This window comes from Salmo salar, chromosome 01 (genome assembly GCF_965601325.2).
Source record: "Salmo salar chromosome 01, fSalSal1, whole genome shotgun sequence".
Classification (NCBI taxonomy): Eukaryota; Metazoa; Chordata; class Actinopteri; order Salmoniformes; family Salmonidae; genus Salmo; species Salmo salar.
In genome coordinates this window covers 60548666-60692844 of record NC_138291.1, presented here as the reverse complement: position 1 = coordinate 60692844, position 144179 = coordinate 60548666, and the positions used below count along the sequence as shown (strand labels likewise).

The 144179-nt window shown below is 42.6% G+C and overlaps 1 protein-coding gene across 1 annotated transcript; it reads right to left on the bottom strand.

The window, feature by feature from the left end:
• Positions 1 to 77357: 77357 nt before the first annotated feature.
• eno4 (enolase 4) lies at positions 77358 to 120154 on the bottom strand. The gene is made up of 13 exons (XM_014202762.3): positions 119843 to 120154; positions 119183 to 119311; positions 108035 to 108234; positions 95759 to 95895; positions 95082 to 95251; positions 94461 to 94592; positions 93964 to 94032; positions 90533 to 90697; positions 90319 to 90444; positions 90015 to 90210; positions 80599 to 80660; positions 78307 to 78424; positions 77358 to 77711 (listed from the first exon to the last, which is right to left on the bottom strand). Exons 1-13 carry the CDS (start codon positions 120017 to 120019, stop codon positions 77647 to 77649), a joined length of 1746 nt encoding a protein of 581 aa, XP_014058237.3. The 5' UTR covers positions 120020 to 120154; the 3' UTR covers positions 77358 to 77646.
• Between the last annotated feature and the right edge of the window lie 24025 nt (positions 120155 to 144179).

The window sequence follows — 144179 nt, the reverse complement described above, 5'->3', positions numbered from 1 at the left end:
GAGTTCTTTGTAGATTTACACGTGTGTGTGTGTGTGTGTGCGCTTGAGTGTGTGCCCGTGTGTGTACTTGCGCATGTGTGTATGAGCGCTCACGTGTTTTTGTGTGATTAATTCATTGGCTTACCATTTGAATCTGGCTGTTGTGGTCTTAAAGGTTTGGATAACCACATAGGAAGACAGAAAGAGGGAGAGAAGGATAAGAGAAGGTTTAGCAGATGAATCAAAGCCCTTCTTAAATTTAAAAAAATGGGAGAAAAAAGATTGAGAGAACAACATTATAAAGGCGCTCCAATATGGGTCAGACCAGCCTTGTAAAGGGGTCTTTGTTCTCTTCTCTCTCTGGTGAAAACAATGCAAGAGAAAAATGAAGACATCTCTTTTCTTACTGTGATAAATGGGCTTTACTGGAACATCATAAAATGAATCTTCCAGAATGAACTAAAATATCAGAGAACCTTGAATGCTGTGTCACTGTATAAACCTCTATTGTTTACGCAGGTCGACATACAAGTCTAAAGAACGAACTAAACACAGAGTAAAGAAGAACACATGATTAAAAATGCATTGTTGTCAATTACAACCACCTGGAAATATTGTAATGTTGTCCCGTGAAATGTATTTTCATGTCAAATGATGAGCTTCCCCTATATTTAGGCACTACCTTTGTGAATGAACTAGAGCAGTGCTTCTCAAACCTCTCCTCGGGTATCCCCAGATGTTTCACCGTTTTGTTGTAGCCCTGAACTAGCTTGCCTGATTCACTAATCAAGAGCTTGATGATTAAATCAGGCATAGATCTCCGTGGGCACATCCTACCTTCGATGGTTTTGTCATAGTGCTCTGCACATCACTTTAGTCTGACAAACAGTTTTGTGTGAGGTGGTAGACATCTTAATGGGATAATATGAGATCCAGCTAATTTATTATTTTTGCAATATGGAAGGTATTAGGATATAGTGTGAAAATAAATAATAGAAAATGAATTAAATGTGTTTGAATCCAGAAAAAAGTGCAATTTTGAAGATGACAGCATTGTCAGCTCCTTTACATTTAAATTGAACACAAAATATTTTGGTAGGTCTCATGTAAAAAGACAGCCAAACTGACTTCTGTGAGTCATTTGTTTAATTTTCTTGAGCCCAACGCTGGTAATTCTGACTGCCAATAGCACCGAAGAAAAAAAAAGTTATATCAAAATCTTAAACTCTCCAACATTTTAAATTAAAAATCAATAATAGCGGGTACTTGCTATTTACCACCAGTCAAATCACAACAGCGTTTTGTGTTGATGTTTGATCAAAGAAGATGAGGGGGTCGTGATTTTGTAATGGTGACCTCTGAAGCGCCTCGGATAGCCTGCCTGCAAACCAGCCTGATTTCTCTGAGTATGTAATTTCATAAATTCGTTCTCATCAATAGTAGATTATTATCAAAGACTGTGATTCTGTGTTATGTATTGTTGATTGCATTTTTAAAAGATGCACTTTGAAGAGCACCATCGGAAAATGGAATTGCTGCAATCTGCCTTGACTGGGATGTCATTAATAAATGCCTCTATTATAGCTCTGCTTTTTTTCTCTCACCACACTCTCCGTCTGAAATGACATCAAGAAATGGGCATCATCTGCACCCCTTTTCTTTCCTTAGGCTTCATTAGTCTTTACTTAGTAGTAGTATCCATAATTGACACACATGGCCATCTTGATGATAGAACTTTAGAATTTGAACATCTCATACTGGTAGTTCAATATGGGTGACTTAGGTTGAATTGATGAAATTGTATGGAATTTGAAAAGAAAAAGGACACAAAGTCCAAAGTGCCATATGAATGGGGGATGTAAATACATTTGTTTCATAAAGTAATGTGAGAAAGGCCTTTTCCCCTGGCTCTGTCTAATGACATGGCTGTTATTTCACACCTGATTATTGCTTGTGCATCCTTCCGCGATGCCACTTACAGGTACAGTGTGATTAACTGGATGATGAATGAGGAAATCGGGCCAACAGTTTATCTGGCATCTTGTGCCACATTGCCTATTATCTGCTTTCCTTCCCATCTGTTTCCTATGAAATGTTCTTGAGATGCTATCTAAAAAAATGCATGTATATATAAAAAATACTTACATTTGTGTTATATAAATTACTCAGTTTTGCCTTATCTAAGTGAATTGCTTGCTTATGGAATATGCCATGAGCTGCAAGCCACTACCAAGTGAGGTTCAATCAGTGTTTAAACCTACTTCATGTGGTTCTGAGCCAGACCCGGCAGCAGGATAAATGACTAATTATATTGAATTCTGCTTATAACATTTTTATTTTATTTTACCAGGTAAGTTGACTGAGAACACATTCTCATTTACAACAAATCATTGAGTGCACTGTATTAGCACAACTGACAGAGCCCTACAGCAAGGGCATTTTAGTAATGAATATAGGCTACAAGAGAGACAGGGCAGTTCACCTGTTCCAAACAGCCTATGTGAATTCAGCCGTACACACAGCTGTCTTAACAAAATAATGCAAACTAAATGCTGAAAGTAGTAGCATAGTTATTCATGAATGCAAACAAAAATACTGAATAGCAGTTTAGCTTAGAATATCGACACAACTGCGAAAGCGAACGAATGAATGTGAACAAAATTGATAAAGGTATGACACAATCTATATTTAGGCTAGTTACATTAACAGTAAACAAAAGCCGAATGGAGATCAAAATAACCAAAACATAGCCTACAGCCTACTACAGTGAGATGCAGCCATGCAGAGCTGTCCTGCCAAATAAATAGGCTTATACAGCCCCGCTTCAAACATGGAAAATCACGCTGCTCGGTCATGAGATCAGCGACATTTTGTGATATGGCACAATACACTTCTGTGAATCAAATTCGACCCACGTAATCAATTAAGCAATGGCAGCCTACCATAAACACGTTTCCAATACGTACAGTCCCATTTACAGCAACGAAAACCAATAGGCTACCAAGAAAACCATAATAGAATGTATCTATTTCTATGATGAAACATACCGATATGTAGTTATACCCAGGGGTGTCATTTGGGTTCTTGCACACTATATCACTATAAACATAAAAGTTCAAATGCTTTTGACCAAGAAGTGACAGGTTCAATGGCACAAAATCTCAGCTGTGCTTTATCAGCACCATGGACAGCGCCCTACACACTAAAGCAAGATTTTGATAAAAACCAACCAGCTAAATTGTTTCAATCTTACCTTTTTAATGCAGCCTCCTTGATGCTCTGTGGACCTACCTGAGTAATCGATCATTCCATTCTCCCCAAAATCTTCTCGTAAGATCCCCCTCAAATGTCAGTTGGATTAGGAGAGCTTTCCTTGGGTGTAGCATGCTTCTTCTATGCTGACTGAAAACGTTCCTGAAAATGGAAAATGTGTTATTCCATGTAGATGTGAACGCCCCAAAAGTCAGTCCATGTATCAGTGCAGTAAGCACAGTCGGCAAAGCGGAGAGAGGCTCCGAAAATTGTTTCAGGATATCAAGTGGGGTCCATTTGTCCTCAAGTTGGGTCCATTTGTCCCAGAGCGGGCGATTTCATTCTGCAAAAACTGGCGAGCAACTCTAAACTCAGCTTCCACCAAATTTGTTTTGCTTAGATCCAGCAGTGGTTTCACCTTGTTCACATCTAGAAAGTAATGTCCCTCTGGGTCAAGGGCACACAGGGCCTCCAACCAGTTGGTTCTTGGGTTCGCAGAATCGTTCTGACATTTCACCAATGACAGCATCCAACATGCCGAAGAACACGCAGTCTCTTCTCCTCTGTCCTACTGGCCTACTGTACTGTCCACCACGTATTGCTGGAGATTTGTTACTTACATAACGTTGTTGTTTGCTTGGAGCTGCTGGTGGTGCATCAAATCATTTGGTACTATCAATAGCATTCTTCCAGTTAGAATACCCATCTTGGGTGAAGGCCTTGTCTGTGTTAGCATTGGACCCAACACAGAATTTTCAACATGGGAAACATGCCGCATCTGCAGTAACCGAGTATTCCAGCCACTCTCTTCCTATGAACCAGTTGCTATTAAATTCAAGTTTTTGGAGAAAAAAATAACAACTGGAAAACCTGCGCCTATGGTAGGATTCTAGGTTAACCTGGGTTCGCTCCCCTGTTCCAAGATCATCAGGAACAGTCTGAGGTGGAGGTGGATATGTGGAGCCATTATACTGACAGCACTTGTGGGGTGGGTAGGCTCTGCACATGGAACTAGCTGAGCTCGGCAGCATCATCACTGCTGTGCTAGGTGGTGGCCTCGGTGGTTTGATGCTGCTTCTGCTGCTCATCGCTGTCCTTCTTCTCCTTTGTTTGGGTACTTTGGCGAAGCCGATTTCTGATATGTATCGTGGCAGATTAGCTGGTTCGAGCTAGCTAAATAGGCTAAGGCTAATAACACTAACGCTTTTTACAGTTTGCTAAGAAGCTAACTACACTCGGTAGTGGTGGGCGTGAGACAGAATTGAGTGAAGCAGTTTCAACGGTAAACTTGACCGCGCCCTTATAAATGAAAACCAAACCAGGCGTATCACGTTGTTCACTTAGCCTACCACAGAGATAAGAGATGAAAGCGTATTTTCCCGCTTTTTTTGGAAACCCAAAGGAATCATACTTGACTGCCAAGTTGCTTTCCATAGCCCCCTTACACACACCACAGTGCGCCCTGTCCATTGTGCTGACACAATGGACAAATAATCCTGATAGGTATCAGTCTGGTGTTTTCTGTAATGTCCTTAGTGATCACTGTTTTACAGCTTGTGTTCGTAATGGCTGCTTAGTGAAACGACCTGTCCTGATTTGTCATAGACGCTTGCTAAAAAACTCAAATGAGAAATAAGTGCACTCAGGTTATCTGGAAGGCCAAAGTTAGTTACTTTAAGGAGCAGTTCTCTCTCTGTGGGTCTAACCCGAAGAAGTTCTGGAAAATGGTTAAAGACCTGGAGGATAAACCCTCCTCCTTACAGCTGCCCATGTCCCTTAATGTTGATGATATGGTTGTTACTGACAAGAAGCACATGGCTGAGCTATTTAATCACCACTTCATTAAGTCAGGATTCCTATTTGACTCAGCCATGCCTCCTTGCCGTCCAACATTTTCTTATCTCCTACCCCTTCTAATGCGACTATCGCCAATGCTTCTCCCTCTTTTTCCCCTGCCCCGCTACAAAGTTTCTCCCTGCAGGCAGTCACCAAGTCCGAGGTGCTAAATTAGCTCCTTAAACTTGACCCCCAAAAACCACCTGGGTCAGATAGTTTAGACCCTTTCCTCTAAGTTTGCTGCCCCTATCATCGCCAAGCCTATCTCCAACCGTTTTAACCTGTTTCTCCTTTCTGGGGAGGTTCCCACTGCTTGGAAGGCAGCCACGGTTCATCCTTGGTTTAAAGGGGGAGATCAAGCTGATCCTAACTGTTATAGGCCTATTTCTATTTTGCCCTGTTTATCAAAAGTGTTAGAAAAACTTGTCAATAATCAACTGACTGGCTTTCTTGGTGTCTATAGTATTCTCTCGGGTATGCAATCTGGTTTCCGCTCAGGTTATGGAAGTGTCACTGCAACCTTAAAGATGTCACCATTGCCCTTGATTCTAAGCAATATTGTGCTGCTATTTTTATTGACTTGGCCAAAGCTTTTGATACGGTAGACCATTCCATCCTTGTGGGCCGGCTAAGGAGTATTGGTGTCTGTGAGGGGTCTTTGGGATGGTTTGCTAACTACCTCTCTCAAAGAGTGCAGTGTATAATATCAGAAAATCTGCTGTCTCAGCCACTGCCTGTCACCAAGGGAGTACCCCAAGGCTCGATCCTAGGCCCCACGCTCTTCTCAATTTACATCAACAACATAGCTCAGGCAGTAGGAAGCTCTCTCACCCATTTATATGCCGATGATACAGTCGTATACTCAGCTGGCCCTTCCCCAGATTTTGTGTCAAATGCTCTACAACAAAGCTTTCTTAGTGTCCAACAAGCTTTCACCACCATTAACCTTGTTCTGAACACCTCCAAAACAAAGGTCATGTGGTTTGGTAAGAATAATGCCACTCCTCCCACAGGTGTTATTGCTACGTCTGAGGGTTTAGAGCTTGAGGTAGTCACCTCATACAAGTACTTGGGAGTATGGCTAGATGGTGCACTGTCCTTCTCTCAGCACATATCAAAGCTGCAGGCCAAAGTTAAATCTAGACTTGGTTTCCTCTATTGTAATCACTCCTCTTTCACCCCAGCTGCCAAACTAACCCTAATTCAGATGACCATCCTACCCATGCTAGATTACAGACACATAATTTATAGATCGGCAGGTAAGGGTGCTCTCGAGCGGCTAGATGTTATTTACCATTCAGCCATCAGATTTGCCACCAATGCTCCTTATAGGACACATCACTGCACTCTATACTCCTCTGTAATCTGGTCATCCCTGTATACCTGTCGCAAGACCCACTGGTTGATGCTTATTTATAAAACCCTCTTAGGCCTCACTCCCCCCTATCTGAGATATCTACTGCAGCCCTTATCCTCCACACACAACACCTGTTCTGCCAGTCACATTCTGTTATAGGTCCCCAAAGCACCCACATCCCTGGGTCGCTCCTCTTTTCAGTTCGCTGCAGCTAGCGACTGGAACAAGCTGCAACAAACACTCAAACTGGACAGTTTTATCTCAAGCTCTTCAATCAAAGACTCAATCATGGACACTCTTACTGACAGTTATGTCTGTTTTGCGTGATGTATTGATGTCTCTACCTTCTTGCCCTTTGTGCTGTTGTCTGTGTCATATAATGTTTGTACCATGTTTTGTGCTGCTACCATGTTGTGTTGCTATCCTGTTGTTGTTATGTTGTGTTCCTACCATGCTGTGCTGTCATGTGTTGCTGCCTTGCGATGTTGTTGTTTTAGGTCTCTCTTTATCTTGTGTAGTGTTGTCTCTCTTGTTGTGATGTGTGTTTTGTCCTATATTTACTGTTGAAGTCGGAAGTTTACATACACTTAAGTTGGAGTCAATAAAACTTGTTTTTCAACCACTCCACAAATTTCTTCTTAACAAACTATAGTTTTTGCAAGTCGGTTAGGACATCTACTTTGTGCATGACAAGTAATTTTTCCAACAATTGTTTACAGACAGATTATTTCACTTATAATTCACTGTATCACAATTCCAGTGGGTCAGAAGTTTACATACGCTAAGTTGACTGTGCCTTTAAACAGCTTGTAAAATTCCAGAAAATTATGTCATGGTTTTAGAAGCTTCTGATAGGCTAATTGACATAATTTGAGTCAATTGTACCAATTGTACCTGTGGATGTATTTCAAGGACTACCTTCAAACTCAGTGCCTCTTTGCTTGACATCATGGGAAAATCAAAAGAAATTTGCCAAGACCTCAGAAAAAAAGTGTAGACCTCCACAAGCCTGGTTCATCCTTGGGAGCAATTTCCAAACGACTGAAGGTACCACGTTCAGCTGTACAAACAATAGCACACAAGTATAAACACCATGGGACCACGCAGCCATCATACCGCTCTGGAAGGAGACGTGTTCTGTCTCCTAGAGATGAATGCACTTTGGTGCGAAAAGTGCAAATCAATCCCAGAACAACAACAAAGGACCTTGTGAAGATGCTGGAGGAAACAGGTACAAAAGTATCTATATCCACAGTAAAACGAGTCCTACATCGACATAACCTGAAAGGCCGCTCAGCAAGGAAGAAGCCACTGCTCCAAAACCGCCATAAAAAAGCCAGACTACGGTTTGACCTGCACATGGGGCCAAAGATCGTACTTTTTGGAGAAATGTCTTCTGGTCTGATGAAACAATAATAGAACTGTTTGGCCATAATGACCATCGTTATGTTTGGGGGAGGCTTGCAAGCCGAAGAACACCATCCCAACCGTGAAGCATGGGGTGGCAGCATCATATTGTGGGGGTGCTTTGCTGCAGGAGGGGCTGGTGCACTTCACAAAATAGATAGCATCATGAGGCAGGAAAATGATGTGGATATATTTAAGAAACATCTCAAGACATCAGTCAGGAAGTTAAAGCTTGGTCGCAAATGAGTCTTCCAAATGGACAATGACCCCAAGCATACTTCCAAAGTTGTGGCAAAATGGCTAAAGGACAACAAAATCAAGGTATTGGAGTGGCCATCACAAAGCCCTGACCTCAATCCCATAGAAAATTTGTGGGCACATCTGAAAAAGCGTGTGCGAGCAAGGAGGCCTACAAACCTGACTCAGTTACACTATCTCTGTCAGGAGGAATGGGACAAAATTCACCCAACTTATTGTGGAAAGCTTGTGGAAGGCTACCCGAAACGTTTGACCCAAGTTAAACAATTAAAAGGCAATGCTACCAAATACTAATTTAGTGTATGTAAACTTCTGACCCACTGGGAATGTGATGAAAGACATAAAAGCTTGTCATGACTTCGGCTGAAGTTGTTGCCTCTCCTTGTTCGGGTGGTGTTCGGCGGTCGACGTCACCGGTCTTCTAGCCATTACCAATCCATTTTTCATTTTCCATTTGTTTTGTCTCGTTGTCCCACGCACCTGGTTTTCATTTCCCAATTACTGGTCATGTATTTAACCCTCTGTTTCCCCCATGTCTTTGTTTGTGATTGTTATTTGTTCAAGTCGGTATGTTCCGGCTGGTATGTACCGGGTGCTGTTTATCACCCATGCTTTGTGGCAACCGTTCTTTTTGCACTTTGTAAATTGTTTACTTTGTGCTGTCGAGTAAAGTGTGTTGTTTCACTCATCTCTGCTCTCCTGCGCCTGACTTTATACACCAGCTACATCCACCAACCTGACAAAGCTGAAATAAATCATTCTCTCTACTATTATTCTGACATTTCACATTCTTAAAATAAAGTGGTAATCCTAACTGATCTAAGACAGGGAATTGGATGTCCAGGATTAAATGTCAGAAATTGTGAAAAACTGAGTTGAAATGTATTTGGCTAAGTTGTATGTAAACTTCCGACTTCAACTGTATATTCAAGTCTACCAATGTTGTGTCGTCAGCAATCTTAATGATGGCTTTGGAGTTGTGCTTAGCCACACAGTCGTGGGTGAACAGGGAGTACAGGAGGGGACTAAGCACGCTGGTTTTTGGAAAAATGAGGGAGAAGTTGTAGCTTTTCTAAGTGGCTCCCATTTTGGCTGTAGTGTTTCCAAGCGCATGGCCGAGACAGCGCGTTCTTTTTGTTTATCTCCGGTAAAACAATAACGAATCTCCGTCTTAAATTGTATTGTTTATTTGCGTATTAGGGTACCTAAGGATTGATTATAAACGTTGATTGACTTGTTTGGATAAGTTTATTCATAATGTTTGGGATTCATTTTGTATGCATTTTGAAGGAGTGAAACCGAGTGGATTATTGACTGAAGCACACCTGCTAAACTGAGTTATGGATATAAAAAAGGACTTTATCGAACAAAATGACCCTTTGTAATGTAAATGGGACATTTTGGAGTGCCAACAGAAGAAGATCTTCAAAGGTAAGGCATATATTATATCGCTAATTCTGACTTTCGTGTCGCAACTCCCTGGTTGAAAATGATTTGTTATGCATTTGTGTGCTGGATGCTGTCCTCAGATAATCGCATGGTTTGCTTTTGCCGTAAAGACTTTTTGAAATCTGACACCTTGGCTGGATTAACAACAAGTAAAGCTTTATTTTGATGTATTGCACTTGTGATTTCATGAAAGTTTAATATTTATAGTAATTTAATGTGAATTTGGCGCACTGCCATTTCACCGGATGTTGGCCAGGTGGGACGCTACCATCCCACGTATCCATAAGAAGTTAATCGTTTTCAAGCCCTGCCACATCTGACTAGAGTCAGAGCCAGTGTAATAGGATTCAATCTTAGTCCTTTATTGATGCTTTGTCTGTTTGATGGTTTGTCTGAGTTCATAGCGGGACTTCTTATAAGCGTCCGGATTAGTGTCCCACTCCTTGAAAGCAGCAGCTCTAACCTTTAGCTCGGTGCGGATGTTGCCTGTGGCTTCTGGTTGGGAAATGTATGTACGGTCACTGTTGGGACGACGTCGTCGATGCACTTATTGATGAAGTCGGTGCCTGAGGTGGTATACTCCTCTTTCAGGATGAATCCTGAAACATCCTGTGGTTGCACATTTGACATGCTGGTAGAGGGTAAAATGGATTAAAGTTTGCCTCCATTAAAGTCCCCGGCCACTAGGAGCGCCCCTTCTGAATGAGCATTTTCTTGTTTGCTTATGGCCTTATACAGCTCATTGAGTGCTGTCTTAGTGCCAGCATCGGTTTGTGGTGGTAAATAGATGGCTACGAGTCGTATAGATGTGAACTCATGGTAGATAGTGTGGTCTGCAGCTTATAATGAGGTATTCTACCACAGGTGAGCAATACCTTGAGACTTCTTTAATATTAGACATCACGCACCATCAGTTTTTGACAAATAGACACACACACACACACACACACACACCTCGTCTTACCAGACGTAGCTGCTCTCTCCTGCTGAAAAACTGAGAAGTCAGCCAGCTCCTATATTATTTGTGTCATCGTTCAGCCAAGTCTTGGTGAAACATAAGATATTACAGTTTTTAATGTCCCGTTGGTAGGATAGTCTTAATCGTAAATCGTTCAGTTTGTTTTCAATGATTGCACGTTGGCCAATAATACAGAGGGTAGTGATAGTTTACTCACTCGCCAACTAATTCTCACAAGGCACCCAGACCTCCGCCCCCTGAATTTCCGTCTTTTCTTCACGTGAATGACAGGGATTTGGGCCTGGTCTCTGGGAAACAGTATATCTTTCGCATCAGACTCATTAAAGAAAAAATCTTCGTCCAGTTCGAGGTTAGTAATTTCTGTTCTGATGTCTAGAAGCACTTTCTTTTCAGTCATAAGAGACGGTAGCAGTAACATTATGTACATAATGAGTTACAAAAAATGCGAAAAAACGAACAAAATAGCTCAGTTGGTTAGGAGCCCGTAAAATGGCAGTCATCCTCTCCGGCGCCATTGCATTAACGACAGAGAATTGGTTGATTTCCAGTTTTTAATCATACACTTTTTGAAGATGATTGATGAGAAAAGTATTGTACATCCCATCGGGTATCTAACTGCACCCTCATATGCCATGTCTTGAAATATGCAGACAGATGGATTAAAAGTACATTTACGTTGTAATACTTCTGACAGCCAACTTTCCAACTCCACCCATAACTTTTGGACTTTATAACATTCCCATAAGGCATGGATTATTGAGTCATTATTAGTTTTACACTTCAGACATAACTCTGTCATTGTGATGTAGAATGTGAATTTTGTCTCCTGTATAATAAATTCTCTACATTAATTTATACTGGATTAAGCATACATTTTGTTAAATGTAATCTCGTTATTAAGTTCCAACATTCCCTCCATCTTGTGCCAATATCAGTTATTTTTAAGTCTTGGTTCCAATAGTTGGAATAGTTTTTAACGTTTTTTTTCTACGAGATTGTCAGTTGGATAGGCTCTCTGCCGGGTTTTGTACAGTTTACCTATCATATGAATATGCTTTTCTGAATCAAATACGTTTCCCTCAAGATTGCTCTGATGACCAAAATATTTCAAATTGACATTTTGTGACATAAAACTTTTAAACTGCATGTATTTGAAAATATCTACATTGGTCAATTCAAAATTCCTTCTTAAACTGTCATGGAAATATATGTATTTCCTATTAACAAGTAATTAACATCATATGCCTTTAGTTTTCCCTGTGCACCAATTTATTGGTGAATTCTGAAAAGCTATCCAAGGATTGTTCCATAAGGTTCTGTTTTTAGAGAGTGATATTGTTTCATTTTCTTCCATATTGTTATAGTGTACTTAACTATGAATTTATTCATGTTCTTAGCTTTATGCTTTGAAAATAGACACGCAAAAATATTATGGGGATGCATGCGCATCTTCAATATGTACCCATTGTTCCTTTTTAGTGCATTTAACTATATGTCGCAAATAAAAGCCTTGGGTAGCAGGTTGATACATTTTCCAAGTCGGGAAGATTAAAACCACCCTAAGACTTAGGAAGATGTAAAACTCATTTTTATTCTATGAATTTTATTTTCCCATGTAAAGTCTGTTATGACCAAGTATACTTTTTTAAAGAATGTCTTCGGTGCGGTAATTGATATTAATGAAAATAAATACAAGCCATTATATTCTGGGAGTCATGCCATTCTGAGGTAGAAGGAATTGTCCATAGAGCGCCGAGACATGATTGTGTCAAGGCACAGATCTGGGGAGGGTACCAAAACATTTCTGCAGCATTGAAGGTCACCAAGAACACAGTGGCCTCCATCATTCTTAAATAGAAGAAGTTTGGAACCACCCTGACTCTTCCTAGAGCTGGCCACTCGGCCAAACTGAGCAATCGGGGAGAAGGGCCTTGATCAGGGAGGTGACTAAGAACCCGATAGCCACACTGACAGAGCTCCAGAGTTCCTCTGTGGAGATGGGAGAACCTTTCAGAAGGACAACAATCTCTACAGCACTCCACCAATCAAGCATTTATGGTAGAGTGGCCAGATCAGTAAAAGGCACATGACAGCCCGCTTGGAGTTTGCTAAAGGCACCTAAAGGACAAACAAGATTCTCTGGTCTGATGAAACCAAGATTGAACTGTTTGGCCTGATAGCCAAGCGACATGCTCATCACCTGGCCAAAACCATCCCTATGGTGAAGCATGTAGGTGGCAGCATCATGCTGTGGGGATTTTATTCAGAGGCAGGGACTGGGAGACTAGTCAGGATTGTGGGAAAGGATGAACAGAGCAAAGTACAGAGAGATCCTTGATGAAAACTTGCTCCAGAGCGCTAAAGACCTCAGAATGTGTGACGGGATTGTGTAGAGGTAGGTGAAGGAGTCAAGCGCAGGAGAGCAGAGATGTCCGAGATGCGTATTTAATAGGCAAGTCCCATAAACATACAGGTCAGGTACAATACCAAAACAAACGCTCTTAACAACAGAGAAAACCAGTTACTCACGGAAGGAGGGAAACTAAACACAACACTCCTAAACTTATACACACTATGTATAATACGTGAGAACCAATAAGGCACAACCTTAGCGAACAACATCACAAGATGTTGCGTCTCGAACCCAAAAAGCCATGTCTTCCCTTATAGCAGTGGTCACCAACCGATCGATCGCAATCTCTAAGTCATTCCTAATCGATCACCAAACATTTCTGTAAAAAACCCAATGATAAGCCTTTCGTTTCTATTTTATTTTTTATTTGTCTCGTGCAGTTGATGGTAGGTGCACCCGATTCAGCTGCCCTGCATGCAGGGTAGGCGACCTGTTCCCATTTTGAACCATTTCAAATCAAGTACACTATAGGCCTACCACTGGCCAAATCGGATGGCTCAGATTACCGTGTCTGCAGTAACGTAGCAGGCGTAAAAGAAAGCTACAGCAAAGTTGATACTGTGAGATTTTTATACATTTAAAACCATGACAACAGCGATACTGTCAACGAATACAGCAAAGAGCTGCTGTTTTTATGAGGGAGTTTATGTTTAAGTCTTTACTCAGCACTGTTGACACTTTCTATTCAACACTTTTATAAGCCATAAAATACTCGCTCTCCCTACTTCCATTCCCACGCGTGCTACAACCAGCACTGCAGCTGTAATGAATGAGTAGAAAAGTGTATCGATAGCCTTGCATTATTATTATTAGTGGCTTGGGTCTTTTTTAATATTGATGAATATTTCACTTTCTCTGGTCATAGGGGTAACACAATTTGTGTATGAGGTAAAGAATAATGTGTTGCGACTCGCGTTTTGCCGTCAGCTCCCTTTATGGTCAGTTTCAGCAGAGGAAAGGGAGAGCTGAGGGACATTCAGAGGCAGACCCTCAGTCTGCTACGCTCTCCCTCCGCTGAGACTGACCATCAGATGCAGGCTCCATCAGCCTAGTAACATTTTAAAAAGCTAATTATTTAAATGTATGCTCACTCAGCTGTGCCTCACAAGTAATACAACAACTGATCTATTACTGGTGTGATCATACAGCCTACCTCAAATGTGGAAATATAATTTTTAAATAAATAAAAAATTGTCTGAGAAAAACAACAATGCATTGGCAGGGCAATTCAAGCAAAGCCAATATGCGGTGACAATGTTTTGGGCCTATAGCCTACTGCACAAACCTCATTACTACAGTACTGTTTTTAACATGTTCACATTGCATAGGCTTATGTTTTTTAAGTCATGTAAAAAACATGATAACGGTAGATCTTGGCTTGCATTTTGATCAGAAATTTGATCTCGACTTAAAAAAGGTTGGTGACCACTGCCTTAGATGAAAAGACAATTAACAACTTAGAGATGCAACTGAGAGCAACGAACAGCTAAAGAATATTCAGGAAAACATAGCTAAAATGCTCTCAATGCTCACCAAAACAAACAAACATTTATAAAATGGGATTTGCTCGAAAGAAAAGCAGTCTATCATGTCAGATATGCATATACAGGGCGGGTACGTGGACGAACAGGACAACAAAATGGGCCTTCTGGAACCAAAGGTACAAACTTTAGAAGATGAACTGGGCCAGCAAGAAAACAGAATGAGACAAAAGAATATGAGAATATTGTACCTACCGGAAGACAAGTAAAAATGAGACCTTTTCAGCTACATGATCAAGCTGATATCAGAGTAGGTTGGCGTGAATGAATCACCGGAGGATCTGGAGCAATGCCATCGGATCGGCGTGAAACAGAAGAACACTAAATACCCTTGCATGGTAATCTTTAAATGTGGAACTATCAGACCAAAGTCAACATTTGGAAGGCACAGGGGGAAAGGATATTAAACGATATCCATGGCCAGTCCATTCGATTCGTCCAGGACCTGTCTGCTGAACTGAAGAAAAAATGTAAGCAATTCATTCCAATCAGACAGTCACTGGAGGAAAAAGGAATCAAGTCTCAACTCCGATTCCCGGCATTGATGGGGGTATGGAAGGGAACACAGAGGATGGAGTTAACAAGCCCCTATGAAACCCTGAAGAGGCTGCAGGAACATTTTCCAGTTGAAAGTGATAAGCACAATAGGCTACATACAGTGATGCCCAAGACCAGCTTATCGTAAGATTAGACAATATTCTTTCCCCCTCCCCCAATACAATCTAGACTCTATTGTCCCCAAGTAACTGTTCTTCTCTAGGAAGTAGAGATGGAATTAGCAGATGCCAATGAAATAGAGTACCAGTCGAAAGTTTGGACACCTACTAAGGGTTTTTCTTTATTTTTACTATTTTATAGATTGTAGAATAATAGTGAAGACATCAAAACTATGAAATAACACATATGGAATCATGTAGTAACCAAAACAGTATTAAACAATATATTTTATATTTGAGATTCTTCAAAGTAGCCACCCTTGCCTCAATGCCAGCTTTGCACACGCTTGACATTCTCTCAACCAGCTTCATGAGGAATGCTTTTCCAACACTCTTGAAGGACTCAACGCTTTTCCAACACTCTTTTTTTCCAAGATGGCGTAGCAGTTCAGACGTCCTCTACCCTCCTCTTGTCGTGTCCCGTGTATATATATATATATATATATATATATATTTACATATTTTTTTTTCTTCACTTATCTTTTTATATATATATATATTCTTTTTTAATTCTAAAAACTCAACCTCAAAGCACTCTCCTGCAACCCGCCTCACCAATTTAAAAAAATAAAGTATTATTTACCTCATCTGAATTCCACAACAGAAGCTAGCAAGAGGTTAGCCATTTTCACTGGCTAACATTGAAGTTCAGCTAGCCACGGTTAGCTGTCCTCAGCTATCCATTAGCTCGAAAAGCTATCGGCAGTTTTTGTACAGCGCGACTCAGACCAGAGCATACCGGACCTATTCTCTCTCCTTTCCCCGATTTCTACCGCAGGCTCTGGACATTTACACCTGGATCTTGCAGCTGACTAGCTGCTACCTGAGTGACTATTGGCAACATCGGTCACGGAATTAACACACATTATTACGGAGCTAGCCAGCTGAAGAGTTCCGTCAGCCACTCCTGGGCTATTCCTGAGCTAGCCAGCTGAAGTGTCTCCTGGGCTACAACTCACCTATCCTGACCCGTTTTACTGCCGATCCGGAGCCCCATCGGGTCTTCACGACTGGACCACCGACGTTATCTGCCCGAGGGAGTTATCCAACTGGCCCCTCCGTCGCGACGTAACCTGATCGCCCATCTGCGGCCCGCTAATCGTTAGCTGTCTTTTCGGCTGCGATCTGAATAGGTCTATCGGACACTTTTCTTGGGCCACTTTAACTAACTATTTTGCCAACTTGGACAGGTCCCCCCTTCCACACGGAACCCCACTAACCCACAGACGGAAACGCACGAGCTGGCTAAAAACAGACCTCCCTCCCATCTTCCACCAGCTTGCTACCTATGGCCCGGCTAGCTGTCTGAATCTTACTGGACCCTTTGATCACTCGGCTAAGCATGCCTCTCCTTAATGTCAATATGCCTTCTCCATTGCTGTTCTGGTTAGTGTTTATTGGCTTATTTCACTGTAGAGCCTCTAGCCCTGCTCATTATACCTTATCCAACCTCTCAGTTCCTCCACCCACACATGCTATGACATCTTCTGGTTTCAATGATGTTTCTAAAGACAATATCTCTCTCACTATCACTAAATGCCTAGGTTTACCTCCTCTGTACTCACATCCCACCATACCTTTGTCTGTACATTATACCTTGAAGCTATTTTATCACCCCCAGAAACCTGCTCCTTTTTCTCTCTATTCTGGACGTCACAGACGACCAATTCTTATAGCTTTTAGCCGTACCCTCATACTTATTCTTCTCTGCTCCTCTGGGGATGTAGAGGTGAATCCAGGCCCTGCAATGCCTGGCTCCACTCCTACTCCCCAGGCGCTCTCTTTTGATGACTTCTGTAACCGTAATAACCTTGGTTTCATGCATGTTAACATTAGAAGCCTCCTCCCTAAGTTTGTTTTATTCACTGCTTTAGCACACTCCGCCAACCCGGATGTCCTAGCTGTGTCTGAATCTTGGCTTAGGAAGTCCACCAAAAACTCTGAAATCTTCATCCCTAACTACAACGTTTTCAGACAAGATAGAACGACCAAAGGGGGCGGTGTTGCAATCTACTGCAGAGATAGCCTGCAGAGTTCTGTCCTGCTATCCAGGTCTGTACCCAAACAATTTTAACTTCTACTTTTAAAAATCCACCTCTCCAAAAACAAGTCTCTCACCGTTGCCGCCTGCTATAGACCCCCCTCGGCCCCTAGTTGTGCTCTGGACACCATATGTGAACTGATTGCCCCCCATCTATCTTCAGAGCTCGTGCTACTAGGTGACCTAAACTGGGACATGCTTAACACCCCAGCCATCCTACAATCCAAGCTTGATGCACTCAATCTCACACAAATTATTAATGAACCCACCAGGTACAACCCCAAAGCCGCAAACACTGGCACCCTCATAGATATCATCCTAACCAACGTGCCCTCTAAATACACCTCTGCTGTTTTCAACCAAGATCTCAGCGATCACTGCCTCATTGCCTGCACCCGTAATGGGTCAGCGGTCAAACGACCTCCACTCATCACTGTCAAACGCTCCCTGAAACATTTCAACGAGCAAGCCTTTCTAATCGACCTGGCCCTGGTATCCTGGAAGGATATTGACCTCATCCCGTCAGTAGAGGATGCCTGGTTATTTTTTTTAAATGCCTTCCTCTCCATCTTAAATAAGCATGCCCCTTTCAAGAAATTTAGAACCAGGAACAGATATAGCCCTTGGTTCTCCCCAGACCTGACTGCCCTTAACCAACACAAAAATATCCTGTGGCGTTCTGCATTAGCATCGAACTGCCCCCGCGATATGCAACTTTTTAGGGAAGTTAGAAACCAATATACACAGGCAGTTAGAAACGCCAAGGCTAGCTTTTTCAAACAGAAATTCGCTTCGTGCAACTCCAACTCTAAAAAGTTCTGGGACATTGTAAAGTCCATGGAGAATAAGGACACCTCCTCCCAACTGCCCACTGCACTGAGGATAGGAAACTCTGTCACCACCGATAAGCCCACTATAATTGAGAATTTCAATAAGCATTTTTCTACGGCTGGCCATGCTTTCCACCTAACTACCCCTACTGCATTCAACAGCACTGCACCCCCCACAGCTACTCGCCCAAGCCTCCCCCATTTCTCCTTCTCCCAAATCCATTCAGCTGATGTTCTGAAAGAGCTGCAAAATCTGGACCCCTACAAATCAGCTGGGCTTGACAATCTGGACCCTTTCTTTCTAAAATTATCTGCCGAAATTATTGCAACCCCTATTACTAGCCTGTTCAACCTCTCTTTCGTGTCGTCTGAGATTCCCATAGATTGGAAAGCAGCTGCTGTCATCCCCCTCTTCAAAGGAGGTGACACTCTTGACCCTAATTGCTACAGACCTATATCCATCCTACCCTGCCTTTCTAAGGTCTTCGAAAGCCAAGTCAACAAACAGATTACCGACCATTTCGAATCCCACCGCACCCTCTCCGCTATGCAATCTGGTTTCAGAGCTGGTCATGGGTGCACCTCAGCCACGCTCAAGGTCCTAAACGACATCGTAACCGCCATCGATAAGAAACAATACTGTGCTGCCGTATTCATTGACCTGGCCAAAGCTTTTGACTCTGTTAATCACCACATCCTCATCGGCAGACTCAGTAGCCTTGGTTTCTCAAACGATTGCGTCGCCTGGTTCACCAACTACTTCTCTGACAGAGTTCAGTGTGTCAAATCGGAGGGCCTACTGTCTGGACCTCTGGCAGTCTCTATGGGGGTACCACAGGGTTCAATTCTTGGGCCAACTCTTTTCTCTGTATACGTAAATGATGTCGCTCTTGCTGCTGGTGAATCTCTGATCCACCTCTACGCAGACGACACCATTCTGTACACTTCTGGCCCTTCTTTGGACACTGTGTTAACAACCCTCCAGACGAGCTTCAATGCCATTCAACTCTCCTTCCGTGGTCTCCAACTGCTCCTAAACACAAGTAAAACTAAATGCATGCTCTTCAACCGATCGCTGCCTGCACCTGCCCGCCTGTCCAGCATCACTTCTCTGGACGGTTCTAACTTAGAATTTGTGGACAACTACAAATACCTAGGTGTCTGGTTAGACTGTAAACTCTCCTTCCAGACTCACATCAATCATCTCCAATCCAAAGTGAAATCTCGAATTGGCTTCCTATTTCGCAACAAAGCATCCTTCACTCATGCTGCCAAACATACCCTTGTAAAACTGACCATCCTACCAATCCTCGACTTCGGCGATGTCATTTACAAAATAGCTTCCAATACCCTACTCAACAAGCTGGATGCAGTCTATCACAGTGCCATCCGTTTTGTCACCAAAGCCCCATATACTACCCACCACTGCGACCTGTACGCTCTCGTTGGCTGGCCTTCGCTTCATAATCGTCGCCAAACACATTGGCTCCAGGTCATCTACAAGACTCTGCTAGGTAAAGTCCCCCCTTATCTCCGCTCACTGGTCACCATAGCAGCACCCACCTGTAGCACGCGCTCCAGCAGGTATATCTCTCTGGTCATCCCTAAAGCCAACTCCTCCTTTGGTCGTCTCTCCTTCCAGTTCTCTGCTGCCAATGACTGGAACGAACTACAAAAATCTCTGAAACTGGAAACACTTATCTCCCTCACTAGCTTTAAGCACCAGCTGTCAGAGCAGCTCACAGATCACTGCACCTGTACATAGCCCATCTATAATTTAGCCCAAACTACTACCTCTTCCCCTACTGTATTTATTTATTTTATTTATTTTGCTCCTTTGCACCATATTTATATTTTATCTTTGAACTTTCTTCAAACTACAAATCTACCATTCCAGTGTTTTTCTTGCTATACTTTATTTACTTTGCCACCATGGCATTTTTTTGCCTTTACCTCCCTTATCTCACATAATTTGCTCACATTGTATATAGTCTTATTTATTATTTTTTTTTTTATATATTTTTTTCTTCTACTGCATCATTGATTGTATGTTGTTTTACTCCATGTGTAACTCTGTGTTTTTGTATGTTGTCGAACTGCTTTGCTTTATCTTGGCCAGGTCGCAATTGTAAATGAGAACTTGTTCTCAACTTGCCTACCTGGTTAAATAAAGGTGAAATAAAAAATAAAAAAGGAGTTCCCACATATGCTGAGCACTTGTTGGCTGCCTTTCCTTCACTCTGCGGTCCAACTCATCCCAAACCATCTCAATTGGGTTGAGGTCAGGTGATTGTGATGGCCTGGTTATCTGATTCAGCACTCCATCACTCTTCTTTTTAGTCAAATATCCCTTACACAGCCTGGAGGTGTGTTTTGGGTCATTGTCCTGTTGAAAAATAAATGATAGTCCCACTAAGGGCAAACCAGATGGGATGGCGTATTGCTGAAGAATGCTGTGGTAGCCATGATGGTTAAGTGTGCCTTGAATTCTAAATAAATCACAGACGTGTCCCCTGCAAAGCATCATCACACCTCCTCCTCCATGCTTCACTGTGGGAACCACACATGCGGAGTTCATCTGTTCACCTACTCAAAAATAATAAATCCAAGATGGCAGCATGTCAAGTCGTTTGTCTGTGATGAGTAGATTTTAACCTACTAATAACCTATTCAGTTATGGTTGAGTAAATCCACTATTTCCTTGTTGTGTAGTGCAAACTATTTTGTTTTGCTGGTGTAAAGATCACGGGTCTCCCTCAACTCGGATACATTTTTTGTTCTCGCTATTTGCACTTCTTTACTTGAAGTTTACCAAAGTAACCCTATCTCTGGCTGGCCTGAGTTATTTCCTCCGCTATCCCTCCGTGGAGTGTCTCGTCCAAGCTGCTCCTCTTCGCTCTCCTCCTGGCTGTCAGAGGCAGCTCAACAATCCCCAACCTGTTTTCTCAATCGACCCCCACACCCAATCTACTCACACGTGCACACACTCATATACAGACTCATACATACACACTGTCCCTCTCTCCCCTTATCTTTCCTTTGCCTCTATTTCTTACATTTCTCAGAGAAAATGACAATTTTCGTGGTATTTCTTTGTGCCCTGACTGAACTCTGGAGAAAACGAACATTGTCGCTCGGTGAGTACATCTGACAATGTGCTCTCCAGTCCATCAGACATTTTGTATGCGGGAACTCGCTCTTTTTCACTCCGTCCACTCGTCCAAGTGCCGACGCATTTGTGGCATGATGTGAACTTTATGAACTTGTCACTACCAAAGTCTAATGGTTTTAAATGACTGTTTTGTATTGTCTGGAAACTCACATGTAGAATTTGCTTGCAGTAGGTCTCTTAAAAAAGAGAAGCCGTGCAAGGTTATTAAGCAGAGGTGCCTAGTTATTCTTCTTTTGTTGATATCAGGTAACGTGCAACATAACCCTGGACCTGATATGCAATGTCTCCAAACCCCCTCTGATTTTAAATCTAGATCTGGTTTTGGTATTTTTCAAATAAATGTATGCAGCCTATTGTCAAAAAATGATGGTGTTTGGATTTTGGCGGAATCAACTGATGCTGATGTAATTGTGTTTTCTGAAACCTGGCTCAGCAAGTCTGTTCTTGATAAGGATATTTGTATAAATGGTTACGATGTGTACTGCACTGATCAAGTTAAGGTGGGGGTGTGGCTAGATATGTAAAGACTAAATTCCTTGTAAGTGTGGCAAAGTCTGAAACTATTTGTAAACAGTTGGAATGTCTGGCTTTGAATATTGAGGTTTCAAAGGGTCTCTCTACAACTGTGATTGGCTGTTATAGACCCCCCTCTGCTCTCGAATATGCATTTTCTTCTCTGATGCACATTATGTCTAAACTTTACAGTGAAATTATCTTGATTGGTGATCTCAACTGGTGTTGGTTAAAGCCGGTGTATGATGATTTAAAAATGTTTTGTAATTCTATGAATCTTACCCCATTGATTAACTCACCCACTCGCCCAAATCTGAAATGTCCAGAGAAATCTACCCTGATTAACTTGATATTGACAAATGTTCCACATAAATATTCTGCGGTTGGTGTTATTTTGTAATGATTTAAGTGACCATTGTGCTGTTGTTGCTGTTAGAAATACTAAGGTTCCTAAGACAAACCCACTCTTTATTCATAAGAGAAATTTGAAGAGTTTTAATGAGCAGGCTTTCTTTCATGATTTGTTTTATTTTGACTGGAGCAAGATTGAGCTTATTCCTGATGTGGAAACTGCCTGGAAATTCTTTCATTATGTTTTTTTCCCAAATACTAAACAAACATGCCCCATTCAGCAGGTTCAGGGTTAAAGGGCGGGATAATCCATGGTTTTCTTCTGAGCTGTCTTGTATTATTCATAAATGTAATCTAGCCTGGGCTAAAACAAGGAAATCATGTTCTGATGCTGATTGGCTTATTTTTAGGCAGTTACGAAACAAGTGTTCTTTTCTTCTCAGGAAGGCCAAGTCTGAATATTTTATGTCTGTTACCACTGATAACCTGAATGACCCTAGAAAGTTTTGGAAGGCTATTAAGTCTATGTCTGGTAACAGTAATGTTAATGAATTACCGTCATGTGTATTGAAGGACTTTGTTGCTGTATATGACAAAACTGAAATGCTGAATTGTTTCAATGAGCACTTTGTATCATCTGGTAGGCTGTTTGATTCAGTGTCCTCTGTCTCTGTACAACCCTGTGTGGTTGAACCAGTGAGAGCTGGTCAAACTTTTAGCTTTTTGCCATTCTCCGTGCAGGAGGTACTGTACATAAAGCCCTGAAATCCTTAGATCAGAGAAAGCCTGCAGGTCCTGATTTTCTTGATCCCTGCTTTTTAAATCTGGCAGCTGATTTCATAGCTGAACCACTTACAAATATGTTCAATCTAACCCTGGAATGTAATACAATTCTAAAGATCTGGAAATCAGCTTTTGTCCTACCACTTTTAAAAAGGGGAGATCCAACTATTTTAAATAATTATAGGCCACTCTCAAAGCTTTGTGAGGGAACAGCTAAAATAGTTTTTATATACTGACTCTATTCTATCAATGTACCAATCGGGCTTCAGGAAGAAGCATAGCACAATTACAGCAGCCATGAAGGTTTTCAATGATATCACTGAAGCCCTCGACAAAAAACAGCACTGTGTCTCACTTTTTATTGATCTCTTTAAGGCTTTTGATACAGTTGATCATGCTATATTGAGGCAGAGATCGGCGAGTGTAGTTCTTTCGGAGCATGCAGTTGCATGGTTTGCTAACTATCTGTCTGATAGAACTCAGTGCACTCAATTTGATGGGCTCATGTTTGTTAAATTGTCTGTCTGTAATGGTGTGCCCCAGGGCTCTGTACTTGGTCTCCTCTTATTCACTATTTATATAAATAATTTAGACAAAAATGTGCAAAATGCACAACTTCACTTTTATGCTGATGATACTGTTATTTATTGTTGTGCCTCATCTCTCACAAAAGCTTTCCAAAACTTGCAAACTGCTTTTTATATTGTTCAACATACCGTGTGTCATTTGAAGCTTATCCTCAATACTGACAAAACTAAACTAATGGTGTTTTCTAAAGCAAGAAATAGACCTCTGAACCTTTCACCGATTACTACCTGTCAAGGAAATGAGATTGAGACTGTAACCTCATATAAATATCTTGGGATTTTAATTGATGACGGCCTCTCTTTTAAATTGCATATTCATCAACTTACAAAAACATTTAAGCTGAAGTTGTGATTTTATTTTAGGAATAATGCCTGTTTTTCTTTTGAGGCCAGAAGGAGGCTAGTATTAGCTACATTTATGCCTTTACTAGACTATGGGAATATTTTATATATGAATGCTTCCATGGCGCATTGAGATTTATTTTAAACTGCAAAACCCTTACGTACCACTCCACTTTATATACCAGGGTTGGCTGGCCTTCTCTAGTCACTCGTAGGCTCAGTCACTGGCATACTTCTATTTACAAAGCCATTTTGGGTTTACTACGATTTTATTTTGGCATTTTTATTGTTCAGAAATGTGGTGGGTATTCTCTTCGTTCGGAGGACTTTATCCTGCTTACTGTTCCAAATGTCCGAACTGAATTTGGTAAAAGGGCTTTTATGTACTCTGCGCCATCGGCTTGGAGTGCCTTACAAAATACTGGTAAAATAGAAGAACTTGTCCCGATTGGTGTTTTTAAATCACTGATGAAGGATTTTGAGTCTGATTCCCTGACCTGTCAATGTTTTTAATTTGCTGTTTTATGATTTTGTTATACTCTTGTGAATTCTATGGTTTTTACTAGATTACTTGTAGTTTTTCATGTTGTCTGTCTGTAAATGTGTAAACACTTGGTGCTGCCTATCTTAGCGAGGACGCTCTTGAAAAGAGATTTCAAATCACAATGAACCCTTCCTGGTTAAATAAAGGTTAAATTAAATAAATAAATAAACTCTGCGTCTCACAAAGACACGGCGGTTGGAATCAAAAATCTCAAATTTGGACTCATCAGACCAAAGGACAGATTTCCACGGGTCTAATGTCCATTGCTCGTGTTTCTTGGCTAAAGTAAATCTCTTCTTATTATTGGTGTCTTTGCAGTAATTCGACCATGAAGGCCTGATTCACGCAGTCTCCTCTGAGCAGTTCATGTTGAAATGTGTCTGTTACTTGAACTCCGTGAAGCATTTATTTGGGCTGCAATCTGAGGTGCAGTTAACTCTAATGAACTTATCCTCTGCAGCAGAGGTAACTCTGGGTCTTCCTTTCCTGTGGTGGTGTCTATTTTGGTTAGGCCAGGGTGTGACTAGGGTGGACATTCTATGTACTTTTTTCTATATTTTGTATTTCTTTGTTTTGGCCTGGTATGGCTCTCAATCAGGGACAGCTGTACTTCGTTGTTGCTGATTGGGAGCCATACTTAGGTAGCCTGTTTTCCTTTGGGTTTTGTGGGTGGTTTATTTCTGTTTAGTTGTCTAACCTGACAGAACTGTGGGCTGTCGTTTTTGTTTCTTTGTTTATAATGTTCTCAGTTTAATACATACAAGATGAGCACTAACCACGCTGCGCCTTGGTCTACTCACTTCAACAGCCATTACAGGGGTCCTCATGAGAGCCAGTTCCATCATAGCACTTGATGGTTTTGCGACTGCACTTGAAGAAACCCTCAAAGTTCTTGAAATGTTCCGCATTGACTGATCTTCATGTTTTAAAGTAATGATGGACTGTCATTTCTCTGTGCTTATTTGAGCTGTTCTTGCCATAATATTGACTTGGTCTTTTACCAAATAGGGCTATATTCTGTATACCACCCCTACCTTTTCACAACACAACTGATTGGCTCAAACGCATTAAAACTTCTTCGGGATCAGTGTCCCTTCCACGGGACGGTTGAGCTAACATAGGCTAATGCGATTAGCATGAGGTTGTAAGTAACAAGAACATTTTCCAGGACATAGACATATCTGATATTGGCAGAAAGCTTAAATTCTTGTTAATCTAACTGCACTGTCCAATTTACAGTAGCTATTACAGTGAAAGAATACCATGCTATTGTTTGAGGAGAGTGCACAATTTTGAACATAAAAAGTTATTAGGCATATTTGGGCAGTCTTGATACAAACGTTTGAACAGAAATGCAATGGTTCATTGGATCAGTCTAAAACTTTGCACATACACTGCTGCCATCTAGTGGCCACCACTTATATTGCACCCGGGCTGGAATAATACATTATGGCATTTCTCTTGCATTTCAAAGATGATGGTACAAAAAAAATACAAAAGAACGGTTGGTTTTTTCTTTGTATTATCTTTTACCAGATCTATTTTGCTATTTTCTCCTACATTCCTTTCACATTTTCACAACCTTCAAAGTGTTTCATTTTAAATGGTATCAAGAATATGTATATCCTTGCTACAGGCAGTTAGATTTGAGTATGTCATTTCAGGTGAAAATTGGAAAAAAAAGGGGCGGATTCCACATGAACTTTTAACAAGGCAGACATGTTAATTGAAATGCATTCCAGGTGACTACCTCATGAAGCTAGTTGAGAGAATGCCAAGAGTGCACAAAGCTGTCATCAAGGCAAAGGGTGGCAACTTTGAAGAATCTAAAATATATTTTAATTTGTTTAACACTTTTAGGGGTACTACATGATTCCATATGTGTTATTTCATAGTTTTGATGTCTTCACTATTATTCTACAATGTAGAAAATTGTAAAAATAAAGAAAATCCCTTGGTTGAGTAGGTGTGTCAAAACTTTTGACTGGTACTGTACATGGACACTGAAAATACAATATAAAAGAGGACAAGTATAGCATGTATGTTGATAGTTATTCTATGGATGTGTGTGTGTGTGTGTGTGTGTGTGTGTGTGTGTGTGTGTGTGTGTGTGTGTGTGTGTGTGTGTGTGTGTGTGTGTGTGTGTGTGTGTGTGTGGTGTGGGGGAAGATGGAGTGAGTGGGTGTACTGTATATGTGTCTGTGCATATGAATGGTTGAGTGAAGGAGGATAAATATACTGGTCAAAAAAATAAAGGGAACACTTAAACAACACATCCTAGATCTGAATGAAAGAAATAATCTTATTAAATACTTTTTTCTTTACATAGTTGAATGTGCTGACAACAAAATCACACAAAAATAATCAATGGATATCAAATTTATCAACCCATGGAGGTCTGGATTTGGAGTCAAGCTCAAAATTAAAGTGGAAAACCACACTACAGGCTGATCCAACTTTGATGTAATGTCCTTAAAACAAGTCAAAATGAGGCTCAGTAGTGTGTGTGGCCTCCATGTGCCTGTATGACCTCCCTACAACGCCTGGGCATGCTCCTGATGAGGTGGCGGATGGTCTCCTGAGGGATCTCCTCCCAGACCTGGACTAAAGCATCCGCCAACTCCTGGACAGTCTGTGGTGCAACATGGCGTTGGTGGATGGAGCGAGACATGATGTCCCAGATGTGCTCAATTGGATTCAGGTCTGGGGAACGGGCGGGTCAGTCCATAGCATCAATGCCTTCCTCTTGCAGGAACTGCTGACACACTCCAGCCACATGAGGTCTAGCATTGTCTTGCATTAGGAGGAACCCAGGGCCAACCGCACCAGCATATGGTCTCACAAGGGGTCTGAGGATCTCATCTCGGTACCTAATGGCAGTCAGGCTACCTCTGGCGAGCACATGGAGGGCTGTGCGGCCCCCCAAAGAAATGCCACCTCACACCATGACTGACCCACCGCCAAACCGGTCATGGTGGAGGATGTTGCAGGCAGCAGAACGTTCTCCATGGTGTCTCCAGACTCTGTCACATGTGCTCAGTGTGAACCTGCTTTCATCTGTGAAGAGCACAGGGCGCCAGTGGCGAATTTGCCAATCTTGGTGTTCTCTGGCAAATGCCAAACGTCCTGCACGGTTTTGGGCTGTAAGCACAACCCCCACCTGTGGACGTCGGGCCCTCATACCACCCTCATGGAGTCTGTTTCTGACCGTTTGAGCAGACACATGCACATTTGTGACCTGCTGGAGGTCATTTTGCAGGGCTCTGGCAGTGCTTCTCCTGCTCCTCCTTGCACAAAGGCGGAGGTAGTGGTCCTGCTGCTGGGTTGTTGCCCTCCTACGGCCTCCTCCACGTCTCCTGATGTACTGGCCTGTCTCCTGGTAGCGCCTCCATGCTCTGGACACTACGCTGACAGACACAGCAAGCCTTCTTGCCCCAGCTCGCATTGATATGCCATCCTTGATGAGCTGCACTACCTGAGCCACTTGTGTGGGTTGTAGACTCCGTCTCATGCTACCACTAGAGTGAAAGCACCGCCTGCATTCAAAAGTGACCAAAACATCAGCCAGGAATCATAGGAACTGAGAAGTGGTCTGTGGTCCCCACCTGCAGAACCACTCCTTTATTGGGGGTGTCTTGCTAATTGCCTATAATTTCCACCTGTTGTCTATTCCATTTGCACAACAGCATGTGAAATGTATTGTCAATCAGTGTTGCTTCCTAAGTGGACAGTTTGATTTCACAGAAGTGTGATTGACTTGGAGTTACATTGTGTTGTGTTTAAGTGTTCCCTTTATTTTTTTGAGCAGTGTATATGAATATGTGTAGGAGGGTGGGAGAGAATGGGTGTACGGAGGCATAGGGTATATGTTGTGTGTGAATGAAGGAGAATGGATGAGGAAGTAGATGTATATGTGTCTGAGAAGAAGGGAGGGGGGAAAAGACGGGAAGTTGGGATAAACTTGGCCTAGGTGGGTAAGAGAGGACAAGGATGGGAGGTGGTGATAAACTCGGTTTGGGGGGGCCAAGGGTGGGTAAGGAAGGTAGGGTGCGATAAGCTTGTGACCTGGAAACCCGTTGTACAATTAATACGAGTTCTGGACAGATTAGGAAAGGATGTTGAATCATTATTATTCGTTGTTTGTCATAATAAATTAGATTCAATGGTGATTATTGGTGAGAATGGCGAGGGGTTTTAGCCGTGGGATTGGGATGGGGTGACTGGGAGGGCATCAGACACTTTTATGAGATGTGCCCTGACATTCTTTGGCTCTGTTCTCGCTGGACATCCGTATGTGAATGACCATACGGATGGTCATTCACACATCCCTGAATCAGGTCATCCAGACCGTTTGTTTTTTTACACTCTCCCTTTTCCTCCCTCCAGTTGTACCGGCAGAACCGCTCCTTAACGAGGAAGAGTATGTTGTACCTGGCCCACCTGGGGCCAGAGACCATCACTGAGATCAGGCTGGAGGATGAAGAAAGGGAGGAGGAGGAGAGTGGGGAAGCACGGGTAGAAAAGCAAGCCACCATTGACCTTGAGGGTATAAGAGCGGAACTAATGGACATCAGAGAAGCACGTCTAAATATAGATTTGGGGGTGGTTTAAAAATACTTTTTTGTTTCTACAAGTTTCAAAATCCATCTCTGAAATTGAAAATGCGTGTTGATCCTCTTGGTGAAACAGCATAATGATGTCTAGATGTCCCTATTATGTTGTCATAGAGTAGGCCCTATGCACATTCGTACAATTAGGAAAATAAGTAAATGGAGCCCTAGAATGATTTCCATTTACAGTATTCTAAAAATAGTATCGCAATTGAATTATTTGTGAAATCAATTAACAGCACAATCAAATTAACTCTTTCATTTTTCTCTTCACTGTAGTTGCTGCTCTTCACTGTAGTTAATACAGTTTTGATTGCAGACAGTCCAACTAAAGAAGCTCTTGGCGAAATACAACAGTCAGAGAGTCTTCTGTAAAGCAATTAAGACGCCCTTCTCTGCAGCTTTTTTTTTTGCGAAGCAACCTTGAGTATGGTTACATTTGACTGGAAGAAGAAGAGTCAAGTGAAGCCTGAACCCCCTCACTGTGCTGTGAGTGCTGGGTGATCCTTAATGACTGGAGGCATATTTCGTACAGAAAATTATCAAAAAGCAAAATCACTATTAATTTGGTTATTTGGCAGGCTTGAGTTTCAAGACTTTCCATAACCTTTTATACTGCATGCAAATTGCAGAATTTATATTTTAGGTTTCAACAGAAACACGCGCTTTCAACAGAAACACGTGCAGATTTTAGAAGTTCTGATTAGATCTTTTCTGTATTCAGTGTCGAGAAGTACGAGGCCCTGCAGGAGAACCTGGATCTAGAGAGACACCTGAGGGCAAAGGCAGAGAACTTTGTACGAGTGGTGAGCGCTCTCTAGGCACCCATAATTGGCTTAGCAGCTGTGGCTGGGTATTTCTGTCAGCTCGATGTCTCCTCAACTGTGATTATAATATGATGGTTCCCAATCACATTTTGCAGGCACCTGATCCTGAACCTTTTTTCCTACTGACTCATCGCTTAGACACTAATATGTGACTACTTTCAGGAAACTAGGCATGTCGCAAGTCACGACTTCACAGGAGAGGCATTTGAACGTTTATTTAAATATTTTAGCAAAATGTGTTTTTTGTCAGAAATGCCTTCTTGAAATGTTTAACTTTCATGTGCATTAATAACAAACGTGTATGCCATCTGTAAATACAAATAGTTGTTCAATTATGAGCCTAGTTGGTTTAGCCACAGAAAAAGAGAGGAACCTTCCCGCTAGCCATGATTGATAATGTATGGGCTGACACGCGGTGAGATGAGCTTCGGATTGGAATGCAGCGTCTTCTGTCTATAAAATGAGCTGCTCGTTATGTGTGGATAATCTTTTCTACTGCATTTTTTTTGAAAGATATAACGTTAGCCATGGAGAACTGCAAATGTCTTGCTACTGCTCTCAATATCATTGTTTCCCTGAATTTATCAGGCGCTATCGACGAAGGTGAGTGGGAGAAAGTTGTGATGGACTACTTTCAGGAGGACGATCATACCATGCTGACTCTAAAAATGAATCAGACGATGACTTGACACAACGGGCCAAGCAAGCTGCACAAACAAAACGGAAACGACACAGGACGTCTTATTTAATGAAAGGTTGCAGTCTGCCGTGAAGCATTCATCCAGGTACACGGGTAAGAGTCTAGCTACAGTTTCAGATATTATACAATTCTAATTTTGTCAGAAAGTTGTTTTCATTGCAAATTAAAGCTTACTGTTAGCTAGCTAGCTGGCGTTAGGTGGCTGGCTATCTAACATTACATGTACGATCTGTGTAGTAATATAATCTCAGAAAGCCATTTGCATTGCTAGTTATAGCCTAATGTTAGCTAGCTAACATTGAACCTATTTGGTTAACTTTTTCTTGCTATGAAGATCAATTTGCATTGCTAGTACTCTATGGATTGGGATTATGGTTCATCGTTTAGCTAGCTAGCTAGCTACATGTCTAAACAATAGACCCCAAGTTAAAGCTTACTGTTAGCTAGCTAGCTGACGTTAGGTGGCTGGCTCGCTAGATAACATTACGACGATGATCTGTGTAGTAATATTATCTCAGAGAGCCATTTGCATTGCTAGTTATAGCCTAATGTTAGCTAGCTAACTAGCTAACATTGAACCTATTTGGTTAACTTTAGCTAGCTATGAGAATCAATTTGTATTGCTAGTACTCTATGGATTGGGAATATGGTTAATTGTTTAGCTTGCTAGCTAGCTACAGGTCTCAACAAAATACTCTACTTCGCCAGATGATTACATGACCCATCAAGTTAGCCGGGTGTGTCTGACGGTTATTACGACTATCTATTGTATAATAATGCAAAATCTGGAATTTGTCTTTCAACATCAGTAGAACACGCCTGACTCTCCTCCACAAGTCATACAAGGATAATGGTCTAATGCCTCTCATCAAAAAGAGAGCTGGAAAAGCAAGCACTTGTTCAGAGTGAGCGGTCTGTCTACTAGAAGATGGTTGCTGACTGCAATACCACCTGTCAAGACCTGCAGTTGTCTCTGGGGGCCCTACTGAACCATCAAGCAAAGACATCAGGATGCATTACAGCTTTGATTTTGCTCAACAAGTAAGCAACATTTCCTCCTTTATACTGATTAAGGACATAGATAGATAGATATACACAATTCATTTAAATGTATCTTGATGTTCTTTTGTTGTTTGCAGGTGCACTATCCTTCGTACCCTATGCAGCCAGGTCCCACCTACTTTTTAACTCCTTGCAAGTGTGGCTTGTTTGGTGTCTGCTGTGAAGGAATACCACAACAAGTCAACTACTTGATTGATGAAGGCATGTCATCCAGCAAAAGCAACAGTGCAGTCATCAAGTCATCAGCTGCATGCGCCATTTCTTCACTAACTACAGAGTTGAGAAAACAGATGTTGACCTGAATTGTGAAAACTGCAGTGACCAAAAAACGAACAAGTTTGTGCTCTGATATTGTGCCTGGCGGACCATACACAAGCACCACCACAGTCTGGACCTTCACTTCCTGTTCACAGGCCGCACCAAGTTTGTCCCTGACTGGTGCTTTGGCCTCATTAAGCAGTGCTTCAGATAGACCAGAGTGAAGACTTTGTCTGAGATTGCTGGTGTTGTGAAGGACAGCACTGTGACAGGGGTCAACATCCCACAGCTGGTTGGACTGGAGGATGGTACGGTGCTGGTGGAAAGCTATGGCTGGCAACAACACCTGACTCCGTACTTCTGGCCGCTGCCACAGATCAAGCCGTACCAGTACTTCAGGTGAATATCATTTTCATTGCATTGTATGGGGTTATTCTTCTTATCTAAACTTGGGAGGTGAATTGATGTTATGCAAGGTTGTAATGTCTTCACATTTTGTTGTTGTTATTTCCTGTTTTACAGCTTCAATGCTCTGGAGCCTGGTGTTGTTGTCGCCAAGGAGCGTTTGGACTCAGTCGGGACCAAGTTTCAGCTGCTGCGCAACCCTGACATCCTTCCTCACATAGATGGTCTGCCTGTACAAGCACCACCTGGACTGGACACAGCTGGAAAAACATATTGTTTTGAGAAGATCAGGCAGTTTTGCGATGAAGAAGCTATGGACATCACATGCCCAGCACTATGGTCAAGGGCAGGACAGAAACAGGCTCCGAATATAGATTCCCTTGTTCATGCGTGGTCCGGACGGACCAGTTCATCACTGGGGGCGAGTTCCCAGTCATCAACACTATCTGCAGTGCCTCTATTGACATGACTCTCTCCTAACACACACACACACCATACGTTGCTGCTACTATACATTTTTGTATCCTGCTGCTCAGCCACTTTACCCCTGATTGTATGCATGTAACTACCTCATCTATCACCAATATCACTGATGTCGTTATTAATATTGTTCTTGTACATACTGTATATTATTTTATTCTTTCTCTACTGGCATTGACACTTGTTCTTTTTTTCTTTATATTGACAGTGTCTATTTTTGAAATTGCTACTATGCAAGTAACCATTTCGCTGTACCGTTTACACCTTCTGTAGAGACCCATCCACTTAGCAAGATGTTGCTGGGGGTTATAACATTTATTTCACATGACCCATCAATTTTGACGGGTCTTGGTAAGCGTCATCTAATATTTGTAAAATGTTTTTATTTCTGGACACTTTCTGTTTACATTGAATTTTTCCTTATTGTAGGCTACTAGTTTTACCACTTTTAGTCTTAATCTTTACTACACTACTCACTGTTTAGCACATGACCTCATATGTGAATCCATAAAGAGATGGGTGGGGCTGGCTAAGAGGGTGTGAACAGTGCTGAATGGGTGTAGACGAAGAAGAGCTCTCCAGTAGGTTTACAAAAACATCCAAGGGCCATTTTCTCAAAAGTGGGGTTACAAGTTTAACTTTCAAAGCAGAATTACTTCAAATTTTGCTGCATAAGACCGAATCAAGGCGGTCGGTCACATATGATGATGCATCATGGCTGTTTCCCAACAAGTAAACAATGAAATCAGGCCATTTCCCTAATATCAGTCGAGGTGGCTGTGTTTATCTGTAAATGAATGATGCATTTGAGCTGTAACATTGGACACCAGTATCCAATAGTACAATGTTGTTTAATGTTGAGAATATGTGATGCTGCTGTGTTCAAAAGATGATTCAGTCATACGCACAGGTGCACCTTGTGCTGGGGTCAATAAAAGGGCCGTCTAAAATGTGGAGTTTTGTCACACAACACAGTGCCACAGATGTCTCAAGTTTTTTAGGGAGCGTGCAATTGGCATGTTGACTGCAGGAATGTCCACCAGAGCAGTTGCCAGAGATTTCTCCACCATAACCCGCCTCCAACGTTGTTTTAGAGAATTTTGCAGTACGTCCAACCGGCCTTACAAATGCAGACCACGTGTATGGTGTCGTGTGAGCGAGCAGTTTGTTGATGTCAACGTTGTGAACAGAGTGCCCGATGGTGGCGGTGGGGTTAAGGTATGAGCCGGCATAAGCTACAGACAATGAACACAATTGAATTTTATGGATGGAAATTTGAATGCACAGAGATACTGTGACGAGACCTTGAGGCCCATTGTGGTGCCATTCATCCGCTGCCATCACCTCATGTTTCAGCATGATAATACACGGCCCCATGTCGCAAGGATCTGTACACAATTCCTGGAAGCTGAAAATGTCCCAGTTCTTCCATGGCTTGCATACTCACCAGACATGTCACCCAGACATGCATTTGAGCTGTAACATTGTACACCAGTATCCAATAGTACACGGTTGTTTAATGTTGAGAATATGTGTTCAAAGGTTGAATCAGTCATACGCACAGGCGCATCTTGTGCTGGGGGCAGAACTATTGTTAACGGGTATGTACAAAAGCACAAGAAAGAGACATTACATTACATTTAAACTACTTAAGTGTGAGGAGTGAAGTCTCTGATGGGCATTGACTAGAGCAGTGAAGTCAGGTATTTTATTTTATTTTATTTCACCTTTATTTAACAAGGTAGGCAAGTTGAGAACAAGTTCTCATTTACAATTGCGACCTGGCCAAGATAAAGCAAAGCAGTTCGACAACATACAACAACACAGAGTTACACATGGAGTAAAACAAACATACAGTCAATAATACAGTAGAAAAATACGTCTATATACAATATGAGCAAATGAGATGAGATAAGGGAGGTAAAGGCAAAAAAAGGCCATGGTGGCAAAGTAAATACAATATAGCAAGTAAAACACTGGAATGGTAGATTTGTAGTAGAAGAAAGTGCAAAGTAGAAATAGAAATAATGGGGTGCAAAGGAGCAAAATAAATCAAATAAATAAATACAGTATGGGAAGATGTAGTTGTTTGGGCTAAATTATAGATGGGCTATGTACAGGTGCAGTGATCTGTGAGCTGCTCTGACAGCTGGTGCTTAAAGCTAGTGAGGGAGGTAAGTGTTTCCAGTTTCAGAGATTTTTGTAGTTCGTTCCAGTCATTGGCAGCAGAGAACTGGAAGGAGAGACGGCCAAAGGAGGAATTGGCTTTGGGGGTGACCAGAGAGATATACCTGCTGGAGCGCGTACTACAGGTGGATGCTACTATGGTGACCAGTGAGCGGAGATAAGGGGGGACTTTACCTAGCAGGGTCTTGTAGATGACCTGGAGCCAGTGGGTTTGGCGACGATTATGAAGCGAAGGCCAGCCAACGAGAGCATACAGGTCGCAGTGGTGGGTAGTATATGGGGCTTTGGTGACAAAACGGATGGCACTGTGATAGACTGCATCCAGTTTGTTGAGTAGGGTATTGGAGGCTATTTTGTAAATGACATCGCCGAAGTCAAGGATTGGTAGGATGGTCAGTTTTACGAGGGTATGTTTGGCAGCATGAGTGAGGGATGCTTTGTTGCGAAATAGGAAGCCAATTCTAGATTTAACTTTGGATTGGAGATGTTTGATGTGAGTCTGGAAGGAGAGTTTACAGTCTAACCAGACACCTAGGTATTTGTAGTTGTCCACATATTATAAGTCAGAACCGTCCAGAGTAGTGATGCTGGACAGGCGGGCAGGTGCAGGCATCGATCGGTTGAAGAGCATGCATTTAGTTTTACTTGTATTTAGGAGCAGTTGGAGGCCACGGAAGGAGAGTTGTATGGCATTGAAGCTCGTCTGGAGGGTTGTTAACACAGTGTCCAAAAAAGGGCCAGAAGTATACAGAATGGTGTCGTCTGCGTAGAGGTGGATCAGAGAATCACCAGCAGCGAGAGCGACATCATTGATGTATATAGAGAAAAGAGTCGGCCCGAGAATTGAACCCTGTGGCACCCCCATAGAGACTGCCAGAGGTCCGGACAACAGGCCCTCCGATTTGACACACTAAACTCTATCAGAGAAGTAGTTGGTGAACCAGGCGATGCAATCGTTTGAGAAACCAAGGCTATTGAGTCTGCCGATGAGGATGTGGTGATTGACAGAGTCGAAAGCTTTGGCCAGGTCAATGAATACGGCAGCACAGTATTGTTTCTTATCGATGGCGGTTACGATATCGTTTAGGACCTTGAGCGTGGCTGAGGTGCACCCATGACCAGCTCTGAAACGAGATTGCCTAGCGGAGAAGGTGCGGTGGGATTCGAAATGGTCGGTAATCTGTTTGTTGACTTGGCTTTCGAAGACCTTAGAAAGGCAGGGTAGGATGGATATAGGTCTGTAGCAATTTGGGTCAAGAGTGTCCCCTCCTTTGAAGAGGGGGATGACAGCAGCTGCTTTCCAATCTATGGGAATCTCAGACGACACGAAAGAGAGGTTGAACAGGCTAGTAATAGGGGTTGCAATAATTTCGGCAGATCATTTAAGAAAGAAAGGGTCCAGATTGTCTAGCCCGGCTGATTTGTAGGGGTCCAGATTTTGCAGCTCTTTCAGAACATCAGCTGAATGGATTTGGAAGAAGGAGAAATGGGGGAGGCTTGGGCGAGTAGCTGTGGGGGGTGCAGTGCTGTTGACTGCAGTAGGGGTATCCAGGCGGAAAGCATGGCCAGCCGTAGAAAAATGCTTATTGAAATTCTCAATAATAGTGGATTTATCGGTGGTGACAGAGTTTCCTATCCTCAGTGCAGTGGGCAGTTGGGAGGAGGTGTTCTTATTCTCCATGGACTTTACAATGTCCCAGAACTTTTTTGAATTTGTGTTGCAGGAAGCAAATTTCTAACTGCCTGTGTATATTGGTTTCTAACTTCCCTGAAAAGTTGCATATCACGGGGGCTGTTCGTTGCTAATGCAGAACGCCACAGGATGTTTTTGTGTTGGTTAAGGGCAGTCAGGTCTGGGGAGAACCAAGGGCTATATCTGTTACTGGTTCTACATTTTTTGAATGGGGCATGCTTATTTAAGATGGTGAGGAAGGCATTCTTAAAAAATAACCAGGCATCCTCTACTGACGGGATGAGGTCAATATCCTTCCAGGATACCAGGGCCAGGTCGATTAGAAAGGCTTGCTCGCTGAAATGTTTCAGGGAGCGTTTGACAGTGATGAGTGGAGGTCGTTTGACTGCTGACCCATTACGGATGCAGGCAATGAGGCAGTGATCTTTGTTGAAAATATAGTATATAGTATAGTATAGTATAGTATAATATAGTATAGTAAATAAAGTATAGTTTCTGACATCGCTATGCGCAGGATTGCTAAGAGGTGAGAGCCAGTAAGATATGATCTGTGCCTTGACTTGTTATATTTTGTCACTGAAAATGTCTGTTCACATACATAGGTTGACCCAAACAGTACAAACATCTTCTGAGCATGACTCCTAATCTTTGGAAAGTTTTGTTCATTGAGAGATGCGTAGAACCTGGTCAGGGACATTGTTTTGAATAGTTCTCCAATCATTGCATCAGACTGAAGATCGATAAGCTCAAGTTACAGGTCAGTGGGAGCATTATCCACATGGAAGGTGAAAGGAGAGGAAACCAACAGCATGTCATTTTCCTCAAAACAACGAGAAAACTCACCGTTCAAAGCACACAGCAGCGATGTATACATCTCCCACTGGTCACCTGATAGGGAACAGACTAGTAGTGCCGGAAGGTGGGTGAGATTGTTGGCTTCTACTTGATGGGTCAGGAGGAGTCATTTTCCCTTGAAGGCTTTGACAAGGACGTACAAAAATGATGTGTACAAATGATGATGTGCAAAAAGGCCCTTCCTTTGTAGTTCGGAATTCAGTTCATTCATTCATTAGGGCCGTGATGTCCACGGTGAAGGCAAAATCAGCCAACCATTCTTTATCTTGCAGTTGAGGGAAATCCACATATTTTCCTTTCATTTGTAAAAACTCAGCAATCTCCGACTTCAGGTCCCACACCCTTTTAAGCACCTTCCCCAAACAGCCATCTCACGTTTGTGTGGTAGGGGAGATCTGCATGACCCGACTCTGTCTCTTCCAACAGTGAGGCAAACTGTCTGTGGTTTAAAGATTTTGCTCTTAGGAAGTTTACCACTTTAGAGACTGTATCCCCAACATGGCTCATTTTCAGAACACATTTACAGAGCACCTCCTGATGAATAATGCAACGCAGGAAGAAAAAAAATCTGATCTGGGTTCAGCTCAGCTCAGCTCAGCTACTAGGTCCCACGCTCTTCTCAATTAACATCAACAACATTGCTCAGGCAGTAGGAAGCTTTCTCATCCATTTATATACAGATGATACAGTCGTATACTCAGCTGGCCCCTCCCCGGATTTTGTGTTAAATGCTCTACAACAAAGCTTTCTTCATGTCCAACAAGCTTTCACCACCGTTAACCTTGTTCTGAACACCTCCAAAACAAAGGTCATGTGGTTTGGTAAGAAGAATGCCCCTCTCCCCACAGGTGTGATTACTGCCTCTGAGGGTTTAGAGCTTGAGGGAGTCACCTCATACAAGTACTTGGGAGTATGGCTAGACGTCACACTGTCCTTCTTTCAGTACATATCAAAGCTGCAGGCTAAAGTTAAATCTAGACTTGGTTTCCTCTATCGTAATCGCTCCTCTTTCACCCCAGCTGACAAACTAACACTGATTCAGATGACCATCCTACCCATGCTAAATTACGGAGACATAATTTATAGATCGGCAGGTAAGGGTGCTCTCGAGCGGCTAGATGTTCTTTACCATTCGGCCATCAGATTTGCCACCAATGCTCCTTATAGGACACATCACTTCACTCTATACTCCTCTGTAAACTGGTCATCTCTGTACACCCATTGCAAAACCCACTGGTTGATGCTTATTTATAAAACCCTCTTAGCCTCACTCCCCCCTATCTGAGATATCTATTGCAGCCCTCATCCTCCACATACAACATCCGTTCTGCCAGTCACATTCTGTTAAAAGTCGCCAAAGCACACACATCCCTGGGTCGCTCCTCTTTTCAGTCCGCTGCAGCTAGTGACTGGAACGAACTGCAACAAACACTCAAACTGGACAGTTTTGTCTCAATCTCTTCATTCAAAGACTCAATCATGGACACTCTTACTGACAGTTGTGGCTGCCTTGCGTGATGTATTGTTGTCTCTACCTTATTGCCCTTTGTGCTGTTGTCTGTGACCAATAATGTTTGTACCATGTTGTGTTGCTACCATGTTGTTGTCATGTTGTGTTGCTACCATGGTGTGTTGTCATGTGTTGCTGCCTTGCTATGTTGTTGTTTTAGATCTCTCTTTATGCAGTGTTGTGTTGTCTCCCTTGCCGTGATGTGTGTTTTGTCCTATATTTATATATTTTTTAACGTATTTTTAATCCCATCCCCAGTACCCGCAGGAGGCCTTTTGCCTTTTGGTAGGCTGTCATTGTAAATAAGAATTTGTTCTTAACTGACTTGCTTAGTTTGATAAAGGTTAAAAAATAAATAAAAATACTTGATCTTGTATCCTTTTCAAAAGGCCAACATTTTTTCCTGTCAAGTTTGGGCACCCATCTGTGGTCACATTACTTTTCAAAACTCAGTCCAAGCTTTGCCACACACTTATTAACCTCCTCCAATAAATCTTTCCCTGTGGTTGTGCTCTTCATTGACTGCACTGAAGCAAGCTCCTCTGTAATTTCAAAGTCTGGTGTTATGCCTCGTAAGAATATCAACAACTGTGCTGTGTCACGTCTATTACTGCTCTCATCCAGGGCCAAGGACAAATAGGTGAAATCCTTTACCTTGTCTTTCAACTGTTGTTCCATATTCTCTGCGATGTCCTCAACACTGTTTGTCTTGACAAGGAAACATTTTCAAACAGCTCTTTCTTGTTGGGGCAAAGTATTTCTGCAGAGTCAATTAAACATTATTTAATGAATTTGCCCTCAGCAAATGGCTTGCTATGTTTAGCAATTTTGTGGGACAGTACACAGCTAGCTCTCGCAATTCTGTTGTTTGCTGAATGCAGTTTTGTGAAAAGTCCTTGCTGCTTTTGCAACTGAGAAAGCAACTCTTTGATTGCACTTGCCCTCTGCTCAGAAGACATATTCCTATATTTCTCTGCATGCTTCATCTGGAAGTGTCGGGACATGTTGTAGTCTTTCAAGACAACAATGCTCTTATTGCACACTACGCACACAGCTTTCCCTGATACCTCAATAAAGAAATATTTTGATCTCCACTCTTGCTGGAACACCCTACATTCATTGTCTACTTTCCTTTTCTTTGAAATCTTTGAAAAACTCATTTTTGCACAATTTCTAGCTAGCTACTATTTGTGTGTTAGCCTGTCAGTCAATGTCTATCCTCGTGCAGTTGTTATTTATACGTGCCTTCAAAATAAATGTTCCACAAGCGGTGAGAGTTAAATCATTACACAAAGGCAAATACTAACCATTGTATAATGTGTAAATTCAGACCGTTTCACTCTCTGAGCATTCATAGCACACACTGGACGCTATGGACGAGGCATAGGGTTGATCTGAGCGTTCTGACCTCATAACTGCAGTCAAGCACCCAAGCTAATTGGCTAAAATTGACTAGCTAACAAAGCTACTTCCAGACACAAATGAGAGACCTCATTCTGACCATTTTACTCACCCTAGCAGAGCTGGTTAGGCTGTTTTCATGTTATCTAGAGCGTTAATGACTGTAGCTGTGCTGCTGGCAACAATTTAAATTACTTTTTACTGACACCGGTCATATTCAGTGGGTGTTGCACGTTGTCACGTCCTGGCCAGTATAAGGGCTAATTGTTATTGTAGTTTGGTCAGGACGTGGCAGAGGGTATTTGTTTTATGTGGTTCAGGGTGGTGTGTTAGTTAGGAGGGCGTTTGATTTATTATTTCCGGGTTTTGAGTTGTAGTCTAGTGAGTGTGTTTCTATGTTGAGTTAATTGGGGAGGACTTCCAATTGAAGGCAGCTGTTTGGTGTTGCCTTTGATTGGAAGTCCTATATTAGTTGGGTGTGTTTGTCTTGTATTTGTGGGAGATTGTTCTTGGATTGCTGTGTTGCCTTCAAGACTGTTATTTTATCGGTCATCGGTTTGTTATTTTTTGTATACGTGTTTGTTTGGTTTTTTCCTTCTTTTCCCGTAAATAAAGAAGATGAGTATACACATACCTGCTGCGTTTTGGTCCTCCATTACCGACGAAAAGCGTGACACACGTTCATGAATTCAGTTATTCTGAGCTCCGGCACACTCAGACGAAAGTGCTCTGAAATCAGAGTACATAGCCAGAGTGAATTTAGTAACGCACCCTTAACTTCCGGAGGACCTATCATCCTTCCACTCCCTCCCCTCTACCTTCTCTTCCTCTGTATCCGCTGCTAATGCCACTTTATATCACTCTAAATTTCAAGTTAAGCCTTGGAAGCTCTTTCCACCATCTCCTCCTTCCTTAATCCTCCACCCCGGCCCCCCTCCCTCTCTCAACGTTGTCAACCACTTTGAAAAGAAGGTTGACAACAACGCTCCTCATTTACTCAGCCTATTCAGTCCACTGGTCCCACTCACACAGAGCTACCCTACGCCTTGACCTCTTTCTCCTCTCTCTCTCCAGATGAAATCATGTGACTAGTGAGGTCCGGCCGGCCGACAACCTCCCTTCTCCAGACCATCTCTGGAGACCTTCTCCCATTCCTCACTTCCCTTATAAACTCCTCCCTGACCATTGGCTGCGTCCCCTCTGACTTCAAAATGGCCCCAGTTTCTCCACTCCCCAAGAAACCAACACAAGACTCCTCTGACATCAAACTACAGACCGGTATCCCTTATTTATTTTGTTTCCAAAACACTTGAGCATGCTGTCTCTGACCAGCTTTTTCACTATCTCTTTCAGGTTAGAAGCTATGGTGAGATTCGATTGGTCGCGATATCGTGGAGGATGTGAATATATTTAAGCTTTTCCCTCCCTGTTCAGCTCCCTTGCCCATGCTTGCATCGCTCAGAGGTCCGTTGCTCAACGATCCACTTTAGAATGTTTCTGCCTGTCTCTAATTGTCTCACCGTTGTGAAGCAGGAAAGAATAACGAAATACTTCTGGGTCACAGATTTTAGGCAATCCTTCAGAATAAGAGTCTCATCCTGTATATTTTGTAAATTAATAATTAGTGAGAAGATTTGGGTAAATGTGTACAATTATCAGTATATTTTAAACTAGTTATCATTCTACTCTAGCCCTTCAGTTTCAAAATCTAGTTTACACCCCCAGCATTGTCGCTGCTCATTTTGTGGCCCTTAAAGGGTGGCCAAGTGTGGCATGCTGCATAATGAGACCTTTACATATGGCCTCTTTGCAAACACACATTTTTATAGCCTCACTGGATTCTATACAAGCTAAGGCGCTTTAATCTGCATCCACAAATATTTTTTTTATTATACTGAAACTACCAACACACTATCACAGATTATTTCCCTCGTCAAATATCACCTTTTTTAGATTACAAAAATATTATCTGAAAAAAATCGAATGCAGTTTTGTGCGGGGGACCAATATGAATGTGTATCTGAACAAGACTGAATGTCAATAGGCATGTCAATTAAACTGTGAAATTCCCTTTTGAATGATAATGGCCAAAGGGAGCACTATGGGCAGCCAGGGGCGAAAATCTGATATCAACTTTGGAGGGGACAATTACATGAAATTTTCTCAAGAGCAATTCCTGAGGGGGACACCAAAAGTAGTGCTGTAACACATAGCCTACATTGTAATATGGTAAATGTATATTGAGGAACCAAAGAAATAAGGTGTTTGCCGTACTCCTAACTACCGGTACCCAAAACTACACAACTAATCACAACAGCAATACCATTGCCTTTAACAAATCTTAGTTCAGTCACCAGTTTAAGTTGAGAGTGGGGGTATCCATGGCATTTTCCAATTATGTTCCTATTTTACAAGTCAAAAAAATTGAGAACCTTTCATAATGTTGCCAAACAAAGACTCAACAAACTTACCTGAGACTCCCTGTCTCTGCCAGTCTATCCCTGCATATCTGTCCCCAACTCTGCTGTCTGTGTGCCATCTGTTGCCTGCTCTGCCTAATGACATCATTGTGAAACATTTCCATTAGAATTTCATTTCTTTCTTATGAACATTTTATCAACTAGTCTTTGAGATATTAGGCTACTAGGGTTCTTACTTTGCATTTTGGTGTACTGAAAAATACTCTGATGTCCGTCTTCTATTTTTCTGCCATTTTTCTACCTGGCTGGCTGGCTACACACACACACAGTGTGTAGGTTATTTACAGTAGGAGATGGGCTTCTATCATCTTATCTTTTATCATTCTATTTGGGCTTCGATCTAAAAGGTAGCTAGCAAATGTGAAACGGATTAAAATGACAAGAGTTGACAGCTGTATGAGTTCACCATTTACACAACATATGCTGCAACCTTTTGTAATTTTAATAGTTTGTTTCATATTGGCTGGCTTCCAACAATAGCTGAATTTGCAAAGCTAGCGAGTGGTGTTTGCTATAATCTTTGCTACCCGGGTTAAATAAAGGTGAAAAAAAATAAAAAATAGTTCCCTTGCGACAATTTAGCTTTTGCAACGAGACCATTAAATATATTTAAGACAATGGTAGAAGAGAGTGTAGTTCTGTTCAGTTTGGACTCCAGTTTATCGCTAACCTTATCACAGGGACTTTGAAGCACTAACTTACACCATCTGCATGCTGATCTTGGAATAAATTGACGATAGCAAAGATTCCATCTTTGACGAGGCCACATAAATGGAATAGGTACTAGCTAGCTTAATAGTTAATATTTGCGCGCTAGCTCTGCATATTCAGCTAGTGTGTGTGCGCGATTGACTGGATTAACCTCACGTCAGTTACATTCATTGAGTGCCTTTCAGACAGTGGATATGACCCCTCTGTTACCTTGCCAACTAAGGAACTGGCAGTGGATCAAACCATTGTGAGGCAAAGGGTGGGGGGGTCGCAATCTTTTGAAACTTAAGAACGCGCTATTAACCTGTTATGGCTAGGGGGCAGTATTTTCACGGCCGGATAAAAAACGTACCCGATTTAATCTGATTATTACTCCTGCCCAGAAACTAGAATATGCATATAATTATTAGCTTTGGATAGAAAACACTCCAAAGTTTCTAAAACTGTTTGAATGGTGTCTGTGAGTATAACAGAACTCATTTGGCAGGCCAAAACCTGAGAAGATTCCTTACAGGAAGTGCCCTGTCTGACCATTTCTTGCCCTTCTTGATTATCTCTATCCAATACAGGGGATCTCTACTGTTACGTGACACTTCCTACGGCTCCCATGGGCTCTCAGAAGGCGGCAAAAAGCTGAATCGTGGCTTTGCAGGCTCTGGCTGAAAAAAAGTAGCGCATTTGGATAGTGGCCGGTCACAGTACTATGAAACTCAGGCTCGTGCACGAGGGGATCCCATGCTTTTATTTTCTCTCTCTTTGTACGTATACACGCTTTCCCGGTCTGAATATTATCGCTTTTTTACGAGAAAAATTGCATAAAAATTGATTTTAAACAGTGGTTGATATGCTTCGAAGTACGGTAATGGAATATTTAGAATTTTTTTGTCACGAAATGTGTCGTGCTCGTGACCCTTATTTACACTTCGGATAGTGTCTTGAACGCACGAACAAAACGCCGCTATTTAGATATAACAATGGATTATTTTGAACCAAACCAACATTTGTTATTGAAGTAGCAGTCCTGGGAGTGCATTCTGACGAAGAACACCAAAGGTAATCAAACTTTTCTAATAGTAAATCGGAGTTTGGTCAGGGCTAAACTTGGTGGGTGTCTAAATAGCTAGCCGTGATGGCTGGGCTATCTACTCAGAATATTGCAAAATGTGCTTTCACCGAAAAGCTATTTTAAAATTGGACACCTTGATTGCACAAAGGAGTTCTGTATCTATAATTCTTAAAATAATTGTTATGTTTTTTGTGAACGTTTATCGTGAGTAATTTAGTAAATTCACCGGAGGTTTGCGGGGGGTATGCTAGTTCTGAACGTCACATGCTAATGTAAAAAGCTGGTTTTTGATATAAATATGAACTTGATTGAACAAAACATGCATGTATTGTATAACATAATATCCTAGGTGTGTCATCTGATGAAGATCATCAAAGGTTAGTGCTGCAATTAGCTGTGGTTTTGTTTTTTGTGACATTATATGCTAGCTTGAAAAATGGGTGTCTGATTATTTCTGGCTGGGTACTCTGCTGACATAATGTAATGTTTTGCTTTCGCTGTAAAGCCTTTTTGAAATCGGACAGTGTGGTTAGATAAAGGAGAGTCTTGTCTTTAAAATGCTGTAAAATAGTCATATGTTTGAAAAATTGAAGTTTTTGTATTTTTGAGGAATTTGTAATTCGCGCCACGCCTATTATTGGATATTGGAGCAGGTGTTCCGCTAGCGGAACGTCTAGATGTATGAGGTTAAGTGTCTATAATCAGCACAATTGCTTTCATTGTGTATTATTAATATTATTTAAATTACATAGTTATGTTTCAGTGATATATTGGGGGGGACAAATCATATTTTTCCCAGGATGGGGGGGTCGTGTCCCCCCCGTCCCCCCCGGGATTTCCGCCCCTGTGGGCAGCAACTTGCTGTATCCCTCATAATAATAATAAGGAGCATCAGCATCACCGTTTACTTGCAGCAGTATGGATGAAAACAATTCTAAAAGAGTGGGATCACTGATCTCTCCTAGTCTAGGGTGAAGGTGAGCCATGCCCTCCATTCAAAGAACAATTAACACATGATTTGAGGAGCAGTGAAAAAAATGTTGACTGGCACCAACCCAAAGCTACTGATCAGCAATTATCACCACAGGAGCTGTTTGTTGTGCATGCTCTGAGCAGCTTACGTTGTGTTCCATTGTTTTGTGTGCACTGCTTTAAAGCAGTACCTCTCTTCACAATTTTTGCCTCAAAAAAATTCTGTCAGTAGTGAAGAACCACTGCATGCCATTTAGAACCACCATAGCATTCTTTATTTCCTTATTCACATCAAATTTAGTAAGAATGACACCGGTAAACAGAATTTCTTGTAGGATTGTCACCATTCACACTAATGCTCTTTAGAGCCACCGTAGCTCAAACAGTGGCTCACTCAATGATGTGTTCTTATATTCTGTGAGTGAATGTGAAAATGTTTTGCGGTAACAGATAAAGGTGATTGAAAACCAGCTCAGGGGTTTAGAGCTACAGAAGGTGGTGGCATTACAGTGCAAGCTAGAGCTCCTGGAGGAGAGGAGGGAGCATGAAGAGAGGTGTACCAAGGCTTAGGGGGAGGTCAAGGATCTCCACCTACTATTGAGTGGCAGAGCAGAATTGAAGGACTGACATACTAATGGTACACAAAGTTGCTATACATGATCCCAGCAGGGAATGACTGGGCTTTGTCAAAAGGTTCATGTTATTCTCATGGTTTGACAATGGGATTCCAACATGTATAGACCGATCCAAGATAATAAACCTTTGGTTTTAACTGTAGCGAAATGCACAATACATCCTTCATTTGTTAGCAGAAGCACAGAAAATAGTTTCTTAGTGCACTTTATGGCATTTGTGGGTTCATCTTTTCATGTCAAAGTTCTCCCAAAAAGCCTCCCGAGTGGTGCGGTGGTCTAAGGCACTGCATCGCAATTCTGGGTTTGAGTCCAGGCACTGTCGCAGCCGGCCGCAACCGGGAGACCCATGGCGAGGGTTTGGCCATGAGGGATATCCTTGTCCCTCGCGTACTAGTGAATCCTTTGGCGGGCTGGGCGCAGTGCATGCTGACACGGTCGCCAGGTATACAGTGTTTCCTCCAACACATTGGTGTGGCTGGCTTCCTGGTTAAGTGGGCATTGTGTCAAGAAGCAGTGCGGCTTGGTTGGGTTGTGTTTCGGAGAACGCACTGCTCTCAACCGCTGCCTCTCCCGAGTCCATATGGGAGTTGCAGTGATGAGACAAGACTGTAACTATCAATTGGATACCAAATGTGGGAATATAAGGATATCCCTGTCGGCCAAACCCTCCCCTAACCTGGATGACACTGGGCTAATTGTGCACCGCCCCATGGGTCTCCCGGTCACGGCCGGCTGTAACAGAGCCTGGTCTCGAATCCAGAATCTCTAGTGGCACAGCTAGCACTGCGATGCAGTGCTTTAGACCACCGCGCCACTCGGGAGGCCCTATTATAATGCATCTTACACCTCTCTTACTAAATGGATGCTGATGTTACACCTCCATTTGTTCCATTGACCAGTTGAGGAGCTGCAGAAGAAGCTCCAGGCGCTATCTAACCCTCCTCCTGCCCACTCACCAACTCACTGAGGTGAGATACAAACAAATGGGAGTCATTTATGTACATTTTACATTAAATGTATGTGCATGACGTCTTCATACTAGGGACTAGGCTTACTTCCTGGTCAGGTCACATGGTTTGGAAAAACTCCCTATAGGGCCCTATATGTAACACATCCATAAATCTGGTCCATGGTCAGCGAACTCTCTTCGACCCCACATTGTGCATATCTGTTTTTTTTATAGCTCACAGCTATCTATGATTCGCGAAAGGAAAGATATCAGAAGTGGTATTATTTTAGTGATTCAAGACTCAGCAAAGGAGCCATGTACAGTAAACAGAAAAATATGTAAAATATATATTTTAAGAGCTTTGACAAAGTGTTCCTGTAAACTCGTTGTCTTTGACTTTAGCGTTTAATTGCAGGCACTCTATGACTCTATACTATTTATTTTATTGCACTGGCACTGAACATTTGGATAGTAGTTCAAGGGTGTCATTGTACCACCACCCCCTTTCCAGTACACTATGCAGCTGAGAAGCACTGTCTGGAAGACTTATTGATACATTACCTACATGTCCACATTTACTTTGGACAACCTGTCATATCCACAATCGTATCTGTTTCTCAGTCCATCCATAAAGTTTCACTGTTTATAGTTTTTACTCTCGTTTCAAGTTTCACTCAGATTGAATCACCTTACCAAGTTCTAACCTTGAATTTTGTTGATATACCATGTTATTTGTCCTTGGGTTTCTTGCAGTATCCATAATTGCATTCTAATTTAAAACTGCTTACAATACATTTTTCTTTCATTTATTTTCCCCACCTCGATACGATTTCAAAAACTTCCTCGGTGGGAGTGAATGGCAGCTCGACTTAATTGAGGACCATTATTTAACCTATAATTAAAGTTGTTCTAAAAGTAATTTATATTTTCCAGAATCAATTTGGGTCAGTTGTGTCACTTTTGTATGAGGAACCTTGACATTAATAATTGAATAGTCGAAGGACGCACATGACTGTGTTTTATGAGAATGTACTGGGGATGCATTGGGCATTCACGGGCCATGTGAGTAAAAGTTACATTCTACCATTTATACAAACAAAAAACAAATCTTGTAGAGTTAGTGGGTGGTACTTTTCTATTTTATGAACATAAAAAATACACTTATTTTGTTACCAGTCCTTTATTTGTATTTGTTTGCCTCTAGAGGTAGAGAAGATCGGCTTGAATACTGTCATCAATTATCTTTTTCAGTTGAATAAGAACATTTTAATAAGAAAATATATTTCTTTAATACCTTGGATATTTCTGTCAATACTTTGAAGGACAACGTTTTCATGAGTTATGTGCTAGCTAACAATGGCTTTATTGTATTATCTTAATCGAAGGTCACAAGGGTTTACCCATTAAATTGTTGGCATTCTATCAACCAGCTTCACCTGGAATGCATTTCCAAAAGTCTTGAAGGAGTTCCCACATATGCTGAGCACTTGTTGGCTGCTTTTCCTTCACTCTGCGGTCCAACCAATCCCAAACCATGTCAACTGGGTTGAGGTCAGGTGATTGTGGAGGCCAGGTCATCTGATGCAGCACTCTCTCACTCTCTTTCTTGGTCAAATAGCCCTTACACAGCCTGGAGGTGTGTTTTGGGTCATTGTCCTGTTGAAAAACAAATGATAGTCCCACTAAGAGTAATCCAGATGGGATGGCGTATTGCTGCAGAATGCTGTGGTAGCCATGCTGGTTAACCTGTTAGGGCTAGGGGGCAGTATTGACACGGCCGGATAAAAAAACGTACCCGATTTAATCTGGTTACTACTCCTGCCCAGTAACTAGAATATGCATATAGTTATTGGCTTTGGATAGAAAACACCCTAAAGTTTCTAAAACTGTTTGAATGGTGTCTGTGAGTATAACAGAACTCATATGGCAGGCAAAAACCTGAGAAGATTCCTTACAGGAAGTGCCCTCTCTGACAAGTTCTTGTTCTTCTTGGCTCTGTTTATTGAAAACTGAGGATCTTTGCTGTAAAGTGACACTTCCTACGGCTCCCATAGGCTCTCAGAACCCGCGAAAAAGCTGAATGATATCGAGGCAGCCCCTGGCTGAAAAACATTAGCGCGTTTGGATAGTGGCCGGTCAGAGTACTATGAGACTCAGGCTCGTGCACGAGGGGATCCCATGCTTTTATTTTCTCTCTCTTTGAACGTAAACACGCTTTCCCGGTCGGAATATTATCGCTTTTTTACGAGAAAAATGGCATAAAAATTGATTTTAAACAGCGGTTGACATGCTTCGAAGTACGGTAATGGAATATTTAGAATTTTTTTGTCACGAAATGCGTCGTGCGCGTGACCCTTATTTACACTTCGGATAGTGTCTTGAACGCACGAACAAAACGCCGCTATTTGGATATAACTATGGATTATTTTGAACCAAACCAACATTTGTTATTGAAGTAGAAGTCCTGGGAGTGCATTCTGATGAAGAACAGCAAAGGTAATAACATTTTTCTTATAGTAAATCTGACTTTGGTGAGTGCTAAACTTGCTGGGTGTCTAAATAGCTAGCCCTGTGATGCCGGGCTATCTACTCAGAATATTGCAAAATGTGCTTTCACCGAAAAGCTATTTTAAAATCGGACATAGCGATTGCATAGAGGAGTTCTGTATCTATAATTCTTAAAATAATTGTTCTGTTTTTTGTGAACGTTTATCGTGAGTAATTTAGTAAATTCACCGGGTATGCTAGTTCTGAACGTCACATGCTAATGTAAAAAGCTGGTTTTTGATATAAATATGAACTTGATTGAACAAGACATGCATGTATTGTATAACATAATGTCCTAGATGTGTCATCTGATGAAGATCATCAAAGGTTAGTGCTGCATTTAGCTGTGGTTTGGGTTTATGTGACATTATATGCTAGCTTGAAAAATGGGTGTCTGATTATTTCTGGCTGGGTACTCTGCTGACATAATCTAATGTTTTGCTTTTGTTGTAAAGCCTTTTTGAAATCGGACAGTGTGGTTAGATTAACCTCTTACATCTAGACGTTCCGCTAGCAATATCCAATGATAGGCGTGGCGCGAATGACAAATTCCTCAAAAGTACAAAAACTTCAATTTTTCAAACATATGACTATTTCACAGCATTTTAAAGACAAGACTCTCCTTTATCTAACCACACTGTCCGATTTCAAAAAGGCTTTACAGCGAAAGCAAAACATTAGATTATGTCAGCAGAGTACCCAGCCAGAAATAATCAGACACCCATTTTTCAAGCTAGCATATAATGTCACAAAAACCCAGAAGACAGCTAAATGCAGCACTAACCTTTGATGATCTTCATCAGATGACACACCTAGGACATTATGTTATACAATACATGCATGTTTTGTTCAATCAAGTTCATATTTATATCAAAAAACAGCTTTTTACATTAGCATGTGACGTTCAGAACTAGCATACCCCCGCAAACTTCCGGGGAATTTACTAACAATTTACTAAATTACTCACGATAAACGTTCACAAAAAGCATAACAATTATTTTAAGAATTATAGATACAGAACTCCTCTATGCACTCGATATGTCCGATTTTAAAATAGCTTTTTGGTGAAAGCACATTTTGCAATATTCTAAGTACATAGCCCAGCCATCACGGGCTAGCTATTTAGACACCCGGCAAGTTTAGCCTTCACCAAAATCAGATTTACTATAACAAAAATGTTATTACCTTTGTTGTCTTCGTCAGAATGCACTCCCAGGACTGCTACTTCAATAACAAATGTTGGTTTGGTCCCAAATAATCCATGGTTATATCCGAATAGCGGCGTTTTGTTCCTGCGTTCCAGAAACTATCCGAAATGGTAAATCAGGGTCGTGCGCATGGCGCAATTTGTGACAAAAAAATTCTAAATATTCCATTACCGTACTTCGAAGCATGTCAACCGCTGTTTAAAATCAATTTTTATGCAATTTATCTCGTAAAAAGCGATAATATTCCGACCGGGAACCTCCTTTTCGGCAAACAGAGGAAAAATCACAAAGACGGGGGCGGCCAGGGCACGCGCCTAAGCCCACAGTCCCTTGATCGGCCACTTGAGAAAGGCGATAATGTGTTTCAGCCTGGGGCTGGGATGACGACATTCAGGTTTTTCCCGGGCTCTGAGCGCCCATGGAAGACGTAGGAAGTGTCACGTTAGAGCAGAGATCCTTTGTAAAAGATAGAGATGGCAAAGAAGTTCAAGAAATGGTCAGACAGGCCACTTCCTGTAAAGGAATCTCTCAGGTTTTGACCTGCCATTTGAGTTCTGTTATACTCACAGACACCATTCAAACAGTTTTAGAAACTTTGGAGTGTTTTCTATCCAAAGCCAATACTTATATGCATATTCTAGTTACTGGGCAGGAGTAGTAACCAGATTAAATCGGGTACGTTTTTTATCCGGCCGTGAAAATACTGCCCCCTAGCCATAACAGGTTAACAAGAGTCTTGTCTTTAAAATGGTGTAAAATAGTCATATGTTTGAGAAATTGAAATAATAGCATTTCTAAGGTATTTGAATAACGCGCCACAGGATTCCACTGGCTGTTACGTAGGTGGGACGATTTCGTCCCACTGGCCCTAGAGAAGTTAAGTGTGCCTTGAATTCTAAATAAATCACTGACAGTGTCACCAGCAAAGCACCCCCACACCATCACACCTCCTCCTCCATGCATCATGGTGGGAACCACACATGCGGAGATCATCTGTTCACCTACTCTGCGTCTTTCAAATAGATATTGCGGTTGGAACCTGTAACGGTCGTCGTAGTAATTGGACCAAGGCGCAGCGGGTTGAGTGCTCATCTTAACTTTTATTGTGAACACGACTAATAAACAAAACAATAAACAAACGAACAGTCTTGTAGGCTCACACAGCAGTACAAAGAACAACCTCCCACAATACCCATAACAATCATACTCCTAAATATAGGAATTTCAATCAGAGGCAATGACAACCAGCTGCCTCCAATTGAAGGCCCCAATCCCAATTACCTAAACATAGATCTAAATACCCTAGAACAGACATAGAACTATACAACATAGAACTAAACCAAAAAAAACGGAATACATAAATCAAACGCCCCTCCACATAAACACACAGTCAAAACCATATAAAACAAATACCCCCTGCCACGTCCTGACCAAACTATAATGACAAATAACCCCTTTACTGGTCAGGACGTGACAGTACCCCCCCCAAAGGTGCAGACCCCAGATGCACCTGACAACAAAAATATATACAAAATTAAACCCCTTAAACTAAAGGGAGGGAAGGGAGGGTGGCTGCCGTCACCGACGGCTCCCGTGCTACACCCCCCCTCCCCAAACCTCCTACAGTGGAGGTGGCTCAGGCTCAGGCCTTAGTCCCCCACCTGACCAGTCCACCCCTTCTGAATACCTCGGCCTGAAGCGTGTCACTGTAGTCCCTGGACTGTACTCTGGGAGCTCCGGACTGTAGGGCGATTCTGGGAGCTCCGGACTGTAGGGCGACTCTGGGAGCTCCGGACTGTAGGGCGACTCTGGGAGCTCCGGACTGTAGGGCGACTCTGGGAGCTCCGGACTGTAGGCCGTCTCACTCGGTTCCGGACTGTAGGCCTTCTCACTCGGTTCCGGACTGTAGGCCGACTCACTCGGTTCCGGACTGTAGGCCGACTCACTCGGTTCCGGACTGTAGGCCGACTCACCCGGTTCCGGACTGTAGGCTGTCTCACCCGGTTCCGGACTGTAGGCCGTCTCACTCGGTTCCGGACAGTGGGCCGTCTCTCTTCGTTCTGGACAGTGGGCCGTCTCTCTTGGTTCCGGACAGTGGGCCGTCTCTCTACGGGGCACTGTCGCCGGAAGTTCTGGACGAGGCACTGTTGCCGGACACTCTGGACGAGGCACTGTTGCCGGAAGTTCTGGACGAGGCACTGTTGCTGGAAGTTCTGGATGAGGCACTGTTGCCGGACACTCTGGACGAGGTACTGTCGTCGGAAGCTCGGGACTGGGCTGACGCACTGGAGCCTGTTGCGTGGGGCTGGTACTGGAGGTATCAGACTGGAGACACGCACCTCAAGGCTAGTGCGAGGAGCGGGAACAGGACGTACTGGACTGGGCTGACGCACTGGAGCCTGTTGCGTGGTGCTGGTACAGGAGGTATCAGACTAGAGACACGCACCCCAAGGCTAGTGCGAGGAGCGGGAACAGGACGTACTGCACTGGGCTGACGCACTGGAAGCCTGGTGCGTGGTGCTGGTACTGGAGGTATTTTATTGTGAACACGACTAATAAACAAAACAACAAATGAACGAACACGCTTGTAGGCTGACACAGCAGTACAAAGAACAACCTCCCACAATACCCATAACAATCATACTCCTAAATATAGGACCTTCAATCAGAGGCAACGATAACCAGCTGCCTCCAATTGAATGCCCCAATCCCAATTACCTAAACATAGATCTAAATACCCTAGAACAGACATAGAACTATAAAACATAGAACTAAACCAAAAAACCCCGGAATACATAAATCAAGCGCCCCTCTACATAAACACACACTCAAAACCATATAAAACAAATGCCCCCTGCCACGTCCTGACCAAACTATAATGACAAATAACCCCTTTACTGGTCAGGACGTGACAGAACCAAATATCTAACATTTGGACTCATCAGACTAAAGGACAGATTTCCACCAGTCTAATGTCCATTGCTCGTGTTTCTAGGCACAAGCAAGTCTCTTCTTCTTATTGGTGTCCTTTAGTAGTGGTTTCTTTTCAGTCTTTGCAGTGATTCACGCAGTCTCCTATGAACAGTTGATGTTGAGATGTGTCTGCTACTTGAACTCTGTGAAGCATTTATTTGGGCTGCAATTTCTGAGGTTGATAACTCTAATGAACTGTTCCTCTGCAGCAGAGGTTACTCTGAGTCTTCCTTTCCTGTGGCGGTCCTCATAAGAGACAGTTTCATCATAACGCTTGATGGTTATTGCAACTGCATTTGAAGAAACTTTCAAAGTTCTTGAAATGTTCCGCATTGACTGACCTTCATGTCTTAAAGTAATGATGGACTGTCATTTTTCTTTGCTTATTTGAGCTGTTCTTGCCATAACATGGACTTGGTCTTTTACCAAATAGGGCTATCTTCTGTATACCACCCCTACCTTTTCACAACACAACTGATTGGCTCAAACGCATTAAGAAGGAAAACATTTCACTAATTAACATTTAACAAGGCACACCTGTTAATTGAAATGCATTCCGGGTGACTACCTCATGAAGCTGGTTGAGAGAATGCCAAGAGCGTGCAAAGCTGTCATCAAGGCAAAGGGTGGCTACTTTGAAGAATCTCAAATATTTTCTCGTCCTCCTGGTTTTGACCCTTGCCTGTCCTGACTCTGAGCCCGCCTGCCGCCGTGTACCATTTTGGACTCTGCCATGGCTATGAACTCTTGCCTGTCCCCGACCTGCCTTTTGTCTATCCCTTGGACCATAATAAATATCAGAGCTCAAACCATCTGCCTGCATCTGGGTCTCGCCTTGTGTCCTTATAGTGCAACACTGTAATCAAGGCAAGGGGTGGCTACTTTGAAGAATCTCAAATTTAACATATATTTTGATTTGTTTAACACTTTTTTGGTTATTACATGATTCCATACGTGTTATTTCATAGTTTTGATGTCTTCACTATTATTCTACAATGTAGAAAAAAGTAAAAATAAAGAAAAACCCTGGAATACCCATTCCAAACTTTTGACTGGTACTGTATAGTGTGCAAAAAAATTATAATTCTACAAGCTGTTAAATCAAATAACTCCAACCTTTGTAAGCTGCATATAACTTTTATTTGCTTGCTGAATTTTCTCAACTTCTGAATCAACATAATGGCTGTCAATTTTGAAGGAGCAGCCTACCGAAGCCATTTGTAAAGACCACTCTACATACTGTTGCCTACAATGTTTACCCTCAATATTCACCTTTATGGAACATAAAAACTGCAATAAGGGAGGATGGAAGTAATGCTTCTTATAAAATCTCCTCCTGAAGTGGTACCGTATAGTTATTGTTGATCAAAATCCAGACAGTAGCTTTTGACTGATATCAGGCAACAGGCTGTGGCTGAGATGATACAGAGAGTCAAGAGAGGGGTTCACCTCCGACCCGTAGGCCAGGCCCTCAACAGAACCAAAGCCATACATACCTCACAAAGGGTCACCAACATTGTACCACTTCACCTCAGAGAAAAGCTGTGTTTAAACATAAATGCACTCTTTCATCTTTGCTGGTGAAATGGCTTTATGATTTGTGTAATCATGTTCATGGACGTGTCTCCCTGTTCCTGTACTCCCTGTTCACCCACGACTGCGTGGCCACGCACGACTCCAAAACCAAGTTTGCTGATGACACAACGGTGGTAGGCCTGATCACTGACGACAGTGAGACAGCCTACAGAGAGGTGGTCAGTGACCTGGCAGTGTGGTGCCGGGACAACAACTTTTGCCTCAACGTCAGTAAGACCAAGTAGCTGATCGTGGACTACAGGATAAGGTGGAGGCGAGCACTCCCTGATCCACATCGACGGGGCTGCAGTGGAGCGGGTCGAGAGCTTCAAGTTCCTCTGGGTTCAAATCCCTAAGGACTTAAAATGGTCCACACACACGCGCACAGTCGTGAAGAAGCTTGAAAGCTCCTCTTTCCCCTTCAGGAGTTTGAAAAAGTTTGGCATGAGCCCTCAAGTTCTACAGCTGCACCATTGAGAGCATATTGATTGGTTGCATCACTGCTTGGTATGGCTACCGCACCGCCCTCGATCACATGGCTCTACAGAGGGTGGTGCGGACACCCAGTAGGGGGCCGAGCACCCTGCCATCCAGGACCTCTATATCAGGCGGAGTGACAGGAAGGCACGAGAAATCGTTAAAGTCTACAGCCACCCAAGCCATAGACTGTTCTGTCTGCTTCCGCATGGCAAGCGGTACCGGTGCATAAAGTCTGACACCAACAGGGTCCTGAAGAGCTTCTATCCCCAAGTCATAAGACTGCTAAATAGCTAACAAAATGTGTTGACCCATGTATTTCTTTTTCTTTTTGCATTGTCTCTATACACACTCACAGGACTCATGCTCATGCACGCTGACACTCCAACACACACAACATGTACATACATTTATACTGACTCTACACACACATGCACACGCACTCATATACAATCTTAATTTACACTGCTGCTACTCTGTTTATCATACATCCTGATCCCTAGCCACCTTTCCCCTATACATGTCTACCTCTGTAACTCCAGTATCCCTGCACATTGTAAATATGGTATTGGAATTGATCCTGTATATAGTTTATTACTTTCCCGTGTTTTTTAGTTCTAATTTTATTTGTTGTGTGTTTTTGATCTACCTTGTTATTTTAGTACTAGATTGATATTGATTACTGCATTGTTGGGTTTAGAGCTTGCAAGTAAAGCATTTCCCTGTACTTGTGCACGTGACATTCAAACTTGAAATTGAGACTGGAAGCAAACTTAAAATAGAAAAACCTAATCCGGCATTATTTATTCACAACTGGTAAATGTTAGTCAACTGATAATCAAGGTTTAAAGAGCATGTTAATGTCAGTATCACAGATAATTCAAGTATCAAAATGGCATGTCAATATCTATATCACAATCATCAGCATCAATATTTAAAACATGTTTTAATTTAACCTTTATTTAACTAGGCAAGTCAGTTAAAACTTTTTAGGGCTATGGTCCTTTTTTCAGAATTTCCGCCTGACTGATATGCTCAAAGTAAACTGCCTGTTACTCAGGCCCAGAAGCCAGGATATGCATACAATTGGTATCATTGGATAGAAAACACTTTGAAGTTTGTAGAAATGTTAAAATAATGTATGAGACTATAACACAATTGATATGGTAGCCGAAAACCCAAAGAAAAACCAACCAGAATTCTTTTTTGAGAACCCATGCTCTTTCATTGGAAAGCTATTAGTCCTATGCAATTCCAGCTCCCAGATTGCAATTCCTATGGCTTCCTCTAGATTTCAACAGTCTTTGTTCAAGGTTTCAGGCTTGTTTCTCCCAAAACGAGGAAGAATTTTGAGTTTTGGTACCGGGAGTCACAGTTGGAAATCAGTCTGTGGGCGTGCGACGAAGAGGACGCGCACTTGCTAATTTTACTTTTCTATTGAACATACTTCTTTCCGTATGAAATATTATTGTTTATTTACATTTTAGGGTACCTGAGGCTTAAATAGAAACGTAGTTTGACTTGTTTTAACAAAGTTTAGCGGTAGCTTTTTGGTTTCCTTTGTCTGCATGTTGAACGAGTGGATTACTGAAATCGATGGCGCCAACTAAACTAACTTTTTGGGATATACAGAAGGATTTTATCTAACAAAACGACTATGCGTGTTGTAGCTGGGCCCCTTGGGATTGCAAACAGAGGAAGATTTTCAAAAAGTAAGTGATTATTTAATCGCTTTTTGTGATTTTATGAAGTCTGTGCTGGTTGAAAAATATGTTGATGTGGAGCGCCGTCCTCAAACAATCGCATGGTATGCTTTCGCTGTAAAGCCTATTGTAAATCGGACAATGCAGTTAGAATAACAAGAATTTAAGCTTTTAACCGATATAAGACACTTGTATGTTCATAAATGTTTAATATTACGATTCTTTATTTGAATTGCGCACCCTCCAATTTCACCGGATGTTGTCGACAGGTGTCCCGCTGACGGGACGCATAGCTCTAACACAATGTATTATTTACAATGAAGGACAGAGACCTGGGCCAACACTTTCACATCCATCATTCTACAGTCAGTAGGTCATCATCACATGGTTCAACTTCCTATACACATATAAAAATTATGAGTAGTAGGATTTTGCACCTTTTCCCTCGATGCTGAAGCAAACAACTGATTGCACAACTATGTCATCACACTAACCGTGCGGGTCTGCATCTCACACTTCCTTAAAACCTGTCTGGGATAGGGGGCAGTATTTTCACGGCCGGATGAAAAAACGTACCCGATTTAAACTGGTTACTACTCTTGCCCAGAAACGTGAATATGCATATTATTAGTAGATTTGGATAGAACACACTCTGAAGTTTCTAAAACTGTTTGAATGGTGTCTGTGAGTATAACAGAACTCATATGGCAGGCAAAAACCTGAGAAAATTCCAAGCAGGAAGTGGCCTGTCTGAGAATTTGTAGTTCTTCTTTTGATTCTCTATCAAAACTACAGTATCTGTGGGGTTACGTAGCACTTTCTAAGGCTTCCATTGGCTCTCTAAAGCCTTCAGAAAGCGGATTGAGGCGTCTTCTGTCTCTGGGTAGAGTATAGTAGCTCAGTTTGTCAGTGGTCTGCCTGGTGACAAAGAGATTGGATATGCGTGTTCACGTGAGCATGCTGTTTTTTCTTTTCCTCTTTGAATGAATACACTATTCTCCGGTTGGAATATTATCGCTATTTTACAAGAAAATGATTTTAAACAGCGTTTGACATGCTTCTAAGTACGGTAATGGAACATTTTGAATTTTTTGTCTCGAAATGCGCTCGCGCGTTACCCTTTGGATAGTAACCTGAACGCACGAACAAAACGGAGGTATTTGGACATAACTATGGATTATTTGGAACAAAAACAACATTTCTTGTGGAAGTAGGAGTCCTGGGAGTGCATTCTTACGAAGATCAGCAAAGGTAATACTATTTTTCTAATAGTAATTCTGAGTTTAGTGTGCCCAGAACTTGGCGGGTGTCAAAATAGCTTGCCATGATGGCTGAGCTATGTACTCAGAATATTGCAAAATGTGCTTTTGCCAAAAAGCTATTTTAAAATCTGACATAGCGATTGCATAAAGGAGTTCTGTATCTATAATTCTTTAAATAATTGTTATGTATTTTGTAAATGTTTATGATGAGTAATTTAGTAAATTCACCTGAAGTTTTGGGTGGGAATGCATGTTCTGAACATCACATGCCAATGTAAAAAGCTGTTTTTGGATATACATATGAACTTGATTGAACAAAACATGCATGTATTGTATATAAATCTTATTTTGGTCTATGTACTCTCCTAACATAATCTAATGTTTTGCTTTCGCTGTAAAGCCTTTTTGAAATCGGACAATGTGGTTAGATTAACGAGAGTCTTATCTTTAAAATGGTGTAAAATAGTCGTATGTTTGAAAAATTGAAATTATTGCATTTTTGAGGTTTTTGTAATTCGCGCCATGTGATCCCATTGGCTGATTTAACCCATTTCTTGACAAGAGCTCTACAGTCGTGGCCAAAAGTTTTGAGAATGACACAAATATTAATTTTCACAAAGTCTGCTGCCTCAGTTTGTATGATGGCAATTTGCAAACACTCCAGAATGATATGAAGAGTGATCAGATGAATTGTAATTAATTGCAGAGTCCCTCTTTGCCATGCAAATGAACTGAATCCCCAAAAAACATTTACATTGCATTTCAGCCCTGCCACAAAAGGACCAGTTGACATGTCAGTGATTCTCTCATTAACACAGGTGTGAGTGTTGACGAGGACAAGGCTGGAGATCACTCTGTCATGCTGATTGAGTTCGAATAACAGACTGGAATCTTCAAAAGGAGGGTGGTGCTTGGAATCATTGTTCTTCCTCTGTCATCCATGGTTTCCTGCAAGGAAACACGTGCCATCATCATTGCTTTGCACAAAAAGGGCTTCACAGGCAAGGATATTGCTGCCAGTAAGATTGCACCTAAATCAACCATTTATCAGATCATCAAGAACTTCAAGGAAAGCAGTTCAATTGTTGTGAAGAAGGCTTCAGGGCGCCCAAGAAAGTCCAGCAAGCGCCAGGACCGCCTCCTAAAGCTGATTCAACTGCGGGATCGGGGCACCACCAGTACAGGGCTTGCTCAGGAATGGCAGCAGGCAGGTGTGAGTGCATCTGCACGCACAGTGAGGCAAAGACTTTTGGAGGATGGCCTGGTGTCAAGAAGGGCAGCAAAGAAGCCACTTCTCTCTAGGAAAAACATCAGGGACAGACTGATGTTCTGCAAAAGGTACAGGGATTGGACTGCTGAGGACTGGGCTAAAGTAATTTCCTCTGATGAATCCCACTTCCGATTGTTTGGGGCATCCGTAAAAAAGCTTGTCCGGAGAAGACAAGGTGAGCGCTACCATCAGTCCTGTGTCATGGCAACAGTAAAGCATCCTGCGACCATTCATGTGTGGGGTTGCTTCTCAGCCAAGGGAGTGGGCTCACTCACAATTTTGCCTAAGAACACAGCCATGAATAAAGAATGGTACCAACACATCCTCCGAGAGCAACTTCTCCCAACCATCCAGGAACAGTTTGGTGACAAACAATGCCTTTTCCAGCATGATGGAGCACCTTGCCATAGGGCAAAAGTGATAACTAAGTGACTCGGGGAACAAAACATTGATATTTTGGGTTCATGGCCAGGAAACTCCCCAGACCTTAATAATCCCATTGAGAACTTGTGGTCAATCCTCAAGAGGCGAGTGGACAAACAAAAACCCACAAATTCTGACAAACTCCAAGTATTGATTATGCAAGAATGGGTCGCCATCAGTCAGGATGTGGCCCAGAAGTTAATTGACAGCATGCCAGGGTGGATTGCAGAGGTTTTGTGAAAATGTATATTTGTGTCATTCTCAAAACCTTTGGCCATGACTGTACACTTGGGTGCGAAACTCACATGTCATCTCAGCAACACTATAGGGGCCTTGACGAAGGGACAGGAGTCATTTAGCGGCATCCTTTCCGCAGACCAGGTGGTCGAAGACTTTCTTCATCTCCTCCATGAATCTGGAGTAGGAGAAGCAGATGGGGGACTGTCTCTCCCACTCCGCCGTGGCCCAGGAAAGCGCTGCTCCATGGAGGCAGCCAATCAGGAAGGAAATCTTGGCCCATTCGCTAGCAGAAGAGTAGGGCTGTTGCTCAAATACTAGTGAACATTGTACTAAAAAGCTCTGCAATCTCCAAGGTTGCCATCATAGTGCTCGGGAGTTGGAACAAACGGCTCCCAGGGCGGAAAATAAGGACTTGGGACTGGTTGTAAGCTCTGGGCAAAGGTTCGGCCCTGTAGGTCAAACAGACTCCGTGAAAACTCCTTGATATGCACCAGAAGGGCTTTCAGGGCTTGGTCATGTTGCCCGAGCAGGGCGTCTTGGCCAGCGAGGGTTTGGTGGAGAGGATCTGAGTTAACTGGGTTCAACTTGTTGGCCAGATCGTACTGTTACGCGGAGTGGAACAGGGAAACCCAAGAGCAGACTCAGACGAGGAGACTAGGATGAAGTAACCAAGGTATTTATTGAAACACAGGGGGATGATGGAATGCAGGCCAGGGGAAGCGTGGGCGGGTTGCAGGAAACCAGGTGCGGAGGCTGAGGCTGGAGCGAGAGGGGTTGGGACAGGGTAAGCAGGTCCGGAGGGAAATCCAAGGGAGCAGTTGAGTGGGGAATCCAGGGCAGAGTAGCAGGATGAGGAGACGTGGGACTGGAGACAGGAACCAGAGTCAGAGCTGGCAGGACTGTAGCAGAGAGAAAAACCGTGTCAGGCAAGGAAAACAGGCACAACAGGATAACAGGAGCTAAATAGTAACAAACGGCTAGAAACGTAGACTGACTGAGCAGAGATTACGATCTGGCAGTGTGGAAGTGGCAGGACTGAATATTTGTAGAGGTCTTGATTATGGAACAGGTTGCAGCTGGTGGGGATCTGCTCTGACTCCAGCACACCTGTCTCCGCCCACACAATCACACACACACACACACAGAGAGAGGGAGAGGGAGAGAGCACTGGGGTAGTGGCGGCAGGTCAAGGAGACACAGGATGAGCAGTAGAGGGCGTGGCAGGAGCAGATGTAACATGTTCGTTCCTGACGCCATCCGCTCCACGGTCCTGGAGTAGGCCCACTCCTTCAGGCTTGCCTGCCACCTGGGCTCCCGTCGGACCCTGGCTTTGTGCAACAAGGCTTTTGGTGGCCTACCATGGTCCCTGACGTATCCAGATTCGTCGCCGCTTGCACGGTTTGTGCACAGAACAAGACTCCAGCTGGTCTCCTCCAACCTCTGCCTGTTCCTCACCATCCCTGGTCTCACATCTCCCTGGACTTCCTCACGGGTCTTCCCCCGTTTGATGGCAACACCATCCTGACCATGGTGGATTGGTTTTCCAAAGCCGCCCACTTCATTCCTCTCCACAAACTACCCTCTGCCAAAAATACAGCCCAGCTCATGGTGCAGCACGTCTTCTGGATCCATGGTCTAACAGTAGACATGGTCTCCGACCAGGGTCCTCAGTTCTCGTCCCAGTTCTGGAAGGCGTTCTGCACCCTCATTGGGTCGTCGGCCAGCCTGTCCTGATGGTTCCACCCCAGTCCAATGGCCAGTCAGAGCGAGCCAACCAGGACCTAGAGACTACTCTGCTCTGCCTGGTCTCTGCCAACCCCACCACCTGGAGACAGCAGCTTGTGTGGGTCGAATATGCCCGCAACACCCTTCCCTGCTCTGCCACGGGCCTAACACCTTTTGAGTGTTTCTTGAGGTATCAGCCCCCGCTCTTCCCTGAGCAGGAAGAAGTGGTTGGCATACCTTCAGCCCAGATGTTTGTCTGCCACTGTCATTGTACCTGGAGGAGAGCTCAGCCCGGCCCTCCTCAAGACCACCTCCAGGTATCGACGACAAGCAGATTGCCACAGGAACCCGGCTCCCCGGTATCGGCTAGGACAGAAGGTATGGCTGTCCACCCGGGATCTGCCTCTCCAGGTTTAACCTCTTGCAGAGCGCCAAATTCAAAAACAGAAATACTCATTATAAAAATTGTTATGCATCGGTTTAAAGATTACCTTCTTGTTAATCCAACCACGGTGTCAGATTTCAAAAAGCCTTTACGGCAAAAGCATACCATGCGATTATCTGAGAACAGCGCCCAGCAGACAAATCATTACAAACAGTTACCAGCCAAGTAGATGAGTTACACAAGTCAGAAATAGCGATAAAATGAATCACTTACCTTTGATCTTCATATGGTTGCTCTCACAAGACTCCCATTTACTCAATAAATGTTCATTTTGTTTGATAAAGTCCCTCTTTATATCCAAAAACCTCCGTTTTGTTTGCGCATTTTGTTCAGTAATCCACAGGCTCAAAGGCAGTCACAACAGGCAGACGAATAATCCAAAAAGTATCAGTAAAGTTCATAGAACACTGTCAAACCATGTTTATAATCAATCCTCAGGTTGTTTTTAGTTATAATAATCAATAATATTACAACCGGACAAAAGCTTCAATATAAAAGGAAAACAAGAAAGGCGCGCTCTCGGTCGCGTGTATGAAAAACCTCTGGGACACTGCAGTGTCCACTCATTCAGAGTGGTCTTACTCCCTAATTTTTCAGAATACAAGCCTGAAACAATTTCTGAAGACTGTTGACAACTAGTGGAAGCCATAGGAAGTGCAATTTGAGTCCTAAGTCAATAGAATCTGTGTAGGCAGTCAATGGAAAACTACAAACATGAACAAATCCCACTTCCTGGATGGATTTTTCTCAGGTTTTTGCCTGCCATTTCAGTTCTGTTATACTCACAGACATTATTTTAACAGTTTTAGAAACGTTGTTGTGTTTTCTATCCAAATCTACTAATTATATGTATATCCTAGCTTCTGGGCCTGAGTAGCAGGTAGTTTACTTTGGGCACGCTTTTCATCTGGAGGTGAAAATAGTGCCCCATACCCTAGTGAGGTTAATCACACAAACTCTTCCACCGGTTTATCAGCCCGTTTCCTATCTCAAAAGTCATTAACCCCTCTGCTGCTCATCTTCTGTTGCCCCAGAAACTCATGTCTCATTAAACTCATGTCTCACAGCCCTTTGTCTCCTGTTTCCAGGCCCACACCTGTGAGCCGTCTCCTGAGGGTTCAACCTCGGGGCAGGGAGTTCCAGTACCTGGTTGACTGGGAGGGTTAAGGTCCAGGTAGGGTCCCCGCCAGGGAATTCTGGGTCCCCGCCAGGGAATTCTGGACCCAGGCCGTGGATTTCCAATGCCGACACCCTAGTCAACCAGGTATGCGCCCAGGTAGGACACCAGGTGGCACTTCTGGGGGGGGGGGGGGGGGGGGGGGGTACTGTCACAACCTGATCTGTTTCACCTGTCCTTGTGCTTGTCTCCACACCCCTCCAGGTGTTGCCCATCTTCCCCATTATCCCGTGTATTTATACCTGTGTTCTCTGTTTGTCTGTTGCCAGTTCCTTTTGTTTTGTCAAGCCTACTAGCATTTTCCCCTCTGCTCCTGTCTCTCAATTGTTCCGGTTTCCTAGTTTTCCTGGTGTTGACCATTCTGCCTGCCCTGATCCTGAGCCTGCTTGCCGTCCTGTACCTTTGCCCCACCTTTCTGAATTACTGACCTTTGCCTGCCCTGACCCTGAGCCTGCCTGCTGTCCTGTACCTTTGCCCCACCTTTCTGGATTACTGACCTTTGCCTGCCCTGAGCCTGCCTGCCGTCCTGTACCTTTGCCCCACCTATCTGGATTACTGACCTCTGCCTGCCCTTGACCTGCCTTTTTCCTGCCCCTGTTCAATTAATAAACTGTTGTTACTTCGATGTTGTCGTGAAACGTGATAGTGGGGGCACTGTGTATAATGTTGAGTCATGAGAGTGCAAAGACACACAGGCTTCTTGTCTATTTAAATGAAAAATAAAAAAATAAAAAGAAGCAGGGGTTGGAACCATTACAGGGAACAGAACCGAAAATCCCAAACTAACTAATGAAAGGGATCTCTAGTGTTCTAGAACATAACCGTTATTTTAAAATCTAGAGAACCGGTTCATAGTGTTATTTTTTTGTTCCAAAAATATTCCTAATGTCTAATATATAATTCTATAATGCGGTGAAGTTATAATGCTAGCAATAGCCTAAACACTTTCCAGTTCACGTCATGTCATGATGTTCAGTGCTTCAAACAAAGCCCCTTCCATGTCCACCGGGGAAATTTCAGTCGCATCTCACACTTGCACTTATCTTACCAATCCATAGCAAGCTTCTCTATCTGTCCTAATTAAAAACTATGTTGATTTCACAAGTTCAAAAAAGAACGAAAATTAACTATGGACCGTTACTTTTTTTTGGTTCAAACCGGTTCAGACCTAGGGGTTCTGTTTGGAATGGAATGATTGGGAAAATAATTTTGGGTTCCAACCCCTGATTAGAAGTTATTCTCAAGACCATACCAGAATCTGATTCCCTTTTTGTTCCAACTGTACAGGACACTTTCAAAGGCCCTCTGTGCTGGAGAGAGTTCTAAAAAGACACTGAGTCTGAGTTTTCGAGACCTCACATGAAAGTTGTGAGTTTTGTATCCTTTAAACTAAATAAAATTAAAGAATGACGAGCCCGTACTTACTCTGAGGGTGGACTCTGGAAGGGGTTTCAGAAGTTGTAAACATGACGAACAATATTTTATCACTTTTTGTCAATTTAGACACCGCTAATAGTTTCAATAAAAATAGCTTATTTTATTGTGAATGTTAAATTAAACAAGTGACCTTACATTTTAGGAAACTGTATGAGGCATTTAGATTTTCAAATGTATTTTTAGTAATTCACGCAAGAATAAGGGTATTGTCTTACTCCCTTCACCTGTTGTGAAATTCATATAAATATTAATAATTTCCAGATACATTCTAATTATAGAATAATAATTTAGTGAAACAAAATATTGTAACAAAAAAAAAGACATTATGACATCCCATCTTCCACACAGCCCACCCAAGTTTTGTAGTATGGGCACCGCTACTGGGGAGGTGGTTCTTGTCTGCTGGTTGTTGATTTTGTTAAATGTTCAATACCTTTTTTATGTGTGATTCCACACAGCCCACCCAAGTTTTGTAGTATGGGCACCGCTATTGAGGAGGTGGTTCTTGATTTGGTTAAATGTTCAATAAATGTTTTATGTGTGAGTATTTTATGCTCCTCTGCAATAAATTTAACTTATAAGAAGCTAAGTTGTGCCCTGTTGCTAACATACCTACAAATAGTTTCAGTTCTCTGTCACTGCAAATCTTTCCATCAGACAAATGGCATAGTCGCGCAAAGTAGGAGTGCTGCAGCTCATGGAATATTTATAACTGTCTGTGTGAAGGTTCGCCGTCCACACCTTATCTCTTCCCCAGCAGTGTGCTGGATGTCACCAGGGTGAGAGGGGAACAGCCCCAGACCAAGCAGAACTCCCAGGACTCTGTACAGTTCTCGGCCCACTCAGCTGGCCTGAGTCCTGTTCACTAGCACCCCAGGGCCCTGGGTAAGTATGCCTCACAGCATTTCTCAACACCTCAAATATACCATCACTGCATGATTTACACTGAAGTTCAAGTCCCAAGAACCAACTGGTCGAAAATGTGAAACCTACTTCTTTCTGTAGGAAAAAGCTCATATAGTGTAAGAACCAGTCTTGCTGTAGTTGTTTCTGATGATCACATGAATAATTACAGCAGCTCTGAGGCCCAGTGTCTTCATATTGTATTAAGCTGGGATGTCCTGATACTGCTGCTTGTTTTGTTTTGGGGAGGGAGTGCCCTACAGTATGAAGGATTACCATGGTGCAATTGATTTAAGTGAAATGAAATACTTTGTTCCCACAACCTGAGGCTTTGTTCAAATTTCCTTAATTGTGAAGGTGAAGCCCAAATTATTGACAGTCTTTGTTTGCACTGAGAGGATCCGCCAGCCAGCTTTTGTAGCCTTGAGCATATGCCTGAGCAAGTATGTCTTTTAAATTGGTCTGTCTAGACCAGTATTAACCTTGTAGCCTCCCAGTGAGCAATTACAGGGCACTGTGCCAGACTTTGTTTCCACTATTCCCCTCGCTCGTTGCTTCCCCAGACCTTAATGAACCAGGATCTTTTGGGCCAATGGGACCTCTCTTGTATCAGGCTGTACTGGTGTTATATAAAGGTGTTATTGTATTTTTCATGCAGAATCAATTGGTCACTATTGGCCATTTCAAACTAAAGAATTTCAAGCATGTAAATGTACAGTGTCGCAGCTGGCAGTGCTGGAGCTTTAGAATTGAGTCAAATGTGAGAACTCAAGATGGCACCGATAGAGATGGCAGCTTCACTTCAAGTCCATAGGAAACTGTGCAGTATTTAGTTTTTTTTATGTATTATTTCTTACATTGTTAGCCTAGAAAACCTAAAGTGTTATTACATACAGCCGGGAAGAACTATTGGATATCAGAGAAACGTCAACTTACCAGCACAACCAGCACTACGACCAGGAATACGACTTTCCCAAAGCGGATCCTTTGTCTGCACCTTCCAGGGCATTTGAACTGATTCCAGAGGCCGACCCAAAACAACGCCATCGGAGGAGACGGTGCCGGAGCGGGCCTCTAGTGAGGCTTCGGATGCGCGCACACCACCCACCGCTTCCGAGTATATTACTCGCTAATGTCCAGTCCCTAGTTAACAAAGTTGAGGAAATTAGGGGAAGAGTTGCTTTCCAAAGAGATCCAGGATTGTAACATACTCTGTTTCACGGAGACATGGCTAGCTGGGGACAGCATGTTCAGCCAACGGGATTTTCAGTGCATTGCGCCGACATGAACAAATACCTCTCTGGTAAGAAGAAGGGCGGGTGTGTATGTTTCATAATTAACTACTCATGGTGTAATTGTAACAACATACAATAACTCAAGGCCTTTTGTTCACCTGACCTAGAATTCCTCACAATCAAATGCCGACCGTATTATCTCCCAAGAGAACTCTCCTCGGTTATCGTCCCCCCCCTCGCAAGCGGATACCAAGACGGCCATCAAGGAACTTTACTAGACGTTATGCAAACTGGAAACCAAATATCCTGAGGCTGTATTTATTGTAGTTGGGGTTTTAACAAAGCTTATCTGAGAACAAGGCTACCTAAATTCTATCAGCATATCGATTGCAGTACACGAGCGAGTAACACACTCAACCACTGCTACTCTAACTACTGCGATGCATACAAGGCCCTCCCCTACCCTCCTTTTGGCAAATCTGACCATGACTCCATATTGTTGCTCCCCTCCTATAGGCAGAAACTAAAGCAGGAAGCACCCGTCCTTAGGTCTATCCAATGCTGGTCTGACCAATCGGATTCCACACTTAAAGATTGCTTTGATCACGTGGATTGGGATATGTTCCGGGTAGCTTCAGACAATGACATTGACGTATACGCGAGTTTATAAGAAAGTGTGATGTTGTACCCACTGTGACTATTAAAACCTTTCCTAACCAGAAACCGTGGATTGATGGCAGCATTTGAGCAAAACTAAAAGCACTTACCATGGCATTTAATCATGGCAAGGCGACTGGAAACATGACCGAATGCAAACAGTGTAGTTATTCCCTCTGTAAGGCAATAAAACAAGTAAAGCGTCAGTATAGAGACAAAGTGGAGTTGCAATTCAACGGCTCAAACATGAGACGTATGTGGCAGGGTCTACAGACAATCACGGATTACAAAAAGAAAACCAGCCCCGTTGCGGACAGCGATGTCTTGCTCCCAGACAAATTAAACAACTTCTTTTAGGACATCTCCGGGGCCCGCTGATGGACAATACAGTGCCACCAACACAGCCCGCTACCAAAGACTGTGGGCTCTCTTTCTTCATGGCCGACGTGAATAAAACGTTTAAAAGTATTAACCCTCGCAAGGCTGCTGGCCCAGATGGCATCCCTAGCCGTGTCCTCAGAGCATGCGCAGACCAGCTGGCTGGTGTGTTTACGGACATAATCAATCAATCCTTATCCCAGTCTGCTGTCTCCACATGCTTCAAGATGGCCACCATTGTTCCTGTTCCCAGGAAGGAAAGGTAACTGAACTAAATGACTATCGCCCCGTAGCACTCACTTCTGTCATCATAAAGTGCTTTGAGAGACCAGTCAAGGATCATATCACCTCCACCCTACCTGTTACCCTAGACCCACTCCAATTTGCTTACCGCCCCAATAGGTCGACTGACGATGCAATCACCATCACACTGCACACCGCCCTATCCCATCTGAACAAGAGGAATACCTAGGTACGAATGCTGTTCATTGACTACAGCTCAGCATTCAACACCATAGTACCCTCCAAACTCATCATTAAGCTTGAGACCCTGGGTCTCAACCCCACCCTGTGCAACTGGGTCCTGGACTTCCTGACGGGCCGCCCCAGGTGGTGAAGGTAGGAAACAACATCTCCACTCTGTTGATCCTCAACACTGACATTGTGTGGGGCAGCCCTCTCCTGTACTCCCTGTTCAACCACGACTGCGTGGCAATGCACGCATCCAACTCAATCATCAAGTTTTCAGATTACACTACAATGGTAGGCTTGATTATCAACAATGACGAGACAGCCTACAGGGAAGAGGTGAGGGCCCTCGGAGTGGGGTGTCAGGAAAACAACCTCTCACTCAACGTCAACAAAACAAAAGAGATGATCGTGGACTTCAGGAAACAGCAAAGGTAGCACCCAACTATCCACATCGACGGGACAGCAGTGGAGGTGGAAAGTTCCTTGGTGTATATATCACCGACAAACTGAAATGGTCCACCCACACAGTGTGGTGAAGAAGGCGCAACAGTGCCTCTACAACCTCAGGAGGCTGAAAAAAATGTGGCTTGTCACCGAAATCCCTCACTAACTTTTACAGGTGCACAATCGAGAGCATCCTGTCGGGCTGTATCACCGCGTGGTATGACAATTGCACCGCTCACAACCGCAGGGCTCTCCAGAGGGTGGTGCGGTTTGCACAATGCATCACCAGGGGGCAAACTACCTGCCCTCCAGGACACCTACAACACCCATTATCACAGGAAGGCAAAAAAGATAACCAAGGACAATAACCACCCGAGCCACTACCTATTCACCCCGCTTCCATCCAGAAGGCGAGGTCAGTACAGGTGCATCAGAGCTGGGACAGAGAGATTGATAAACAGCTTCTATCTTAAGGCTAATAAATGGAACACTAGTCACTTTAATAATTCCAATTTACTAATGTTTACATAACTCGCATTACTCATCTCATATGTACAGTATATACTGTATACTGTATCCTTCACTATCTATTCTTTACTATCTATTGCATCTTAGCTGCTCTGTCACTGCTCATCCATATATTTTATACTGATATATTCTCATCTCATTCCTTTACTAGATTGTGTGTATTAGGTTTTGTTGTGGAATTGTTAGATATTAGGTTTTGTTGTGGAATTGTTAGATATTACCTGTTAGATACTACTGCACTGTCGGATCTAGAAGCATAAGAATTTCGTTACACTCGCAATAACATCTGCTAACCATGTGTGTGTGACCAATAAAATGTGATTTGATGTTTGGCACATCAGCTAGAGGTTAAGCTGTTATGCTAGGTGTTTCTTACGGACCAATTGGATTGGGATCAACCTGCCCTCAGAACGCCACAATGACCATCATGCTTAGTTGACCATGAGAATGGGCTTTTTTGTTTTCCCTCACCTGCACAAATTTGTTGGACTATTTTTGAAGTGAGGGGGAAATTTGAGAGCTAGTGTGACGTCCCGTAACCATTGTGTGGGGCAGTAATTGAGGATTTGGGCCTCATTTGCCACTAAGGCACAATTTCCACTTGGAGCACAGCTGAGAGAAAGGTGAAATCTCCCAGGATTGTGTAGGAAATTCAATGTAAGTGACTTTTCTTTCTGCCATATTGTTTACATGCATGCAACTTACCCCCAAAAGCCTGTATGAGGATAAAGTGTCCTGTGTTAGATTTATCTTGCAGGGTCCTCAAGGGGATCAGACTTCATCTTAAGACCGATTGGCTCCGCACATTCATTCCTCAGCTGACTGCCCCTAAATACAGACGAGGCTACAACATTGTTGGAAGAGGAAGTCACTTTGTCATTTTATTTAACTGCAGACTTCCCCTCAACAATGGCCTTGCAGACAGAGGGAGCCATGGACAAGGGGACTTTGCATGGACCAAGGACCCGGAATTGTGCAGACTGACATGTTTTCTTATGGCCCTCCATTTTTGTCATGTTGAAGGAAGATAAGGTTAACTAAGACTTAACTCAGATAACGCCCAATGAGATGAGTGTCATTGAGCAGCAGACCTTGCTTGAGTAAGCCGCTCTACGTGTTGGACAGACAGAAAGCGAGACAAAGAGAGAGTAGAGGGATGGAAAGAGAGAGAGAAAAAAATAATTCTTTAGTAATAATAGATATTATAGCAGAAAATGGTGCCACAGGCTGAGATTCAAACAATCTTTGCACTGTGATCCTGATACCAGTCAAAAGTTTGGACACAACTACTCATTCATGGGTTTTTCTTTATTTGTCCAATTTTCTACATTGTAGAATAATAGTGAAGACATCAACACTATGAAATAACACATATGGAGTCATGAAGTAACAAAAAGGTGTTAAACATATCAAAATATATTTTATTTTGGAGATTCTCCAAAGTAGCCACCCTTTGCCTTGACAGCTTTGTAGACTCTTGGCATTCTCTCAAACAGTTTCATGAGGTAATCACTTGCGTGTGTGATCTGTGTAAACGTCTAGATCAAACCCCCTGGTCTGCCACAAGTGATGGAGAATGTGGGAAATCTGACAACGTGGTCAGACCAGGGTTGACGTTTATGCAGTATCATCATGAACGCTAGAAGAACAGCGTCTACAGAATGTCTGCCTTCTTGAGGAAGTCAGGAAGCTGCGAGAAGAAACACAGACCGAATTGCATCACATTCAGTTTTTAATCAAGCTTTCGGAGGATGACGACATCGAGACCTACCTCTGCACGTTCGAACAGATAGCACTCCGGGAATGATGGCCCAAGGCGAAGTGGGTAAGTCTGCTGGCCAAGGCGAAGTTGGTGAGTCTGCTGGCCCCGTTCCTGTCCGGAGACGCCCAAAAGGTGCATTATGACCTCAACACCGAATAGGCGGCTAACTACGACTGTCTCGAGGGAGGTACTAAGCCGCTACGGTTACAGCCTGGCTCGTCGTGCCCAACTGGTCCACGACTGGAGGTTTGTGGCCGATGCTTCCCCCCGAGCCCAGATGAGCAACCTACTGCGCATCACCAGAGCATGGCTCCTAACTGACGTAGCCACCCTCCCCGATATTGACAATGTGGTCATGGATCGCTTCTTCACGACATGAAGAGGGCGGCGAGCCTACGCATGCCCCAGACCTTGGAGGACCTTTTGGGAGCCGTGGAGACGCACCATTATACCGAGGCCCTGCTGAAGAGGACACAGGCCGAGTCTGAAAGCTGTCGGAGGGGACGGAAGGACAACCCCACCACGTACTCCCCAATCCGACAGTCAGCCAGGCTAAAGGACTGCAGACCCGCAGAGAGACAGCCTGGGGAGAGTTGACCCACCGCCGATGACCCTAGGTAAATGGAGACCAAAGGAGGTGTTTTGAGTGTGGTGCCTGGGGACACATTGCATGGCATTGTCCGGGTCGATAGTAGTCAAAGCCATCAGCGGGCCCCGGAGATGAGCTGGGCCACGCAGTAAACTATGTGACCTCCTGTTGGACCCACAGCGAACCACCAGCACGCATGGTCCCGTTGAATGTTGACAGTCACGACACCCATGCTCTGTTGGATTCCGGGAGTGTGTTAACGCTCGTACAAGCGTGTCTGCTGGCCCATCCGAGCGACCGTGGTGAGGAGATGATGGTCTCCTGTGTCCATGGCAACACCAAGTGATATTCGACTGGGCAGGCCTACATCGTGACGCCACAAGGGAGCTGCCAGATGGTGGTTCCTGAGTTGCTGGTACCCCTCCTCATGGGACGAGATTGTCCGCTGTTCACGGCACTGTGGAAAAGAGCACGAACCGGCGATCAACGAGCAGACACGGAGCAAGCAGTTGCCAACCCCGGGTCTATGGACCCGGAACCAACCTCACCTGGTGAACAACCGGAGGAGGAGCCCATGCTCCCCCACCTCAAATTTCAAGGTACCTGCTGAGACACCTGAGAGGACAGTTCGGGACCGCCCAGTGGGAGGGTCCGAACTTGAAATCGGCCGAATAAATGCTGCGGAAGGTCATCGTGCGGGACGGGAAGAATTGGGACCGGCTACTACCCCACCTAATGTTCTCGATCCGAGAAGTGCACAGGACCACTGGTTTTTCCCCTTTTAAGCTCCTCTACGGGAGGAGACTATGCAGTCTTCTGGATCTCGCCAAGGAGGTGTGGGAAGCCCAGCCGACCCCCTTTACGCAGCATGGTGGAACACATAGAGAAGACGAGGGAGCGGATAACAGCCTTATGGCTAGTAGTAAGGGAACATACGGAGAAGGCTCAGCGCGCTCAAGCCAAGGTCTACAATCGGGGTACCCAGCCCCGAGAGTTCCATGTGGGTGACAACGTGCTAGTTTTTTAAGTGCGTCAAGGTGGAACTGGACGCACTCAGGCAAGCCGGGTTGACAGCGAATGCCAAGAAATGCAAGCTGGCGTTCGAGGATGTGGAGTACCTAGGGTATTTTATTGGATGGGGGAACGTCAAGCCCCAGGAGACGAAGGTCCAGGTGGTTTGTGACTGGCCCGTTCCCCGCATCAAGACATGGCAAGTCCTTCCGAAAACAGTGAAGTGGTCGGATGAGGCCGAAGCGGTGTTCAGGCGCCTGAAGGAAGCCTTGTGCTCCCATCCGATTCTCGTGACGCACAATTTCCAGGTCCCGATGCTGGTGCAGACGGATGCCTGCAACACGGGACTAGGGGCCGTCCTGTCGCAGGTACACCCCATCATGTACGGAAGCCGGAAGTTGATACCTGAGCAAAGAAGTACTTGATTTTTCGAGAGTGTCTAGCGGTGAAGTGGGCGCTAGATACTCTTAAGTATTACCTGTTGGGCACCCACCCACCCTGGTCACAGACCATGCTCCTCCGGCCAGGACTAATTGAGGCTGGTGAGTAATCAAGGGGCTGAATGCTCACCAGCCATACGGGGCCCATAAAGGTGCCAGGAGTGCAGCACACAGGAGGGTTGGAGGTAGCGCGAGGTTGCTACCAGATAACGTCCTCACAGTCTGCTAGAACCGAGGGGCTAGGTGTTCTACCCCAGGGGAGACGGCATTCCCCAGAGCCCAGAAGGCATTAACCCAGAAGAGGAGACTGGTTTCTTTTCTTTTTCTTTGTTTTAAATAAACACCCTTGAAACTGAGGCGTCACACTTGTGTCCATGCCTGATCTGTGTAAACGTCTAGATTAAACCCCCTGGTCTGCCACACCAGTCATATGAAATCCATAGATTAGGTCCTAATCAATTTATTTCAATTGACTGATTTCCTTATATGAACTATAACTCAGTAAAATCTTTGAAATTGTTGCATGTTGCGTTTTTATATTTTTGTTCAATGTAGAAGTCACCGACAGTACCACCGACTATGGCAAGCTGATACTTGCTCTCCTTGGAGCTGCTGTTTTCAGCCCGTAAACAGGTCAACGGTGCAGTGTTGAAACCGAGTCGATGACCTGGTCAATACCTTTCCCTGCTTCCTTTTCAGCGATCTGCAGTCTGACATTGATTGACAAGCAGTAAATATTCTGCCGCTCAGGCCGGCCATGTAATTAAAAGGAGCCATGCTGTGTCCCTATTTTCTATTTTGGTGAGCCATCTTTACCGCTCTCAATTTCTGTTGCCATCAGCCAATACAATGCAACTTTTTGTTGTTTTTCCCCCTAGAGGGATTGGCATTTAGGAATCCCCTTTTTAGTGTGTTTAGGAAACACTTAATTTAGCCTATTTTGTCAGTCATTTCATTTATTTTCCAAACAGAGTAATTGCCTGGTAGGGAGCCATGGCTGCTCAGGGCCAATGTACAGGGCTGCTTTGTCTGGCTAACCACACTCATTGATTAGAGGATGTCTGTAAATATCCCGTGTGCTCCCTATCTGTTTCTTTCTCTCCTTCCTTGGTTTGTTTGGAGGTTCAGTAGATGGCTGTATGAACACACAGAATATTCTCAAATGTTTAGCAACAATTTCTACTACATACATACCATAGTAGATGAAGCCACGCTGAGCTAAGCACTTTGAGACCAAGTGAAATCCAGTCTATTATGATACTTACAATCTTTTTTTGTAAGTTGATATTTCAATTTAAATGCAATTCTACTCACGGTAAAATGTTGTAATTACACAGGTATGCTTGATAATAGGAGTAATTGTGCTTTGTGCCATGTGCAGCTATTACAGATAGCTTACGTAGGCCTACGTAAATCAACGTTATCGTTTGAGTTGAAAAGAAGCATGAATGAAGGAAAAGTCCCTTGACAGGCTCATTGATGTAGGCCATAAGTGCTCCAACACAGTTGTGTGCTGGTTCTCCCTGTCTATTGGTGCACAAAGCTGCTTTGAACTCTCTACTTCCCACTGGAACAACTGCCCCTTCTGTTACACTGGCGCAGGGGATGCCACAACTGTTTAGACCGGTGGTTTTGTCTTTAAAAAGGACTTAATTTCCTCTAAAAACTGTATTGTGGGGTTGGATGAGAATATGACAAATTATGAAGGGGCCCTTTCTCAATGTGTTGGCTTTACTTGGTAGTCAGCATTGAGTTGCTGTATGCTTTAGGCAGTTTAGCATTCCTTTGCGTCGGCTCTTTCAGACTCATCCGTCATCCTCTCAACATTGCTTAAAAATATGTTTCCTCTATAATAACTTATATCAGCACTAACGTGTTACAGAAAAACATTGAGTAATAGTGAGTGCAACTAATATAAAATATTTTTCTGTCATTATAAAACTATTCCAGTACTCCTAATTCCAGGATTTCTACTCGGGGTCCACCTGCCTTAAGCTTAAATGGCCAATGCAGCTAATTTAAATCTCAATATTAAATAATTTCTCTGTAACAATTATTATTGTTATAGATTTCCATTAAAATGGGCAAATGTATCTTTCTAGCAAAAAAACTATTTCTCAAGCCAGAATTTTGCTAGGACTGTCTGGGAGTGGACTGAGTGGGGAGAGGGAAACAGAAAATTAGCTGTTTGTAACTCTCTTTATTGGTCTATTAACCAATTCATCGTATGGTGTTGTCACCATGGACAGCTGGAAATCCCACCTATCCAAACCTGCTGATTGGAAAGTGTGGAGATTGTATTTTAAATCAGCAACTATCAGGAATTAACACTGATCACACGTTTACAGTATTAGTTTCATGAGCTGTTGTACAATATGATCTAAAACACAGAAAAAAACAATTTGGACTGCACTGGGCCGTTAAAAGTGTTGAAATCCTTGGTCTTGCTCAGTGTCTCATCTATACTGAGCAAAAACTATAAATGCAACATGCAACAATTTCAAAGATTTTACTGAGTTACAGTTCATATGAGGAAATCAGTCAATTTAAATAAATTCATTAGGCCCTAATCTATTTATTTCACATGACTGGGAATACAGATGCATCTGTTGGTCACATAAACCTTTAAAAAAATGTGCATTCAAATTGGCATTGATAAAATGCAATTGTGTTCGTTGTCCGTAGCATATGCTTGTCCATACCATAACCCCACCCCATACTGCCAAATTCTCTAAATTGACATTGGAGATGGCTTATGGTAGAGAAATTAACATTAAATTATTTGGCAACAGCTCTAGTGGACATTCTTGCAGTCAGCATGCCAATTGCACTCTGCCCCAAAACTTGAGACATCTGTGGAATAGTGTTACGTGACATAACTGCACATTTTAGAGTGGCCTTTTATTGTCCCCACCACAATATCCACCTGTGTAATGATCATGCTGTTTAATCAGCTTCTTGATATGCCACACCTGTCAGGTGGATGGATTATCTTGGCAAATGAGAAATGCTCACTAACAGGGATGTAAAAAAAATTGTACACAAAATCTGAGAGAAATAAGGTTTTTGTGCGTATGGAAAATGTCTGGGATCTTATATTTCAGTTCATGAAACTATTTATCTTCATACAACAGACCTGCATCTGTCAATGCTGCAGTCAGCTCTCTGCTGAAGGAAAGAAGACCTCGGAATACAAAGCCTGTCTGTTGTCCACACTGCATTATACCAATAATGGAAAAATATTCATAAACCACACCAAAAACTATGGTTATGGTGACCACAGATGTATTTAAAAAAATATATATATTCTTTGGAATTTGAAAATCTATGTTTAAATATCATTTTCAGTTTATTTCAGAGTTTGCAATGCAAAAGTATTTTGATCAATTCAGTTTTGTTGCTATGCAGACCAAGACTTCCTTTGGTTAGAGTGAAACCTATTTACATTAAGTGAAGGCTGAAAATCCATTCAAAAATGTAATGGTGTATCATTTAAATAGATTGTATGAGCTATTCATTTTATGTCCTGTAATTACATTATATTGATGTGAACATAAATAGAAAATGTCATTTGGAATAAAAACATGTTGTTTTTTTGTTTAATCCCCGAGAATATTATGTAGATGACTGCTCCTCCGTTTCTCCAACAAAGAGAGGAGATGTGTGTTGTTTTCTTGAATCTGCAGACAGGAAAAAAAAAAGTGAAATAAGTTGAATGGACAACAAAGACTTTAAAAAGGCCAAAGAGAAACTAGCCCCTGTATGACAGTCTATTGAACGAGTTCTGTAGAGGTCTGTGTACATTGAACATGCCCCTCCTTGCTCCAGGCCCCTCTATTCTAGGTCTGTGATGTTTTCTACTGCTTTGACAGTACTAAAAATATATATTCCACAGAGCCAGAACCAAACAGTATACCAGAGTCCTGTATATGCAATTGGTGCACAAGTTAATTCTTTATTTTATACAAAGATGAACTCGCTTTTCAGCAATTGTCTAATGTCCCTGTCCCTTTTTTTGTGTGTGTGTGTGTGTGGGGGGGGGGGGGGGGGGGGGGGGGCAGCGTAATTATGTGGCCAATTAACAGAACCAAGGTAGATATTTTTTTGCCAGCTCCTTTCCCCCCCCCCCTTCATGATTCCTGACACACAGTTTCCTTTCACAGGCAGGGAGAGATGTGTTCTCACCAGCCAACCCATTACTGCCTCTCCTCCCAATAGCTTTGTCTAGCCTCCTCTTTCTACCGGCTGAAAAGACAAGAGAAGAAAAAGCCATACCCAGTATTCCCTGCTGGGCCAATTCTTCCTCTATAGAAATCAGACGGTTGTATTTAGTCAGCCGCTCTCCACGACTCAGACCTCCCAGTTTGACATACCCAACTCCCAGGCCTACGACCTGAGGGAGAGAGCAAAACGCACAATGACAACAGTTTACAGGCATAGAGCGCCAACATGCAACTGCTCATCAGCAAGGGAAAGACAAGACGCCGTCAGTTAGCTTTGTTGTAGTGTGAGTACACAATGACAGGCAAACTGTTTATGATATCTCTTCAACAGAGGTTATTGGGCCTTGTAAATACACACACTTGTATTGTCAAACTCGTGTAGAACAGAATACATACATAATTGCTGAGTTACTGCAATTGATTGTGGGTTGTTCCACGAAATGAGTGCCTTTTGTATGAGTGCCTTGGATATTTTAAGAAGAAATTGCGTGCAAATATTTAATAAAAAAATGTTGTTATATAAAATTAAATGCCCTTTAATATAGACCACATTGAATATTCAATAAATCAAATTTTTTATATAATTAGACTAAAGAGCCCAAATTCTGCATTTTGAAATCTCTGACTTCTAGGAAGATTTTAACCCAATTAACCCAAACACTTCTCCAAGTTTTCACCATCATTCTAAAGCACTAGTTATTTAGATGGGATAAAAATGTTTCAACAACTTTTTTGTGAAACTTGGATTCAATTGTTCCATTCCCCATGTTACAAGGGGATTTATGGCTGATTTAAGATAAAGTTGTCAACCCTGTTATGGTCAACCCCGTTATACTTATTAGGCACTTACTATAGTTCTTTTTTTATTTAACCTCTTGTGAAGGAAAAATGTGTTTTTCAAGAAGTTGAACATGTGCTTTTTATGACAGAAAGTAAAAAATTAGGTATAATAACATTTTAAAAATCATCAAGTTCCACTACGTAGCCCTTTACACTTGTACCCGTATACAGGTTGAAAATGGCAGATTTGGGCACTGGTAAGCTCCTAAATTGGAACGCAGTGGCTGTACAGTAACATGCTATACATGACATCAGAGCTCAGGCTCTACGCTTCATTCACAGCATTCTTGGGTTTTGACTGACAGCCGTTCTGAACTTGGGCACAGCACGCGACAAGATGTTGCCCCAATCCCTCCGACTAATTGGTCAACTTTTGCATTTTTTTGAGTCAGGGAACTGCTGTAAAGTAAGATGACTCGTTGTATTTTGAAAGATGAGACATTGAGGATTATAATAAACACCCCTTTGATGTCATACAAGCGAGCCAAACACCTGTGAGTCCAAACGTGCACTTCACATTTCCATATCATAAAACTTGTCATATACAGTGTCAACATTTTTTTATCACTGTGTTAGATGTACAGTTACAAGATGACATGGTGTCATAACCTGAATGCACTCATGACTCCTTTCTAAACGCACCAAAATAACAATCTGTTTTTTTAATTGCCCCGTATGATCCTATTTTATAACTTAGCTAGTCATGTAGTCAATAGAACAAGCTTTCAAATTATGCCCACCTGACCCAGATTGCGATTTATAATGGGCTGTTTTTGGATTGCATAAACAACAGTAATTGTGTGATGGCTGAGATGCAGGGTTGTGTTCCAAACAAAACAACTACAGGTGTGCTTGTTCTAGTTCCTCAACAGCACAGCTAGAAGAGCTCAAAAGCACTTTGTAGCTGAAGACTTCTTTGAGTCATAAAAGTGCACTGAAATAACTTAGGAACTGTGCACACTTTGGAGAGGTGTGTGTGACCACTTGGAGACACCAGTTAGTCCTCCCACTCAAACCCTTGTAACTTTTTTTGTTTTATGTCGCACCTACCCCACATTTTCCAGGAATATTCGTATCATGTTACTGAATGTATCCAGTGTATTTTCAAATTTTGTTATTAGCTAATGCGGTGAAAAGTACAGTAAATGTAAAATGCACATAAAAGCAACAGTGTAATGTTTGGATTCAGTTTTGTGTCCCAGCTGAAATGTTGTGTCCTCAACTTTGGTCTAAAACGGTCCCCTTTCAATTGCTACCATGCTTATGCATATTATTATCATATTTCTTCTGTAAGAAACATTTCAATTGAGCCCTATCCATATATGCCAATTCCCACGAGTGTAAAGGGTTAAAAGGCACCTAATTGGTGGAACGACCCTTGTCAGACTTACAAAAGAGTTTCAGTCAAACAGATTGATAGATAAAGACACAGAGAGAGATAGACATGTAAACATATAGATGTAAAGAGACACACAAAGCCAGCGAGTAGATGACTAAACCTCACCATATCGGAGAGGGCGTCGTCACTGCAGGGCTCACCGCACGTCGTTCCAATTATCACTGCACCTGACATACAAAAGGTGACACACACACACACACACACACACACTCAAGTCATTTACTGTACATGACCAGGTCAATTAATCAACTCTTTACACTATCTGTCATTACAGGGGTTCGTTCCCTCTTGAAATACACTGCATTCCCCAAAATAAACATTAACAAACTAACAAACCTTAGTTTCATATAGAAAAACATTCATTTGAGTGAGATCGTAAGAACAAAGGTAATCTCCGAAACCCGGAACTTAAAATCTTGCGAAATTGTGTCAGATGCTCGGTTAAATCCTGAGGGGAGACATGTTAGAAAATATACTGACGAGACTAACGAAGCCCTCTAAGTGGAAACTATCGCGGTGAATCCCCAACAAGCCCCTCGGCCCTACCAGAGATACTTCATATAAAGGTTACGTTACTCTGCTCAGACATTGCATCCATCAACCAACGGTTGCATGCCACGTCATTCGACTGAACCGTTGGGCACCAGATTGCTATAACATATGATGTGGTTAGCTGATACTTCAAATACCAATCCAGACTAGGGTTGAAAGGCGGGAAACCGGTTACAGAGATAATACCAAGAATTACCGCCCAAACCACTCCCTTTTCCCGGGATAAATCACTTAGAGAAACCGGTAAATTATAATCAATTATTTATATGAACAGCGTGACGTGAAATGGAACTGTTCCATTTTATGCAATGTCTCAATCTGGATTCTCTAAGGCTTTCTCTCTGCTCTCTGCATGATCAATCATCAATGCTCAGGGTGGGGACAGACTGCCCATCTCAGTATGGACCGCAGTTCACAATGCATGTCGACCTATCATCTCATCATGGTAACTTTTTTTCTTGTGACAGGTGGGCCTACATTTTCTGCAGCAGAGTCTATGCTACAGTAACATAAACACCGAATGCGTCTCTAATGTACACATCTCCATCTGGCTTTTCGGGGTCACATTATTTGTTTAATTTTAAAGATACATTTTTTTAAACAGCCTATCACTCGAATATCATTGCTTTAAAGTAGTGCACGTGCAAGCACTCTTGCAGCATTTCTATATTTTTACTATTTTCTACATTCTACATGTAGAATAATAGTGAAGACATCAAAACTATGAAATAACACACATGGAATCATGTAGGAACCAAAAAAGTGTTATACAAGTCAAAATATATTTTATATTTGAGATTTTTCAAAGTAGCCACCCTTTGCCTTGATGACAGCTTTGCACACGCTTGGCATTCTCTCAACCAGCTTCACCTGGAATGCTTTTCCAACAGTTTTGAAGGAGTTCCCACATCTGCTGAGCACTTTTTGGCTGCTTTTCCTTCACTCTGTGGTCAAACTCATCCCAAACCATCTCAATTGGGTTGAGGTCGGGGGATAGTGGAGGCCAGGTCATCTGATGCAGCATTCCATCACTCTTCTTCTTGGTCTCTTATATATATACGGTGCATTCGGAAAGTATTCAGACCCCTTGACAAAGATGTTAGTTCGGGTTCAAGTCCGGGCTCTGGCTGGGCCACTCAAGGACATTCAGAGACTTGTCCCGAAACCACTCCTGCATTGTCTTGGCTGTGTGCTTAGGGTTGTTGTCCTGTTGGAAGATTAACCTTCACACCAGTATGAGGTACCTAAGCGCTCTGGAGTAGGTTTTCATCAAGGATCTTTCTGTACTTTGCTCCGTTCATCTTTTCCTCAATCCTGACTAGTCTTCCAGTCCCTGCCGCTGAAAAATATCCCCACAGCATGATCCTGCCACCATCATGCTTCACCAAAGGGGATGAGTGTGACGCTTGGCTATCAGGCCAAAGAGTTCAATCTTGGTTTCATCAGACCAGAGAATCTTGTTTCACATGTTCTGAGAGTCCTTTAGGTGCCTTTTGGCAAACTCCTAGTGAGCTGTCATGTGCCTTTTACTGAGGAGTGGCTTACTTCTGGCCACTCTACCATAAAGGCCTGGTTGTTGGAGTGCTGCAGGGATGGTTGTCCTTCTGGAAGGTTCTCACATCTCCACAGAGGAACTCTGGAGCTCTGTCAGAGTGACCATCGGGTTCTTGGTCACCTCCCTGACCAAGGCCCTTCTCCCCTGATTGCTCAGTTTTCCTGGACGGCCAGCTCTAGGAAGAGTATTGGTGGTTCCAAACTTCTTCCTTTAAGAATGATGGAGGCCACTGTGTTATTGGGGACCTTCATGGCTGCAGACATTTTTTTGGTATCCTTCCCCAGATCTGTGCCTCGACACAATCCTGTCTACAGACAATTCCTTTTACCTCATGGCTTGGTTTTTGCTCTGACATGCACTGTCAACTGTGAGACCTTATATAGACAGGTGCATTTCCAAATCATTTCCAATCAATTGCATTTACCACAGGTGGACTCCAATCAAGTTGTAGGAACATCTCAAGGATGTTCAATGGAAACAGGATGCACCTGAGCTCAATTTTGAGTCTCATAGCAAAGGGTCTGAATACTTATGTAAATAAGGTATTTCAGTTTTTATTTTGAATACATTTGCACACATTTCTAAAAACAATTATTGCTTTGTCATTATGGGGTATTGTGTGTAGATTGATGATACATTTGTTTTTATTTAATCCATTTAAGAATAAGGCTGTAACCTAACAAAATTTGGAAAAAGTGAAGTTGTCTAAATACTTTCCGAATGAACTGTACATGTATTGGATAACGATACAATCATTTGGGCTTTTTTGGGCTTGTGCTCATAAAATGTCTTTAATGTAGGGTTCCTAAAAATGTATTTAATGTATGGCTCATCAGGCTCAGGTAGCATCAGGCTTGAATGTTCATTTAAAGCTCTTATCAAATCCAGACATAGGCCTATTTATGTGCTTAATATGCTTGTGAATGACACTTCCGGTTTTGGAGGGAAATACAAGGTTACCCGGGAGAAAGGTGATTTATTTTCAGGATGGAACATTTGTAAAATACCGGGAAAATATTCAACCCTAATCCAGATGTTGCAAGATCTGGCATGTGTCCACAATGCCTGGGCAAAGGAATGCGCCCAATGACGAGATACTTGTGTCTCCACCCTAACAATGGAATTCGTTGTCCACAGAGTATTATTTGTATATTTTTTTGAATATTCGATGAGGGGTGTTGATGTCAACTCCCTGTATTCTATGCTAGCCTCATGAACATGCATAGACCATCTCGAATTTCAACAGGACCAACTACGATAGAGTTTCCGGCACGTCGCGTTCATCACACGTATATCAGTACACTCGTAACAACCTAAGCATTATGAAACTTCTATTAGATCCAATAAGCCTCATGACTAAACTCAACATTATCATTGCCCCGATACAAAAACTCCACATTTGTATCATTTCACCCAGTCATTTCACCCGTTTTATGTACTACGCCATTAAATTGTGTACTACATCATCCATTTCGTATGCTATGTTACGTCCTGCAAAAATTATAATGATTATTTATAATTTTTATTCGTATGATATGTTACGAATTTGTTGCGCTTAAGTTCCTGGAGTGCATCTCTAACATGGACAGATTTTGGGCCCTTACCAACTCATCGTCACGTGTTGCTGACGAAACTCCAAGGGTGACTTCAAGAGTAGCGAGGGGATCAAATAAACCCAGCAACTTCGGAACGCACTCGTGATTCGATTGATGCAATTCATGTTCCACATTTAAATAATAACATTTGCATGAAATTCAAATTCCCCCTGTCATTTTACAATATATAAATCTCAGTTACAGTGAAATGTTTTACTTGGGATGCATTTATTTTGTTACATGTATCAAGCCTCTAAATCAGACACAAACAAAATACACGTGGCTCATTAATAAGACTCGCCTTTCCATTCTGTTGTATTAAATTGCGCAAAACTACAAACATACCACAGTGCATGTTGGGATAGTATTTGGCTCTGGAGCCAGCAGATGGTCTAATTAACCCCTACCCCCTCAATAATGTTCACTCCCTCAGCTTTGAGAAACTTGTGCATACGGCAGAGGCGCGCGTGAAGGAAATGGAGGGTCGACAGGCGAGGGGAATGGGAAGGGACTGATTTGCGATTCATCCCAATTAGTCGTCGCATCCCAATCTCTTGACAAATGCTAATACCATTTATGTTACGCACATCTGTCCACGAGAGATTAGAACAAAGGTAAATCGACTGAACATAATCTTTGGTCCCATGACCTATTACGGTATAAATATCATGGGGTTGCATCATTTGACAGATAGCTGGCTCTCGCGGATGACATTGATTTGGCTCCCTGTGATCTAAGGTTCAATTCGACAGCATGCAAAAGGGGAAATCTTCCCACTAAGCATTTACCGATGTCTTTATCTTTTTTTGTGTGCAGTCCGTTTCAACTTCCACAGACATCCGGTCCGGACCAGCCTTTTGGCCCAAATATAGACGTCTATAATTCGTTCAGATTGGGCCTGGTCTGTACCGGACCAAATCTGAACCAATCATAGAGATCTACAGGTAATTGCCAAAATAAAGGACACACTAACATAAAGTGTCTTAATAGAGCGTTGGACCACCATGAGCCATGACAGCTTCAATGTACCTTGGCATAGATTCTACAATAGTGAAGGGCATGAGTTATCGAGTACACGAGTATACAAACGGATGTCAAAACTCAATCTTTAACCAGAGACTACATATTTTTGCTTTGTGGCTGCCCGAACGAGCAAGTGAAATTTGGTCCCTATTCTGTGTCTGGAGCTCTATTGGAAGGATGTGACACCATTCTTCCACAATAAATTCCATAATTTGGTTTTATTGATGGAAAATGCTGTCTCAGGAGCCTCTCAAGAATCTCAAGTGTTCAATTGGGTTGAGATCTGGTGATTGAGATGGCATATGGTTTACATCATTTTCATGCTCATCAAACCATTCAGTGACCACTCGTGCCCTGTGGATGGGGGCATTGTCATCCTATGGGGGCATAGCCATGGTAGCAAAAATAATGGCCTGCCCAGCATTTTTATACATGACCCTAAGCATGATGGGATGTTAATTGCTTAATTAACTCAGGAACCACACCTGCGTGAAGCACCTGCTTGCAATATGCTTTGTATTCCTCATTTACTCAAGTTTTTCCATTACTTTGGCAGTTACCCGTATGTTTCACAAGTTGACAGCACAGTACAGTACTGTACAGTAAAGAAAAGTAGAGTACAGTACAATACAGCAGAACATATTAGAGTACAGTAAATAAAATAAAAGTAAAATATAGTGTACTATTGTACCCTGCTATACTCTAATGTACTCTACTCTGCTGAACTAAACTGTACTATACTGAATAAAACTCTACTGTCCTATACCGTACCATACCATACTGTACTGAATAAAACTCTACTGTCCTATACCGTACCATACTGTACTGTACTGAATAAAACTCTACTGTCCTATACCGTACCATACCGTACTGTACTGAATAAAACTCTACTGTCCTATACCGTACCATACCGTACTGTACTGAATAAAACTCTACTGTCCTATACCGTACCATACTGTACTGTACTGAATAAAACTACTGTCCTATACCGTACCATACCGTACTGTACTGAATAAAACTCTACTGTCCTATACCGTACCATACCGTACTGTACTGAATAAAACTCTACTGTCCTATACCGTACCATACTGTACTGTACTGAATAAAACTACTGTCCTATACCGTACCATACCGTACTGTACTGAATAAAACTACTGTCCTATTCCGTACCATACCGTACTGTACTGAATAAAACTCTACTGTCCTATACCGTACCATACTGTACTGAATAAAACTCTACTGTCCTATACCGTACCATACCGTACTGTACTGAATAAAACTCTACTGTCCTATACCGTACCATACCGTACTGTACTGAATAAAACTCTACTGTCCTATACCGTACCATACCGTACTGTACTGAATAAAACTCTACTGTCCTATACCGTACCATACCGTACTGTACTGAATAAAACTCTACTGTCCTATACCGTACCATACCGTACTGTACTGAATAAAACACTACTGTCCTATACCGTACCATACCGTACTGTACTGAATAAAACTCTACTGTCCTATACCGTACCATACTGTACTGAATAAAACTCTACTGTCCTGTACTGTACCATACCGTACTGTACTGAATAAAACTCTACTGTCCTATACCGTACCATACCGTACTGTACTGAATAAAACTCTACTGTCCTATACCGTACCATACCATACTGTACTGAATAAAACTCTACTGTCCTATACCGTACCATACTGTACTGTACTGAATAAAACTCTGTCCTATACCGTACCATACCGTACTGTACTGAATAAAACTCTACTGTCCAATACCGTACCATACCGTACTGTACTGAATAAAACTCTACTGTCCTATACCGTACCATACTGTACTGTACTGAATAAAACTCTACTGTCCTATACCGTACCATACCGTACTGTACTTTACTGAATAAAACTCTACTGTCCTATACCGTACCATACCGTACTGTACTGAATAAAACTCTACTGTCCTATACCGTACCATACCGTACTGTACTGAATAAAACTCTACTGTCCTATACCGTACCATACCGTACCGTACTTTACTGAATAAAACTCTACTGTCCTATACCGTACCATACCGTACTGTACTGAATAAAATTATACTGTCCTATACCGTACCATACTGTACTGAATAAAACTCTACTGTCCTATACCGTACCATACCGTACTGTACTGAATAAAACTACTGTCCTATACCGTACCATACCGTACTGTACTGAATAAAACTCTACTGTCCTATACCGTACCATACCGTACTGTACTGAATAAAACTCTACTGTCCTATACCGTACCATACCGTACTGTACTGAATAAAACTCTACTGTCCTATACCGTACCATACCATACTGTACTGAATAAAACTCTACTGTCCTATACCGTACCATACCGTACTGAATAAAACTCTACTGTCCTATACCGTACCATACTGTACTGTACTGAATAAAACTCTACTGTCCTATACCGTACCATACCGTAATGTACTGAATAAAACTCTACTGTCCTATACCGTACCATACTGTACTGAATAAAACTCTACTGTCCTATACCGTACCATACCGTACTGTACTTTACTGAATAAAACTCTACTGTCCTATACCGTACCATACCGTACTGTACTGAATAAAACTCTACTGTCCTATACCGTACCATACCATACTGTACTGAATAAAACTCTACTGTCCTATACCGTACCATACCGTACTGTACTTTACTGAATAAAACTCTACTGTCCTATACCGTACCATACCGTACTGTACTGAATAAAACTCTACTGTCCTATACCGTACCATACCGTATGTACTGAATAAAACTCTACTGTCCTATACCGTACCATACCATACTGTACTGAATAAAACTCTACTGTCCAATACCGTACCATACTGTACTGAATAAAACTCTACTGTCCTGTACTGTACCTTACCGTACTGTACTGAATAAAACTCTACTGTCCAATACCGTACCATACCGTACTGTACTGAATAAAACTCTACTGTTCTATACCGTACCATACCGTACTGTACTGAATAAAACTCTACTGTCCTATACCGTACCATACCGTACTGTACTGAATAAAACTCTACTGTCCTATACCGTACCATACCGTACTGTACTGAATAAAACTCTACTGTCCTATACCGTACCATACTGTACTGTACTGAATAAAACTCTACTGTCCTATACCGTACCATACTGTACTGAATAAAACTCTACTGTCCTGTACTGTACCATACCGTACTGTACTGAATAAAACTACTGTCCTATACCGTACCATACTGTACTGAATAAAACTCTACTGTCCTGTACTGTACCATACCGTACTGTACTGAATAAAACTCTACTGTCCTGTACCGTACTGCATCGTACTCCACTGTACTCTACTCTCCTAAACTGTCAGGCACTGTACTGTGATGTTCAAACTTATGAAACATAGCCTAGACGTCTATGATTAGTTCAGATTTGGATCTGATCTGCACCGACCAAATTTTGTTTGGGGGCGGAGCTCATTGGAATAATAGTGTTTGTTTCCATTCTTAGGCTTGAGTGCGGCTGCTCGGCCATGGAAACCCATTTCAATAAGCTCCCGACAAACAGTTCTGTGCTGACGTGGCTTCCAGAGGCAGTTTGGAGTGTTGCAACCGAGGATAGACAATTTTTACCTGCTAGGCTCCAGCACTTGGCGGTCCTGTTTTGTGAGCTTCTGTGGCCTACCACTTGTTGCTCCTAGACATTTCCACTTCACAATAACAGCACTTACAGTTGACTAGGGCAGCTCTAGCAGGGCAGACATTTGACAAACTAACTTGTTGGAAAGGTGGCATCCTGTGATGGTGCCACGTTGAAAGTCACGGAGCTCTTCAGTGAGGCCATTCTATTGCCAATGTTTGTGTATGGAGATTGCATGACTGTGTGCTCAATTTTATACACCTGTCAGCCATAGGTGTGGCTGAAACAGCCGAATTCACTAATTTGAAGGGGTGTCCACATACTTTTATATATATGGTGTACATTATGTAACTGTTACTGAGAATGTTGTTGTAGTTGAAGTGGTCTGTTGGTTTATTCTGTAGGTTTGACTACAATGAACGTCATCGCTGCTTTTGAAAAAGCTAACATAAGTCCATGTGACAGATATAATACATATTCTGTTGCAATCTTCAGCTAGCTCCTCTTTCTTATATTAAGAGGCTTGAAAACATATTGTTGTGATAAGTTGTGATATTATGATATAATGCTTACTTCATTGAGAATGTATGTGCAGTTGAAATTTGGCCATAGAATTAATGACCGGGAAAAAAACGTATTTTCAACGTCCGGAAAATATGTATTTTCACCTTTCATTCAGCACCTAAAATGCACCGGATTTCAATGTCTGGTAAATATGTATTTTCAACATCCGGAACATACGTCTTTTCGACATACGTAGAATACGCCATTGCACCTTTTATTCAGCACCTAAAATGCACCTGACTTCAACATCGGAAAAAGACATCTAAAAGATTCATCCAACAGAATCCATCAGAGCAACCATGTATGTCAGCGTGTGAGTGAACTCCCCCCATCCCTTAGTAAAAATGTTTAGTTCCATCTCTGTCGTATACACTGTGTCTATTCAGTTTTGATGTTATAAAGTCAATTAATTTAGGTCAATCTGGCCAATATGTAGGCTAATTCCACTAGCATGGATTTGACATTCCCTCCATAAAACTATGCATACTATACATTTGACTTACAATAGGACAATGAGTCATATCTTAGTAAGCAATAGCTCTATGTAAAACTGACTCCATCAGTGGCTCCCTTACCTTTGTTCTCTGTGGTGACGTGGATCAGGTCGGTGACTGTGATCTCATTGCTCTGATTGAGGATATACCCTCTGACCCCTGGAAGAGATGGGGCGTCCTCCCGTGAGCTGTGACACTGGGGCTTGGAGGAGATGTCAGAGAGCAGGCTACACGAGGCTCCAACCACACTGCTCAGTCTCTCCCACTGCTCCACATCCTTACACAGGGGTCACATACCATGAGCTTCCACAAGCACATTTGTACTCACCAACGCATGTCTTTCGTTTACTGCGGTATTGTGTTCAGAGCTGTGTTCCCGTCTTACCTCTTTTCGCAGAGGATCGATCAGGGCTACGACTGCTGGGTATTTACTAATCAAAGCCTCATACATGTCCACTAGTTCATCAGGAGACTTGGGTGTTCCTGTAATAACTTCATACTTTCCTTTTGGCTGTAGAGGAGCAAAAACAGAATGAATACATAGAATTGTACTCATTGTGCAAGGCCACACTGCATGTTTTAACATTCTGTTTACATACATAGTCCATTAGGTTGTGAGCAGCACAGTTTACTGCTAAATGGATCCCCTTTCCAAGTGCCAATCCAAGATTGTTAGATGCTTCAGTAATTAGATCGAGAGGCTGCTCAGGACGCTCATACCCAACAACTAAGGCTCCAGAGTCAGACACTGTTGGCAGTACAGGCTGGAAAGAGAGAAGGGATGTTTGGTCAGCCGTCATAAATGCACACAAAGTGTCATTGTTAATAATATACCTGTATCTGTGGAGAGAAGTGCTGGATCATCTATTTGCAGTTTGATAGTGCAACTAGTGCTTAACCATAAACAGATGGCATTGAATTGATTCAAGCCTTGAAAAATGTACGTTTTCATGTAATGTGTACAGGGCCTTCAGAAAGTATTCACACCCCTTGACTTTTTCCACATTTTGTTGTGTTACAAAGTGGGATTCAAATGGATTTAATTGTCATTTTTGTCAAGGATTTACACAAAATACTCTGTAATGTCAAAGTGGGAAAAAAATATATGAAAAATAAGACGCTCATTTATCTTGATTAGATAAGTATTCAACCCCGAGTCAATACATGTTAGAATCACCTTTGGAAGCGATTACAACTGTGAGTCTTTCTGGATAAGTCTCTTTTTCTAAGAGCATTCCACACCTGGATTGTGCAGCACTAGCCCAAATTCTTCAAGATTTGTAAAATTGGATGTTGATCATTGCTAGACAACCATTTTCAGGTTTTGTAATAGATTTGCGAGCAGATTTAAGTCAAAACTGTAACTCGGCCACTCAGGAACATTCACTGTCTTCTTGGTAAGCAACTCCAGTGTAGATTTGGCCTTGTGTTTTATGTTATTGTCCTGTTGAAAGGTGAATTCATCTCCCAGTGTCTGGTAGATAGCAGACTGAACCAGGTTTTCCTCTAGGATTTTGCCAGTGCTTAGCTCCATTCCATTTTTTTTATCCTAAAAAACTCCCAGTCCTTAATGATTACAAGCATAACATGATGCAGCCACCACTATGCTTGAACATATGGAGTGGTACTCAGTAATGTGTTGTATTGGATTTGCCCCAAACATAACATTTTGTATTCAGGACAAAAAGTCAATTGATTTGCCACATTTTTGCAGTATTACTTTAGTGCCTTGTTGCAAACTGGATGCATGTTTTGGAATATGTGTATTCTGTACATGCGTCCTTCTTTCACTCTGTCAATTAGGTTAGCATTGTGGAGTAACTACATGTTGTTGATCCATCCTCAGTTTTCTCCTACCTGTATCTTTGTAGTGACTGGGTGCACACTACCCAAAGTGTAATTAATAACCTCACTATGCTCAAAGGGATATTCAATGTCTGCTTAAAATATATATATATATATAAATCTACCAATAGGTGTCATTCTTTGTGAGGCATTGTAAAGCCTCCCTGGTCTTTGTGGTTGAATCTGTGTTTGAAATTCACTGTTCGACTGATGGACCTCACAGATAATTGTATGTGTGGGGTACAGAGATGAGGAAGTCATTCAAAAATCATGTAAAAACTATTATTGCACATAGACTGAGTCCATGAAACTTATGTGACTTGTTAAGCAGTTTTACTCCTGAACTTATTTACAGTAGTCTTGCTAAGGGGTTGACATTTCAGATTTTCATTTTTAATTAATTAGTAAAAAAGGTTAAAATCATAATTCCACTTTGATATTATGGGGTATTGTGTGTAGGCCAGTGACATAAAATCTCAATGTAATCAATTTTCAATTCAGGCTGTAACACAACAAAAGTTGGAAAAAGTAACATATTCAGTCTTAGAAATAAATCAAAAGATAACATATCTAAACTCAGCAAAAAAAGAAATGTCCTGTCACTGTCAACTGAGTTTATTTTCAGCAAACTTAACATGTTTGTATGAACATAACAAGATTCAACAACTGAGACATGAACTGAACAAGTTCCACAGACATGTGACTAATAGAAATTGAATAATGTGTCCCTGAACAAAGGGGGGGGGGGTCAAAATCAAAAGTAACAGTCAGTATCTGGTGTGGCCACCAGCTGCAATAAGTACTGCAGTGCATCTCCTCCTCATGGACTGCACCAGATTTGCCAGTTCTTGCTGTGAGATGTTACCCCACTCTTCCACCAAGGCACCTGCAAGTTCCCGGACATTTCTGGGGGGAATGGCCTTAGCCCTCACCCTCCGATCCAACAGGTCCCAGACGTGCTCAATGGGATTGAGATCCGGGCTCTTCGCTGGCCATGGCAGAACACTGACATTCCTGTCTTGCAGGAAATCACACACAGAACGAGCAGTATGGCTGGTGGCATTGTCATGCTGGAGGGTCATGTCAGGATGAGCCTGCAGGAAGGGTACCACATGAGGGAGGAGGATGTCTTCCCTGTAGCGCACAGCGTTGAGATTGCCTGCAATGACAACAAGCTCAGTCCGATGATGCTGTGACACACCGCCCCAGACCATGACGGACCCTCCACCTCCAAAACGATCCTGCTCCAGATTACAGGACCCGGTGTAACGCTCATTCCTTCGACGATAAACGCGAATCCGACCATCACCCCTGTGAGACAAAACCGTGACTCATCAGCACATTTTGCCAGTCCTGTCTGGTCCAGTGACGGTTGGTTGGTGCCCATAGGCGACGTTGTTGCCGGTGATGTCTGGTCAGGACCTGCCTTACAACAGGCCTACATGCCCTCAGTCCAGCCTCTCTCAGTCTATTGCGGACAGTCTGAGCACTGATTGTGCATTCCTGGTGTAACTTGGGCAGTTGTTGTTGCCATCCTGTACTTGTCCCGCAGGTGTGATGTTCGGATGTACCGATCCTGCGCAGGTGTTGTTACACTGCCACTGCGAGGACGATCAGCTGTCCGTCCTGTCTCCCTGTAGCGCTGTCTTAGGCGTCTCACAGTACGGACACTGCAATTTATTGCCCTGGCCACATCTGCAGTCCTCATGCCTCCTTGCAGCATGCCTAAGGCATGTTAACGCAGATGAGCAGGGACCCTGGGCATCTTTCTTTTCAGTCAGTAGAAAGGCCTCCTTAGTGTCCTTGACCTTAATTGACCTTAATTGCCTAGCGTCTGTAAGCTGTTAGTGTCTTAACGACCGTTCCACAGGTGCATGTTCATACATTTTTATGGTTCATTGAACAAGCATGGGAAACAGTGTTTAAACCCTTTACAATGAAGATCTGTGAAGTTATTTGGATTTTTACTAATTATCTTTGAAAGACAGGGTCCTGAAAAAGGGCCATTTCTTTTTTTGCTGAGTTTATATCCACCAAAATGAATTTGCTTTCTTTTCTAGAAGGTAGAGTAAGAAAGACAACATGTACTGTAGACCCTGACTCAATTGTGAGTCATAAGACACAAATAGAGCCCTAAACTATACAGTAGATCCAATATACAGGGATCTGCCGCAATGTTCCTTACCCCTGTTTTTGAAGCAGTATTCATTATTTTCATCATCTCCTTTTGAAGCTTAAGGACCATTGTAATGATCTGTTGGGAGAGTTCATAGACTGTCTTAGATACATGTTTCTTTAAACTATGTAATACCAAAGATTGGCAGAGAAAACAATCAGGAACATTGGTTGACTTAACCTCGACACTCTCAAGACTAGTATTCAGTAAGTCCTGTATGGTCGTGTGCGCTGTAGTTGGTAGAGCATGGTGCTTGCAACACCAGGGTTGTGGGTTCGATTCAAGCGTGGGACCAGAACGAATGTATGCACTCACTACTGTAAGTCGCTCTGGATAAGAGGGTCTGCTAAATTACTTCAATGTGTAAGTGTCCAGATAGAACACAAAGAATAAACTTGAGTTTTGATGGACTCTCCCAGTAATACTGGGCAGATCGAGAACAAAGTGTGTAACTTGAAATTGGAGAATAAAGGCTGAAAATATGTTGTGGTGGTGAGTGTCAATACTTGTTTGAGTCTTTGTCCAGCTTTAGGGATGACAATTATTTCCTCCAGTAAATTGAGTTTTCCTGGGGACATCTTGCCACAGCTCAACAAAGTTACCAAGGGCACAGGGATGTGCATCTCTTTTGGACACGGCTGTTAAAATAAAGAAAAAGCATAGTAAAGCATTTGGTGTTTTACAAATGTGACCCGTTTCAAGAAGCTAGGCGTATGTCGCACGCCACTACTTCACAGGAGAGGCATTTGAAAGTTTTTTTATTTTAAAAAATCTAAATGCGTTTTTTGGCAGAAATGCCTTCTGGAATATAAAAGACTTGGTGAGGTATTATTGAACACTTTAGTCACAGTAGCAGATTGTGGACATTATATGCCCAAGTCAAGAGAAGATGGTCAATAATATTACTCAGCACTTCTGACACTTTTTAAAAACTACTCACTACATGTTTTGTATGACAACTAGATGAAATAGCCTCCCTATACCCACACATACTGTATAGTATCTGGTATTGCCTTTAGGCCTATCATTACTGATCAATGACCTATTTCACATTGCATGACATTGCATGGTGTGTTTGTATGTGTGCAGGTATGTGTGTTTGGGGGGGGGGGGGGGGGCTCACTGACTTGTTGGTTTCTCAGAGCTTTGATGTACTTGTACAGGGGGATGCATTGTAGTAGAGCCCCAGTCTTGGCCACAGCCAAGGACACTGAACCAATGGCCATGCTGCCAGGCAGGACCAGCTCTGAGGGCTCTGGAGGCGGAATGGGCTTCTCTGTGCTGTTGCCTTTTTTGCCTGGAAAACCAGAAACAAACTTTATCTGCCTCAATGTTGTTACACAACTTGAGAGGAAGAAGAATTTCCCCCAGTGACAGACTGAGAGGCCAGGCCTCCCACTTTGTTCTCTTAGAATACACGGTGGGCTTTATCTGTCACTAGAAAGAGGGGAGGAGTCGGTTTACCACAGGGGGACCACTAGGAAAATAAGCAAGAGAGATGAGTGCATTGGACCAGCGCTTCAACCAAAACTTCTCTATGGAGCTGAGACCTAATACTGGCAGAGCTCTTAAAATAACACCTCTCAATGTGTCTCCCAGGTGGAAACTTCAGTGTAACATTTGACCTGCACATAACCTCTGAGCACCAGTCTGTTTCTTTATGCATACTTAAAACATACACAGGGTCCCGCCCCTGTATTTTTATTGAGAACAAGCTAATGTTTTGAAAGAAAAGCATCCAGTGTTAATATGATGCGTGATGTCAGATTATCTGTCAGGCTGGCCCAGGGGAGAGGTTCGTTACCTTTGTCTCCACCCTTCTTGTCTTTCGGGGGTGCGGTGGGAGGGGATGCCTCAGGCACAGGCACACTAGGTGGCTGGTTCTCCTTCTCTCTGTTCCGAATGTCCTGGTCCTCCAGGTAGCGGGCCACGAAGAAATCACTGCCACACAAAACAAATACCACTTGGCCTTCATCCATAGGAGCAGCGTAGAGTTATCAAAAGCAGCATGCATGACACTATTGGGTTGATCAGGACAAGGGCTTCTTTTACCATTGGATGACCCATTGTATAGTAGGAGAAATGTCAGATATCGACCAAAGAGGTACTGATGGAGAATGGAACACACTCCTTATGTGACACCAGAATTACCAGAGCATTGCATTTGAGAGAGCACAGCAAACTATGTTCTGTCTCTGCTATTACAAAGCCACCGTAAAAAAATGGAATTATTTCTGAATTAGGTACAGAGTAAACAAGCTTGCTTGATTGGCTATGTAAAAACAAAGCACAGGGTCTTATTTTCAGTTCATACATTTTAAACATGGAGGCTAATATTTTTGGAGGCTGTCATGTAAAGCTGGGAAGAACAACCGAAAATTATCGACACCGACAAACCAACCACTTATCGTAGACATTTTGCTGATGGTGTTCATTACGATAAATAGCCTATTTGAATAAATAACCCTACGAGAGAAATGTGAAGTTTGAAATGAAAAACAGTTTGCTAATATGGGTGATTGTTAATGGGACAATTGATAGCTACATCATTCAAAGTAGTAGGTGTAGTTTTAAGGGTAATATAAATAAAATAACTGTGAACAGTTATTGTTATAATTCAGTGAATGTATTGTGATATGGATTTTTGTTCATATCGCCCAACTCTACTGTCATGCTAATACCACATGGCCTAATCCACTGTGTGTATGATCATAACTAACAGGAGGCAAAAGGCTCCAGTCCATCCCAAACTATGTGCAAAGGCAACCCTGCTGTTACTTCAATGAAATAGAATAGGTTGAGCTAAACTGAGCTAAACTGACCGAGACGCGCCTCCAACAACACATAAAACCTCACATAATTCTTCCCAAAAACAAACAATTTCTCTCAACCAGTGGCATATGGGCTTTTTAAGTGAGCGCTGTTGCCGCCATGAGATAAGCAATGCCCACTTTGTCAAAAGCAGGGATGCAAAATATTTATCATGTCCATTCCCAGTGTGCATCTCCAGGGTGCTGTTAGAGAGACGCATCACTGCAGCCCTCCACCAACATTCCGTCAAAAAACGAATCTAACATAAATAATATAGAAGGTGTAGCATATCGTAGAAAGAGTATGGGCCCTTTTCTGTAGTCTACAGGATGGAGATAAAATGAATGACAATAGCCTAACCTACAGTTGAAGTCGAAAGTTTACATACACCTTAGCCAAATACATTTAAACTCAGTTTTTCACAATTCCTGACATTTAGTCCTAGTAAAAATCCCCTGTCTTCGGTCAGTTAGGATGACCACTTTATTTTAAGAATGTGAAATGTCAGAATAATAGTAGAGAGAATAATTTATTTCAGCTTTTATTTCTTTCATCACATTCCCAGTGGGTCAGAAGTTTACATACAATCAATTAGTATTTGGTAGCATTGCCTTTAAATTGTTTAAGCTGGTGTCAAATGTTTTGGGTAGCCTTCCACAAGCTTCCCACAATAAGTTGGGTGAATATTGGCCCATTCCTCCTGACAGAGCTGGTGTAACTGAGTCAGGTTTGTAGGCCTCCTTGCTCGCACACACTTTTTCAGTTCTGCCCACAAATTTTCTATGGGATTGAGGTCAGGGCTTTGATGGCCACTCCAATACCTTGACTTCGTTGTCCTTAAGCCATTTTGCCACAACTTTAGAAGTATGCTTGGGGTCAATGTCCATTTGGAAGACACATTTGTGACCAAGCTTTAACTTCCCGACAGATGTTTTGAGATGTTGCTTCAATATATCCACATAATTTCCCTTCCTCATGATGTCATCTATTTTGTGAAGTGCATCAGTCCATCCCGCAACAAAGCACCCTCACAACATGATGCTGCCACCCCTGTGCTTCACGGGTGGGATGGTGTTCTTCGGCTTACAAGCATCCCCCTTTTTCCTCCAAACATAACGATGGTCATTATGGCCAAACAGTTCTATTATCGTTTCATCAGACCAGAGGACATTTCTCCAAAAAGTATGATCTTTGTCCCCATGTGCAGTTGCAAACCGTAGTCTGGCATTTTTATGAATGTTTTGGAGCAGTGGCTTCTTTCTTGCTGAGCGGCCTTTCAGATTACGTCAATATAGGACTTGTTTTACTGTGGATATAGATACTTTTGTACCTGTTTCCTCCAGCATCTTCACAAGGTCCTTTGCTGTTGTTCTGGGATTGATTTGCACTTTTCGCAACAAAGTACATTCATCCCGGAGACAGAACGCGTCTTCTTCCTAAGCGGTATGACGGCTGCGTGGTCCCATGGTGTTTATACTTGCGCACTATTGTTTGTACAGATGAACATGGTACCTTCAGGTTTTTGGAAATTGCTCTCAAGGATGAACCAGACTTGTGGAGGTCTACAATTTTTTTTCTGAGGTCTTGGCTGATTTCTTTTGATTTTCCCATGATGTCACGCAAAGAGGCACTGAGTTTGAAGGTAGGCCATGAAATACATCCCCAGGTACACCTCCAATTGACTCAAATGATGTCAATTAGCCCATCAGAAGCTTCTAAAGCCATGACATAATTTTCTGGAATTTTCCAAGCTGTTTAAAGGCACAGTCAACTTAGTGTATGTACAGTCGTGGCCAAAAGTTTTGAGAATTATACAAATATAAATTTTCGCAGTCTGCTGCCTCAGTTTGTATGATGGCAATTTGTATATACTCCAGAATGTTATGAAGAGTGATCAGATGAATTGCAAAGTCCCTCTTTGCCATGCAAATGAACTGAAACCCCAAAAAACATTTCCACTGCATTTCAGCCCTGCCATAAAAAGGACCAGCTGACATCATGTCAGTGATTCTCTCGTTAACACAGGTGTAAGTGTTGACGAGGACAAGGCTGGAGATCACTCTGTCATGCTGATTGAGTTCGAATAACAGACTGGAAGCTTCAAAAGGAGGGTGGTGTTTGGAATCATTGTTCTTCCTCTGTCAGCCATGGTTACCTGCAAGGAAACACGTGCCGTCATCATTGCTTTGCACAAAAAGGGTTTCACAGGCAAGGATATTGCTGCCAGTAAGATTGCACCTAAATCAACTATTTATCGGATCATCAAGAACTTCAAGGAGAGCGGTTCAATTGTTGTGAAGAAGGCTTCAGGGCGCCCTAGAAAGTCCAGCAAGCGCCAGAACCGTCTCCTAAAGTTGATTCAGCTGCTGGACCGGGGCACCACCAGTACAGAGCTTGCTCAGGAATGGCAGCAGGCAGGTGTGAGTGCATCTGCACGCACAGTGAGGCAAAGACCTGGTGAAGAAGGGCAGCAAAGAAGCCACTTCTCTCCAGGAAAAACATCAAGGACAGACTGATATTCTGTAAAAGGTACAGGGATTGGCTTGTCCGGAGAAGACAAGGTGAGTGCTACCATCAGTCCTGTGTCATGCCAACAGTAAAGCATCCTGAGACCATTCATGTGTGGGGTTGCTTCTCAGCCAAGGGCTCACTCACAATTTTGCCTAAGAACACAGCCATGAATAAAGAATGGTACCAACACATCCTCCAAGAGCAACTGCTCCCAACCATCCAGGATCAGTTTGGTGACGAACAATGCCTTTTCCAGCATGATGGAGCACCTTGCCATAAGGCAAAAGTGATAACTAAGTGGCTTGGGGAACAAAACATTGATATTTTGGGTCCATGGCCAGGAAACTCCCCAGACCTTAATCCCATTGAGAACTTGTGGTCAATCCTCAAGAGGCGGGTGGACAAACAAAAACCCACAAATTCTGACAAACTGCAAGCATTGATTATTGATGGCCTTTCTAGGGAGTTCTTCCCTAACCTCTCCTTTGCATTGCTTGCTGTTTGGGGTTTTAGGCTGGGTTTCTGTACAGCACTTTGAGATATCAGCTGATGTAAGAAGGGCTATATAAATACATTTGATTTGATTTTTGATTTGATTATGCAAGAATGGGCTGCCATTAGTCAGGATGTGGCCCAGAAGTTAATTGACAGCATGCCAGGACAGATTGTAGAGGTCTTGAGAAAGAAGGGTCAACACTGCAAATATTGACTCTTTGCATCAACTTCATGTAATTGTCAATAAAAGCCTTTGACACTTGTAATTGAACGTCAGTATTCCATAGTAACATCTGACAAAAATATCTATAGACACTGAAGCAGCAAACTTTGTGGAAATTAATATTTGTGTCATTCTCAAAACCTTTGGCCACGACTGTACATTTATGACCCCCTGGAATTGCAGTGAAATAATCCCATAAATGAAATAATCTGTCTGTAAACAATTGTTGGGAAAATTACTTGTGTCATGCACAAAGTAGATGTCCTACCCGACTTGCCAAAACTATAGTTTGTTAACAAGAAATTTGTGGAGTGGTTGAAAAACAAGTTTTAATGACTCCATCCTAAGTGTATGTAAACTTCCGACTTCAACAATATAAATGTCACCCAATCAAATAAAGAATGCGCTGACGTGTTGACAAACAACATATCTTAAAAACAGGACAGGTCAAAGTAAAATGGACAATATGGAATGGACAATCAGGCTACTCACAACTGCTGTCCTGTCATCCCTTGGGCTAAATTGTCATGATCAGTGGTTTCAAGTTTGTCTGTCAAGTTTGTCTGTCAATTTTTTACGAGCTGATCATAGCGAAAAACAAAATACTTCTGCATTTCCCGCTGTGTAAACACATTGCAAATAGGCTCAGGAAAACTCCTCCTGATAAAGTTGGGTAGCTGATATTAAGAGCTTAAATAGACAAATTGATTAGTCACAGGAATCAGGATTAATAAAGCCAATGCAACAGCTTATTTTACAAACAGTGGGCCTACCACATCCATGCAATATATTGGCATTCATACAATTCCATTGTGGCCTACACCTCAGTAATTCATTTTTTTTTTTTTAACTAGGCAAGTCAGTTAAGAGCAAATTCTTATTTTCAACAACAGCCTAGTAACAGTGGGTTAACTGCCTTGTTCAGGAGCAGAGCGACAGATTTTTACCTTGTACAGCTCAGGGATTCAATCTTGCAACCTTTCGGTTACTAGTCCAACGCTCTAACCACTAGGCTACCTGCCACCCCAAAGCACGAGCAACGTCTTTTTTGGGTGTTTTACAAATGTGACCCATTTCAAGAAGCGAGGCATACGTCGCACGTCACTACTTCACAGGAGAGGCATTTTAACGTTTTTTTTTATTTTCTTTTAATCTAAATGTGTTTTTTGGCAGAAACGCCTTCTGGAAAATGTAAACTTTCATGTGCCTTAATAACAAACTTGTATGCCATCTGTAAATACAAATAAAATGGTTATATTAAGAGCCTAGTTGGTTTAGCCAAGAAAAAAGACAGGAACCTTCCCACCAGCCATGATTGTCTGAGATAATGGCTGGGCTGAACATTCCGAAAGATGAGTTTGGATTGGTCTGCATGTAGCATGCTTTCGTCTATAACATGAGCCGCTCAGTATGTGTAAATAATCCTTGCTACCGCGGCTTTTTTGAAAGATATAATGTTAGCCATAGTGAACTGCAGAATTTAGCAGGTGCTACCGACAAAGTGGGAATCAGTGGGAAAAAAGTTGATGGACAAAAGTTATTTTTGCACACGGTTGACCGGAGTGACTTGACACAACCTTGTTTGGTTCTCAGAAGGCAGGCCGACCTCCGCCCCCTCATTCTCAGTCTTTTCTTCACGCAAATGACAGGGATTTGGGCCCGTTCCTGAGAAAACATTAATTCCTTCACGTCGGACTCGTTAAAGTAAAAATCTTCTTCCAGTTTGAGGTGAGTAATCGCTGTTCTGATGTCCAGAAGTTATTTTCGGTCATAAGAGACGGTAGCAGCAACATTATGTACAAAATAACTAAAAAAAATAAGTTACAAACAATGCAAAAAAACGAACGAAATAGCAGTTGGTTAGGAGCACGTAAAATGTCAGCCATCCCCTCCGGCTCTCCAATAGGTGTACCAAAACGTTCAAGGGCCATTTTCTCAAAAGTGGGGTTACAAGTTTATCAACTTTAAAATAAGAATTACTTTCCCATTGTTCCTCAACTGCAGTGTATGATATACCGGCCTTGATTTCCACGTCCACGGACGTTGGTTTTTAGTTCGGGCCAGACCAAATCTGAATCAATCATAGACTTCTAGCCTTGATTTAGCGCACACATAGATGTCTATAAATGACGTCTTTTCAACATTCATTCAGAACCAAAAATGAACCTGTTTTTAACATCCGGATAATACATATTTTCAACGTCTGGAAAATACTTATTTTCACCTTTCATTCAGAACCTAAATTTAACCTAACTTCAACGTCTGGAAAAATATGGATTTTAGATGTCTTTTCAACATAATTTTGCTTACTGGGGCTATTGGCAATTTTTGGGGTCAGGCCAAGGGATGTAATGGCCAGGACCGGCCCTGCCAGATGTAATGTTTGACTAAGAACATAATAATTTCAAACCTTGCTTATATTTGGGGTGGCAGGTAGCCTAGTGGTTAGAGCATTGGACCAGTAACCGAAAGGTTGCTAGATCGAATACCTGAGCTGACAAGGTAAAAATCTGTCGTTCTGCCCCTGAACAAGGCAGTTAACCCACTGTTCTTTGGCCATTATTGTAAATAAGAATTTGTTCTTAACTGACTTACCGAGTTAAATAAAAAAAACATTTGTATGCAGTATTTCTCTATTATGCGTGGCAATACTTTTGAACAGATTTCCCAAATTAAATTCACTTGGAGCTGATTTCCTGGTGTTTTTAGTCTTTTGTGTCTAACAATCAGAATTCACAAAATGTAAAAAAATTAAAAATTAAAAACTTGGGAGGGTCAAATAAAACCACCCGCGGGCCGCCAGTTGGAGAACCCTGATATGCAGTGCATTCGGAAAGTATTTAGACAACTTGACTTTTTCCACATTTTGATACGTTACAGCCTAATTCTAAAATTGATTAAATAATTTTTTCCCTCATCAATCTACATACATAATGACAAAGCGAAAACAGGTTTTAAGATTAAAAAAAACAAACAGAAATACCTTATTTACACAAGTATTCAGATCCTTTGCTATGAGACTCAACATTTTGCTGTTTCCATTCATCATCCTTGAGATGTTTCTACAACTTGATTGGAGTCCACCTGTGGTAAATTCAATTGATTGGACATGATTTGGAAAGGCACACACCTGTTTATGTAAGGTCCCACAGTTGACAGTGCATGTCAGAGCAAAAACTAAGCCATTAGGTCGAAGGAATTGTCTGTAGAGCTCCAAGACAGGATTGTGTCGAGGCACAGATCTTGGGAAAGGTACCAAAACATTTCTGCAGCATTGAAGGTCACCAGGAACACAGTGGTTTCCATCATTCTTAAATGGAAGAAGTTTGTAACCAAAAATACTCTTCCTAGAGCTGGCCGCCCGGCCAAACTGAGCAATCGGGGGAGAAGGGCCTTGGTCAAGGAGGTGACCAAGAACCTGAGTTCCTCTGAGGAGAAGGGAGAACCTTCCAGAAAGACAACCAGCTCTGCAGCATTCCACCAATCAGGCCTTTATGGTAGAGTGTCCAAACTGAAGCCACTCCTCAGTAAAAGGCACATGACAGCCCGCTTGGAGTTTGCCAAGATTGACCAGAGAAACAAGATTCTCTGCTTTGATGAAACCTAGATTGAAATCATTGGCCTGAATGCCAAGCGTCACGTCTGGAGGAAACCTGAAAAGCCAGAGCCCAGACTTGAACCCGATCTAACATCTCTGGAGAGACCTGAAAAATAGCTATGCAGCGACACTCCCCATCCAACCTGACAGAGCTTGAGATGATCTGCAGAGAAGAATGGGAGAAACTCCCAAAATCAGGTGTGCCAAGCTTGTAGCGTCATACCCAAGAAGACTTGAGGTTGTAATCACTGCCAAAGGTGCTTCAACAAAGTACTAAGTAAAGGGTCTGAATACTTATGTAAAGGTGATATCAGTTTATATATATATATATATTGATGAGGGTAAAAAAATTATTTAATCCATTTTAGAATAAGGCTGTAACGTAACAAAATGTGGAAAAAGTCAAGGGTTCTGAATACTTTCCAAGGCACTGTATACACTGACTGTACAAAACATTAGGGACACCTGCTCTTTCCATGACATAGTTTTAACCTGGATTCAACAGGTGAATCCCTTATTGATGTCACCTGTGTAGATGAAGGGGAGGAGACAGGTTAAAGAAGGATTTTTAAGCCTTGAGACAATTGTGATATGGGATGTTTATTTCTGCAATTTAGAGGGTGAATGAAGAACATTTTTTTAAGTGCCTTTGAATGGGGTATGGTAGTAGGTAGCAGGCGCACCGGTTTAAGTGTGTCAAGAACTGCAATGCTGCTGGGCTTTTCACACTCAAGTTTTTGCAGTGTGTATCAAGAATGGTCCGCCACCCAAAGGACATCCAGCCAACTTGACACAACTGTGGGAAGCCTTGGAGTCAACATGAACCAGCATCCCTGTGGAATGCGTTTGACACCTTGGAGAGCATACCCCGACAAATGTAGGCTGTTCTGAGGGCAAAAGGAGTTGCAACTCAATATTAGGAAGGTGTTACTAACGTTTTGTACACTCAGAGTATACCAAATCAAGACTTTTTCAGAAACAACCCAGCTGAAAATTGTACAGTGGGGGGAAAAAAGTATTTGATCCCCTGCTGATTTTGTACGTTTGCCCACTTACAAAGAAATGATCAGTATATAATTTTAATAGTAGGTTTATTTGAACAGTGAGAGACAGAATAACAACAAAAATATCCAGGAAATTGACAGTTCTTTTGTGTTTCTTCCATTTAATCCATTTTAGAATAATGACTTGGAGAAGATCTGCAAAGAGGAGTGGGACAAAATCCCTCCTGAGATGTGTGCAAACCTGGTGGCCAACTACAAGAAACGTCTGACCTCTGTGATTGCCAACAAGGGTTTTGCCACCAAGTACTAAGTCATGTTTTGCAGAGGGGTCAAATACATATTTCCCTCATTAAAATACAAATCAATTTATAACATTTTTGACATGCGTTTTTCTGGATATTTTTGTTGTTATTCTGTCACACTGTTCAAATAAACCTACCATTAAAATTATAGACTGATCCTTTCTTTGTCAGTGGGCAAACGTACAAAATCAGCAGGGGATCAAATACTTCTTTCCCCCACTGTATGATTTCATGTTTGTGTCACTGACGAAATACCCTTTAGACAAGGGTATCTAATTCGATATTGCAGCTCTGCCAAGAGGAGAGAACGGCAGCAGTTCAGCAGAGGACAATACCATGCTAGGCTTTGGCATCTTGGCACAGTCTGCGCTGGGGGCAGGGGTAAAGCTAAGCAGTGACCCCTCCTCCCTCTAACCTAGTGCCCTTGTGACTCCCCAGGGATGCCAATCTCTGTGAGATCATATTATGTGATCATTACAGCTAATGTTGACACTTGGAGAAGTGCCATGCCTTTCAAATAATCTAATATGCATGCACTGTTATAGAAGTTTTGGCATTACAAGCTATGCCATCCAACTTGAGCAGAAAAATACTCCTCTAAGACAACTGGAATTTGCCTTTCTTTCAGTTAAGAACAAATTCTTATTTATAATGACAGCCTACACCGGCCAAACCCAGACGACACTGGGCCAATTGTGCGCCACCCTATGGGACTCCTAATCACAGCCGGTTGTGATACAGCCTGGAATGGAACCAGGGTGTCTGTAGTGACGCCTCTAGCACTGAGATGCAGTGATTTAGACCGCTGCGCCACATGGGAGGCATAAGGATTTGCTGGATGGAGATTCAAGTTCTTTATTAATTAATACATTTGTCTGGGAACATTAATCAGACATTTGATATATTTCACTAGGATTTAACACAAGCTACTTCTTATCTGCAGTCCCTGGTTCTAGAACAGACAAACCGGATTAATTTATTTAATTTTGATTGTTATTGATCTAGTTTTGTCTTTTGGGGCATTCTATAAAATAACTAGAATGATATTGTTAATTAACTAGAAGATACTCTTAAAACGTTGCAGCTGTGATATACTATTTAATTACATTAGATACTTTGTGGACATCAAAATAGTTCAGGCTCCATTGAATCAATTCATTTCCTTAAGTCTAGACCACATGTCAAACACGAGGCCGCAGACAGAATCCAGCCCCTGACACATCTTTCCCGTGACACACGCAATGATTTGTGTTGTCAAATAATTTTGGCCCGCTTCCATATCGCCCCTGATGCTCTACACTACAAGTCACAGCAAGTACTGCCAAAGTGCTGCATGCCAAAAGGCAGTGCATTGCCACAAACACACCCCACTCCTCCCAGACCTACACAATCTAATCTTCTACCGGACCGAAACTTTAAACATGTTGTAAGCTAAATGTTCATGCCAAGTTTCTGTTCCAACAGGTCATTGCTGAAAATGTAATCTTGGTTGTCAAAAAATTATAAATAAAGGATTCGCACAGGGAACATAGGACACACAGCGAGTATAAATAAGTAAACAGCTGAGTCATCTACTTTATGGAATTACAGCCTGATGCACTTACATTGGGTGAATGCAATGTCAATTGCGCTGCTTTCGTGTGTCCGGTTTACAGCGCGCAGCGGAGGGAAAGTGTACAGACAGATGCCAAAATCCTAGCTATGCTACTAAAATGTTGCAGTCTGGCTTCATTTTTTTAAAGCTTGACAACAAATAACCAATAACCAACCCAGGCCTATTACAGCAACATTTGAGCAGTAGCCTAGGCTGGCTACTCAACTACAAGACATATTGAGCACACCATACAGCAATGCTGCATTCAACCTATGATTGCTATGATTCATTCATTCAACACTGACCTTGACTTAATTTCTTGTTAATTAATTATGTGTTCCCGGTCCAAAATGATCACCCCATTATAGCTGATTATAAATCCATAATAATACATATATTATCACCTAATGTTGTGTTAGATCTTTTTATCAACTTAATTTCTTGTGAACATTACAGCTTTGAACTTCTATTTGCTATTTATGGCCTATAGGCCTCATTGACCTGAGCTCATACAACTTGTTTTTGAGTAAAAAAAAGCATAATGTATGGATTATTTTGACTATAACAAATACTCAGATGAAACATATTGTGCTATTTATCAAAGACTACTTTGTGTCAAAGTTTAACAAGGACTCTCTCCTCCTCACCAGTTTCATGATCAAAGATATGATCAAGAGCCTCACATACAGTATATCGTTCAGTCATTGTGCTGCCACAGAATGAATTGTGAGCAAGGCCTCAAAAAAGCTTTATATACCAGAACTGCAAGAAAAGTTGTATATGTTATTGAAACAATGTTGCGATTGTTTGTGAGAATGCCAACAGGTGTGGTTCCCATAGAGGAAAGATTCTATTGGGAAAGGTTCCCGTGGGGGTTGCCATGGAAAACAAGAAGGGGAGTGAGGTGTGTGTGTGTGTGTGTGTGTGTGTGTGTGTGTGTGTGTGTGTGTGTGTGTGTGTGTGTGTGTGTGTGTGTGTGTGTGTGTGTGTGTGTGTGTGTGTGTGTGTGTGTGTGTGTGTGTGTGTGGCTCAAACACACATGCATGTGGGGGTCTGGGAGAGGAAGTGTGTCCATCTGATGAATGGGCATGTGCCAGAACTAAATTTTATACACTAATTGTAGTCTCATTTCTAATGACCGGTCCGGGAACACCACAGATGTACAAAAGTTAATTAAAACACCCCAAATGTTATGAAAATCATCTAAAAGTATTTTGTGTGTTCAGATGCCCTGAGTGGACAAAGTCATGGAACCTTATGGCAATCAGATCAAATGATCTACATTTTTCAAAACTTGTAAATCGGTCCAAATCTACAGGAACAGAGCAGGAGGGTTATTATTAGACCTGGGGGTATTTCGGCAAGGTTGTTTTTATAGTTATTAGTTACATATCCAACAATACCTGTAAAAAAAAGTACTATTTCTACACTCTGCTAATAATATCTGATAATCATTCCATCACCAATATCTTGACTTTCAGTATTGACAACTACTGGTTTCACAAACATATCTGTGCACAGAACTTTAGAGAGGATGCGTACCTAAGTATTTTATCCACTCCTGTCTGGTCGCAGGGATCAGAACCGTTTAGGATTGTGTTCAGTGATTCATGGATCCAGTGGAGAGCGGCCATCACAGAATCCCTCCTCTTATCATTGTTGATATTGGTCACACCACTTGGGTCCTGGAAACTGTTGTCGAGGACCTCACTGTGGCTTGATATCACCGCAGAACATGTCGTCTAAACACAAAGACAAGGGGGGGGGGGGGGTTTAGCAAGAAAAAGCAGTGGGTGGACAATGTGAGGCAAAACCTACTATGATGCCTTTTAGAAGAATGATGATGTTGTCTACTACATAATCTACTATAGTCCTAGGAATACCATGATACAGTGCCTTGCAAAAGTATTCATCCCACTTGGCATTTTTCCTATTTGTTGCATTACAACCTGTAATTAAAACTGATTTTAATTTGGATTTCATGTAATGGACATACACAAAATATTCAAAAGTGAAATGAAAAAAAAGGACTTGTTTAAAAAAATTATAAAAAATAAAAACGTAAATGTTGTACGTGCATATGTATTCACCCCTTTTGCTATGAAGCCCCTAAATAAGATCTGGTGCAACCAATTACCTTCAGAAGACACATAATTAGTTAAATTAAGTCCACCTGTGTGCAATCCAAGTGTCACATGATCTGTCAAATAATCTCAGTATATATACACCTGTTCTGAAAGGCCCCAGAGTCTGCAACACCACTAAGCAAGGGGCACCACCAAGCAAGCGGCACCATGAAGACCAAGGAGCTCTCCAAACAGGTCAGGGACAAAATTGTGGCGAAGTACAGATCAGGGTTGGGTTATAAAAAAATATCCAAAACTTTGAACATCCCACAGAGCACCATTAAATCCATTATTAAAAAATTTAAAGAATATGGCATCACAACAAACCTGCCAACAGAGAGGGCTGCCCACCAAAACTCATGGACCAGGCAAGGAGGGCATTAATCAGAGAGGCAACAAAGAGACCAAAGAAAATCCTGAAGGAGCTGCAAAGCTCCACAGCGGAGATTGGAGTATCTGTCCATAGGACCAATTTAAGCCGGACACTCCACAGAGCTGGGCTTTAGGGAAGAATGGCCAGAAAAAAAGCCATTGCTTAAAGAAAAAATAAGCATGTGGGAGACTCCTCAAACATATGGAAGAAGGTACTCTGGTCAGATGAGACTAAAATTTAGCTTTTTGGCCATCAAGGTCAACTCTATGTCTGGCGCAAACCCAACAACTCTCATCACCCCGAGAATGCCATCCCTACAGTGAAGCATGGGGGTGGCAGCATCATGCCGTGGGGATGTTTTTCATCGGCAGGGCCTGGGAAACTGGTCAGAATTGAAGGAATGATGGATGGTGCTAAATACAGGGAAATTCTTGAGGGAAACCTGTTTCAGTCTTCCAGAGATTTGAGACTGGGACGGAGGTTCACCTTCCAGTAGGACAATGACCCTAAGCATACTGCTAAAGCAACACTCGAGTGGTTTAAGGGGAAACATTTAAATATCTTGGAATGGCCTAGTCAAAGCCCAGACCTCAATCCAATTGAGAATCTGTGATATGACTTAAAGATTGCTGTACACCAGCAGAACCCATCCAACTTGAAGGAGCTGGAGCAGTTTTGCCTTGAAGAATGGGCAAAAATCCCAGTGGCTAGATGTGCCAAGCTTATAGACATTTATTTTACTTCACCTTTATTTAACCAGGTAGGCTAGTTGAGAACAAGTTATAATTTACAACTGCGACCTGGCCAAGATAAAGCATAGCAGTGCGACAAACATATCAGTGCGACAAACACAGAGTTACACATAAACAAACAAAAGGTAGGCAATAAATAGGCCATAGAGGCGAAAATAATTACAATTTAGATTTAATACTGGAGTGATAGATGTGCAGATGATGATGTGCAAGTAGAGATACTGGGGTGCAAAAGAGCAAGAGGGTAAGTAATAATATGGGGATGAGGTAGTCGGGTGTGCTACTTACAGATTCGCTGTGTACAGGTGCAGTGATCGGTAAGCTGCTCTAACAGCTGATACTTAAAGTTAGAGAGGGAGATATAAGACTCCAGTTTCAGAGATTTTTGCAGTTCGTTCCAGTCATTGGCAGCAGAGAACTGGAAGGAAAGGCGGCCAAAGGAAGTGTTTGCTCTGGGGATGACCAGTGCAATATACCTGCTGGAGCGCGTGGTACGGGTGGGTGCTGCTATGGTGACCAGTGAGCTGAGATAAGGCGGGGCTTTACCTAGCAAAGACTTATAGATGACCTGGAAACAGTGGGTTTGGCGATGGATATGTAGAGAGGGCCGCCAACGAGAGCATAGAGATCGCAGTGGTGGGTAGTATATGGGGCTTTGGTGATAAAACGGATGGCACTGTGATAGACTACATCCAGTTTGCTGAGTAGGGTGTTGGGAGATATTTTGTCAATGACATCGCCGAAGTCAAGGATCAGTAGGATAGTCAGTTTTACGAGGGTATGTTTGGCGGCATGAGTGAAGGAGGCTTTGTTGCGAAATAGGAAGCCGATTCTAGATTTAATTTGGGATTGGAGATGCTTAATGTGAGTCTGGAAGAAGACTTTACAGTCTAACCAGACACCTTTGGTATTTGTAGTTGTCCACATATTCTAGGTCAGAACCGTCCAGAGTGTGATGCTAGTCGGGTGGGAGGATGCGGGCAGCAATCGGTTGAAGAGCATGCACTTAGTTTTTACTAGCATTTAAAAGCAGTTGGAAGCCACGGCAGGAGTGTTGTATGGCGTTGAAGCTCGTTTGGAGGTTTGTTAGCACAGTGGTCCAAAGAAGGGCCAGATGAATACAGAATGGTGTCATCTGCGTAGAGGTGGATCAGAGAATCACCCGCAGCAAGAGCGACATCATTGATATATACAGAGAAAAGAGTCGGCCCGAGAATTTAGCCCTGTGGCACCCCCATAGAGCCATAGAGACTGCCAGAGGTCCGGACAACAGGCCCTTTCGATTTGACACACTGAACTCTATCTGAGAAGTAGTTGGTGAACCAGGCGAGGCAGTCATTTGAGTAGCCAAGGTTATTGAGTCTGCCGATAGGAATGCAGTGATTGACAGAGTCGAAAGGAGGAAGGAGAAGCGGGGGGTTGGGCAAGTTGTTGCAGGGGGTACTGAGGTGTTGGCTGGGGTAGGGGTAGCCAGGTGGAAAGCATGGCCAGCCGTGGAGAAATGCTTATTGAAATTATCGATTATCTTAGATTTATCGGTGGTGACATTGTTTCCTATCCTCAGGGCAGTGGGCAGCTGGGAGTAGGTACACTTATTCTCCATGTGCTTTACAGTGTCCCAAAACCTTTTGGAATTAGTTAAAATTCATTTCTGCTTGAAAAAGTTAGCCTTAGCTTTCCTAACTGACTGAGTATATTGGTTCCTGACTTCCCTGAAGAGTTGCATATCGCGGGGTCTATTCGATGCTAATGCAAAACGCCACAGGATGTATTTGTGCTGGTCAAGGGCAGTCAAGTCTGGGGTGAACCAAGGGCTATATCTGTTCTTATTTCTACATTTATTGAATGGGGAATGCTTATTTAAGATGGAGAGGAACGCACTTTTGAAGAGCAACCAGGGATCCTCTTCTGACGGGATGAGGTCAATATCCTTCCAGGATACCCGGGCCAGGTAAGTTAGAAAGGCCTGCTCGCTGAAGTGTTTTAGGGAGCGTTTGACAGTGATGAGGGGTGGTCGTTTGACCACGGACCCATTACGCACGCAGGCAATGAGGCAGTGATCGCTGAGATCCTGGTTGAAGACAGCAGAGTATTTAGAGGGCAAGTTGGTCAGGATGATATCTAAGAGGGTGCCCATGGTTACGGATTTTGGGTTGTACCTGGTAGGTTCCTTGATAATTTGTGTGAGATTGAGGGCATCTAGCTTAGATTGTAGGACGGACGGGGCGTTAAGCAAGTCCCAGTTTAGGTCACCTAACAGTACGAACTCTGAAGATAGATGGGGGGCGATCAATTCACATATGGTGTCCAGGGCACAGCTGGGGGCTGAAGGGGGTCTATAACAAGCGGCAACGGTGAGAGACTTGCTTCTGGAAAGGTGGATTTTTAAAAGAAGAAGCTCAAATTGTTTGGGCACAGACCTGGATGGTTTGACAGAACTATGCAGGCTATCTCTGCAGTAGATTGCAACTCCGCCCCCTTTGGCAGTTCTATCTTGTCGGAAAATGTTATAGTTAGGGATGGAAATGTCAGGATTTTTGGTGGCCTTCCTAAGCCAGGATTCAGACACAGCTAAGACATCCGGGTTGGCGGAGTGTGCTAAAGCAGTGAATAAAACAAACTTAGGGATGAGGCTTCTAATGTTAACATGCATGAAACCAATGCTTTTACGGTTACAGAAGTCAACAAATGAGAGTGCCTGGGGAATGGGAGTGTTGCTGGGGGCTGCAGGGCCTGGGTTAACCTCTACATCACCAGAAGAACAGAGGAGGAGAAGGATAAGAGTACAGCTCTTATCCTTCTTGAGCAGGGCTGGAGGCTCTACAGTGAAATAAGACAAAAATTACTAACCAAAACAGCAATAGACAAGGCATAGTCCAGTGAGTAGCTAGGCGAGCTGGAGGCACGGAGATTCAGACAGCTAGCATGCCGGGGCTAGCAGCAGGCTAGCAGATGGGCCTCAGGGGGACATCACAACGGGGACGCCTGTTGAAACCCCCTTGGACGGTTACGTCGGCAGACCACTCGTGATGGATCGGCGGGGCTCCGTGTCGGCAGCAAAGGGTCCAGGCCAATTGGCAAAAGAGGTATTGAAGCCCAGGGATTTTCTGATGGATTTCTTCGGCTAGCCTGGAGATGGGCCTAGCTCAAGGCTAACTCCAGGCTAACTGGTGCTTGCTTCAGGACAAAAAACCCTTGGACGGTTACGTCGGTAGACCAGTCGTGATGGATCGGCGGGGCTCCGTGTCGGCAGCAAAGGGTCCAGGCCAATTGGCAAAAGAGGTAATTGAAGCCCAGGAATAGCTTGATAGATCTCTTTGGCTAGCCGGGAGTTGGGCCTAGATTCGAGGCTAGCTCCAGGCTAACTGGTGCTTGCTTCGGGACAGAGACGTTAGCCAGGAGTAGCCACTCGGATAGCAGCTAGCTAACTGTGATGATTCGGAGTAAAGGTTCAGAGCTTGCGGTAGGAATCCAGAGATATGGTGGAGAAAAGCAGTCCGATATGCTCTGGGTTGATATCGCGCTGTGCAGGCTGGCAGCAGTTGACCGGGCTGAAGCTGGCAGATGTCCCAGTTAATGGTGATGCTAACTAGCAGTGGTTTACTGACTACTAGCTAGTAGTTAGTTAGCTGGCTAGCTTCTGAAGGGGGTTACGGTTCTAAAGTATAAAAAAAAGCAGATCCATAACGCATTGGGTGAGGCGGGATGCTGGAGAGTATGTTCAATCCGTAGATGGAATAATGAGATTAAAAATATATACGAAATATATACAAAGAAAGAAACAATATATACAAGGGACGGGACAAGACATACCCCAAGAGACTTGCAGCTGAAAAAGCTGGCTCTACAAAGTATTGACTTTGGGGGGGTGAATAGTTATGCACGCTCAAGTTCTTTGTTTTTTTTGTCTTATTTCTTGTTTATTTCACAATAAAACATATTTTGCATCTTCAAAGTGGTAGGCATGTTGTGTAAATCAAATGATACCAGCCCCCCAAAAATATATTTTAATTCCAGGTTGTAAGGCAACAAAATAGGAAAAATGCCAAGGGTGAATACTCCTCGCAAGCCACTGTATACAGTAACGGTCTGTTACAAGTTTTACCATAATAAACAGAGACTTTACTCCTTGTGCGAACATCAAATGGAAACCATAAAGTTCTGAATGTCACTTCCATAGAGATATGCCCCAAAAATTGCACTATGGTCACACCTCCAATATCAAAAAATTATATCATACGTCTATTTATATCGGGGGGAATTCCGACCCGAGTTAAGTGCGCATAAATGGAACATAATTCAATTTTTATGCACTTTTATCTCTACGCATATTCTGACCTTGAGTTTAAGGATGAGAATAGCATGCTATCACCATCATATATCATTCACTTAGGATGGAGATCAAAGAAATGAAGGTGTGGCGGAGGTGTGTCTACAGATACGCCATAATCTGACCTTGAATTAAATCCCTCATAATACCTCCACCTTTACACAATGAATAAGGTGGAGCAACCTGTCAGTTCCAAGTGGAACAACATCTACTTTATTTTTTCATTTAGAAAGAACACCATTCTCCATGAACTGTAATTTACAAATTGATAACAGCTCTTGATAAGAGCTAAATAAATGAGTAAGCTGTTTGGATAATGGGATTGTAAATATAAATGACAATTGTTTTAGATCTATTTTAGGCCTATCTTATGATAGCTGGAAACAAATGTGAAACCAGTCATATAGCAGCAAACTGAAGCGTATCAACATATTACCTTTTCCACAGTGAATTATATGAAATGCTGGCCTTGTAACTTGCAAAGATGAAATTTGGAGACACAAGCTATAGGCTTCTGTAGCCATGCGCATATGACCATATAGCGCCAAACATTCCGAGTTTATTTATGATTTCTAGAATGTTTAAATGATATGCCCAGACTTTTTCCTGTATGCTTTACAATTTCTATCGTGTTAAATATTACCACTATCGGTAGCCACCGTCAGTTCTACCCACATACATTTATAACTGTCACTTTAGTGTTAGTTTCCTTACATTTTTCATCTTTCCATTACATCGTTTGTTTACCTTTCTTTCCTGTGTCACGTTCGTGTGGTAGTTCCTGAGGATCGCTAGCAACAGTGGATCATATTAGACTAACGTATTACAAATTGTGCAATAATTTGGGACATGTAGCCTATTTGAATCATTATATAACGCAGACCATACATAGCAGTTTAAACCTGTAGCCTGGGGTACACTGTTCACGACGACTGGACCGCTGTCATCACAGTTCCGTGATTAGGGAGGATTATTAGGGTAGATTTATAGGACTACTCTTCAACCCCTGTTGTCCACTTTTATCACCGTCCAATATTTCATGGATTTAACTATTTAATATGGCAACTTTCTGGATGAATCGAAACACCGTTTTTTGATTCACCAATATATTTTGTGCATAAAGGCTGTACAAACCTGTTTTTTATTATTATTCACAAATACTTTCCTAACCCTAAATAAAATAGATCAGAGTATTTTTAAATCTACCAATTGGTGCTGAAAAGGAGACGAATATGAGTGTATTTAGGCATTCATGGCTTTTCCTAATATGATCCCTAAAATTCTGAACTGTTCTCTCCATATATTCTAGTGAGTCTTTCGAAAAAATTATAATTAAAAGCTACACCAAATTTAAAGGGATGGCTTTAGATAAATGTACTGAAAACCCTATTGAATGAAAACTCCATGAGAACATCTGTTGTCCGGTAAGCGGGAGGGTTTCAGCAGTTCGATTACATTTATACAGCATGTGCAAGGGAACCACGCCTGCAAAGCCCTTTACGCACCTACACAAGGTAAGTCTGAATACCAACTACTAAGAAGTATGAAGGAAAGGCACATGAAAGGCATACATTTCCTAAGTCTGAATCGGGCCCAATGTCAACAAACAATAGAGATTTGTTTTGGTTCGATTAGGGGGGAAATATTTTGAAATTTAACCAGTGTTACAGTGTAATAAGTCAAACAAAAACAGCATCTGTCAAAAGCATTGCACTCTGACTGAGTTAACATGGCTCAAGGTGTGAAACAATCCAAATGTTTCACTGTGGCAGGACAGTGAAATAAAGGTTTGTTTGGATTTGTGCCTCCCTCTGCCTCGGCTGCCATCTTAGAGTGGTCCCAGACTGTGATGAGCACTAAGGCAGGCAGCGCTGACACAGGCACCTCCCACTGACCTGAAGCCAGCAGCGTGGTTAGAAGGTGGAATATCTGAGTTAATTATCCACTCTCTTATTTCTCTCTCTCCCTTTAGGTTCAGCCACTAGCCTCGCTGTTCCCTGTTATGGCAGATTACCATCAGCCATCTCACTGTATCTGCCAAGTGGGCATGGTAATAATCCAAGAGCATCACTCTAAAGGCTGCTAAAGGGCCCAAATTTTTCTCTGTCGACTGTGAGAGAGGTTTCCTGTGTCGAATCTATACTGAACAAAAATATAAACGCAACATGTAAAGTGTTGGTCCCATGTCTCATGAGCTGAAATAAAAGATCAGAAATGTTCCATACACACAAAAAGCCTATTTCTATCAGATTTTGTGCACAAATTCTGTGCTTGGGACAATAAAAGGCCACTCTAAAATGTGGAGTTGTGTCACACAACACAATGCCACAGATGTCTCAAGTTTTGAGGGAGTGTGCCAAACATACCCTCGTAAAACGGACTATCCTAAAGATCCTTGACTTCGGCGATGTCATTTACAAAATAGCCTCCAACACTCTACTCAGCAAATTGGATGTAGTCTATCACAGTGCCATATGTTTTGTCACCAAAGCCCCATATACTACCCACCACTGCGACCTGTATGCTCTCGTTGGCTGGCCCTCGCTTCATATTCGTCACCAAACCCACTGGCTCCAGGTCATCTATAAGTCTTTGCTAGGTAAAGTCCCGCCTTATCTCAGCTCACTGGTCACCATAGCAGCACCCACCCGTAGCACACACTCAAGCAGGTATATTTCACTGGTCACCCCCAAAGCCAATTCCTCCTTTGGCCGCCTTTCCTTCCAGTTCTCTGCTGCCAATGACTGGAACGAACTGCAAAAATCACTGAAGCTGGAGACTCATATCTCCCTCACTAACTTTAAGCACCAGCTGTCAGAGCAGCTCACAGATCACTGCACCTGTACATAGCCCATCTGTAAATAGCCCATCCAACTACATCATCCTCATACTGTTATTTATTTATTTTGCTCCTTTGCACCCCAGTATCTCTACTTGCACATTCATCTTCTGCACATCTATCACTACAGTGTTTAATTGCTATATTGTAAGTATTTCGCCACTATGGCCTATTTATTGCCTTACCTCCCTTATCCTACCTCATTTGCACACACTGTATATAGACTTTTTCTATTGTATTATTGACTGTATGTTTGTTCATTCCATGTGTACCTCTGTGTTGTTGTTTGTGTCGCACTGCTTTGCTTTATCTTGGCCAGGGCGCAGTTGTAAATGAGAACTTGTTCTCAACTAGCCTACCTGGTTACATAAAGGTGAAATAAAAAATAAAAAATGTAAAGCGTGCAATTGGCATGCTGACTGCAGGAATGTCCAACAGAGCTGTTTCCAGATAATTGAATGTTGTTTTAGAGAATTTGTCAGTACATCAAACCGGCCTCACAATCACAGACCCCGTGTAACCACGCCAGCCCTGTCACGTCCTGATCCTAGTAAGATGTAATTTTCTATAGTAGAGTAGGTCAGGGCGTGACAGGGGGTGTTTTGGGTTGTTCTATGTTTTCTATTTCTATGTTGGGATTGTTTGGGTTGATCTCTAATTGGAGGCAGCTGATTGTCGTTGCCTCTGATTAGTGATCATATTTAAGTAGGGTTTTTTCTTCCTGGGTTTTGGTGGGTAGTTGTTTTCTGTTTAGTGTATGTCACCTGACGGAACTGTTGTCGGTCGTTTTGTTGTTTTGTTAAAGTATAGTCATTAAAAGTAAATATGAGCACTATACACGCTGCTCCTTGGTCCCCTTTATACGACCCGCGTTACAAGCCCAGGACCTGCGGGATCATCTGAGGAGGGGGAAGGGGGTGCTAAGGAGTATTTCTGTCTGTAATAAAGCCCTTTTGTGGGGAAAAACTACTTCTGAATGGCTGAGGCTGGCTCCCCAGTGGGTGGGCCTATGCCCTCCCAGGCACACCCATGGCTGCGCCCCCTGCCCAGTCATGTGAAATCCATAGATTAGAGCCTAATTTATTTATTTAAATTGGCTGATTTCCTTCTATGAACTGTACAGTAAAACCTTTGAAATTGTTGCATGTTGCGTTTATATTTTTGTTTAGTGTAAAACTGCTGGCCTCAGCACAGTCTGATGTAAATGAATGCCCAGGCGTTGTAGAGGCGACTGTTTAGTAAAAACGGATAGTTCATGATTATGTTTCTTTGCCCAGACTAAAATACTGAAAAACTGAAATGGCAAGGGGCAGGGGTCAGTGGTTGTCCTCTGATGACTACCCTCTTAGCCTGCTTGTTTCCCCAGCTGCATCTTCACATTAGAGCTGCCTGAATGGCTGAAGAGCCCAGATAATGTCATGTCAAACATTACCATATTGGTAATTCCAATTGAAAACCTTAGCCATTTTTTTGTCAACAATGCCCCATTTGATAGCAACAAATACATTTGAATAATATGACAGATGAACAAACTTTTCCTGGAATTGTGCTAGAAATTAGGTTACATTACACACCTACTGCCAGTGGTGTAAAGTACTTAAGTAAAAATACTTGGAACTACTACTTAAAGAGTTTTGGGAGGGTATCTGCACTTTACTATTTATATTTTTGACAACTTTTACTTCACTACATTCCTAATGCCAATGATGTCATTTTTACTCCATACATTTTCCCTGACACCCAAAAGTACTCCTTACATTTTGAATGCTTAGCAGGTCAGACAATTATCTGGCTGACTGACTCAACACATGCTTCATTTGTAAATTATGTCTGAGTGGTGGAGCGTGCCTCGAAACTAAAAACTAGAAAATGGTGCCATCTGGTTTGCTTAATATAAGGAATTTGAAATGATTTATACTTTTACTTAAGTATATTTTAGAAATTCCATTTACTTTTAATACTTAAGTATATTTAAAACCAAATACTTTTAGACTTTTACTCAATTAGGATTTTACTGGGTGACTTTCACTTTTACCTGAGTCATTTTCTATTAAGGTATCTTTACTTTTACTCATGTATGACGATTGGGTACTTTTTCAACCACTGCCTATTGCAACTTCAACAGAAATGTATCACAGATTTGGCTATATGAATTGAACATTTGGGAAGTGAGTGGGATACTTCAATTTCCAACAAGGAGAAGATGCACAAAACTGAAAATAACCTACAAGGAAAAAGGAACTCGCTAACTAGCTTGTTCATGAACTTACCTTTTCTTCGTTTTTGATGATGCAGAGGACCTGTGCCTGGAGGGATAGTTGACCCTTTCCATCATAAATTTCTTTCCCCAATAGTCTGCTTATCACAGGTGGCGATGATAATTTTGAGAAGTAATTTGCCTAGAACATTTCATAAAACGTTTAATAATAACAGCAGAAAGAAACAACAACCTGAATATTGGGACCACACCAGCCGGTGCACTGCAGTGCCACAGCCCAGCAGGATTACTGATTCAATTAGGCCTAAACAAGGGCATGATTTGGTCATCAGTGCTCAGTAACACTAGTGCTCTACTAGAGCCAATACTAGATAACGTTAGATAGCTGTTTTTTGTTTACATGGTAAGCTAAGACTAAATAACGTTACCCTTGAGTCAGCTACATATGCTAACTTAGCTAGCCGACTAAACTCAACTCCACGATTTACGATGGAGTTGTGCAACTAGGGAGGACTGGAGCTCAGACATCACATACAATTTTTTTTTAACTACTAATTTCAGCACCAAAACACTTGCCCGCAATTACACATGACTTCTGGCTCTAGTAAGTTAGCTGTTTGACTTAACATTGATTTAGCACACTAGCTAGATAGAAAGCATGATAATATGATGGTCAGCAGTTCAGGAATCAATACATCATTGTCAATCATACCAGGTAACCATAAATATCATCGGGCTTATCAAAGAACATGTCGTTCAGGACACCCTCCATCTTCTGTGGGACGCCGTTCGCCCTATAATATTCAGCAGCTTTCATTTTTAAATCATAAAACTCCTGCTCTTCTTTGGAGACACGACTGTTACAATTTATAAAGCCTTTATAAGACATAGCTATAACGTTCTGTCGGAGTGTTGTAGAGAAAATAAGGTTTGTATTCGCATTCGCCACATCCAGAGAAACGAGCTACCGACTGTACTGTAGCTACTGCGACTGTTCAAACTGTCAACAGAGCCTTGTCTTTGAGTACAAAACGGGTTGCTTAGCAACTTAAATGTGACATAACTTCCTACATTGAACGATACAATTTAAATGTTACATCAAAGAGAAAAGAACGTAACAAAGATCGTTAGGAAACAGATCTGGTTACATTTTCATCTATAACCTGAACTATGGAAATGTGGAGAGAACTCGCTGGTGGGCATTTAAGCCCGGAACAGAGCCTGACAGGCAGCCTTGTCTCCCAGGCTGCGTGCCGCCCCAAAACCAGCGGAGGAATAACGAGCCAAGGAACAATGCGCTATCACGCCACATTCAAACAGCCAGAAATCTGAAGGCTAGAGGAAAAAAAATATTTAGCTAACATCTTTCTAAATTGAGGCAACTTTATACTGATATGTCACAGATATTATATCAGACTGATTTGTTGTAGATGAACCATATTTGTGTGTTTTTTGGTAGCTTGCTTGCTCGCAGGGCTGCGTAGCAAGCTCAGTTGGCTAGCTAGTCTTGTGAGCCAGGGTTTCCCAAAATCGGACCTGCCCCCTCTGGTTTTTGCCTTAGCACTACACAGTTGATTCAAATAACCAAAGCTTGATGATGAGTTGGTTATTTGAATCACCTGTGTAGTGCTAGGGAAAATAACAAAATGTGCACACGGGGGGCGCCTAGGACCCAGTTCTTGGAATTAGCTAGGTAGTCTTATGAGCTATCTAGGTAGTCTTGTTAGCTAGTTAGCTGCCTAGTTATCTATGCTGGTTGTTAGCTTGCATAACTGATCTGTGTATAATTATAACAGACACTTCATGTTTTGTGGTTAATATTTACATATACAGCGTTCCATTCCTGACAGGCTGATCAGATTAGCTTTTAGCCTCAGAGCTTGATCAGATTATAGGTTGTTTCATGAGCAAAGCTCCTTGCTGGCATATAAGCAGTCAAAGTGCCTTATAGGCTAATGCATATGATCCAGTGGGTGAGCGCTATTCCTGGCAGGCTGATCAGATTCAATAGCAGCCTCAGAGGCTGATAAGTCAAGATGCTGCAGGCTGTTTCATGAGCAAAGCTCATTGCAGGTATATTAGCAGTCAAAGTGCCTTTTAGGTTGATGCATATGGTCCAGTGGGTGAGCTCTATTCCTGCCAGGATGATCAGATTCAATAACAGCCTCAGAGGCTCATAAGTCAGCATGCTGCCATTCATGCTCCTTGTTGACTCAATTAACCCCTTCCGTCCTCTCTGCCAGCTCCCTGTGCCACTCCAGACAAGCCAGGTCTCTCAACCTGGTCTCAGAGCATTTTGTATTATTCTGTACGTAAATCAGTGACACTCCATGTAGTATGATATGTTACATTTCGTATGGTTACATAAGACATGGTTATTTAGGACAAAAATTAAAGTAAGGTGGTTGGTCAGGATGTATGGGTATAACGCAAACATCTAGCCAGCCAAAGGTTGTAAGTTCAAGTCTCATCACGGACAACGTCAGCATTTTAGATAATTAGCAACTTTTGAACTACTTACTACCTTTTATCTACTTTGCAACTACTTAGCATGCTAGCTAATCCTAACCTTAAAACTTTTCACTAACCCTAACGCCTCGATCATACCGACAGCTTCATTGCGTTTTGGTACACCAGAAGTACATTCATTTCCAATGGAATGATGCTTTTGCCTTGCAGCATTGCATTGCAGAGGAAGTTGCAGTGCATTCTGTGTGATAATATATTGGATTTATCGAACGTATGCATCAAACTATGCGTAGACGGCTTGACAGAAATGGTAGCAGGCCTCCTGAGTGGCGCAGCGATCTAAGGGACTGCAGTGCTTGAGGCGTTACTACAGATCCAGGCTGAATCCCGAGCTGTGTCGCAGCCGGCTGCAACCGGGAGAACCCATGAGGCGACATACAATTGGCCCAGAGTCGTCCGGGTTAGAGGAGGGTTTGGCCGGCCGGGATGTCCTTGTCGGGGCGCATGCACGCTGACACGGTCGCCAGTTGTACGGTGTTTCATCCGACACATTGGTGTGGCTGGCTTCCGGGTTAAGCAAGCAGTGTGTCAACAAGCAGTTCGGCTTGGCAGGGTCGTGTTTCAGAGGATGCATAGCTCTCCACCTTCGCCTTTCCCAAGTCCATACGGGAGTTGCAGCGATGGGACAAGACTGTAACTACCAATTGGGGAGAAAAGGGGGTTAAAAAAATGGTAGCAGAGGGTGAATGTTGAACTTTTGTTGCACACAAATCCAGTTGACACTGTCGTTGTGATTGAGGTGTAACCCTAACCTTAACCCTTTTACTTAACTCCTAAACTTAACCCTAACCCCTAGCGTAGCTAATGTTAGCCAGCTAGCTAACGTTAGCCACCTAGCTAGAATTCGTAACATATCATACATTTTTTGCACAAATTTGTTTACATCCCTGTTAGTGAGCATTTCTCCTTTGCCAAGATAATCCATCCACCTGACAGGTGTGGCATATCATGAAGCTGATTAAATAGCATGATCATTACACAGTTGCGCCTTGTGCTGGGGACAATAACAGGCCACTCTGAAATGTGCAGTTTTGTCACACAACACAATGCCACAGATGTCTCAAGTTTTGAGGGAGAGTGCAATTGACATGCTGACTGCAGGAATGTCCACTAGAGCTGTTGCCAGATAATTTAATGTTAAGTGTTGTTTTAGAGAAGGTAATCCCAAACTGGGGTACGTACGCCAAATAAAAATGTGATTCACATTTATTTTTATTTTTTTTCACATTTTCAAACAGTGCATATATATTTTCCAAAAGGGCTATACATTTGGGTGAGTTTTTTTTCTCACCTGAGTACCCTCGTTTCACTGCCAAAAATAAAATGAAACCATCAGCGAAATAACAACACAATGTCAAATACAGGTAGCCTAGTCAAATAATGAACATCCAATCATATTAACAGTTACTCTCTTGCGGGAAACCTTCACTCTTGCGCAGACATTTAGAAATGAAACATGACAATTTGAAAAATAAGGCCCCTTGACCTCTTGTGTATTTTCTGCATTATGCAATGATATGGTCAGCGACCATGTAACGCTTTTACAACATACAGAAGTGCGCTGGTTATCAAGGGGCAAAGTATTGACACATTTTTTTGAATTGAGAGACAAGTTTAAAGTTCTCTTTACTGACCATCATTTTCACTTGTCTGACCGCTTGCATGATGACGAGTTTCTCACACGACTGGCCTATCTGGGTGATGTTTGTTCTCGCCTGAATGATCTGAATCCAGGATTACAGGGACTCTCTGCAACTATATTCAAAATTGAGTCTAAGATTAAGAAGTTGGAGCTCTTTTCTGTCTGCATTAACAAGGACAACACACAGGTCTTACCATTGTTGTATGGTTTTTTGTGTGCAAATTAACTCAAACTTACGGACAATGTCAAAAGTGATATAGCGAAGCACCTGAGTGAGCTGAGTGCGCAATTACACAGGTACTTTCCCGAAACGGACGACACAAACAACTGGATTCGTTATCCCTGTCATGCCCTGCCTCCAGTCCACTTATGAATATCTGAACAAGTCAGCCTCATCAAAATTGCAACAAGCGGTACTGTGAAAATGTAATCAGAAGCCACTGCCAGATTTCTGGATAGGGTTGCGTTCAGAGTTTCTTGCCTTGGCAAATGCGCTGTTAAGACACTGATGCCCTTTGCAACCACGTACCTATGTGAGAGTGGATTCTCAGCCCTCACTAGCATGAAAACTAAATACAGGCACAGACTGTGTGTGGAAAATGATTTAAGACTGACACCGACGTCTTGCTCCCAGACAAACTAAACAACTTCGTTGCTCGCTTTGAGGACAATACAGTGCCACTGACACAGCCCACTACCAAAACCTGTGGGCATACTTCACCGCAGCCAACGAGAGTAAAACATTTAAACGTGTTAACCCTCGCAAGGCTGCCGGCCCAGACGGCATCCCTAGCCGCGTCCTCAGAGCATGTGCAGACGAGTTGGCTGGTGTGTTTACGGACATATTCAATCAATCCCTATCCCAGTCTGCTGTTCCCACATGCTTCAAGAGGGCCACCATTGTTCCTGTTCCCAAGAAAGCTAAGGTAACTGAGTTAACCTGTTAGGGCTAGGGGGCAGTATTGACACGGCTGGATAAAAAACGTACCCGATTTAATCTGGTTACTACTCCTGCCCAGTAACTAGAATATGCATATAATTATTGGCTTTGGATAGAAAACACCCTAAAGTTTCTAAAACTGTTTGAATGGTGTCTGTGAGTATAACAGAACTCATATGGCAGGCCAAAACCTGAGAAGATTCCATGCAGGAAGTGGCCTGTCTGACAATTTCTTGCCCTTCTTGATTATCTCTATCCATTACAGAGGATCTCTGCTGTTACGTGACACTTCCTACGGCTCCCATGGGCTCTCAGAAGGCGGCAAAAAGCTGAATCGTGGCTTTGCAGGCTCTGGCTGAAAAAAAGTAGCGCGTTTGGGTAGTGGCTGGTTACAGTACTGTGAGACTCAGGCGCGTGCCCGCGTCGACCGAATGCTTTGTTTTCTTTCCTCTGTTTACCTAAACGCAGATTCCCGGTCAGAATATTATCGCTTTTTTACGAGAAAAATGGCATAAAAATGGATTTTAAACAGCGGTTGACATGCTTCGAAGTACGGTAATGGAATATTTCGAATTTTTTTGTCACGAATTGCGCCATGCTCGTGACCCTTATTTACACTTCGGATAGTGTCTTGAACGCACGAACAAAACGCCGCTATTTGGATATAACGATGGATTATTTTGGACCAAACCAACATTTGTTATTGAAGTAGCAGTCCTGGGAGTGCATTCTGATGAAGAACATCAAAGGTAATCAAACTTTTGTAAGAGTAAATCGGAGTTTGGTCAGGGCTAAACTTGGTGGGTGTCTAAATAGCTAGCCGTGATGGCTGGGCTATGTACTCAGAATATTGCAAAATGTGCTTTCACCGAAAAGCTATTTTAAAATCGGACACCTCGATTGCACAAAGGAGTTCTGTATCTATAATTATTAAAATAATTGTTATGTTTTTTGTGAACGTTTATCGTGAGTAATTTAGTAAATTCACCGGAGGTTTGCGGGTGTAGCGAAATACTTGTGCTTCGTCCCACCTACGCAACAGCCAGTGTAATCCCGTGGCGCGATTTTCAAATACCTTAGAAATGCTATTACTTCAATTTCTCAAACATATGACTATTTTACACCATTTTAAAGACAAGACTCTCGTTAATCTAACCACACTGTCCGATTTCAAAAAGGCTTTACAACGAAAGCAAAACATTAGATTATGTCAGCAGAGTACCCAGCCAGAAATAATCAGACACCCTTTTTTCAAGCTAGCATATAATGCCACAAAAACCCAGAAGACAGCTAAATGCAGCACTAACCTTTGATGATCTTCATCAGATGACACACCTAGGACATTATGTTATACAATACATGTATGTTTTGTTCAATCAAGTTCATATTTATATCAAAAACCAGCTTTTTACATTAGCATGTGACGTTCAGAACTAGCATACCCCCCACAAACCACCGGTGAATTTACTAAATTACTCACAATAAACGTTCACAAAAAAACATAACAATTATTTTAATAATTATAGATACAGAACTCCTTTGTGCAATCGAGGTGTCCGATTTTAAAATAGCTTTTCGGTGAAAGCACATTTTGCAATATTCTGAGTACATAGACCAGCCATCACGGCTAGCTATTTAGACACCCACCAAGTTTAGCCCTGACCAAACTCCGATTTACTATTACAAAAGTTTGATTACCTTTGATGTCTTCGTCAGAATGCACTCCCAGGACTGCTACTTCAATAACAAATGTTGGTTTGGTCCAAAATAATCCATCGTTATATCCAAATAGCGGCGTTTTGTTCGTGCGTTCAAGACACTATCCGAAGTGTAAATAAGGGTCACGAGCATGGCGCAATTTGTGACAAAAAAATTCGAAATATTCCATTACCGTACTTCGAAGCCTGTCAACCGCTGTTTAAAATCCATTTTTATGCCATTTTTCTCGTAAAAAAGCGATAATATTCCGACCGGGAATCTGCGTTTAGGTAAACAGACAAAAGAAAACAAAGCATTCTGTCGACGCGGGCACGAGCCTGAGTCTCACAGTACTGTAACCAGCCACTACCCAAACGCGCTACTTTTTTTCAACCAGAGCCTGCAAAGCCACGATTCAGCTTTTTGCCGCCTTCTGAGAGCCCATGGGAGCCGTAGGAAGTGTCACGTAACAGCAGAGGTCCTCTGTAATGGATAGAGATAATCAAGAAGGGCAAGAAATTGTCAGACAGGCCACTTCCTGCATGGAATCTTCTCAGGTTTTGGCCTGCCATATGAGTTCTGTTATACTCACAGACACCATTCAAACAGTTTTAGAAACTTTAGGGTGTTTTCTATCCAAAGCCAATAATTATATGCATATTCTAGTTACTGGGCAGGAGTAGTAACCAGATTAAATCGGGTACGTTTTTTTATCCAGCCGTGTCAATACTGCCCCCTAGCCCTAACAGGTTAGATACTACTGCACGGTCGGAACTAGAAGCACAAGTATTTCACTACACTCGCATTAACATCTGCTAACCATGTGTATGTGACCAATAAAATTAGATTTGATTTGACTCTCTCCAATTCAACCCAACATTGCAGAGTTATGTGCGTCCTTTCAAGCACACCCTTCTCATTAACCTGTGGTGAGTTATTCACAATTTCTGATTAACAAATACGGTTTTATATGTAAGATGGCTAACTAAAGAACAAAATTATAGATTATTATTATATTATTATTTGTGCCCTGGTCCTATAAGAGATCTTTGTCACTTCCCACGAGCCGGGTTGTGACAAAAACTCATACTCATTCTTATGTTTAATAAATGTATCTTGTGTGTGTGGCAGGCTTACAATGATGACAAAAAACAACATTTGAGAGTGCGCTGACCCTGGTGCTAGAGGCGGTATGCAGCTTGAGGTTGGATGTTTGAGGGAGTACAGGACTATAAAAAGTTTGGGATCCACTGTTTTAGAGAATTCCAACTGGTCTCACAACCGCAGACTACGTGTATGGTGTTGTGTGGGTGACCGGTTTCTGGTGTCAACGTTGTGAACAGAGTTTTTCATGGTGGCGGTGGGATTATGGTATGGGCAGGCATTAGCTAACAACAACAAACACAATTGCACTTTATCTATGGCAATTTTAATGCACAGAGATACCTTGACGAGATCCTGAGACCCATTGTCGTGCCGTTCATTCGCCGCCATCACCTCAAGTTTCAGCATGATAATGCACGGCCCCATGTTGCAAGGACCTGTACACAATTCCTGGAAGCTGAAAATGGCCCAGTTCTTCCATGGCCTGCATACTCACCAGACATGTTACCCATTGAGCTTGATTGGGATGCTCTGGATCAACATGTACGACAAAGTGTTCCAGTTCCTGCCAATATCCAGAAACTTCGCACAGCCATTGAAGAGGAGTGGGACAAGATTCCACAGGCCACAATCAACAGCCTGATCAACTCTATGCAAAGGAGATATGTTGCGCTGTATGAGGCAAATGGTGGTCACACCAGATACTGACTGGTTTTCTGATCCACGCCCCTACCTTAATTTCCCTCCTAACAGACACATTGTGTCCAGAGGACGGAAAACTCTGTTCTTTACAATCAATGCGCTTTATGAGACTATGGTATCTATTTCCCTTCTCTCTCCTCTTTCATTGTACGTCTCACTGCTCTGTTCTATGCTGTTATGTTTGTGTGCGAGATTTGTCTCTAGTCAACCTTTTCTCTTAGTTGCCCGCATGTCCTTTTCTTAGTTGTCCACATGTCCTTTATTAAGATTGGAATGGACAGACTGCATGCATAGTGAACTCTTGCATATGGTGTCATTCTTAATTGTTAATGAAAAGAAGACCATATACTATTATTGAGGTTTTGTATGATCTGTATGTCCCATTTCGCTCTGCCTGGGAGTAACTGTGTGTCCCTTCAGTCAATCCATAACCATAGCTAGAGCTCCTCAATTGTGCTGAGCCTGGTGTTCCAGAATCCTAAAGGAGTTCTACATGAGTCCAGTCTACCTACAGCTCCTGCAAATTGAGATTTTGCTTTAATTTCTTAAGAGTGGTCTGGGTTTATTTTTACTTGAACCAGTCCAGTCAATTGTTGATTAAGGGATGATGTTGAGGAAATGTGATGTCTCTAATTGGGAATAGGAAGAACGAGTTATCAGATATGATGAAGATGTAAACCGTGTTTGGTTAGTTTTCAATTAATTTGCCAACCCTTTTATAACAGGGCACTTATTTTTTATATTTCACTGTTTATATAATGGAACAAAAGTATAACATAAAGGGTGTGTGTGTCTTAAAACACTTGATTCCCTGTATAGTGCACTACTAGTCCTGGCCATAAGTAGCGGGAATAGTGTCATTTCAGATGTACATACTCGTTGCCTGCTTGTTTATGTACTAGTAGAAAGATGCCATAGCAACCCAGATTGATCCTGAACTAACTAACATGTCAATCTGCTTGTTGATGAAGGTCCTTCTGAGCTAGGCACCGCTCAAATGTCTTCTTAACCTTTGTATGATATGAGTTCATGCCCAGTTGTTTGGGAGTTGAGGTGTTTTGTAGATTAAATAATTTGAGAAAAGCCTAGCTCTAGTCGGCCCTCTAGAACAAGCACAGTGTCTACTCGGGGTATGCTCTTTTGAGAGCATCTTTCAGAATGTTGCAGATGGAAATGTAATGCATAGAAGAACTTCTACGTTTCCACCCTCTGGAATAATCGATGGCATTCTGCACTGTTGTGTTTCACTTAAAATGCCCCAGATTTCTTTCATTCGCCAGTGAAGCTTCCAGTCAGTTGTCTTTTTTTCTGAGCTGCTGTACTTATAAAGTACTAATTCATTGTTTTCAGTATATCAAATGACTTATTTTCAGTTTGAATATTTTTGTACTTTTGATCCTTAGTAATCAGTCTTACATACAAGATGTTCCTAAAGGGTCCTCATCTCATTCATGATTATCATGCAATAAATATCTGCTCAGAGAACATGAAATATACCAGCCTTTTTAAACAAAATACCGCCACTTATACTTACCATTGTATTTGACAGTTATTTACTTTGAACCAGATTCTGACGTGTCAATTATAAAAGCATGGTGACATCCTGTGCAAAAACAACTATATTTTCTGTTCATGGGCACCCATCGATTTTCACTGCTCACAATTTTCCAAGCTTTGTGCATTTAATCTTGAATACTGTACATATATTTTATACTTCACAGCTGGATAGTGGTTGCTGATCACAGGAGAGTATGTTTTTCCTGTTCTTAAGCTATGTTTACACAGGCAGCCGAACAGATTTTTTGCAACGATCTGATCGGTGAAAAGATCAGAATTAGGCCTGTGTAAACACAGCCCTAGTGTTTGCTGTGATGAGTGATCTGAATGTTCAGTCTGTAGCTGTACATCTATGAAATCACCACTGAGGGACATAATGTAGAACACCCCTAACTGTAACTGGTAAGACTCAAGTGTGTAAAGGACAAAACAGACCAACTCAAACAGTCAGTCGTGTGCAGCAGATCCCTTGCTGGGTGTCGACGAATGGTGGTCATTCATAGAATCATTGGGGAATTATCAGAAAATGACTGCCAATATTCTACAGTCTGAGGCTGCACAACTGCTGTGCAAGGCCGACGTTAGTGTATTTTGTATTTGTATTTATTATGGATCCCCATTAGGTGCTGCCAAGGCAGCAGCTACTCTTCCTGGGGTCCAGCAAAATTAAGGCAGTTATACATTTTAAAAACATTACAATACATTCATAACAGATTTCACAATACATTGAGTGTATGCCCTCAGGCCTATACTCTACTACCACAAAATCCATGTGTACGTGTGTGTATGGTGCATATGTTAGCGTGTGTTTGTATGCATGTGTCTATGTTTATGTTGCTTCACAGTCCCTGATGTTCAATAAGGTCTATTTTTATCTGTTTTTTAAATCTATTTTTACTGCTGGCATGAGTTACTTGATGTGGAATTGAGTTCCATGTAGTACTGTGCGCCTCCCATAGTCTGTTCTGGACTTGGTGGCATATGCATGGGTGTCCGAGCTGGGTGCCAGTAGTTCAAACAGACAACTCGGTGCATTCAACATGTCAATACCTCTCACAAATACAAGTATTGATGAAGTCAATCTCTCCTCCACTTTGAGCCAGGAGAGATTGACATATTCTTAATGTTAGCTCTCTGTGTACATCCAAGGGCCAGCCGTGCTGCCCTGTTCTGAGCCAATTTCAATTTTCCTAAGTCCCTCTTTGTGGCACCTAACCACACGACTGAACAGTAGTCCAGGTGCGACAAATCTAGGGCCTGTAGGACCTGCCTTGTTGATAGTGCTATTAAGAATGCAGAGTAGTGCTTTATTATAAACAGACTTCTTCCCATCCTACAGTAGCTACTGTTGTATCAATATGTTTTGACCATGACAGTTTACAATCCAGGGTTACTCCAAGCAGTTTAGTCTCCTCAACTTGCTCAATTTCCACATTATTCATTACAAGATTTAGTTTAGGTTTAGTGAATGATTTGTCCCAAATACAATGCTTTTAGTTTTTGAAATATTTAGGACAAACCTATTCCTTGCCACCCATTCTGAAACTAACTGCAGCTCTTTGTTTAATGTTGCTGTCATTTCAGTCGCTGTGGTAGCTGATGAGTATAGTGCTGAGTCATCAGCATACATAAACATACTGGCTTTACACAAAGCATGTCGTTAGTTAAGATTGAACAAAGTAAGGGGCCTAGACAGCTGCCCTTCTTGATTCTACCTGGATTTTGTTGGAGAGGCTTCCATTAAAGAACACCCTCTGTGTTATGTTAGACAGGTAACTCTTTATCCTCAATATAGCAGTGGAAAAAGCATTATGAGACAAGCCATCAACATCACAGGCCTAATCGAACATTTCCTTCATAGTGCTTCTATCAGAAAACAAGCCGGGAGGAGAAATAACACCTAAATGTACAAAATAACCAGTGTGGTGGACTAGAAAAAAATCCAATCAATTGTGCTTAAATGAGAGTAAAAGTGCAACCCATTTCACCAGGAGGTAAATGTCAGCATGGGGAATCCTTCGTCGTCTTGGTAAGCTAAGCCACTGGGCACAGATGTCAATTCAACATTTATTGCACGTTGGGTCAATGTAATTTCATTGAAATGACGTGGAAACAACTTTGAATCAACAAGTGTGTGCCCAGTGGGAAGGCAGAGAAGTCCTCAGTGTGGTCTGTGTTTGGAGCTAGGACATGCGCCTGGAGAGAAGCACAACAGGACATATGAACTTAGGATAGGATTCTAATACAAAAAAAAAGTATGCTTCTCGAAAGAGTTTACCTCACAAAATGGTCAGATTTTTCTATGGTTGTCTAGTCATTGTCGTTATTGTCTTGTCTGTATTTCGTTTAATTTAATTTTATTTTTAAAAGGTCAAAACCGTTGCCAGCCATGTTCACTTAAAAATAAAACAGCTCTGCCCTGTATAAAACTAATATAAAACCCCTCTGCCCTAATGTAGTTGGTTTCCAACATCTTGTCTAAAGCAGAGGATATCAACCCTCTGAGTCTTCTCTGCTCTTTAATGGCAACTAGTTGTTCCCCCTTTTCTCCATTTCTTGTGAAATTTCATCTTTTAAAACCATTAGAGAGAGACTGTCAAAGAATACAGCAAAGCGATGCAATTTTTACGAGTGAGTTCATGTCTAAATATTTATTCAGCACTGTCACTTTTATTCAACACTTTAAAAAAACATACACTTCTTCCTACATCCACTTGTGCTGCAATGAAAGAGTGGCCAAGTGTGCCCTGCGTTTTTGTTGTTATTAGCAGCTCGTCGTGTCTATTTTAATATCTATGAATATCTCACTTTCTCTGGTCATAGGAACAACAAATTTATGCATGAGATGCGGTGCAACTCGAGTTTCTCCATCAGGTGGAAGACGATGCCCATTCTCTCTGGTCAGTCTCACTGGAGAAAAGAAAGGAGATAGCAGGAACCGGGAGAGGCCCTCAACCGCTTTCTCTCCCTCCACTGAGACTGCATGTTCAAAACAACTGGGATCTCAGAAATCTGACTTCCGAGCGTTCAAGACATATGGGATGTCACGCTGCTTGCTTAGAGAGTACCACTTCCTACCGATTCGGCCCATACCTGGCCTGAACTTGGAACCTCGGACTCAAACACATCGCGCCACCTCAAAAGCTAGCTAACGAGGCTGAGGAGTACGTTTCACACATCCCAAAGTGCTACGTTCACCCCTCAAACTTACTCAACCAAATGTTTTTCTCCCCGATTGGTAGGTACAGTCTTGTCCCATCTCTGCAACTCCTGTATGGACTCGGAAGAGGCAAAGGTCAAGAGCCATGCGTCCTCCAAAACACAACCCTGTCAAAAGTCCTCCGAAACACAACCCTGCCAAGTCACACAGCTCACTTAACCCACCAATGTGTCGGAGGAAATACCGTATAACTGGCAAACAAAGTCAGTGTGCATGCGCCCGGACCGCCACAAGGAGTCGCTAGAGCTTGATGGGACAAGGACATTCCGGCGGGCCAAACCCTCCTCTAACCCAGACGACGCTGGGCCAATTGTGCGCCACCTCATGTTTCTCCTGGTCGCGGCATAGCCTGGGATCAAACCCGGGTCTGTAGTGATGCCTCAAGCACTGCAATGCTGTGCCTTATACCACTGCACCACTCGGGAGGCAAACAGGGATTTTCTCTTAAGTCTGAATTGGACCGTTTTTCTGTCCTAAGCATTCAAATTGTACCCAGTACTTTTCGGTGTCAAGGAAAATGTATGGAGTAAAACTTAAATATTTTCTTTGGGAATGTAGTGGAGTAAAAGTAAGAGTTGTAAAAAAATATAAATAGTAGCACAGCGGTCTAAGGCACTGCATCTCAGTGCTAGAGGTCACTACAGACCCTGGTTTGATTCCAGGCTGTATCACAACCGTCCCATAGGGCGGCGCACAATTAGCCCAGTGTCGTCCGGGTTAGTGTTTGGCCGGGGTAGGCCGTCATTGTAAATAAGAAATTGTTCTTAACTGACTTGCCTAGTTAAATAACAGTTTGATCAAATAAATTAAATAAAGTACAGATACCCAAAAAAACTACTTAAGTAGTACTTCAAAGTATTTTTACTTCATTACTTTATTCCACTGTCCAAAACCTAATTCAATATGACTATCCCCTATGGATAAATAAATATGGCAGTTACAACAACAAAAAAGTTTAAACCTCAGAAAATAATAAATGATTTCAGCTAACTGTGGTTAAACATGTGTAAAGGGTGCGTACTGGCGGCAGAGAAGTCAGGTGCAGGAGAGCAAAAGAACTGTGTTCCAACGGAGCAGTTTAATAATAAAAACCACCGTAACATAGAACAATAAATGGGTACCAAAACCCGTCACACACCAGAACACGTGCACAAGCACTTACAATAAACAATTCCGGACAAGGACATGGGGGGGGGGGGGGACAGAGGGTTAAATACACAACATGTAATGATGGAATTGAAACCAGGTGTGTGGGAAGACAAGGCAAAACAAATGGAAAATGAAAAGTAGATCAATGATAGCTAGAAGACCGGCGACGCCGAATGCTGCCCGAACAAGGAGAGGCATCGACTTCGGCGGATGTCGTGACAGTAACCCCCCTTGGGGACGGGGACGACCCAGAGGGCGAGGTGCAGGGCGATCCGGATGGAGACGGTGGAACTCCTGCAGCAATGAAGGGTCCAACACGTCCTCCACTGGAACCCAGCATCTCTCCTCCGGACCATACCCCTCGCAGTCCACGAGGTACTGAAGGTCCCTCGCCCGACACCTCGAATCTAGTATGGAACCAACGCAGTACGCCGGGGAACCCCTCGGTGTCCAGAGGGGGCGGAGGAACTTCCCGCACCTCAGACTCCTGGAGTGGGCCTGCCACCACCGGCCTGAGGAGAGACACATGGAACGAGGGGTTAATACGTTAATCGGGGGGGAAGCTGTAACTCACCTCGTTCAGTCTCCTCAGGACTTTAAAATGGCCCCACAAACTGCGGACCCAGCTTCCGGCAGGGCAGGCGGAAGGGCATGTTTCGGGTCGAGAGCCAGACGCGGTCCGCCTCACTGCGGTGACGGTCTGCGCCAACTTTCTGGCGCAGCACCGTGCGCCGAAGGTGAACATGGGCGGCGTCCCATGTTTCCTCCGCGCGCCGGAACCAGTCGTCCACCGCAGGAGACTCGGTCTGACTCTGATGCCAAGGAGCTAGAACTGGCTGATACCCCAATACACACTGGAAGGGGGATAGGTTAGTGGAGGAGCGAGTTCTGGGCCATCTCTGCCCAGGGCACGAACGCTGCCCACTCCCCCGGCCGGTCCTGGGAATAGGACCTCAGAAACCTACCCACATCCTGGTTAACTCTCCACCTGCCCGTTACTATCGGGGTGAAAACCCGAGGTAAGGCTGATCGAGACCCCCAGACGTTCCATGAACGCCCTCCAGACCCTCGAAGTGAACTGGGGACCCCGATCAGACACTATATCCTCAGGCACCCCATAGCGCCGGAAGACGTGCGTAAACAAGGCATCCACAGTCCGTAGGGCCGTAGGGAGACCGAGCAGAGGAAGGAGACGGCAGGACTTAGAGAAACGATCCACAACAACCAGGATCGTAGTGTTTCCCTGTGATGGGGGCAGATCGGTCAGGAAATCGATTGACAAGTGTGACCATGGCCGTGGTGGAACGGGTAAGGGGTTTAGCTTACCTTTGGGCAGGTGCCTAGGAGCCTTACACTGGGCGCACACCGCGCAGGAGGAAACAAACCCTCACATCCTTAGCCAAAGTGGGCCACCAGTACTTCCCAGTCAGACAGCGCACCGTCCGACCGATGCCTGGATGACGTGTGAGCCCAATAGATCAACCGGTCACGAATAGCAGACGGGACGTACAGACACCCAGCTGGACATTGGACGGGAGAGGGCTCTGCACGTAACGCCTGCTCAATGTCTGCGTCCAGCTCCCACACTACCGGCGCCACCAGGCAGGGAGTATGGGAGTGGGATCCATGGGTCGCTCCTCTGTGTCATACAGCCGGGACAATGCATCTGCCTTCATGTTCTGGGAGCCTGGTCTGTAGGAAAGGGTGAACACAAAGCGGGTGAAAAAACATGGCCCACCTGGCCTGGTGAGGGTTCAGTCTCCTCGCTGCCCAGATGTACTCCAGATTGCGGTGGTCAGTTCAGATGAGAAAAGGGTGTTTAGCCCCCTTAAGCCAAATGTCTCCACGCCTTGACAACGGCCAACAGCTCCCGGTCCCCCACATCATAGTTTCGCTCCACCGGGCTGAGCTTCTTCGAGAAGAAGGCACAGGGGCGGAGCTTCGGTGGCGTACCCGAGCGCTGAGAGAGCACAGCTCCTATCCCAGCCTCGGACGCGTCCACCTCCACTATGAACGCCAAAGAGAGTCCAGATGGGCCATTACGGAAGCCGAGGTAAACAAAGCCCTCAGGTGACCAAAAGCCCTGTCCGCCTCAGCCCACCACTGCAAACGTACCGGGCCCCCCTTCAGCAGTGAGGTAATGGAAGCCGCTACCTGACCAAAACCCCAGATAAACCTCCGGTAGCAGTTGGCAAACCCTAAGAACCGCTGCACCCACTTTACCGTGGTGGGAGTTGGCCAATTACGCATGGCTGAAATGCGGTCACTCTCCATCTCCACCCCTGAGGTGGAAATGCAGTACCCTAGGACGGAGACAGACTGCTGGAAGAACAGGCATTTCTCAGCCTTGACGTACAGGTCATGCTCCAACAGGCGACCAAGCACCCTGTGCACCAGGGACACATGCTCGGTGCGTGTAGCAGAGTATATCAGAATGTCATCAATATACCCCACTACACCCTGCCTGTGCAAGTCCCTGAAAATCTTGTCTACAAAGGTTTGGAAGACTGATGGCGCATTCATCAACCCGTACGGCATGACAAAGTACTCATAGTGCCCTGAGGTGGTACTGAAAGCCGTCTTCCACTCTTCTCCCTCCCGGATACGCACCAGGTTGTAAGCGCTCCTGAGATCTAGTTTGGTGAAGAAGCGCGCCCCATGCATTGACTCAACCGCTGTGGCTATGACCAGTAGCGGGTAACTATACCTCACAGTGATCTGGTTCAGACCTCGATAGTCAATACACCGGCGCAGACCTCCCTCCTTCACAAAAAATAAACTCGAGGAGGCGGGTGAAGTGGAGGACCGAATGTACCCCTGACGCAGGGATTCAGAGACATACGTTTCCATAGCCTCCGTCTCCACCTGTGAGAGGGGATACACGTGACTCCTGGGAAGTGCAGCGTCTACCAGGAGATTTATCGCACAATCGCCCCGTCGATGGGGTGGTAAATGAGTCGCCTTCTTTTTGGAGAAGGCGAGAGCCAAATCGGTATGTTCAGGGGGAATGCGCATGGTGGAGAGCTGGTCTGGACTTTCTACCATAGTAGCATCAACAGAAACCCCTAAACACCTCCCCCAATGCACTCTCGCGACCACCCCTTGAGCCCTCTGTTGCCAAGAAACAGTGGGGTCATGACAGGCTAACCAGGGTAGGCCTAGCACCACGGGAAACGCAGGAGAGTCAATAAGGAAGAGACTAATTCTCTCCTTGTGACCCCCCCCCCCCCCCCCCCCTGCGTCACCATGCCCAGAGAAGCGGTGGCCTCCCTAATCAACCCTGACCCTAATGGTCGACTATCTAAGGCGTGAACGGGGAAGGGCACAGCGGGGATCCCTAAACTATGAGCGAACGATCTACCTATAAAATTCCCAGCCGTGCATGATTTGACGAGCACCTTATGCTGGGAATGTGGGGAAAAACTCAAAAACATATGTGTAACAGAAGGCTCTGGATGAGAATGGTGCCGGCTCACCTGGGGTGACGGCAGAGCGCTCTGCCTGCTGCCTCGATACCCAGAGGAACCAACCCGGCACCGACCGGCAGTGTGACCTCTGTGGCCACAGATGGTGCACGAGCTGGAACCACCTCCGGTCTCCCTGCGCACCGCCCCTCCCAGCTCCATGGGTATTGGAGAGGGGATGCAGGGGGATGGAACCAACAGACCCCAATCTGAACGTCCACGGGTAGCCAGCAGGTTGTCCACCAGCTGGTCGAATGTGAGAGTGGTGTTTGCAGGCCAACTCCTGACGGACGTCCTCACGCAGACTGCAGCGATAATGGTCAATCAGGACCCTGTCGCTCCAACCCGCGCCGGCAGCCAGGGTCCGAAACTCCAGGGCGAACTCCTGGGCGCTCCTCGTCCCCTGCCTCAGATGGAAGACCAGTTTGAACTCCTCAAACTGGTCCAACGCCGCATCTCTCCCTCTCCACACGGCGTTGGCCCACTCCAGGGCTTTCCCGGTGAGGCACGAGACGAGGGCGGACACCCTCTCACGGCCCGAAGGAGCCGGGTGGATGGTTGCCAGGTATAGGTCTAGCTGCAACAGGAACCCCTGGTAGTTCGCAGCCATCCAATCGCATTCCTGGGGAAGGGAGAGACGAATCCCACTGGGACTAGGAGAAGGAGGGGCGCGTAATGGAGACCCCGGTTGTGCTGGTGGAGGCGCTGGTAGAACTCCCTGTCTCTCCCAGCAGTCCATGGCGGTGCCAAGATGGTGGAGCATTGCTGCGTGCTCCCGGACGCACTCCTCCACCCCTATACCCGGGGTACCTGCTCCTGCTGACTCCATATAATTGGTCCGGAATTCTGTAAAGTGTGTGTACTGGCGGCAGAGAAGTCAGGCGCAGGAGAGAAAAAAAATATATAAAAAAATAAATAAATGTTCCAACGGAGCAGTTTAATAATAAAAATCCCCATAAAATAGAACAATAAATGGGTAACAAAACCCGTCACACACCAGAATACGTGCACAAGCACTTACAATTCCGGACAAGGACATGGGGGGAACAGAGGGTTAAATACACAACATGTAATGATGGAATTGAAACCAGGTGTGTGGGAAGACAAGACAAAACAAATGGAAAATGAAAAGTAGATCGATGATGGCTAGAAGACCGGCGACGCCGACCACCGCCCGAACAAGGAGAGGCATCAACTTCGCTGGAAGTCGTGACAACATGTGACCCCCAAATAGAACAGTATGACCATAATACAACTGTAATGAATTGCATAATAATAAGCTACTTAAGCACAAGCAAACACATTTCCTATCATTAATGATTTATTATTTTTGTTAGTATTATTGTTAATAGCCTACTATTAAAATTATGAATGTATTAATAGTATTATTAATATTAGAAACAGCATTAGAAGCTGAGGCTTATGTCTTGAAGGGTCAGAAAACGATTGCTACAGTGTTCATTAGCCATGCAACTGAGCCAGGTATCACTGCCATACAGAAACCAAATCCAAAAATATTACAGTATAGGCTCCCATTGTTGGGAGAAATGTCCATTCAAAGAATGAGGGAAATTATATATGGTACTTTTGATTAAACGAGTGCACAGAGCTGGAGACAAATGATTGAATAAAGAACAACTATTCCCCATCCCAACTCCTGGCTTTAACCACACACAAAAAAATAAAAATAATCACTTGTGAGGGGGGGGGGGGTTGGGGGGGGCATTGGTATTTCACTCAAACCTCCACAAAAAATGTTTTCGATAATAAATCCAAGTTAGGAGATGAAGGCGTGATTGGAGTAGGCTAGGTCTAAACCATTGACTCTGTCATGTATAGTTCAGCAAAGACCCTGAGGTTGTATTAGGCTAACTTCAAATAACAAAGGAACATTTCCCATTCTCACTTCTGCTCTTTGACCTTCGGGCTACTACTAGCACAGCACATCGGCACATCGTCCAATAATCTTTAACCCCATTCTACTTGCCACATCTTTATTTTAGACTGCACTGCATCCCACCTTATCCAAATCATCTGCCTTTAAGTTTGTCTAGAAATATGGCAATATCTTTTGCATTATCCACATTTTGGCTATAATTTTTTATAATATCTCATGTCAGGAAAGAAGGCTGTATACATAATAAATCTGAGGTAAATCTGGTGATTGAGGTTATCCGTTGGATAATCTAACCTATTGTCTATGGATAATCTAACAGTCAACAGTAGGCAACCGTCTACTTTTCATTGGGTTTCCAAACCAAATTTAATTTAATGCAACAAAAAAAGATAAACCAGAAAACAATGCATTACAGAAATGGTCATGCTATGCAGTTGAACGCTGCTATTCATTCTCAACCAACACTAATTCGGTTTAGACTATAGGAGCAACAGTTCATGGTCACATCGTTTGAGTCACTGGTGATAACAATACATCGATTAGTTTAAAAACAGAGGTTGATGACTGTTTAATTACAATTCATAGCCAAATCAATGCGTCTATAGGCCCAAAAATAAACATTTCTAACGTGTAGACCTACAGACATCAATACACCTGGGTTTGGTGACCATGTAATAGCCTTCAACAACTAAGCACATCTTTAAACATCACTGTGGAATAAATTACTACGATTTGCATATTTGCCATATGAAATAGGTTTCACTTAATGATGTAAGGATGACAGCATTCAGTTCTCTTTTCTTAAAAAAAAAATATATATAGGCTAATCCCGAGTTTGTGACTTCACTTGGGGTATTCCATGGTGAACTTCTACCCTATTTTAAACCCCGTTTGAGGATTATGGGTGAGCCTATCTAGCACGTAATTATATTGCAGTCTCGTGTTTAAAATCAGAAACACTATCATAAGTGAGAACAGGACTTGCATAGGGGTGGATCGGAGTATGAGGAGCGCAATAAGCACAATTCAGGGATGCTCTTGTAATTGGTAATCACTTTCCCCAGTTTGGTGCTCATGGAGAATGTACTGTGAATTAGAATGTCCCCGCAAATGTGCGTCAGATTGTTTAATCTGCGTCTTTATATTTACCACGTCCACTTCTAATAATAACACGTTTGGCAGACAACCAGGGTTAAATCCGGCAACACAGGGTCGAATAGCCGGAAGAGATTAAGCCATGTCTCGTTTTTTGAATTAAGGCCAGTCTCGTAAATTGACAGCCGTTGGTTGCCAAAGAGGTCACAGATGTTAGAAGAGACAATGTTTGACATCAAAATGCGCACTTGCTGGAAGAAAACACTGCCGTCGTTCACATTTGGCATGCTGAAATAGTCTTTGGTATGAAGGAAATAATTGCATTAGGGTAACGTATAGAAAATGAATATATGACTGTAGAGTTGAACATATTTTCCTTCCTCTTTAAATGAAACAGTTACAGAAAATGCATACTGTTCCACAGTCATATTCTTTTTTTGTAAACATATTTACATCTTGGCGAAACCTTTATTCGAGTTAGGCTGTATTTGGCCAAAATGTATGTTCAATAGGCTACAAACACCTACATAGTAGCCTACAAGTTGGGTTGAGGTGGTTTAATATCTGACATTATAATTTACATATATTATTTCCATGTTTTAGTCAGGCCTGTTTTATAAATCTTTAAAGCGCATCAATACAACGTAAATCGTCGGTGGAAGAAATAAAAATAATAGCCTACATGGAAAATATAGGCTAGTAGTGCGTCATGTGGGAATGTGTGTGTGTGTGTAAAATCAGCGCATCTGCTAAAACATCTGTGTGTTCATTATTTCGACGTTGAAACAAACAAGTAACGCTGCTTAGAATGTGGCTCTACTTAAAAACTATGCAGCAAACTCTTCACCCCTATCTCTACCCAAATGTATACTGTGGCCTACACTTAGCAATCCTGAAACCGCATTGAATGAACAGCCACACCGGCCAAGAGGCTGGTGTATCAGCTCAAGCCTGTGATCAGGGTTCACTCAAAAGGGCAGTTTGCTCCAGGAGGAAATCAACGAGGGCACCAGCGTCGGCGACATCACGGAATCGAGCGCATTCATTAGCTGGTATCCAGGTTGTGGCTGGGTGTGCAGATGCCACTGACACAAATCATATCTGACACAAAAAAAGACAAGCTCATCTCCATCACATTCACATAGTAGAGCATGTGTATTGGGTTGTTTTATATAATGAAAGCCCAAATTATTTATCTAACAAAGTCATTTTCCCTGATGTGAGTCCAGTGAAACAGGACTAGTTCTAGAGTTGAGTTGACTATATCTGGTGACTAATTAACCTACTAGTCAATAATGATCCATCACTGTTCTCAAGATAAGACAAACCCGTTTAGTCCCTTTCCTTCAGAAATTAATGTAATTCATTTGAGAAAATGTCTTATTTGGATAACCGGCAGTGATTACAATATTGGTCCAAAACCAAGTAGTCAATGCAATAAATTGTTATGCACATTTATACATGTGTATTGTTAATTATATATGCATGATTATTAGGTCATGTGGAGATTCATACAAATAGTATGATTGCTTGTTACTGCCACCATTAACTGGACATAGCTGAAGAAATCACATTACAGCCTTATGGTTTCAATATTCAGAAACACTCAAAATTATATTCCACCCTCCATGTGTCATCATCACTCTAAAAATGAAAGCTTCCTGGCTGATACGAGCATTTCGCTACACCTGCTAAACACGTGTATGTGACAATACATTTGAATTTGATCCTTAAGATCATTTAAGGTTAAAAAAGGAAACTTAAGGTTATTTCATGAACCTGTAGGTTAATTGAACAACCCATACTCTGCCATCAGATTGTTCTTTAAACTTTGCAGATGTGACGGGTGGTTTGAGAAACCCTTTTCAAAAAAGGGTTCATTTTGGAACCAGTAGGATGCTTGTGCATATAATTCTAATTTGGTCAAAGAAACACTAGGGAAGTGCGGATGGTTGGAGATGACCGACGTGTTTAATTTGCTTCTAGCAGAACTTGGCTAGGCAAAGCAACATCTGTGCCTTGCATAGTCCCTTAAAATACCTTAGCTTGAAAAATGAGAAAAAAACAGCAGCAATATTACTGTTTGTCCCTCTTGAGATGCAGTAGCAACAACATAGCCAGTATCAAAGATTATGGCTATACTGACAAGATACAGTACTTGTCTCTCCTCCCTAACAATGGGAGTCCTCGTCCACAAAGCGGCATGGCAGTCTAGCTCTTGCCTATCCTTTCTTTGGATTGGTGGATACATTTCATTATTTTAATACTTGTTTGAATATTTGAGAGTTGTTGATGTCAACTGCCTGTATTCAATGGAGAGAGATGCTATGCCACTAGCCTCTTGCCATCAATATGAATAGCCATCTGTTTTTTTCTCAATTTCAGGGATGTCACTTGTCCTACTTATATCAGTACACTCTTAACACCCTAAGCATTACACAACTTCTATTCAATCAAATAAACCTCATGTAGCAAATAAGGCATACATTTTTTGTTGTTGACCAAATTCGACACTCATTGACCTCCACTTGCTTGGTGGGTAGAAAAACAAAACAAAAAAAATGGAGGGAGACAGCTTTTCTGCCGAGTTGGGCCTCTCTTTACACTTCCTCAAAACAGTCTGAATTAATCTAAAACAGGAGTCTCCAACACAGTTCCTGGATAGCTACCCTCCTGTAGGTTTTCGCTCTAACCCCAGTTGTAACCAGCTAATTATTAGAATCAGGTGTGCTAGAATAAGGTTGATGTGTGAACCTACAGGACGATATCTCTCCAGGAACAGGGTTGGAGAGCCTTGATCCAAGATAAATGAATAAATATGAAATTAATTGTAACGTTTTTGACAAGGAGGTCTTAGTCATGCAATTTTACACTTAACTAAGATGTCTGGTGCAGTATTTCTCAAGTGAAGAAATTTGAATGGAAAGTAGTTGCCTCTTTAAATGACAACAAACACTTAATTGAAGAATCCCATCCATAGTTTACACTCCTACTAGGAGTAGGACTGTTGACCAATCACAGATGAAGGGGCATAGACTTCCGCTATCGAACTTTGACTTGCCTCAAGAAAAAAAATTATATGCTCGAACTGTTTCAACTGGGAAGCATGCGACAGGTTTAACCAGAGCCATATCTTTAAATAGGCTACATGGCTCTGGGGTAAATGTTAGCTATTAGCTAGCTAAGATAATTAAACTACTATGAAAAAACAATACATAATGTTATGTAGGCTAATCTTTGTTTTTTCTTCAGCTAGCCAAACATAGCCTGTAATGTTAGCTGGTAATTGTTGGCTAACTAGTTTTTGCTAGCAAGCTATCTACTGTAGCTAATGTTAGCGAGCTAGATTCACCATTGAGAAATGTTAGTCCCTATTTAAACCCACAATACTCTTTCACCATTTTCCATCCTCCGTCCATTAGTCCCCGTCTTGCCCTGCCCCTGTCCACTTGTAGAAAGTTTGGGTGCTGTGAAAGACAAACTCAACCTCCACAAACAGGTAAGACAAAATACACACGACCCAAAGTATAGGTTGTGTTAAACTTGACAAAAAGAAATAAAACAGATTAGATATTAGATGCATTATCAAGGACTCATGTTTATGTAGTGTTTGTGTTAATGAGCAATTTATTATCTAGCAAAATTTGATTGGCAGCTCCGGTTTTAGATTGCACTGTTGGCTATTCCTGTCTCATATGTTTACTAAATATACTGAACAAAATATAAATGCAACATGCAACAATTTCAAAGCTTTTACTGAGTTAGTTCATAAGGAAATCAGTCAATTTAAATAAATAAATTAGGGCCTAATCCATGACTGGGAATAAAAGATATGCATATGTTTGTCACAGACACCTTTAAAAAAAAAGCCTCCCAAGTGGCGCAGCGGTCTAAGGCACTGCATCGCAGTGCTAGTGGCGTCATCGGCCGTGATCGGGAGTCCCATAAGCGCACAATTGGCCCAGCGTCATCCGGGTTAGGGGAGGGTTTTGTCAGGGGGCTTACTTGACTCATCGCGCTCTAGCAACTCCGTGTTGGGGTGAACATTGTTT

Excerpts from the sequence above, each read along its gene's own strand:
- eno4 (XM_014202762.3), bottom strand. The coding sequence starts at position 120,019 with ATGTCTTATAAAGGCTTTATAAATTGTAACAGTCGTGTCTCCAAAGAA. Across the intron at positions 90,698-93,963 it reads ATACTGCTTCAAAAACAGGG|CCTGTACTGCCAACAGTGTC; the intron begins GTAAGGAACATT and ends CTCTCTTTCCAG. Across the intron at positions 90,445-90,532 it reads CTCACAACCTAATGGACTAT|CCAAAAGGAAAGTATGAAGT; the intron begins GTATGTAAACAG and ends GCTCCTCTACAG.